The sequence below is a fragment of the Nesoenas mayeri genome (assembly GCF_963082525.1).
Source record: "Nesoenas mayeri genome assembly, chromosome: 5".
In the NCBI taxonomy this organism is placed as follows: Eukaryota; Metazoa; Chordata; class Aves; order Columbiformes; family Columbidae; genus Nesoenas; species Nesoenas mayeri.
The window spans coordinates 5,826,240-5,948,135 of NC_137548.1; the positions used below are offsets into that span (position 1 = coordinate 5,826,240).

At 48.3% G+C, this 121,896-nt stretch overlaps 4 protein-coding genes across 8 annotated transcripts; 2 read left to right on the top strand and 2 right to left on the bottom strand.

Annotated features, from left to right (window-relative positions):
* Positions 1 to 23,035: 23,035 nt before the first annotated feature.
* Positions 23,036 to 79,444, top strand: DAAM1 (dishevelled associated activator of morphogenesis 1; the record flags this gene model as incomplete). 2 transcript variants are annotated; one of them, XM_080345187.1, is made up of 25 exons in its annotated part: positions 23,036 to 23,234; positions 37,041 to 37,130; positions 47,277 to 47,348; positions 49,828 to 49,922; positions 52,004 to 52,337; positions 52,792 to 52,902; positions 53,021 to 53,124; positions 53,546 to 53,612; positions 53,959 to 54,076; positions 54,201 to 54,339; positions 54,951 to 55,009; positions 55,348 to 55,535; positions 55,960 to 56,271; positions 56,384 to 56,491; positions 61,567 to 61,596; positions 62,995 to 63,098; positions 68,520 to 68,604; positions 69,641 to 69,747; positions 71,468 to 71,556; positions 71,765 to 71,933; positions 72,692 to 72,799; positions 74,911 to 74,971; positions 75,586 to 75,717; positions 78,626 to 78,796; positions 79,235 to 79,444. In XM_080345187.1, the coding sequence occupies exons 1-25, from the start codon at positions 23,052 to 23,054 to the stop codon at positions 79,442 to 79,444; spliced, it is 3,246 nt and encodes a 1,081-aa protein (XP_080201313.1). In that variant the 5' UTR covers positions 23,036 to 23,051. The 2 variants fall into 2 exon arrangements, with proteins under 2 accessions (XP_080201313.1, XP_080201314.1); XM_080345188.1 differs by lacking the exon at positions 61,567 to 61,596.
* Positions 79,445 to 93,122: 13,678 nt separating this feature from the next.
* Positions 93,123 to 94,394, bottom strand: GPR135 (G protein-coupled receptor 135; the record flags this gene model as incomplete). The annotated part of the gene is made up of 1 exon (XM_080344602.1): positions 93,123 to 94,394. The coding sequence occupies one exon, from the start codon at positions 94,392 to 94,394 to the stop codon at positions 93,123 to 93,125; it is 1,272 nt and encodes a 423-aa protein (XP_080200728.1).
* A 2,408-nt stretch (positions 94,395 to 96,802) lies between these two features.
* Positions 96,803 to 101,671, bottom strand: L3HYPDH (trans-L-3-hydroxyproline dehydratase; the record flags this gene model as incomplete). Of its 2 annotated transcripts, none has more annotated exons than XM_080345716.1 (5): positions 96,803 to 96,924; positions 98,749 to 98,890; positions 99,768 to 99,890; positions 100,212 to 100,381; positions 101,116 to 101,671. In XM_080345716.1, the coding sequence occupies 5 exons, from the start codon at positions 101,669 to 101,671 to the stop codon at positions 96,803 to 96,805; spliced, it is 1,113 nt and encodes a 370-aa protein (XP_080201842.1). The 2 variants fall into 2 exon arrangements, with proteins under 2 accessions (XP_080201842.1, XP_080201843.1); XM_080345717.1 differs by having other exon boundaries at positions 96,803 to 96,928; positions 98,753 to 98,890; positions 101,116 to 101,311.
* Positions 101,672 to 101,827: 156 nt separating this feature from the next.
* On the top strand, positions 101,828 to 107,698 carry JKAMP (JNK1/MAPK8 associated membrane protein). Of its 3 annotated transcripts, XM_080345932.1 has the most exons (7): positions 101,828 to 101,889; positions 102,060 to 102,151; positions 103,193 to 103,347; positions 104,646 to 104,852; positions 105,286 to 105,467; positions 106,170 to 106,246; positions 106,559 to 107,698. In XM_080345932.1, the coding sequence occupies exons 1-7, from the start codon at positions 101,877 to 101,879 to the stop codon at positions 106,775 to 106,777; spliced, it is 945 nt and encodes a 314-aa protein (XP_080202058.1). In that variant the 5' UTR covers positions 101,828 to 101,876; the 3' UTR covers positions 106,778 to 107,698. The 3 variants fall into 3 exon arrangements, with proteins under 3 accessions (XP_080202058.1, XP_080202059.1, XP_080202060.1); XM_080345933.1 differs by lacking the exon at positions 102,060 to 102,151; XM_080345934.1 differs by lacking the exon at positions 101,828 to 101,889 and having other exon boundaries at positions 102,042 to 102,151; positions 103,177 to 103,347.
* The last annotated feature ends 14,198 nt before the right edge of the window (positions 107,699 to 121,896 follow it).

A 121,896-nucleotide genomic window follows, 5' to 3' on the forward strand; every position in this document is an offset into this window, starting at 1 on the left:
GGCTGTGATGCTTGGGAGTCCCATACTCCAGGATAAACCACTCTGTCAGAGCAGACACTTCCAATGGAGCTTCATGGAGCCGGAGGAGGACGATGTAGAGGAGGACAGTGTGGATCTGTGCCGTGTCTCTCTAGGCAGACAGTCCCAGCTCCCTGCCTGTGGTGGGCAGACCCTGGACAGGTGGCCAGGATGGTGCATGGGGTGCTGTTGATGGCAAGAACCTCTGTGTCCTACTCTGCCTGGTGGCTGCAGCCCTACACAAGCCAACAAGCAGGTGTGGATGGAGCTTCCATGGGTGCAAAGCGGATATCAAGCAGAATTTTTACCTACTTGCTTGCAAAAATCATCCATCAGGTCTGTCTGCCATGGCACAGGGAGGTGGGAACTGGGTGAGATGTGGCTCAGATCCCTGTTGGCCTCCTCAGTGTCATCCTCCTCCAGCCCCGTGAAGCCCCATTAGAAGTGTCTGTTCCAAACAAGTGGTTTCTCCTGGAACATGGGACTGAAATGATATTGCTGCAGCCTCTTGCTGCCGAGGATAGTCCTCATTTTGTCTTGTCCCGTTGATCTGAATGAAGTAATTTATAAGGACATTTTCCATGAATCAATAAATCCATGCTTGCTGCTGTGCCTGGGAGGTTTAATTTGCTCTAGATACTGCACTGAATATCTCTGTCCTGAATTGCACTGCAAAGTCCTGCTCTTTGGGAAAGGATGGGGATATGACTGGATCCTCCAGGAGCAGGCTGTGGGCAGCTGGTGGTGCCCTGTCCTTCTTGGTTGTACATCTCCCAACGTGGGTTAAAGAGGTTAGGGAGGGTGTAAGTGCAGCAGTTTCTCTAGGTATGCATGTGGAGCTTGAGGAATTTGTCCCTTGTGCCAAGCAATTCCTGCTGTTGCAGGGCTCGGGGAAACCGAAGCCAAAAATTGAAGGAGGGGAGGGAGCCTTTGGAAGGAGAGCATGGTGCAGAAATCTCGGTTACAGGTGGTTTTCCCTTGCAGATTTCTGCGTGATGTTTCCTGTTGAGAGGAATTGAAAAATTCCTGTTGTACCACGTCACCTCTCCTTCCAAAAACGGCTTTCACGAGCCAAGGAGCTCACATCTTTTGAAAGTGATGCACGTGTGTTGAAGAAGCCTGCCATGGGATCTGCCTGGAAAAAGTGTTCAAAACCCCAGCCCTGCTACACACAGAAATCAAAGATAACCCTGAGTTCCCCAATGCCCAGCTTGTTTCCTTTGTTTTGTCTGAGCACCATGGTCTCGATGGGGCTGGAGCTATCTATGGTCATGGATGGGTTCATCCCCTGTGAGAGGACCTTCCTTTCTGCCCCATGCCATGGATTTGGGGTGGGTTTTTTTTGTGCTAAGTGGTAAAAGGCTGTTGGCATGTATGGAAGGTGGTTTCTGACCTGTTCTTGGGGCACAATGGGTGTTTTTGGGACCTCTGAGGTGATGGAGCATGGAGTAGGGTGAGCTGTCCCCATGGGCACCCAAAGCCGGGCTGTCCATCCCACTCCACCTGCCTGGCTGAGCACCCAGAAACCCCCTGCTTCTCCTCCAGAGTGGCTCCAAGACTGTTTTGCAGCTCTTGGAGGTCAGAGCTTACACTGGGGAATCCTGAAACGTTTCCAGAGCCAAACCCCACCATGGCAAGCGAGTGTGTGCCTGGTCTCTGCTTCTCATTTCTTTCATTGCTTCAGACAGCAGTTGAGCTGCTCATGGGGTTTCTGCAGGGTGTCCCCCTCTTTTGTTCCTATATATTAGAAAAGTCTGTGCATGTGTTCATATTTAAAAGAAAAAAAGCATGTATTTTAGCGTAGCTGTTTGTGAGCTGTGCCACTTGAGATTGGTCTGATTGGATGAAGAAGGGATCATAGAATCATAGAAGAGTTTGGCTTGGAAGGGACCTTCAAAGCCCATCCAGTGCCACCCCTGCCATGAGCAGGGACATCTTCACCAGCTCAGGTTGCTCAGAGCCCCGTCCAGCCTGGCCTGGGATGTCTCCAGGGATGGTTCATCCACCACCTCTCTGGCCAACCTGGGCCAGGCTCTCAGCACCCTCCGGGTCAAAAATGTCTTCCTCATGTCTAGTCTGGATCTCCCCTCCTTTATTTTAAAACCATCACCCCTTGTCCTATCAAGGGATGTTGCTCACAGCTGTGTGCACACACCTGTTGCACTGCGGCTATGTGATGTTCCTACTGGTCTGGCCATGCTTGTGCTTGGAAATAACAAGTAGTGGCAGGGAGTGTTCCCAAACCTGCTCAAACCCAGCTACAAAGGCTTCCTCTGATGTGAACAGCCTCTGGAGTAAGTTTTGCAGCACTTGTGACAAGGTCTGGTCATTGTTATTTGTATCACAGCCTGGTCCAAACCTTTCCATATGTGTCCATTGTGCCTTTTCTCTCCCCATTTTCCTGCACGCTCGCTGACTTGTTGGGATAAAACTGGTGCATCTTGTGGTGGAAGGGCTCTATGTGGGCTTGCTGCTCGCCACGTTGCTGCCCATCCTCTGGAACAGCAAACACAAGGTCAAAGCATCGTGGTGCCAGTGGCAAACTGGAGCAGCCATATGAAGTTGTCATTTGAAATAATTGCCAGGATGTTTTCTCTTCCCTTTCCTTCCTCCCCCATCCCCATGTTCTTCCCCAGCTCCATGTCCTTCCCCACCCACCACCCAGGGGCTGCATGGATCTGTTCAGGATTTATATTAAAAGGGAAATTTTATGTACGTAATTAAAACATCGTATTGCTGGGTAGAAATGGGATTTGGTGCTTACTGCTGTGACTCTTTCTCATGTGTGAGGGTGAACTGATGGATTACTGAGGTTTGAGATTAAATATTCCCCTGAGCTCCGCTGGCATTTAATGTGGTGGGGGAGGGCAGAGAGGAGGAAAACGATGGTTTTCCTCCAAGGCAAGGAGAGCAGAGGAATGTTTACTGAGCACATCCCCTTGTCTCACTCTGCTGTAACAGGGGCTTGCGGTCCTGTTGTCATGGACCACGATAAAGCAGGTGCCTTATTCTATATCCGTGATGGTGGGCGAGATGCTGGTGGGCTTTACAGGTTCCTCTCACCGCTGGGGCAAGCATCTCCTGTTGTCTTGTCCCTGCGTCTCAGCTGCATTCCGGTCCCATCTTGGCTGCCTCAAGCCCTGCAGCGGGGTAGACTTGCCGTCCCCTCCTTTCTCCCTAGGAAAACGCTTTATTTATTTATTTTCCTTAATTTCTTTTAATCTAGAAAACACTCTATTTTTGGTTTCAATGGGCGGGGAGGAAAAACACCAACACGCCACTCCTCAAGCATGGGGTGGGAGCCGTGTCGGCGTGGGTTGGAGACACCCACTTTCCTTGAAGTTCAATTTTAGCTGAAGGCGACGGGATCCCTCCAGGGTGCGGCGGAGGTTTCCTATCAGCCTAGACCTTAAGAGACACGCACGCAAACAAAAACAAGACAGAAGCACTTAGGTTTATTTGGGTGAATTCTTTCAGAAAAGGGTGTGACTGATTTTTTGCGAGCAGCCCCATGGAGCACCCGCTTTGTTCTGCTGCAGTCGGGTATTTCAGGTCTTCCAAGATTTCATCAGAATAATTAGTTACTGTCTGTTTATACCTTCTGTTTTTGTTGCAGGGTTTCCAAAGGGCGTATTTATCTTCCAGAGCGCTGCCTAAGTGTCGCTTAATCATTAAGCATCTGATTTCCTCCAAGTTATCTGTCATGCTGCTTATGTAAGTAAATAAAGAAAAAAAGAAGAGAGGGTGGGGATTGTGTCGGTGGATTCTGCTTGGGGGGGGTTGTAAGGATTTTTTCCTGATTGTCACGGGTTTAATTGTGAATTGCCTTTGGTTCCCAGCCCGTCATGCGGTGATCAGAGGACTGGATTGGTGCTTAATGACCCAGCCAGTTTAATGAGGTTGCTTTCAACCAAACCTTCATGTATACCCCACTAAACTGGCAAAAGCTGTGCTACTCCCTGCCATTTCAGGAGGAAAAAAAATAGAAAGCTTTACAGAAATAAAGGGCATTTGCTTGTCCGCTTACGCTTCTGACTCCTTAACCTGGTGGTATCCGTTATAAAAGTCACAGCTCTGTCTGGAGATACGTTACCACTGTAAGTTTGCCAGGGTTAGAAATTGGGTGCTTTTCAGCCTGTATTTGCGTGTTTGGTTTGGGAAGAGGGACCGGTGATGCACATGTTTGCCATCTCTTTAACACGGGAGATGAGGGCATGGATGTGGTGCTGAGCCCAGCCTGGTTCATGCTCAGTGCCTAAATGAATTTAACGATATTTTCCCTTCAGTATTTACCACTGAGAGCAGCAGAGGGTGGCTGCTGTGCTGGTGGCAGTGTGAGGCTGGACAATTTGCTTTTTTCCCCTTTGTGGCAGAGGTTTGGTGCTGGGATGCTGGCTCGTTGGCTGCCCTGGCCATGTTATTTGTCATGTCAGACGGGGTGCACGCTGCTTCTGTTATGGGTTTAGGTCCTCTTAAATCCAGAAACAGCCATTGCCATCATCTCCTGTGTGATGGGGACCATAAATCTTCGAGGTGGGTAACTTTGTGTTAGCCCTTCTTGGAGACTGTGGATGCACAGTGGGGCTTTGCTCTCCATCTTCCCTGGGGGAAGCTTGTTAGAGGAAAGGGGCCAGGTCAAGGGCAAGGTCAGACCACCGGGATCTGTGGGGCTTTGGTGGCTTCGAAGACCCAGTGAAACACACTTGCATGGATGTTCAGGTTGAAATCCCTCTCCCCTCTGCATTTGTTGGGGTGAGCAAAGATGAACCATTGTGTTGGGGCACGTCTTGGACTCTGTGCCATGGCAGAGCTGAACCCAAGCAGGTTTCCAATGTCTCATCCACCTCACCCAGCTCCCAACCAACATTTTTGGAGATGCCGCCAAATCCCCTGTCCCTTCTGGGACTGTCATGGCTGTCACAGCCAGAGACACGTTGCCGGTGGCCTTTGCTCTTTCTACTCCGGTGTGCGTGTGGGTGGGAAAAGTCTGATTTGATGGAACTATTCTTAAGGAAGGCTGTCAACATGATTTTTTCCTTGATGTTTACTCAGCTGGAAAGCTGGTGGAGGTTCAGACGACATTTCCCGAGGTGCTGGGGATGTGTGATGTGCAGTGTGACTGTTGCTCCTGCCCAGCGTGGTCCCTCCAGCTGCAGCAAGGGATGCCAGAGGGGGCGGCAGGTCCCTAATCCCCATCCTCCCAGCACATCCCTGCCCGCTGGGCTCAGCCTTTCACAGATCTGCCTGGTTTGAAAGAGGGAGAGATGGGGAGGAGGAGCAGAGCTGCTGGGAGTTGAGGAGGGGAAGTAGAGGCAGGTGCTGGGAGGAAAAGGAGACGATGTGGCTATTTGCCCGGTGCTTTAGAAGCTACTTAGTTAAACGAAGCATTCACTGGGGAGCTACATTTGGCTTTTGAATAGTTTTGGAGCATGTGAATGCTCTGTTTTGCTCTCTTCTCCTTTCCATGATGGGAATCGCCTCCTGTGCCCATCTCTGAAGGCCATCTCCCCGTTACAAGTCCACCTTGGAACGTGGAAGGTGCAGCTTGGTGACCAGGTGCTTTCAAAAAGCCCTTCCAGTTTTCCCCAAGCTCTTTGTCACTCTGGACCAACCATCCCTTGACTTCTCCCCAGTCTGGCCACTGTGAGCCCTGACCATTGGGAGTGACCACAGGTCCCTTCTCCTGTGTTGCCTGCTGTGTGACAGATTTAGTGCTCATCACACAGCACCAGCTGCTCTGAGATGGGCTGGTTGGGCTTCCATCACCTCTCTTTGAGCATCCCACTTGAGGCAGACCTGATGCTCCTTTGGCTTTACTATACATTTGCAGGGCTGTGTGTTTCTTCTTTCAACCACCTGAAACACTCCTCCCAGAGACTGGAAACTGATTTTTTACTTGGAATATCTTATTTCCTCGGTTGTCCTGTGGCTTTTCTTTGTGCACTTGGCTGCCCTGCCAGCTGGTAAAGCAAACTTGAACCGCTTAGTTTTATTTAATTTCTGTAGAAAATGACGGTATTTCAAGCCATTTTGTTTCTTGGGCCACAGAATGACATAACCCTGTGGCAGAGGATGCCAAAGGCAGACCCAGTTCCTAAGGATTTGTGTGCAAAGGATGTTTGCTTTCCAATCTCAATCAAGGATAGAGAATATTCCTCCACACCATAGCCACCCTCAGGGGACAGGCCATGTTCCCCAATGCAAGCGGACCATGGCCACCAGGTGCCACTGAGGTCCCCCCAGGGCTGGGCCCAGTTCTCTGCTCTCATCCTCTACCATGTGCCCACCAGGCACTTCCAGACGTGGCAGGGGAAGGTTTGGGAGGAGCACACCCCATTTTCCTCGTAAAACTCCAAACAGGAGGCTTGGCCTGGTTTAGATTTTAAAAATAACTTGCACATTTGGAAGCTAAAGTTTCAGAAGGGCTCCAAATGGGATAATGGCTTTGATCGTGGCAGTCCAAGATCAAGGGAGGGCTTTTTAGGTTTGCTGGATCAGCTGGAAAATATATTGTAGTGTCTAGACTTTATCATCCTTAAGCAAGGGTTTGGGTTTTTTTTTCAGCTCTACAACAGGTCTAATCAAAAGCCCACGTCCAATTGATAGGAGGGCTCCTTCGGTAAGGAGTCTGCCCTGGGTTTCGATTGTGTCCAGAAGTGAGCTGAAAGAGGTGGAGATCAGCTTTGGATTTTGAAGGACCTCAGAGACTCGGCTTTACAGGCGCTGCCGTTTGCGATGAGGCCATTGGCATGCGTGGAAGCTGTTGTGTTAGGAGCAGGGTGAGGAGCTGGGGCCAGGGATGGGTTGTGTACCAGCCCCCCGGTCCCCAGAGCCGTCGGTCATTGCATCTGAGCACTGCTGAGTGTGCAATAACTGTAAATGTCCACGTTTGTTGATGTCTGGACAGAACTTCAGCATTTCTTGTGTAAGTGTAGAAAACGTATGTTTTTATCTCTTTATTTTAAAAACTCACTTATTGAAAGTATTTTTTTTCTGTAATTCCAAAGGATTAGAGGCAGATGAGTGAAGTCCTAAGGTACTTAGAATGAACTAAAAAGCCTGCCGTGAAGGTGAGGACACCTGGCCATGTGCATTCACTGGTGCTCTGTTCCCAAAAGCCCACATAGCAATCGAGCTCCATCACATTGGAGGATGCCCCATTGAGAAAGCAGAGGCAGTTTTTGTTCAAAACGCCGTGTTTTCTGCAGAAGGGTCTTGGGTGTGTTTTGGCAGGTGTGTCATTGGAAAAGTCATCGCCAACCATCTCCTCAGTGTGTGCTGTGACCCGCTGTGATGCTGCACTCAAATAATGGCACGGGCTGCAACCATAGCTCGAGGCTGTGAAAGCTTCAGCTGGAAGCTTTGGAAAACATTTGGGAATGTTTTGGAAAACATTTGGATCGAGGATGTCATAGCTCTGCGTCTGGTTGTTTTCCTTTGCTTTGTCCTTGAGAGAGGGAACTGCTGGGTTTTTTTTGTTCTTTCCATCAATTACTCTTTTAGACATATTTATTTCTAGGGATGAATCAGAGCAAATGCCAGTGTGTAAACAGATTGTGGTGTAAAATGGTTTCAAAATAGGGCTGGAAGCGATCTTGAGAGGTTACCTTGTCCCCAAGGCAGGGTCAGTTGAATCCATGCACTGAACTGGAAGGTGATCGTGTTTACTGGGAGTTGTTTTCTCATGAATTAGCTGAGGAGAGGCAAAAAAATCTGCCAAATAATGCTGTCAGTATGTATGCACAAGGCTCCCTCAATTTATTCAAATAATTTGCTGAGTAAGTGTTGAAAATTGATGCTGGGTTTGTTCCCAGAGCTATTATTCCAAGTAATATTCTAGAGTAACCTTTTCCTCCTTGGAATTTGCCAAAACACTGCAGCTTTCATGGATGAGATGCATTTACCCATAGTTTGTATCTGATGTGGAGACATCCCTGTTTTTCCCCATTTTGAGACAACCAGACCCCAAGAAGCCTCCCTGGGATGAAAACCAGTTTTTCTTTGTTTCTTGTGAATTAGACGTGACTTTCAATTTCTCCAGGTGGTCTCTGCTTCGAGCTGGAGGGGCAACAGCAGAAAGTCCCCAACTCGGGGTAATTTGGGATGTTGCAACACCAGCCCCATGGAAATCAACTGCAGCATTGCCCCTTGACATCTGAAAATTCATCTAAAGCTGTGCAATCCTGGGCACTGGTGGGAGAGGAAAAGTCTTACTCAAAATCCTTGTCTGCTTTGAGACTGAGAGCTAAGCGATGGCTTTCAGTTAATTTCTCCTCTGTCCCAGCTTTTTGTCTTTAATGATGGATCAAAAAAACTATATACAGGAGCCATAGATTAATCCTGCCACTTCTGAAAGATGCTGCAGAGCTCCAGTGGGTCTTCTTTTCTTGCTTATACCTCCACATTTGAGTGATGAAAGGTTTTGAAAGCAGTTCACCTGCAATCAGCTGGATGCTGGTTTGCTCTCCATCTAGCGTTGTATTGGTATTAGCATCCACACAGACCAGACAGTGACTGGTTTTCCTTCATCTGGTCCTTTCCCTAACCAGTTTACAGTAGGTGACAGCAAAATTCATCCATCTTTGGCCATGTGGCAGGTTTGGCAAACCCCCCTTGTCCCATCTGTACATTTAAAGTCAAGATGGCTGGCATTAGCGTTATTGTTTGGCCAAAAGTATGCAGTGCTATCACGGCTTAGATTTGTTACAGATGGGTTTCTGGATATAGACTAAGGCATTCTGCCAGCCAGTTTTGTATCTGTGTAAAAGTGATTGGCATCCCTATAAATAAAGCTGCTGTGAGGTAATAAATCTAAATATACTTATTCATTAAGTTATTTTTACATCTCAAGTGACTTGCTATCCTGGGTTATCATAAGCGAACCATGCTCTTCACATATGTGTTATCCACAGCTCCAGAAATGCAGCTTCTGAGGCTTTGAGATATTTTTTTTCCTTTGGAAATAAGCGTGTGTGAACTATCCGTGAGTCCCTGTGCCACAGTGGGATGAAGGACCCGCTCACTGGGACCTCTTCACAGTCACCGGTGGCAATGACCCTCTCCCAGAGGCTGTTGTAGACAGAGCTCCAGAAGTAGTAGTGGCTGTAGATACGGGAATGTGGACTCTATTTTTTGGCTGACAAGTGAGTATGAATTTACTGGAGTATTTAGTCCCCATGGCCAGGTAAATGCTATTTGCATGGCTCCTTTGTTGTTGGGAAGGACTCCTCCACTAACATCTCTATCCATGCCATTAGGTTGGGAGTCTCACGAAGCATTTCTTCCCTCTGCACCAGGGGCTGGGCTGCATGGGCAAGGGGCTCTTTCCACCTCGTTTAACCATCCCTGCTGTTGTTTCAGCTACAGGAGCAGGACAAAAGTCCCCCAGAGCAGTTCCAGGTGCTGCCATGGAGGTGCAGAGCTGGAGAGAGAGCCCAACCAGCTGCCCACGCAGAGACATAGGCACTGGTAAATCTGGCTTGTTCTTTGAACAGGCTGATGAGAACACTGCGGGCTGCAACCTCTGATTTCTTTGGGTTTGTTTTCCTTCTCCTTTCAAAGCATTTGAATATTCATTCAGTAAATGTTGAAGCGTAGGGTACATGTGCTTGGGTGGCAGAAAATCAGCCACCTCGCTTTCCTCAGTAATAATGTGCATCGTGGAAAGTTAACCTATGATTTTAGCTTGATTTCATAAAGAAAGGAAGTTCTAAAGTTAGTCTGTCTATCTACTACTCCTCCCCTGTCACTGGCAATTTATCAGGTCCGTTGGCTGGTTTTGTCCTCTTTTCCAGGTTGATTTTCATGTTAAATATGTGAAGCTGCTGCAAGTTCTGTCAAAATAGGCACCAGGTTAAAAGGGTGTTGTGGAGGTTTTTTATTAAGGGATGCGATGAAAACTCAGTCTGCACTGGACACCAGGGACTACACGTAAATGTTATGAACCTCCAAGCCATAAAGAGTGCTTTAGCTGGATTTACCATGTTACGAGACACCGGAGAGCCCATGTTGCAGGACTCTGTACAGACACGTAGGTGTTGCAGGGGAGATGTTCACCTATGTGAATTCTTTGATGTCTCATGAATTTAAGTTATCACTCTCTTATCACTTTCTACAACTACCTGAAAAGAGGTTGTAGCATGGAGGGCGTTGGTCTCTTCTCCTGGTGATAGGATGTGAGGAAAATGGCCTTAAGTTGTGCCAGGGAAGGTTTAGATTTCTTCACAGAAAGGGTTGTGAAGCACTGGAACAGGCTGCCCAGGGAAGTGGTGGAGTCACCATCCCTGGAGGTGTTTAAAAGACACAAAGATGAGGTTCTTAGGGACATGGTTTAGTGCTTGATTTAGGTTAAGTTATGGTTGGACTTGATGATCTTAAGGGTGTCTTCCAACCAAAATGATTCTATGATTTCAAGTTGATCCTGTAGCCTTAATATAAATGTAGCTTACATTGTTTAGTTTCACAGAGGAAAATCTCTTCTTTGTTAGTGTTGGTATTCCTAGTGCTGCTTACCCCACTGGGTAGCATGGCAGGGTCAATACAGTCTTGTAGGATCTTCAGAGGCTGGTAGCTACATTTGCATGTCTCGACTCTTTGCTGGAGCGGGTTGCAGGTCTACATGCCATTCGGTGTTGTGGAGGACGGGCTGCTGGGATTTGGCATCCTGAAGGTGGGAGCTGGATGGTGGTGTTGAAAACCTTGCTGTCTTCCATCGCTGGAAAGCTTAGCATGGCATGTGAGCAGCAGATGGAGAGTAGGACCTGTCAAGCCTTTCTGGTGCACAGTGGCTAAATTGTAGCTGCATGGTGGAGGTGAAAGACTGGCATTTGGGTTGTATCCTGGAGGTGCCAGAGGTGGTATATGGCTTGGTCACACTTTGACAAACCTTAGAAGTGAAATGAATCACCTTGTCTGGTGCAGGTAAGGGCAGAGATGACCTTGGACATCGCATGAGTGTGGCTGGTGGCAGCAAACAGGGAGGTGGTGGCCTCTGGAAATGATGCTCCCATGGTCCCCATGTCCTGCTGCAGTAAGGGGGCCCTTTCCTCCCCAAAACCAGCAAACAGCTTCTGGTTGGCACGTGTCACCCAGGCTCTGGACGTCCTGATGTACTGAGCATCCATAATGTAGTCTGGAGGTTATGGTGTGACTGGCTGTGCTTGGTGCTGCTGGTAGATGGGTCCTATGCGAGTGTGTGAGACCCTTGGATCACCTTATGTCTCACAGAGGGGAAGGGAGAGACCCTGAAAGACCATCTACCTACTTCCCTGCAGGGATCCGATAGGGCGCGAGCAGGACTCAGTGCTCATTGTGTTCTTGGTGAGCTGCCAAATGTTTGCATATCTGCTTGGCTTTTACTGCTAGGTGTCAATACTTTTTTCCACGCCTGGTTTTTGTTCTCTGCTGTCCACCAGAGTTTGAATTATTTGCAGAGTTGTTTTTCTTCTCTTAGTTTCTTATTTTTTTTTTCCCTTTCTTTCCCTCCCATTTGGTGCCTTAGTGCAAACACAGCTGAAGTACTGGGAGCCCAAACTAAACCTGTCCATTTACGCATTACCCGATTAGACGCCATGGTAATAAGCATTTGAATCTAAAGCTAGATTAGGCAGGGAGCAGTCTGGGGCTGGATTTGCATAGCACACATTCCTTCTCCATGTGACGTGTTGGTAAATCTACTGAAAGTGAATTTATAAAGCGCCAGCATGCTTCAAGTGCTCCTGTTGATGCCTGGGTTGCTCCCCCCATGAGGCACTTAGCTGGGAAAAAAAATGCCTGCGATTGCCTGTAAGATGCTTTTTCTCCCCTCCTCCTGTGCTCTCACAGCTCATGTTGCAGTTGATGGGGACAGATAGCTCTTACCAGCTCTAAAAACCTGCACTAATGGTGTTATTGTCTGTAGACGCGGTTATTTTGGGGTGTTTTCTCTTTCTGTGGCAATTTCCTCCAGTAGGGAAGTGAATCTGGAGTTTTCAGGTACATAAATCCAGTGTGAAGCGTCTTCAGGCTTTCACTGCAATGTTACAGGTCTGGTGCTGGAAAATGCTGTGAAGATTTGTTATCCAAAAGCCATTTAATTTCCTTCCCCTCTGGACAGTCATGAGATTGTGGGTGACCTCAGGGTCGCCCTCTCTTTGAGGTATTGTGTTTTTAGGGCATCCAAATTGCAGGGTTAATCTGGAGCAATGGGCTACCAAGGTTAGAGACGGAGGAAAATGCTGTTAAAGATTGAGTGCAGTGGGGCTGGGCAGCAAACCTTCATGTTCTGTGTTGTAGGGACAGGTCTGAGATGGAGGTCCTGGGTGCTGGAGCTTCTGGATGTTCTTGTTCTGTTGGAGGTGGGGGTTGAAATAGATGTGTTCATGCTAAGAGCTAAGCAGGAAACAACCTTATCCACCCCTTCTCGTGGTGACCTCTATCTCGTGGTGAAGCGTATGGCAATGATAAAACTTTGGGTGTCTGAGCAGAGAAGCTCTGATGTCTTTGCAGCCCCTGGGCCAGAAAGCACCATCCCCACTGGTGTGGTTTTGCTTTTTTGTTGTTCGGGCTCTGCTTGGTCACTTCAGGATCTCATCCCACTTGAAGCCTTTGCTCAGCTGGCTTGTGACACTCATAATGTGAGCAGGAGGAAGCACAAATCGAGGATCAAGGAATAACGCTCATCTTACTGGGTTTCAAGCTCAGTTAGACCTCCTGAGCGCCACTTCATTATCAGTGGTGATGTCTGGGCCATGTTGAAAGATCTGTCAAGCTGGTTAGTGGAAAGCTGCAGTCCTGAGTGGCTCCTATCAGTTGCCACCTCTGCTGCTAGAGCTGTTTCAGTTTCAAAGTTGCTAAAGGAATGGAGGGGTGTTTTGGGGTTTTGGGGTCACATTTTCTCACTTGAGAGCTGGATGGACCTGATGTCAGTCACCATGAAGCCAGGAAAGGAGGTGGGCTTTGAAGGAATGCCACAAAGGTGTTGACCACCAGTGGTACCATGAAGCCTTGCCCACGTGGCAGATGTAAAGACCTCTGCAAGACCCTGCCACCACCAGGGCTTGGGAATCTCTGAAGAGGTGAAGTTCTTCATTGCTCTGGATTGTGAGTAAACTGGACTGGTGTCGATGGGGAGAAGTACTTTCCTTTTGCTGGCCAGAGTGCAGGACTCCAACCCCAAGCAAGAAGTCATCTGCAAGCTTGGAAAGGACCAGGACCATCAAGGACTGGTACAAAGACTCAAGAAAGCGAGCAAAGTGATGGTGTTGAACCATGCAGAGAACACAGGGTGTGTGGGAGGGAGCTGGTGGATGGAAGAGAGCAGAATACGGTGCTGTCCCCCAGCAGAAACAGGTGACTCTATGGCTTTCCGAGCCCATGTCATGCCTGCAGTGGCCCCTGGGAAGGTACGTCTGTGCTTGTGGGTGCGTCTGTAGCGTGGCTAGTCCCAAATATACGAACACCTGGACTGCCCTCCTGCAGCAAACAAGATGAAATTAAAAACTTCAAACACAGTTATCTTCTCTTGGGGTGTCTGAGCCTCTCAGGATCCCCTTGGGTGGCTTTTTCAGGCAGCTCTTTGCAATTGCGAGCTTGTGGGTTTTTATTTTTTTTTAATGAAAAGAGAGATCATTGTATAAATATCTACAGGGATGGGAAGCTTGTGTTGCAATTCGTGGCGGGTGCAGTGTGAAAACCAGCAAAAAAGATAAATCCACTTCTATACATAGCCCTGGCGGGGAGGTGGCTGGTGTCACTACAATATTGCACCTTTGATGGGTGTTTTCTCACTGGCGCATTTGCTCCAGTGGAGTGGAGAGGCTCATTTTTTAAGCAGCACATAGAGATGGAGGCAGACAGGATGCCTGAAGCATCAGCGATGCTACGGATGCCCTGTTTGGACTTGAGTGTGTCTGGGGAAAACCAGGTTTGGTTAAATCAGTGCACAGAAGACAAAATAGAAATCCCGTGCGTGTACTCAGAGTGTTTAAATTTGGTTTGTATCGATGCTACTGATGCTGATACTTTCCTGGATTAAGCATTAAAATAGCCTCTATTGATTTTTAAATGCATCCCCTTGGGATCTCCACTGGTTGGATGTTCCTGCTGGGGAAAAGGGACCATCCGTCAGTCCACCCCTGAAAATAATCCAGACTTTGGTGGGAGGCAGGATCATTTGGCAATTAAAACGCTGTGCCTCCATTAAGCCAGGTCCTCCAAATTGCAGGCGGTGGGTTTGAGCAGTTCTGGGAAACTCGAGTCCTGCTGTCCTGTGGCATGGGATGGTGGAGCTCAGTCCTGCTCAATGTGGGGCTTTTGCCATAAGCTACATTGTTTTACATCTACATACAAAAAAAATATAATCAAGCCATCCAATTAGTCTTGCCTGCTGTTCTCGCCTGCTTTTCTTTATCGTGTTTAAATGCAAACAGTCTTTTAGTGTAATGTAATTAAAAATTGCTGCTTTTTCCCAGGCGTCGCGTTGGAGATGTTGGGATGGCGTTGTGCCTGGTGCAAGCTCACGTATATTGTTTTTCAGTGTTCATCTGCTGTAGCATGGGGAGATATTAGTGTCATACTGGAAGGAAAGCGGCAGGCTATTTCTGCCATCAGACATATTTATCAAGGAATTCTCAACCCTCTGTTCATACTTCAGGGGGTAAAATCACTCTGGATTAACATCAGGATTTAAAAATCTTTAGATGGAAATCAGCGTTGCAGATGGGTAGGTCAGCTGAGAGATCTGACAAGTGTGGTTTGCTTGCTCTGGGCACTTTCTGGACTACAGGTTTAATGATATCTTGAAGTTTAATGATATATACCCATCAGGGTCCCTGGTAGCAAGGACTCCTATTTACAGCCAGTTTCCATTTTGAAAGAGAAAAAAACCCAACCTGCTACACACTACAAGCTGCATGAACACTCATGGTTCCAGTAGCCTCATCTTAAGCTTGGATAATCCTAAAAATCCCCAAACGCAACCCAAAACTAGTCTGTGGGGACTCAGCCAGTAGCTCCTTGTTGCTTTGCTGTGCGTTGTGGTGCTGATGGACTAGAAGCATCTGCTGCTGAGCAACTTGGAAACTCCAGTTCGCAAAGCCAAATTAATTAAGAGGCTTTAAGAGAGGAAAAACCTGCCTGTCTTCCCCCTCGGTTTTACACTTGGAGAGCCCCTCGCACCCCGGGGATTACTGCTGGAATGGGGAGCAGTGAAATGGAAAGTTCAGCAGTGAGGCTTTGCATATGATAAATCAAAGTCACAAGGCCAAATATTCATTGGAGGAGCAGGGCATGAAGCTGGGAGGGGGAGGAAAAAAAGGGGGAATTAAAATCAAGGAAGGTTTTTTATTGAACTATTGTTCTCCAGGAAAAGGCTAATTGGCAAACAAATATCCTCCTCCAGTGGGAAATACAGCGTCTCTCTCCCCGCTTGCCAGGCTGTTGGGTTTTTATTGACAAAAGCTTTGCATCATCAAAGGGAGTAGTCAGCGCCGGGAGTGATCTCGGAAATGAAGTGACTTAAATCCACGTCCTCTCGGATGGAGAGGGAAATATTTGAGAGGGGAGGTCTCCTGCCAGCAGCCAGGCTGGGGGGTGAGTTGCGTCGGGAGGTTTCTGATCACCGAAGCTGCTCTTCCTGGCTAATTATATGTAACTTGTGATACCCTGGGGTGGGTTTCACAGTTTGGTATTATCTGCATCCTGGAGATGTTTTGTGCTTTGCGTGTTTTCCCACAGCTGGGGCCGAAACCAGTGATGGAAAAGGAGTGGGGCTGGATATTGGCTTGTGATGGGGATGGAGCTGGGATGGAGGAGGATGCTCACCCCGGGGTGCTCAGTGGCGCAGGAGCAGCCCCTGAGCTGCACAGGGAGTCTTGCATCCCTGTCTTGACTGTTTTTGGCTTCAAGGGCTGCCCGGCCAAGGCTTGACATTGCCAGCCCAGACATCTGCCCTGGGAGACCAGGTTCAGATCGCAAAAGAACAACTCTTGTGAGGGTCTAGTCGAGGCTGCGGGCTTTCAGGAGAGCCCTGGGCTGGTGCTAATCCCTCCTCATGTGTGACCTTGCTCTGAAAGGGCCGTCTCTGCCTCTTTGAGCCCCACCACAATGCAGCACTGGCAGCTGCTGCCCCAAAACAAGAGCGGGGTGAGGGGAACACTAGGAAGGATGGCCCCTCCTGTCACCTTTCCTTTCTGCTGGGTTTTTCTGTCCTGCCTTTTAAAGCTGGTCTGGGGGCAGGGGGATTTTGCAGCATCCTTCCTTGAGAGCCCCCCCTGCACCACCTGTGCATTTCTGGGAAGGCTTAACCCACCTCCGACAAGAGTTTTGCCAGGGTTTCAGGATGCAAATCATTCAAAATGTTTAAAGGAGGAACATGCAAGTTGACAAGTATTTATTCCACCACCAAGCCACCCTGCTTTTTGGTTTGCTAAAGGAACACAAATCTGCCCGGCTGCTGGAAAAAAAAGCATGTGTGTGTTTGCAGAATTGGGTCGTTTAGCACCCTAGTGAGCATTAAGAAATATCTATATATTTATATAGGTTCCCAAACTGGGTCTTGTCTGTGGTTCCACGTTTGTTGTCCTTGTTCCTGAAATAAATGGCATTTGCCTGAGCTGATCTGCTGGAGCTCCTGTAACAACCGGTCTGTAGCAGTTTAGAAGATCTGGCACCGGTGCTCAGCTCATCACCAATTAAATTAACCCTGCTGATGGAGAACATGTGACGTCCTTCCGTGTTAATGTGCCACTCACCATCTAGCTGACTGGGAAGCTTCCAACAAGGTTTGGTTTTTGGTCCTCAAAAACTAAACGAAGTTTTGCTCCAGCAGCATCTTCCTGGTTTGATTCATCAGTGCACCAAGCTGTACTGGTTTCTGCAATCACAATGTAAAGGGCTCTGTGGGTATCCCTGATGTAGCTCCCATCATGAAGAATGGATGCTGCAAGCCCTCAGCATCTTCTCCTTGGTCCCAAGCTTATCTCCATGCCCTGGGACAGACATAGCTCTGCAACACACCGGCAGCAATCCCCTGCTCTGGATTTTTACTGGCTTGCCAAACCGAGCAGCACTGCCCTGAGTATTGATTTCAGTTGGAAAGCGTTAAGACAAACCTCATCTCACCCTGCTGTGCACCACGCTCTTCCCCCCAAAAAACTAGATTGCAGAGTCAACAGCGCGTGTGCTTCCCTTGGCAGGGAGCTCACTCCCGCAATGGAGAGAGACCTTGCAAACCGAGCCGTGATATTCTTGCAGTGTGATGGAGGTGGTTGCTCTTTTTCCTGGGCAGCATCATCAACGCTTCTAGATAGGAAAAATTCTCTTCCAGCACTTTTATTGCTTGCAGTAGGTGTAAATTTGTTTAGGTGGAAAAAGGAAGGCTTTTTCTGGTGTTTTACAAATTTGTGCAGCTGGGTTCTTTTCCCCATCAATGAATGTATGAGTGTTTATTGGCTCTGTGAATGAAGTGATTTAATTTTTCTTGCTGAATTTCACCATCGAGCCCCTAAAGCTCATCTGCCCTTGAGCAGCATAAACTTCATTCTCGCGAGACAGCGGGCCCAGATGTATACTTCAGGTTGTGACGAATTCCGCAATAAAAGGAAATAATACAAAGAGGAGGTGACACATTCTAGGCAAGCTCTGGGTTTTTGACGGTGCTGGCAGATGGGGCTTTCCAGCAGCGAGCTGAGAGCCTGCGACCAGCTCCTGCCAGCATCCTTTGGGTACCGGGCAGCCTGAGCAAGATTTGGAGATGCAAAACCCTCTTTGTTGGGTTGACTGAGTATAACAGGACTTCTGGGAAAGGGGAGAAGGATCTGGGGTAATTCAGGATTTGGCAGATGTATTTATAAATCTATGAAACCCAAGTCTTTGAGATTTGCTTATGCTGAGAATTACAGCTCTTGTGATTTAGCGATGAGTCAGGCTCCTCCTGGCAGCTGGTTTTCCTGCGGCATCACGGGAAGGGTCCTGTCCCCATCCCCTTTCACGGCTGCTGTTTCACAGGTGGATGTACAGGGGAAAGTCAATCATCAAACAGTTTAAAGCCTTTAGGCAAGTGTGTTGCCTTTTTTTCCCCCTCTTGCCCATACACGCGGATTTCCACCAAACACAAACATACCCCTCCTGTGTAGACTGTGTGTGGAAACAACTTTACACTGGAGAAAGGGGGTTTTGGAAGTGGGAATGGAATCTTATGGCCAAAAAAATCATCCTGGTTGCTTTTAACAGGAACGGCAATGCCAGGGATACCGGCACTGTGCTCAGCGTGGGGTCTGGGCTGGAGTTGCTAGTGATGGGCTCAGGTCCTCTGAGCTTCTGCATTGAAGGGAAAGGTGGCTCCTGCTTAGAGGAAGGCAACCCTGTTTCTGAGCTTCTCATCCGCACAAGGGCTCTATTTCAAAGTTGTGGGGTTCTGTTTGTCTGTTTTTTGTTTGTTTTAGTTAAATAATGCTTAGATCCTCCTCATTAAAAAGAGTTTCTTTGCATCGGCTTTGGTGCAAACACGAAACAGAGCAGCACTTCTTGGTCTCGAGAGGGACGATGAGCCTGAATGCTGCTGCTTGTTTGGAGAATCAGAGCACTGCGCATGTGTTTTTGAGGGCTTGCAATCGGGGCCAGACTTGAGCAGAGGTCAGGTTAGCAGGTGAGGCTGAAGGGGCTGCCAGCTGTCTTGGGTCCATAAGGTGAAAAATCACATTATGTCCAGGGAAAGCTTTCCTGTTTCTCAGAGGATGCCTCAAATGTAGAACTGGTCTGAAAAATGCTGCGGGAGCATCTGGCTTTTATTGCTGTGGAGATCTGGATGTGACTTATCATGGGAGGAAAATCATCTAGAACTGTTTGTTTTAAAAAAATGATGCAAAGTACAGGGTATTTCAGAAAGATATACGCAATTTGAAAACACTGTATCTCTGCAAATGTTTGTGTAATTGTAACACGTTGCCATCGTGAAACATACTGCTTTGAAATCGGGTCCATCTTTTTGAAATGAACTGTAATTAGTGGGTTTGATGTGCACCCCAGCACCGCACCATGCGCTGGGTGTTACGTGATGGGGAGAAGCACCGAGGGAGGGGGCACCATTGCTCAGCAGTGGGATGGAATAAGCATAGGCTGCAATGTGTGGAATGCCAAATTTCTGCCGTCTACATGCTGTAAAAAGTGGTCCAGGACACCCGGCTCTAGCACTCGCTTGGGGTGACGGTGTCTTCCAAAACTGCCCACTGAGGCAAAGCACCTCCTGGCCACCACCAACCAAGAAGGTCACTTTGCACCGATGGAAATTTCCATCAGTTGGGAGCATCCTGGGCTGCACTGAAACTCTGTGAGGTGAGAGGATGGAAAGCTTGGTCTGGCCCAAGATGCTGAAATCAGTCAGGGCGCTACAGAGACGGTCAGTGAGCATCTATGCACTTGCACAAAAATACTCTCCCCTCATGCAATGTGCTGAAATAAAGCTCCCCATTGAGAAAGAGCTCGCTCAGAATCTTGCCTCCTCGTTTTGGGAGAGGAGCCAGAAAAACAACATGCTAATATTAATATTTGAGGATTTATCTGCTAGCTTCTGGGCGGGTCGGAGGCAGGTGTGAAGGGGAGCGTGCACACTCCTTTTGCATACGTTTGTACCCTGGCTGGGTATTTTTAGGCTGCAGACCGCAACACTGCAATACCAGTACTGGCTTTAAACCAGCTTGTTGGGGCATCGGTCACAGACAGGCTTTGACAGCATGTTGCTCCACGAGGGCTAATTTAGCTTGCTGAGGAGGCTGTTGAATATGCAAGCAGTAATTGCTGCTCTCGTTTCCTTAAAGCAAGGGCGGAAGCGACACCAGGGTCCAATTTTCTCCTAATGAGTGATTTCATTTAAGCACTGCTTAGGGCGATGTAGGCTTTTTTTTTTCTTTTGCTTTCTTTTAGGGCTGGGAAAAACAACAAAACTTGTCTCTCTGTGCATTGCTGAGCTGCAGCCGAGGCCTCTGTGCTGCATGGGGTCCCTGGCTGGTCTTGGTGCCATGTGTGGGCTGAGTTCCTTCTCCTCCTCCTCTTCCTTCTCTTCCTTGTTCTCCTCTCCCTAGGCTTCCAGGCTGAGCCCGTTGCACACACATTTCCACCCTTGTTTCAGTGAAAGAGAAGTTGTTTGGAAATGATTCAGCCCTTTTTGGTCCTTCCTTGGGATCTGGGGTTTGGCTGGAAGTTTCCTGAATGACCCTTCCCATCCTGTCATCTTCCCTGGCTCTGTACAGAGGCAATTAAACTTAATTTATTCTGGCCTGCTCAATAGTAAAGGCCAGAAGGCACCATTAGATCACAATCTGGCTTAAATTTATTGATCTAATTAGCGCTCAAAGGTATAAATGAGAGGTGCGAGCAGGACACTTAACACGTGATGCTGCGTGGGACTGGTCCCTTCTGCTCTCCTTAACACAAGACTCCAGGTTGCCAGGGGCTGTCAGTTTTTCTCCACGAATAGCTTATTTCTGTAGGATTTGCAGGGAAGGAGAAGACTGCGTAGCTGGACTTTGTTCTGACGGTGCAATCTGTGCTGTCTGCAGATCCCGACGACCTGCCAGGGAGCCGCCGTGTTTTGATTTTGATTCATCATTTCAATGAATATTCATCAGCCTTCTGAAGGTTTAATGCTGTTTGCTTGGTAGCTAACACGTTCTCTCTCTAACCCTTTTTAGCCTTTGTTGCTGATAACCTGCAGCTCACTCAGCCTGCACTATAGGGTGGTTTGGTTTTTTTTAATTGTTTATAGGTGAAAATGAGAAACCTCAGTAGCTCCAAAGCTGGAAGCAGTTCAAAAATACCTTGTCTTGGTTGCTACATGATTGTCTGCTTTAAAACCCAAAAGAAAATCTTGCCTTTTGGTCTGTCATTCAAACTCATCATACAACATCATCATCAGCGTGTATCTCTGAAGAGCAGGTGTTGTTCTGATAAAAGCTTTCTGTACATTTTGGTAAGACCAAGTCCGAGCTTGCACATAGCGGTGGGTTTCATGGATGAGGTTGACACGGCGTTGAAAAGGGGATCGAGAAGACCCTGTGGAAGAGGAGAATGGGTCTGTTTGCTCTGGACCGGCATCAGGAGCAGGGTGAGGCCTTACCCACAGACTGGGAGTGACCAAGTGACCAAACTTTGCAAAGTTGAGGACGTATGGGTCAGGACTGAGCTGCTGAGGCACAAAGTGCTGGGCAGCCCCTGGCATCTCCCTCTTCGCCTGCTCCTTGTGGCTCTTTAAAAGCCAAACCAGCAACATTTTCCACTGCGTTGGAGGGAACAGAGGCCTGTGTTTCTTTGTTTTTTAGCTTCCCTCCCTCCTTGAGGAAAGAAACTCCCCAGCAGGTCCCAAACCCCTCCTAACACCGAGGGATGCCAGCAGGCTGCTAATGGATTTACTGCGGTGCTGGATACCGAGGAGCTGCGATGAAAGAGATTTGATAACAGCTGAAATTCCTCTGGTGGCTACATTTTTCCTAAGTCCAAGATGCTAAATGTGAAATGAGATTTGGGGATGTTCAGGAAGGGTTGACCCTCAGGACTGGGCACAGAGCAGTTGCACAGCCTGGGATTATCCTGCATGAAGACCCAATAGCCGTTTCACATCATTTGTGCTTCAGCATATGTGCTAAAAGCTTTCCATCAAATATAACTTCAAGAGTCAGATTCTCTGTTATGTGGATAGAGCCTGAGTTTTCTGCACAGTCCCTGTTTTGGGACGGCAGCGTTTGCCTCACAAGTGGTGGTACAGGGTCCGACCTCAGCTCTGCCCCCAACCTGCCTCTGGTGCTGGCTCTCTATGGCTGTTTATTTGGGTGTCTACATCTGTAACCAGAGCGGAACAGCTGGCTCCAGGGAGATCAGACACTTCTCTCCAAATACTGACCATTTTTCCCAAGTCTCTTCATAGATTTGTTAATAAAACTGAGTCATCCATATTTCAACCTTCTGTATTAACCTTGGCTGTTTGTCCTGTCTCTTAACATCTCGGCGTCTTGTTTTGCAGAGATAAGATCTGTGGGTGTGTGGCTTTATAGGACAAATGTTTAGGCTTTTTAAAAAGTCTCTACTTTGCTGGTTGACTTTTCTCGTTAGGGTGTTTCTCTGCCATCCTCATTCCTCATAGGTGGGTCTCAGCTTGTATCATTGACTCGACGGTCACAATTTTGGGGCAGTGTTTGCCTGGTCCTTGCCATTATCAGTTGGGTATGACATGTGTCTCCTGCCCTGAGCTCTGCTCCTAATCTGGGTTTCGGAAATCAGAAAAACCCAGGTGACCTCTGGCACGAGCAATGCTCCACGTAAGCACTGCGTAGGAAAGTCTGAGCTACCAGCACCGTGTGATTTTTATCAGCTCAAATCGCGTCTTGTAAATATTTACTGGAATTTCAAGTAGGGTTTATCTAATTAAAACCAAGCAAAACTTTCCACGAAAAAGAGCCACCCAGCCGGTGGTTGTTGGTGGATGTTTAGGGACACGTTTAAGAGCTGGAGGGAAGAATATAGGGTATTTTCTCAGCTCTGCTGCTGTCTGTGGCATCCTGAGCCACATCAGGTCTTCAAGCCCTGAGTCACACATGCTGGGGACCACGTACCTGGTTGCCCCAAGCACATCCAGCTATTTCTGGCAGCAGCCTCCCAAATTTGCCATACTCCTGGCTGGACTGAGACGGGGCTGGCCTGGCTGCCACAGCACGGGGCAGTCAGTGGGAGTTTGCTGGGATTTGCAGCAGTGGTGGGGGTCCGGGACTCCTCTCTCCATGGGGACGGTGGCACATCTCCCTGCCGCTGCTGGCTTCAGCACAAGGCAGGCAAATGTATCTTCTTAATTCGTCAAGGTTGCCAGGACCGTAAACGTCAAAACCGAGCAGAAATATTTGGCACGTAAACCGTCTCCGCTCTTCCCCTCCGTGCCGAGCGCGTGGGTGGCTTTGGTTCCTCCTCCCCTCGATGGGACGGGAGCTGTGGGGCGGCCGCTCCAGCCTCCACTCTTCTCTTCCCCTTCAGGATCTAGCGACCAGGAGGGAGGGACGCCGAGGGTTTTGGCCATGGCCCCAAGGAAGAGGAGCAGTCGGGGGATCTCCTTCATCTTCTGCTGCTTTCGCAGCAGCGACCACCCCGAGATCACATACCGGCTGCGCAATGACAGCAGCTTCGCCCTGCAGACCATGGAGCCCGCGCTGCCCATGCCACCGGTGGAGGAGCTGGACGTCATGTTCACCGAGCTGGTGGTGAGTAGGATGTTTTTTTATGTCTATTTATTTTTTATCCCTGTTTTTTTTCCCATATTTATAATCTCCTCAGGCTTAGTTTTGAGTTTCTGGGCAAACCTTGTTGTGAAGGAAGCATCAGGGGCTGCTGTTGGGACCAGTTCTGTGCTGAACCTTGGGCTTTGCTCATCCCTAATGTTCTCCCAGTCTGGAGTGGTTTCTCTTTCTCCTTAGAAAGCCTTGATTTCTTAGAGCAGGGCTTTGGGGCTGGTCTGGCTTCGTGCACCTCCATGGTGATGCGGGGGCGTCCGAGCCGGTAAAGCAGGTTGTCTCCATAGGTGCAAAGTGACTGTATCTGCTGGGCACTCTGCGTTGTAGAAATTCTTGGGTGTGGGCTAAATTGTGATTTGGAGAGTCAGGATACTTTTTCTCTGTCCCTCAGTTTGAAAACTCTGACAAATATGAATAAAATTTAAAAAAAAAAAAAAAAAGTCAGCCAAAAAAAAGCTTAATTTGTTCCAAGCAGAAACGTTTCGGAGTGGCTTGTTAGATAGACCCAGAGTGCTCCACTCTGAGTTGATTCACCAGTGAAAGGGGTTTTCTCCATGGTGTTTTGATGTGTAGAGGGAGCTGGGAGTTGTGATGCTGGTCAGTCACACCTCATGGTATAGCACGTCCTGTTAAGGTGCCAGGCAGCACGGCTTTAGTCAGCCAGACCCCTTGCTAGAGGAGACCTCTGGGTTGTATTATGGGAGACCGTTTTGCCAAGATGTCCTTCTCCATGGGTGGGATGTGATGGCAGACTGGGACACCCAACACAGTATGGTGGGGATGAGACCTCTTTGCAGCAGAACCTCTTCTTGCAAAGAAGCAAAACGCTGCCAGTCAGATTTGGTTTGTTCAGGTGGATGTGCGCTCTCTGCTCCACATTTTTCTCCACTGATAACTTCGCCAAATCAGATTTTCCTGGGGAAATTCCTTCCCATGGAAAACTTTCTTCATGCCCCAGCCGGAGGCGGTGTAAGGGCTTGTGCTGCGGCTCAGCATCGCGTGTGCCCATATGCCCGTGGTGTTTTCCTTAGCCCATGATTTTCAAAGCATCTCTCCCAAATTCGTGCAGAGGCCGTGCTCTGTGTGCGGTGGGGCAGGAGCCCAGCTGGGGCCAGGGCATGCCCTGCCCTTCTGCTCTCCATCCCTTGCTCCATGCTGCCAAGATTTTGGGATTTTTCCCCCAGCCAAGGGTGAGAATAAGGCTCGGAGGCAGCTGCTGCTCCAGGGAACAGTGCTGGCTCCTGAGGGCTGAAGTCATTTGTCGGGGGGAACAGTGAGTCCCACCATGCTCCTGTGCAAGCAGCTGCAACCCCCTGGCTCCCCAAAAAGCCCATCAGGCAGATCTCAACCCAAGCCAGCACTTGAGGGGAGGGAAACTGAGCTCTGCCCTGTGGGTGCAAGAGGGCAGATTCCCATTCAGGGGGAGTGAAGCTGCAAATCCACCCTCCCTCTCTACTACAACAGCTCCTTCTTGCTCTCAGTAACCTGTTGGTGTCGGGTATTAAATTTCAGTATTAGTTAAATGGTTTGGAAAGTGTCCCACTGTTTCTGTATAAACCCACTGTGTAACATTTGGAAGAGAGACAGAGAAAGCACTCAGAGGCGCTGGGCTGATTTTTACGCCTGCGGGAGCCCGATGCCACCCGGCCCATCACGCTCGACCTTCCGAGGTGGGATGGCTTGTGTGTGCTCTGTGGGACCGAGCTCCCTCCAAAGTCCTCGGTTGTCTCGGTCAGTTGAGTTGAGGGAAGTCAAAGGGGTTGAAGGGGACCTGGAGGCTTTGCCAGCCCAGATTGGTCCTTGGCCAACTCTGCTTTTGCAGCTTATTAGTGACTTTTCTGCCCTGTTTGTTTCCATTAGGGGCTTGGAGTGGCAGGGGTGGAAGATTTCAGGCCTGAGATGGGCTGTATCTTTGGGGACGGTGCAGCAGTGGGTTTGGTCACCAGGATGGACAATCCTCTCTCAGAGACCACCAACCCCACAGGGTCCCTGCTGTACAGATCTCAGCCTGCTGAGCACATCAAAGGGCAAAACCTCTTTCTTTTTGAAGCCATCCCACAAAATATTCTCTCAGCTTTGGGTGTTTTTAAGTGTGCCTGTTCATCTGAGTTGGGAAATATCTCTAGTGTGAGAAATCAGTGATTGTCCTGTGCCAGCAGCAGAGGACCAGGGCAGGAGTTGCAGAGGGACATGGAGGAGCTGACTCCAATGTCAGCTAAAGGCTCGATCTGCCTTCATAGTATGTGTTTCATGACCTGCTCTGTGTTACATGAACACTTTGGATTTTAATTAGAATAGTTAAATAGAATAAATAATCGGGCTTTTATTCTGTGGCTGTGCAAGTGTTTCTCAGGAGGAACATCAGGGAAAAATGGGGTGTTTTATTTTTGCCTGGGTGCAAACAGGAGCAATCAGCCTGTAAGAAATGTCCTATGTCCATCCCGGCTGTAGGGACGATGTGTTGTGTCCCAGCCAGCAGTACACAGCAGGCAGGGGCTTTTCCCTGGCTCAATCCAGATGCAGATGTTGTTGCTGTTGTCAATGACTGATCACTGCTTCCTCCCGGAGGGACCTTTTCCCTTTCCCTTCCTTTTCCCCGGACTGGACTGAATGGGTTTTCGTCAGGGTATTGTTGAGATGTCGCTCAAGCAGGCACCGACCCCATCTGAAAGGCTTTTCTTTGTCCGCTGTCCTGCCGGGGCTCTGGCTCAGCCACCCAGGGAGGAGCAGGTGCTGGCAGGGAGGTGCAGACAAAGGTGGGGTGTTTCAGGAAGATTTACTAGTTTGCAGCTCCCTTGGCTGGGACAAGGCTTTTCAAATTCGTGCAGCTCTCCTTGCATCGATATTGATGCGTCCCACTGGCTTGGGCCGACAGTGTTTGCTTCCATCATGCAGCGATGTGGTACCTGCCAGGCAACATCCATCAGATTTAGGGGATTTCAGGAGCTATCGGTCCTCTCATAGGACACATCAGGAGGATCGCTGTGCCATGGGGCTGCTCAGCCCCGGCGAGGGGGAATATCTGGGCCTGCACAAGCTGCCTGCAAACCAAGAGAACAAAGCTGAGCCATCTGCCATGGCTTCTTTCAAGAGGCTCCTGCATATCCAGGCTAACAATACAGCGTTTCTTCAAAGGCTGAAATCTTACTTGCACGCTCAGAGAAAGCACTTGCAAAGCTCAGCATAATGGTGCCATATGGTAGATCTTGCCGTAACAATCCTCTCTATTTTCTGCCAGCAACAAGACTTTCCACCAGATGGGTAAATGACTGATGTCCTTTATATCTGCTAAACACTCCTTGTCACTCTGAGGTTTGTAATGAAATGCTCCGTGTGTGGTGGTGTGCATTGGCCCTGCGGGATGTGCACCGGGCAGGGGGATGGAGGCACGGGGGGATTGAAAGTTTGCATTTGATGAGTTGCAGCAGTGTCTCCATCCCAAAGTGATGCTCCAGCAGCTCTTCTGACCACCTGGGTGCTGGGAGGAGCTGCCGGGGCCGGGGTGGCTTTGCACAGCCCTGAAGCACGAGGTGCTGCCTCTCCCTGGTCCCACATATTGCTCCCAGTCTGTGTCTCTGCCAACAGAGGGATGGGCTTGGAGGAGATACTGCCCCAGGTGCCCCTCAAGATATGTCTTCCCAAATACCCGGGCTTTGAGGAAATTCCAGTTACTGGTCCCAATAGGGCTTCTCAAACTTTTCACCTCTGACATGTCATTAGTGATGTAGAAGAAATCAGAGCAACCTCCATCTAGCCCTGCATCCTGCCTGTGCTGTGCAGCAGCCCATGTTTGGCCTATGAAACCAGAGCCTCATGTCAGGCTAAACATGAGGAAGAAATTTTTGACACTGAAGGTGGTGAAACACTGGCCCAGGTTGCCCAGAGAGGTGGTGGATGAACCATCCCTGGAGACATCCCAGGCCAGGCTGGACGGGGCTCTGAGCAACCTGAGCTGGTGAAGATGTCCCTGCTCACGGCAGGGGTGGCAATGGATGAGCTTGGAAGGTCCCTTCCAACCCAAACTGTTCTGTGGTTCTATGACCTTCCCCAGGTCCCTCTGCCTGGATTCAAGCAGCCAAAAAGTTTTTGGAGACCTTGGGAGGTGATGCTGAGAGGGGATGTTGGGAGACAGATGGCTGTGCAGTGTCCCCAGCCCCTCAGGCTCCAGATGGGTGCAAACCCTTGCCCACTGACATGGCCGGTGTCACTGACTGCTTTCACCAGAATCTGCTGGAGGGAGATATTCACACGGGATCTCCAAAGTGCTGGGCTTTTTGCCTTCCTCTCACGCGACGTGGAAGGCTGCTCCATCCCTCCCTGCTGCTTTATGAAGTAGTGGAAACTCAGGAGCCGGGGGAACGAAAAATAAAAGGTCTCTGGCAGCTTGAAAGATTTATCACAGCATTTGTTTTTGCTGTACTTGGGGCAACTAATGCATTTCTTCAGAACTGCTCTTTGGACGCTATCTGTTAGGAGATAGCATCTCCCGTCACAGAGATTAATTCTGTGTCGCCTCCAAAATGCTTCATGGTGGTTGATCAGTCTGTGGTTCATGACGTGGGGTGCTTGGGTAAGATGCTCCATGCATAACAGCGTTGCCTTCCCATCCTCTGGGCATGCCGGGATCATTGCTATTAGATGCTGCTTGAACAGGGAGTGGAGGGCAACCCCAATGTGAGGAGGCGGCGGTGGTGCGGTCAGTGTGAGCACTGTGACATGTCAATAGCAATGCCACGTTGGGAACTCATTGCTGGTGATAACCAGTTTTACTTAGGAGCTTAAGTAATGCGCTTTTCCCTCAGTTTCTAAACCAATAAGGAGAAAGTGTGAGGTTTTGGGCCTTGCAAAACAACACGGCTTTTAAGGTAACAGCTGAGGGATCAGCTGCAAAGCCCAGCTTTGCATTTCATGCTTGCAGGTCAGCTGTCGTTTTTTGCTGCCTGGTCTTTCCAGCATTAAGGACTTCAGGATTTTGAGAATCACTGAACGGTGGCCAAAGCCGTTTTCCCCTATATCCGCAAAGAAAAGCGTACGGTTTATACCTAGAAAAAATACAGTTGTAGTAGCCCTTGTGTTCTGGGCAAAAACACCCCTTTTTACAGAGTTTATCCAGGGCCAGATACTCAGCATGGGGCTCCTGACCCCATCCCACCACTAGCTCCCAAGGGCTCCCTCAGCTTATGAATTGCTTTTAAGGAGAAAAACCAAATTATTCAGTAATATCTGCTTTTAAATTCAGTCTGCAGGGAACCTTGTGCTGTACAAAGCACACTTTTACCAGGCTGCCCAGGTTCTGCTCATTAGAAGAGAACAGCCTGGACCTGCCACGCTCCTGTCCCAGCCCCACCGCTCACAGCGCTTGTTTTCGTCACCTTGCAGCGTTACACCCTCACAGATAATCTCTTAAACATGTGTTTTGATAGGTAAGCATCTGATAGAGAAGTCGCACACCTACTCGGTGTGAAAATAAGTATTTTCTGCCTACCCGTGTTTCACGGACCTGAATGAAGTAATCCACCGAGGAATGCTACGTTTCAACTGAAGCATTTGTGTAATTGCAACATCTGTTACAGCTACAAACTAGAGTGGAGGCTTGCCCAAAAACCATGCTGTTCCCGACCCGTAATTTTACGAAGGAGCTGTGTTACAGCACAATGTGAACCCCAGCTGAAGTTAGAGAGCACATAAGAAACCCCTTTGTTTCCAGTAGAAGTAGAGCTGAAGTGGAAAAATTACATGGTCTACCTACTAAATGCTTTCCACTTTGCACTTCGTCAAAGAGGAGGCCTTATCCCTGGGAGATGCCTGGGTAGCTCGTTCGGTGACCTTAATTGGGACATTCAGGCTTTTTGGCTTGCGCTGGCTCCGGTATTTCTGGCACAGGTCACCACGGAGGGTACCAACCTCTTTAGATGGGGCAGTGATCTTCTCCTTCCTCATCGCTAGGTGTTTGGATGGTGGTGTTGGAGTTATGGGCAGGATTGAGCAGCACGTGGGTTGTGCTTCATCACCAAGCTCAGCAGGAAATGTTCCTCTTGGGAATAGCCATATCTGCCTCGTATCCATTCGCAGATGCTGTTTGTACCACAGTAGTATCCGTTGCTGGTAGAATCTGGGTGTTCCTCGGTGTGTGAGCATCACCAAGGTCAGGTTTTGGCAGCTGAGGCTTTCTGCAACCCCATGGGCAGGTTCTTGCCTGAGCACCCAGTGGTCCTGATTCCCATCAGCTCTGATGTTCAAATCAATACTGCTATTTACAGGGATCAGCATCCTTCCCCAAAACCACCTGACATCTATAAGCCCATCTGATGCCCACCTGTGCTAAGTATCTTGCTGGATGTCAAACCTTGGTCAGAAGTTGCCTCCCCATAGGGTGACGTTCTGCTTTGCGCCTGCTCAAGTTGTTAAAAATGACCTTAGGATGCTGGGTGTGACCCAAGCCATAGTTGTGGGGAAATGAGGACCACTCGTCCACCCAAGCCACAGGTATGTGAGGAGCGCAATTCCATCCTACATTGCCATCAACATCAGGCTGTAGCTGGCTCGTGCTTCCCTCAGCCACATCCTTAGGGTCCCATGCACAGAGCGGTAAATCTTGGGCAGTAGATCTTTCAGGATCGAGCTGGTGTGGGGCTTTGCAGCCACTAATTCCCATCCAGCCCCTTCTCAATGCCTTTCCTAGGGTCTTAGCTGAGGAAACCCTCAAGCAGTTTAGCACCAGACCAACCATGCAGAGCTTTCCTAAGCGAGCATCTGCACTGGGCAGGGGACACCTGGAGCCTCACTCGATCCATTGGTTTGACTTCCAACTTCAGTAGCTCTCAGGAATACCAGCAGCAAAGACAGGATCTAGAAACTGTTTGAAAAGGGAAATTGTTTGAGTCCGTAAATAGGTGGGAAATCCACATCCAAAACCTTCTTATTTATTTGCCAGCTGCGCTTTATTATGGTACAAGGTGCATCCACCAAAGGGCAGTCATGCCCAGCTGTGGTTGACTTGAATTTAATCCATTTTAGTGATCCCAGTAGTAAATAATGGGCCAGTACACCTTATTTTTTTTTTGTTTTCAGGGTTTATGTACAATTGTGTGGAAAAAGCACAGTGGAGATCCATCTGCAGGGTTTCTAGATCTGAAAGTGCTCTTCGGGTTAAAACTTCATTGATGGATAACTCAGACTGTAGAAGTACCCTGTGTTAATTAAAATGGAAGGTTTTCCAGATGATGTCAATGAAAAGGTCACAGAAGGCCAAGCTCAATAAATTAAAAAAAAAAGGATATGTGAGGTTATAGATAATTATTACAACAGAAAAGATTGAGAACCCTAAGTAGATACTTCTCTTCTAAAATACATTAGTATTGGAATATGGAGACCTTTAGAACCTTTAGCCTATTAAAATAATTAATTAGACAAAATAGTATTGAAGCAGTGCGTGCTGTCTGCCTCAGTTAGGTGTTTGAACTGTCGGGAATGTGAACCAGCTGCAGCTAGAGTTTATTGAAGAGCTAAATCAGCTCTTGATGGCCATAATCTGTCCTGCAGAAGAAGAAATGAATACATTTTTTATTTATGTCTGTCCAATCCGCTCAGGTCAATAACTGAAAGCTGCAGAGCAGGGTGGGTTTAGGTCTTTTCTCTTACAGTCTGGAACTAAAAATTCAATGTGGGAAGAGGTTGACTAGGTGTAAGCACTTTGAAGTGCTTACATGTTATTCCTTGCTGCTACTCATTCCCTTGCTGTAGGCAATTTCCTTTATTCAAAAATTCATTACATGATAAAGGCAAAATTAATAAAAATCTTCTATCTGTTACGCTTATTCATTAAGAAATGTGAATAGCTGATTTTTGTTCATGTTCTGTAATTCCAGCTGCAGGGCGTCATGGGTAAATTAAAAATATACAGTGATAATATGGGCTGGGATCGGTTTGTTTGGGGGGTTGTTTTTCAGTTCTGAAGGTACTCTGGCTGAAAAGATGTGTGCTAGGAAGGAGGTATTTTTATTGCTAATACTTAAAATAAAAGACTTCCTTCACTACCTTCCTATAAACCAAAACAAGACAACGAAAATGAAAGCTAAGATAAATCTGCGCACATTGAGAATAATAAATGTTGCAAATAGAGGATCTTCTCCTGCGGTGCATGTTGCCTGTGAAGGCGGTTAGTTGTTTGCGCTGTCACAGCCACTGATTAATAAGCCTGTTTCTTTAGGAAAAGAGCTTAAAAAGAGAATAAGGGGCTAAATAAGGTGGGTTCTGGGGTGGAGGGCTATCGCGCACGGGCACAGATCGCAGGCAGGGCTGCGGGCAGCGGAAGATTAGATGAGGTACAGGGGGAAAAATGCTGATTGCCATTTCCCTTGACACTGCAGCGTTCTGGGATAAATCAAATTGATGAACTTGGAGAAGAATGCCTGGAAGAGAGTGAAAAAGCGATATGACCCCTGAGAAAGGAAGCTGATGCAGACTCCAACAGGCCTTTTTTATTTGTTTTTAATTCCCATGCTGTACCGGTTAATGCCAAATGTTGCCAAAAAGTTCCCACTTGTTTCTTTGTTCCTATTTTTCTTCTCTTTCTTTTGTTTCTGAGCAATCTTGGATCTCTTATGCTTTATTTGAGGTTGCCTTTATGTGCTGTGGTCTCACAGAGGTTTCTCAATTGTGTGCTTGCATCCATCAGGAGTAAATTCACTTGCTCTTTATTATGTTGGTCATTTATTGATCTGGTGATGTATTTCTATATGTGTGTGTGTGTGTATATACACACACATATGAATGTATTTATAAACCCAGAACAAACAGCTAATTTTAATTAATTTTTATTTCTATTATCACAATGGGTGACCTCCTTATTTTCCCCTGTCTCCTCCATGTATTACAATTACACAGTTTATCATCCAGAAAGGTGCATTAGATGTCAAAGTTTTTCATCTTCTTTCCTACAACCTCTGAAGATATTTTGGGGTGCAGACCCCTGTATAGGGAATTGTCCCTTATTGAATCTCTGCTTCCCTGCTACTTCTTGTAGAATGTTTGGTGGCCGGTGGGACCTGTGGGATGTAGGGGAAGAACCAGTGGTGGTCATGCCGGGGTGCTGCTGCCATGGGTGCACCAGCTCATCCTGGAGATCATTTCTGAAAGTCAGGAGATTTGCAGCACCCTGCTGGCTTTCTGCTGTTGTCCCCATTAAAGCCTGTGATTCTCAGCCCATGGAACATGCTCATCGAAACACCCACCATGGTATGGGTGAAGTGGCAGGGACAGGAGCTTGCACCAAGGACCGTGGTGTGATTCTGGGGCTGGACTTCATACCCTTTCTGCTGGAAGGGTCAAACATTTCTTCTAGTGGCAGTGCCTCACTTTTCTGCTAGGTCTGGCTTTGCCTTCAGGAGATGGTTAGAGACTACAGTGGCTGCAAAACAGAGAGGTGGTGGACTCTCCCTCTTTGGAGATACTCAAAAGCCATACAATCATAGAATCATTTTGGTTGGAAGAGACCCTCAAGATCATTGCGTCCAACCATTAACCCAACACTGGCACTGAACCGTGTCCCTAAGAATTTTGTCTGCACATCTTTTTAAAGACCTCCAGTGATGGTGACTCCATCACTTCCCTGAGCAGCCTGTTCTAATGTCTGACAGCCCTTTCTGGGAAGAATTTTTTCCTAATATCGAATCTGAACCTCCCCTGGTGCAACTTGAGGCCATTTCCTCTTGTCCTGTCACTTGTTACTTGAGAGAAGAGACCAACACCCTCCAAGCTACAACCCCATTTCAGATCATTGTAGGACGATAAGGTCTACCCCAAGACCTTATCTGGACATGCCCGTCTGGACATGGTCCTGGTCATTGCTCTAGGTAGCCCTGCTTGATCAGGGAGTTGGACCAGAAGACTGGTGACCTGGTCTCCTAATACCACCCAATTGCCAGCTTGGAGAGGTATGGACCATGGGAGCATCTCCTCTGAATACTGCTGTGTGCCCTCCAAGGGAAAGGGCCAGAGAGGTGGTGGATGCCCCATCCCTGGAGACATCCTAGGCCAGGCTGGACGGGGCTCTGAGAAACCTGAGCTGGTGACGATGTCCCTGCTCGTGGCAGGGGTTGGACTAGATGAGCTTTGAAGGTCCCTTCCAACCCAAACTGTTCTCTGATTGTATGATTCTGTAGATCACTTGATAAAAACTTGTTTGGCCCGTGGGATCGTGCTCACAGCCTGAGCCAAACGTTTCTTTCGGAGAACCCTGTGGAATCACCTTCACTGGATCTCATGCTGTGCTCAGAGAGAGGGGAGGTTTGCTTGGCTTGAGTGGAGAGCCGTCAGCAAAGCAAGCCGTGCGGAAATATTTACCTCCTAGAAACAGCAAATACATGCCGAGAATCAAAGCTCTCCTGTGAGGTTTTTTTTTTAAATCATATTCAAATGAAGATTTAATGTGGAAACATGTTTCCTGATCTAAAGGTGAATAGTTTAACTGTATGGGATAAATATTTAAGAGAAGCGTGTTTCTTTCCAGAAAAAACACTCTGGGCAGAGACTTCCTTTTGGTAGCAAAACGAGGCTGTTATTTTACATGCCTTTGACCTGATTCCAAAAAAATATTTAAAATAGCGAATCTGGCACATTCTGCCGTGGATGGCATCTGGGTGGATGGGGCAGAGCTGTGAAAGGTGAGGCTGAAGTGAGGGGTGAGGGCTGTGAGCGTGATGGGCACCGACCCACCGGTTGTCTCCTCGCTCTTCAACAGCCGCCGGCATCGCACGCTGTAGCGGGAGTTCATGGCTTGCAAATGGCCTATAGAATTAATTGCCAGTTAGAATCACCTAATTATCAAGCTCGTGATTATTAATTGAAGGCGCATGTGGGTTTGAGGCTGTGCACAGCTTCTCTGCTGCGCTGTTACTCCGCTGTGCAATTGCTAAAGGCTTTGTCAGAGCTGCGTGTGTACAGTGGTCTGTGAGCCCCTGGAAAATGGCTGATGTTCCTGTCCCCTCTTCATCTTTTGGAGTTTGAAGGGCAGTTTCTGAGCAGCCTGCTTGGGGCCAAGGAGTGCTGAGACAGCCATCAGTGAGCATCAGCGAAGGGTGGGAGGTGGGTGCAGGAATCCCCATACACATAAAACCAGCGAAGACCTGACTCCGCACAGTTAAGTCACTGTTCCAACTCAGAATAACAGTCATTAGTCACTGTTTGATTGTGAGAATTTTCATATTCACTGGGTGCCACATAGTATTTATTTAAACACCTCTCCCAAGCATCCTTCAAGATGTCATTAGGTAGGTGTCACTGAGTGATGCAGGGCTGCGATGACTGAACATGTTAGAGCAGGGGCACAGTGAAACATGCTGTGCAAGACTCAGAAGCATTTCTGCACCTTTTTTGGATGTGTTTGCACATTGTCAAGTACCAGCACCTAATATGTTCTTCTGCTTTATCCCTTCTTGCTCCTGCTTAGGCTTCAGCTCAGTTTAGATTTTTTTTTTCTTGGTTAATAAATCTTTGCATTTGCACAAGTTGTATTTTTAGGGTATGGGTATTTTGAAAGTTTCAATAAATATTTTTCTAAGGACCTAAGTACAGACGTGCGTGACTGGTGCTTTCATGCCTGAATCCCAGATTGACGTGGCAGGGAAAGCAGGGTCACAGTGGAAGCACTTTCCTGCACTCACTCAAACCCTCACTGCAGAGGTAAATAATTATCAGGAGACCCTCGTCCTCTCCCACACTCCCAGATGGACTTTTCCAACAAGCTGAATTTCAGCCAAGTCTCTGTGTCAGGTGTCATCCTGTTGGCCACCTTTACATCTGCAGAACTGGGGCTGAGGCAGAGCTTTGGTATCTGATGGGCTCATCACCTGAGGAGGGACAAGGGGAGAAGGACATGGAGTGCAGTTTCTGTTCTTCACATGCACAAGATGTGGAAGGCTGACAAGACTTGCCCAAGGCTGGGAAGTTCACTTGCTGGATATGAATTCTTGACCTCCCAAATTATAAGGACATGGGGGTTTGAAAGTGGTGTTTGTTGCAGGAGTCCCTCAGTCAGGTTCTCCTCCTTGGGTGCAGGGGAAGTGCCTGAGATTTGGCTCAGGCTTTCTCAGCCCTCACTTTTTCCAAGCCTGTGTTATGGCAGCACATTTATTTCTGTTCTAAGGGTGTCTTGCAAATCTGCTTCCAGAGCTCCACCACCGTCAGCTCTGTGCAGCACAGTGGGTTGAAGAGTCAGTCAATATGGGGGGAAAAAGTCAAGGAAGAGGCAAAACTCCTCCATGCATACGTGACAGAAAAAGCTCCAAGCCGCCTTTCCTTTCGAGGAGTAATTTCATCGGGAAGTGAAATTAATACCTGAAGTGGATATATAAGCCTCTCTGAGATGTTCAGGACTGCCAGCAGCCCTCTGTCGCAGCATGTTGTACTGGAGAGCCCTTGAGTTTGGGTTGCAAGATAGCTGAAGGCTCCTTTCCTTGGCTACTGGGTGCAATATGAGTTTTAATTAGTTGAGCTGAATTTCTTCGTGGTATGTGGGCTTGCTGATGCAAGGACCCGTCTTTCCCCACAGGCATCTTGCTCATCCTTCACCAAATGGGGCTGTTACCTTTGACTGGTGTACCAGAGGCTACCAGCTCTAGTTGATAAGTGTTATTATTCAATCAGGGAAACTTTAATGGGTCTCCATGTGGTTTCCTTTTTTAGCTACTCTAATTGTGTAATTTTTAATGGGGATCCTCTTGATTAAATCCCCTGTTGAAGTGGGATGTGTTGTCTGGAGGCCATGGCTGGGCTCTCCTGTGACCTTCTACAGTATCTCCAGCTCTCCCACCACTGCGCCAGCATCCCTCCAGCATGCAGGTTGTCACCAGCGGTGTTGATTTTAAGAGACATCCGTGGTTGTAAGATCAATATTGGCTTTAGCAATGAGCCTGCCAGCCCTGCCTGAATGTTTTATTTAGTTAGTTCTCTGATAAAAGCTTTGACCTACATCTAGCACCAGGAAGCGATGAGGCTTTGATAATACTCGGGCATCCCGGTGGAAGGCATGCTGCTAACCGAGCCTCCAAGTTGAAAATGGATGTGTCCTTTAAAATAAAGTCAGATAAACCAATAAAGGTCTTAGTCAGTAAACAGCTTTATCTCTGCTAGACAATACATGGTCCACTTTTGGTGGAAAGGATTTGCCTCTTTATGAACTGTAGGTGTTAGGAAAAACTCTTTCTATTTTGAGCTATAGGAAAACAAACCCAAAGCCAAAAAAAATCCAAACCCAGTTTTCTATGATACGAGGGTGTCAGCAATGGAAATGTGCTGGACCACTCTAGGTGCTCAGTGAAGCAGTTATAGGTGATGCTAGAAAAGAAAGGTCCTATTTGAATTGTTGTTCTCTGTACGTATCTTAGATATGGTTTATCATCTGGAGCTCTCAATCCTCTGTGCCGGGCTGTCTTGCAGGCAGCTGTAACGGCTTCGTGGATGTCCTTTCTAAAACACTTGCTGCCTTTAAAAACAATGGAGGCGATGTCTGGGAGGAAAAAGGCGGAAGGTTTGCAGCCCCATCCTCCCAGCAGCCAGCTGTAGCCCAGGAGTCAGGGGGAGGTCAGCAACAGCAGGATGAGAATCAGCATCATTGCCCTAACAAATCAATAGTCACGGCGTGATGCTGCGGGACCGCTACTGCGCTGTGGTGTGGCCCCACATTGATTTACACTGCTTTTCTGGGGGGTAGTGCTGTGCTATCACCTGTTTGTGTACTCAAGTTGTATGTTTTGTGGGTTTTTTTCCTCTTTCCAGGATGAACTTGACCTCACGGACAAGCACAGAGAGGCCATGTTTGCGCTCCCAGCGGAGAAGAAGTGGCAGATCTACTGCAGCAAGAAGAAGGTAAGAGACTCATCCATGCTGTGGCCAAGGGCTGATCCACTTCCCTCCCATGCAGGGTGGGGAGGAGACACAGGGTGGACACAGCTCTCTCCTGGGATGCCAAGTGGTTTTTGGGATGTTGTAGATATGCATCTGTTCCTCAGGATGGCCCTGGTGAAGCAAGGGCAACCAGCAAGGTCTTCAGTCTCCAAAATGCATAGCTCTTTGTCTTGAGCCTTTTCATGCTGGAGGAGGTGTCTCCACACCCCACATGGGTGTCCCCCACCCCATGTGGGTCTCTGCCTGTGCAAGTGGGTCACCGTGGAGCTCTGTGGCCACTGAGGCTGGCAATGCAGTGGTGGGGGCCAGCTCCAGTCACCATCGCTTGCGGCTCCGCTTTTCTATGTTGATGTCTGGGGGTGCAATTACAGCCACCCCAAAAGCCTCCCCTGGGTTTCCAGTTTGCTGCCATGAAACAGGTTTGGGCGTCATTTTTGTCCTCCCACCAGTTCTTCCCAGAGGACGACACAAATGGAAAGCACCGTGGGGAAGCCGTGTCCCCTTAGCACAGCCGAGGTTGCTTTTAGGGTGAAGCTGTGTCGCCCCTGGGGCACTGAAGGGCTGTAGGTTCATGGATGGAACCAAGATACTGCTGATAAGAGACAAATGTTGATGCTATTCCACTGATCTGTCTGCCGAGCTGCTGGCGTGGTATGTCCGCTCTGCAAGGCTTGAGATGTCTTTCTCAAGCTGAAAACATGCACAGACATCTTTCCAGTGCTGAGATATGCTGACACCTGAGCTCAGTTGCATCACCCTTTAGACAGTGGTCAAGAATTGAGGTTCATCTGCGGGCAAATCAAAGCCCAGGTGACCGATACATCAAAGCCTGTGGTGGCTGTGGCAGGTCCATGGTTGCAGTGTGCAGCAATGCTGGTGCCACGTCTCATGGTCCCTCCGGGATGGAGGAGATGGCCTCACCACCTTCCTCCTTTGGTTTGTTTGCTTTTACTCCTGGTGGTGTGCAGCCCAAGCAGGGTGGGGTTCTGTGAGCTGGCTGCCTGCAAGGTGGCCAAAATCACTCTCTTTTTCACCAGTGAACTGAAGATTTTTGCCCCTCTTTTCTGGCACAAGAATTACCTCCAGCTGTCTGTGCTGGGACTCATTTTCCTTCCCAGTCTTGGCCAAAGCAGAGATCCTGTGGGATGTACCACCATGGGGAGAAATGAGGCAAAAGTCCTCAGTCTCGCAAGTAGATGGAAAGATGCTGAGGCCTGTGAGGGAAATGCCCCTAGCTGGGGACATGGACCTGTTGGAAAGGGTCCAAAGGAGCCACAGAAATGATCTGAGGCTGGAACAGCTCTGCTGGGAGGACAGGCTGAGAGAGTTGGGGTGTTCAGATGGAGAAGAGAAGGCTCCAGGGAGACCTCATTGTGGTCTTTCCATATTTAAAAGGGACTGATAAGAAAGATGGGGACAGACTTTTAGCAGAGCCTGTTGTGACAGGACAAGGGGTGATGGTTCTAAATTAAAGGAGGGAGATTCAGGCTGGACGTGAGGAAGAAATTTTTGACCCTGAGGGTGGTGAGAGCCTGGCCCAGGTTGGCCTGAGAGGTGGTGGATGAACCATCCCTGGAGACATCCCAGGCCAGGCTGGACGGGGCTCTGAGCAACCTGAGCTGGTGAAAATGTCCCTGAGGATGGCAAGGGTTGGACTAGATGCTCTTGAAAGGTCGTTTCCAACCCGAACTGTGCTGTGATTCAGTTCCCAAATTCACTGCAATGTCCCCTAACCTGCAGGAGCTGGCTCAGCAGTGCTGGCGGTCACCTGGCCCCGATCGAAGGACGATCGCTGCCATTAATGCCTCTTTTCTCCTGCTGGAGTGATGGCACCAGATTTTCCAGCTGTGTTTTAGGCCAAGAGCAGGCTTACCTTGCTCATGTAGGATTAAGTTTTAAGCCTCTCATAAATACCCCTGAAATCTCTGTATTATTGTTAGACAGAGGCCTGCCATGCTCGAGGTTTAAATCGGAAGGCAGAAGAGATATTAACAAATTACAGGCACTGGTCTGAATCAAGAAAACAGGCAGGGGATGATCGCTCGTCACTGCCTGTCGGGTAAGCAGAACCGTGCTCTGATGTGTCTGGATAACAGGAGACAACGGAGACTTAAATCAAGCAAAGCCATGTAATTATTATTGTGAATGGAGATTACATGTTATCTAATCTCCCGGGGCAGGATTTAGATGGAGATGATGGTTCCTCTTCCTTGTTCCAGCACCTCCTTACGCTTATGGTTTTTTAGAAACTGTGCTGAGAAACTCTCTGGTCCCAGGGGGTGCTGAAGGACGGAGCCACAGAAGGGGTCAGAGGTCTTTGGGGCAGGTCCATTGAGGCTGAATCCTGGCTGCTGTTCTGCTCTGGTCCTCATTCCTCTGGCTGTTCTCAGCTGCTCCTTCCCTACTTGTGATGCCGTCTCGGTGAGCTACAACATATCTTGTGCTGTGGCTGTAGCCCGCACAGCCAGGGCGCTCCCTTGCCTCCATCAATAGCAAAGGTGTGTGCGGCACAGAAAACATCTGAATATCTGTCCTTTCAGCACGTCCCCTGCTGCCATGCACCATCTCTGGCTCTTCTGCTTTGCCGTTGGTGTCATCCGCCCTACCCAGCTCTCCAGAGTGCGTCCCGCTTGTTACATATTCCTGTGATGGGCAAGATTTGGTGAAAGGTGACGAAAATGAATCATTTTATTGTGCTGGGTTGTCCTGTAAAGGGAGCTGGCAGCACCTGGCCTTGGCAGTGCTTGTTGAGAGGAAATAAGGGAAAAGCAGCTATTCCACAGGCATATTTCCTTCCCTGGAACATTTTCCCCTGGCCTGCTGCCCTGCATCCCGCTTCTCTGTCCTGCAAGCAGCTGCTTTTATCCCAGCCCACAGTACCAGCTGGACAGGGTGGAGGTTTTGTCCCTCCCTGATTCTCCATCCATGGAGAAGCTGGGGCTGATCCCAACCCTGACCCTGCTCGGAGCAGGGGGCTGTTCTAGATGAACTCCTCGTGGTCCCATCCCACCTGCATCACCCTGTGATGCTCCTGGGGATGGGGAGGAGTGGGGACAGAGAGATAAAAAGCATCTTGTGATGGGGGCTGGCGAGTCTGTCAGCAGCAACCCGAGCGGGAACTGAAGTCTGCATTAAATCCAGCAGCCGTGCAGTGCTCGGGTCAGGAGAGAGATTTAAAGATTATTGGAGAGACCTTCTTTGAAGCCATCAGTCCCCTCTACGGCTGTAATAAAGCAGGGAAATGCAAAGGCGGAGATGCATTAACAGCGGGATGAAATCTGCTTTTAGAAGTGGTATTTCTGGACGATGACTCGTTTCATACCTCATCCCAAAATATTTCACTCCCCGCTGGCCCTGCTCTCCGGGAGAGGATATTGCTCGGAAGCGCAGGGAGGAAGCAGGAGGGTTTCCAGCTTTACCGTTTCTTTGGCTGCCACTTCGCTTCAGTGGAAGAGGGTGACTCAGGATGACCTTTCTCAGGAGGCCAAGCTCCAAAGGGAGTTAATTATTAACACTTTGCACTTAGTCTGCAGCACCTCTTAATTGCAGGAGGTTTGTCTCCTGCCAGCTGATGTATGTAATGTCAAGCTATTAAAGCAGCTCACCAGGTGATTTTTGTGAGCCTCAAAATATGGGTGAATACTGTGTTCAGGCAGAAGCTCCGCATAAATAACCAGATGGAAGGGATCGGTAGTAAAAACCAGCTCATGTGAATGCAGGATCTGGCTCTGCGCCCCCCCCATTTCGATTCGGCTGAGCTCTCTGAGCATCTATAAAGCCAGGGGAGGGGAAAAATGACCTGTGGGACACCAAGCGATGCTGCGCTCTTTAAGCTTGTGTTGAAAACCCGTTGGCATCGCTAATGCCGAGTGCGTAGCTCTTGGCAGTGTTAAGCTGTCCCCAGCAAGCAAAGCTGACATCTAAAATTTCCTCAGACATCAGATATGAAACCAGGATCCCTTCGCATTAGGAGTAGGTGGTGGTAGGTGCTTTTGCAGAGGAGAATGGGGGAAAATGTGATAAATAGGGAAATGAGTGATGGGTCTCCAGTAATACTATTTTTCCCAGCTGGACGGCCTCTTTCCTCTTTAACTGCACCGTCCACCCGCTCCCTCCAGAGAGCTTCGCTTTCCAGCTCGCTCTTCCTCTTGTAGCTCAGTCCTGCAGCTTATTCATGGGGCTGTTGTTTCCATCTATTCCATTCATTTAAAAAACATAAATTATTTAAAAAAAAAAAACAAAACATCAAGCAAAAAGCTGCAGTAGCAGAACTTGGAGCAAAAGCTGACAAAGGTGGCATGCAAGGGAAGGAGGGAAAAAAAATAGCTCCTGGGTCACCTGGGATGGAAGAGAAACGTTTCATGGCCCCTGATCATCCAGATATACCTGCGGTTATTTCAGCAGCAGGTTGAAATATCATCTCAGGTGTCATTTTCTCAGGCTGACCGAGAAAAACGGGCCGTTTGCATGGCTGGGGGTATTTTTCAATAGGAAATGTTCATAGTTTTTATCTTTAAAGGTAATTCCCTTTTTAGCTCCAATCACAACACACTTTTGTTTAAGTAAGATTTTTCTCCCTCTCCAGCCAAAAAATGCATCTGTTAGCAATCTTTTTGGATTTTAAAGCGAAGCTTTTCAAACAATGAACCAGCTGACTAAGAAAGGCATCTGGTCATGCTATATTTGCTTATGGGGAGCATAATTTTTAAACCCTGGGAAAAGTGTACAAGGGCATGTGTGTAATTGTAGAGGAGAGGGTATAGGAAGTGTTAGCCTATGGAAAAACAGAGTGGTCTGGGATGGGACGGTTTGGACCCCAAGATCCCAACTTGGGGAGAATATGATAGAATTACTGCCCTTCATGGCATCACTCCACAAGCCTTTGGTAGGGCACAGGGAAATGGCTTTAGTTTCATCTATTTTTTGTTGCAGGGATACCTGGTGGCTGGAGGGATGAGGAAAACCTGGACAAAACCTCCACCAGTGCACATTTGGGAAAGGCTTGGTCATGTTGATGGAGCTGGGCTGGATTTAAACTTCCCACGCAGCTTTAAAACCCATCCCCACCACTGTCTGCTTCTTTTTTGGCCTTGAAAACAGAACCCAGGTGGAGCATCCACAACAGGCAGGGAGGGGGAAGTTGCCAAAACGTGGTGGGCTGCCAGCTGCTGCCAGTTTTGAGCAGCAAGGAGGGGTGGGGAATACTGCAAAATAAAAACGCAATTAGGAAGATGTGTCAAAACAAAGGGGGTTGCTTCTGGTTTTGTTGCAGCAGGTCCTAGCAGAAGAGACTTGTTGTTTTTTTAATCTCTTACTATGACTTCTGTGGTGTGAAGTTCTCCTGGGGCAGACTGGCCTCGCAGGTGGTGCCAAGGGGGAGGTGAACCATCTAAGTCATGGATGTTGTGGCTGAAGGGCTCTCTGGAGCTGGCTGCTGTAAGCCAGTCCCTTCCTTCTGATTTGGTTTCACCCTGAAGGATCTAACTTGGTGTGTCGGACATCAGGTGTGTGGGGAACCCAGCCAGCTGTCCTCTGGAGCTCCATTATCCCCGAGCAGCTCCAGATCCATCACCACCAGTGTGGGAAGGAGGCTGCTGGATCAGATGGAGATGGCTCCTGCAGGTTGGCCATCTAAAAGGTGTTGCTAGCAGAGCAGCTGTAACAAAGCACCGAGTAACTTCACAGGTGTCTTTCTCCCCCTGCCATGGAGACATGCTGTGAGCAGCTGTGGTCCTGCAGGTCACAGGGGCCAGAGCTCATGGAGATGAACCTTTCAGGTGTAATGGTGCCCAAACAGGGCTGAGACCAGCCTGTGAACTGCTGGCTGAGCCACCATCTCCTCCGTGCTGCTCCCCAGTCTCCCGAGGGTGGTCACTGGGAAGAGCAAGGGCAGTCTGGCTGGGGGATCTGCTGACGTGCCAAGGGGGAGGCAGGCAGGCTGTGGAAGTGTCAGCCTTGTCACCAAGGTGTGGCAGGGCTGGGGAGCGTGACATCTCCCTGGGAAGAGCAAAGGGATGGGTGGAGCTGGCAGATCAGTGACCTTTGCTTAGAGAAGCTCCTGCTAATGAGGGATCTTGACTGGGCGCTGCTTTCTGCGAGGGAACCAGCACTGATGGAGGGGACTTCATCATCGGGTTCACACCATGACAGCCCCTCACCACTGCCACCATGGCGTGAAACAGCCAAGCTGCAGCAGCATCCATCAGCCCCCTCCATGAAATCCGGGGACAAAGGGACGGCGGAGGTGAGGAGAGGGCACAGCGGTGCTGGGCTGCAGCTGATGCCATTTGTATTTTTGCCAGGTCTCTGGAAGGAAGAACTGGGTGTCAAGGGCAGCGGGTGGGAAATGAAGGAGGGGACGAGGCAAACATTGCCCTTGGGTACACAGCTTTGGCATTTCCTAATTTTTGCAGCAGAGCACGTGTGTCTGTTGGGGCCGTTTCTTGGAGGATAGTAAGGGATGTTGATGTAAATGTTACAGACGAGAAAGGATACCTGTCCCTGCACTGTGTTGTTATAGCCATCATCCTGCCTCTCAAAGAGCAGCTCATAGTATGTCACAGCACAGCACTGGCCTGTCTGGAATATTGTGTCCAGTTGTGGCCCCTCAGTTCCAGCAGGACAGGGAACTGCTGGAGAGAGTCCAGCGCAGCCACCAAGATGCTGAAGGGAGTGGAGCATCTCCCGTGTGAGGAAAGGCTGAGGGAGCTGGGGCTCTGGAGCTGGACAAGAGGACACTGAGGGGTGACCTCATTAATGGTTATAAATATGTAAAGGGTGAGTGTCAGGAGGATGGAGCCAGGCTCTTCTCGGTGACAACCAATGACAGGACAAGGGGTAATGGGTACAAACTGGAACACAGGAGGTTCTACTTAAATATGAGAAGAAACTTCTTCCCAGTGAGGGTGGCAGAGCCTGGCCCAGGCTGCCCAGGGAGGTTGTGGAGTCTCCTTCTCTGCAGACATTCCAACCCGCCTGGACACCTTCCTGTGTAACCTCATCTGGGTGTTCCTGCTCCAGGGGGGGATTGCACTGGATGAGCTTTCGAGGTCCTTTCCAACCCCTGACATTCTGGGATTCTGTGAGCGGGGTTCAGATCAGCCCTCACTTCTGTGCTTCTTGAGAAGAGAGCAAACACAGCAAAGAACTAGACACAGCTCAGAGAATAAGAAATTGGGAGGTATTTGTGTCCCTAGTGCCCGTCAGGTGGGATGTGATGGAGAATCCTGGATAGCTGGTGTTGGCAGTGCTCATCTCCACGTCTGGGCATCCCTCATGGAAGGCAGGCTGCAAAACTTGCATCCCCAAAAGCCACCCTGGCTGCTGGGAAACCATCTTACCAATTCACCCTTTCAAACCATGATACCCAAAGAGGTTCCTCCCTCCTCCTGCCTTGTGAGTCACTTCCCTCTGGGCTCATCACTTTGTCAAGAGATTTCTTTACTACCACCAAATGCACCAAAAAGGGGTTTATCAGTGTGCTGTAGACCATTAGCCGCAGTAATTACCACTGAGAAGTGTCCTGCAGTGAGCCGAGGGAAACCCGTGCCCTGATCTTTGCCGGCTTTATTGTGCAGTTCCCCTCTGCCTGGGAAGGTTCTTTCCGATGAGCCTGCTTGGCTGTTCATCTAAATTAATGAGGTTCTGCTGCGCTTAATTGAGAGCACTTTCTAAATTGGGGGTTTCAGGGAGGAAATGCAAGAGCCCGAGGGAGCCGAGTAAAGGGAAATATTTATAATGCAGCACGTTAATTATAAATGAGCAGTTTAGCCAATTTTGTTGTTCAGCCTCCCCTCTGCCCACCCCCACCCCTGGAGACCTTTATTTTTTGCTCCACTGCTTCCTTTCAGCCCTAAACAAGCAGCAGGTCTGGATCCCTGCCCGCCTCGCAGGTGTGTGTGCCATGTGGAAAGGCCCCGGGACGCGGGATGAACCATCCCTGCCGCCACCCCATTCCTCAACATGGGTCCTGCTCCCTGCCCAAATCTCCTGGCTGGGTGCATCTGGACACCTCTTGGTGCTGTGCCGCCGTGGGGACCTTGTTGCCCTTCCCAGCTGGTGACACTGCTGGAAGAACTGGTGGGAGAGGGATGCTCCTTATAGGAGGTGCTGATGGTACCCTAGGGTAACAGGGAGGACCTCTGGTGACATGTCCAGGAGGTGACAGGAGCTAATGCTTTTAAGGGCCATGTCCAAGGCACACATGGGTGCCATAGCTCTGCTGTCCCCAGGGGCACCATTTGTACCGTGGGGACATTCTGCAATTCTCATGCGTGAGCTGTGTCTCATCCAAATTACCTATCACTGACTCTGTGTGTTCTCATCTTGGCAAGCTGCAGCTTGGGAAGTTTGGATGCATGAATGTTTCCCACGTATGCCTCTTGAACCACAGTAAATATTTGGGACTCTGCTCCTTGGGCTCGGTTAAATCATCTGAAGGATTGGTAGTTGTCTGCATGCACAGACGTGGGAGCAGAGGAGGAGGTTGTCCACCTCCCACCCTCACAGGCAACTGCAGTGTAGGACAACCTTTGCAAACATCTCTGAAAGTTAGAGAAGGGGCAAAGCTGTGCAGCAGGTCAGACTGTGAACTGAAGAGGGTTAATGAGGGGAGATGCCTGGGATTTGTATGGTGTTGGTTGACTCTACGGCCTAGATCTGTGTGGCATTTCTGCTGTCAATCCTTTCTCTTCTTTTGATAGAAGTTTTTAGGAAAATACAGTGGGGAAAATGGCTGATTTTTAAGTATTCTCTCAGTCTGCCTACTTGCTTCAAGCAGTGTGAAGTGTAATTTATCTGGGCTCAGAGGTTCTTCGGTCATAGAATCATAGAATTGTTTATGTTGGAAAAGAACTTTAAGATTATCCAGTCCAACCACAAACGTAATACTACCAAGTCCATCACTAAACCATGTCCCTAAACACCACATCTACACATCTTTTAAACACCTCCAGGGATGGTGACTCCACCACTGCCCTGGGCAGCCTGTTCCAATGCCCGACAACCTTTTCCATGAAGAATTTTTTTCCTAATATCCAATCTAAACCTCCCCTGGCACAACTTGAGGCCATTTCCTCTCTTCCTATCACTTGCTACCTGGGAGAAGAGACCAGCACCCTCCATGCTACAACCTCCTTTCAGATAGTTGTAAAGAGCAATGAGGTCTCTCCTCAACCTCCTGTTCTCCAGGCTGAACCCCCTCAGGTCCCTCAGCCGCTCCCCATCACACTTGTGCTCCAGACCCTTCACCAGCTTTGTTGCCCTACTCTGAACTCGCTCCAGCACCTCAAGGTCTTTCCTGTAGTGAGGGGCCCAAAACTACACACAGGTTTCGAGATGTGGCCTCACCAGTGCCAAGTACAGGGGGATGATCACTACCCTGGGTCCTACTGGCCATGTCCTACAGCAACATGCTAGAACCTGAAAACTCCTTGTATATCCTGCCAGATGCAGGGAACTGTAGACCGCGATGACCGAAGGAGGCTGCGCATCATTCATTGTCATAGATCAAGGGCCCAGGGGTGGCATCCTTTAATGGGGGACATTGCTGGGTGCATGCTCCATCCTAACAACTAATGAAGCTCCCAGAGGAGATGTCTGTTGTGCCTGGAGTCTCTCTTAGGATATTGGTAAAGTCATGGTCCTGTGCCAGGAGTGGAGCCTAATTTGTGTCACATTATTCACTTTTCATTACTCATAAGAGACTATTTTTTCCCCCCCAAATCACATTAACCAAGGCTGTGCAGCCAAAACTTCAAGGGCACTGTAGAGTTGGTGCAAGAGAAATCTGGATGTAAAATTTCAGTTTGGTTTCTCCAAAGCTGATAACCACAAGACTGATGCAGTATCATTGGGGCAGAGTTTGGTCACAGGCAGGTGGTGTAACATAGATTGTATATAAAATATACTTGTTGAATAAATCAGGTAATGTTCCCATAGCTGGAGCTGTCAGTGGTGAGCTCAGAGTGTAGAAAGTCACACTAATATTGATATAAAATAATGCAATAGCTCAAGGGCACTTGAGAGGTGGTTGGTCACCAAGGGCAGGGCATGTTAATAATACTTCTACTGATCTGTCTTTGTTTCACCTTTTTTCTCCTCCTCCAGGACCAGGAAGAAAATAAAGGAGCCACCAGCTGGCCAGAGTTTTATATCGATCAGCTGAATTCAATGGCTGCTGTGAGTATTTCCCCAGCACTTTGGTGATTGCGAACCCCTTTAGAGCACACAAGGTATTTCATCCCAGCCCAAGCTGGGAGGCTGTGAGATGGGTGGCAAACGGCAGCAACTTTCAGTATAAAGCCACCAGGCTGTAAGGAGCCCGTTTGGTTGCCCTATGCTACCATTTTGTACCTGAGACACCCTTCTGCACTGTGCAGCCATGGCAAAACATGAGCTGCAGTTCATCCACCCCACGAGGGCCGACAGAGCTGCTGTGGCTCTGGGTGCCCTGTGCCCAACCTGCCTGTGTGCTTAAAAGGAATTTTATGGCGTACTTTCTTGTTGATATCTTGCTTGGTGAGACAGAAGCAGCGCTCTTTTCTAGAGGAAATACGGTTTATTTCCTGCAAAGCTGTGCAGTTCAGAGCCCCTCCATCCTCACTCTTGCTGTTGGAGGCTGAAGGTGCCGAGGTTTGTGGCCACTCCACTAGGAATGGCAGCAGCATGGAAAACAGAAAAGAAAAGCATTGTTTTTGTACTTTTTTCCATATGTTTGCCCTGCTGTCAGGGGGACAGGGTGTCGGGGAAGGCTGGGTGAGGCAGTGGGGGTGGAGCAGGGGGCTGTGGGCCAAGAAGGGAGCAAGCTGCTCACATTTGGGAATCAGGAGTGCCCGGGACTGGCCATGGGCTGCCAGCGGTCAAAGCTCTGAGCCTGAGCAGAGCTTGTGATCAAAGCCCGCCAGGTGCCTGGAGGGTGGCTTTGGTGTCCCTGACACACTACAAAGGTCAGCACAGCTCTGTATGTCTGCTGCAACCCTTGCTCTCTTTTTTTTTAGCCTTGGTTGGTGTTGGCAGGGCTCCCCCTGACATCTTTAAGGGCCCGGTGCTGTCAGATGGTGCAGGAGGCACCTGGGGTGTTGCTTTAGCTGTGGCCTTGGTTGCACAAGTTGGGGTGAGCAAGCCATGCCCCCATGCATGCCCGTGCAGCCACTGTCCCCAATGCACATTAGTGGGTTGCACTGGGAGGCCTGGGAGTGACAGGGTTGGCAGGACCCACCCTGGCTGACCCAAGCATGGCTGCAGTGTCCTGTCCCCTCCAGGCTGCGGGGTGTCCCCTGGACCCCCCACCTCCTCTGCAGAGGCACATGGGTACCACTCTGCTGGGATGCATGGGTACCACTAAAGAAACCCTCCTTCTCCCTCACCCCAGTTTAGCACCTTCCCTCTGTGCACCCCCAGCAGACATTGGCTTAGCCCCCTGCATCCTACTAGACACGAGGAAGAAATTTTTTACACTGAGGGTGGTGAGAGCCTGGCCCAGGTTGCCCAGAGAGGTGGTGGATGAACCATCCCTGGAGACATCCCAGGCCAGGCTGGACGGGGCTCTGAGCAACCTGAGCTGGTGAAGATGTCCCTGTTCATGGCAGGGGTGGCACTGGATGAGCTTTGAAGGACCCTTCCAACCCAAACCATTCTATGATTCTGTGATCCTCACAGCCCCCTCCAGCCCTGGAAATACATCAAAATTCACATCACCCAGATGGCATCTGCAGTATCTCTGAGCAGGGTTCAGCTGGACACTTTCTTATGGGATACTGTGATGCAGTTATTTACCTTTTTGTTATACAAAGTGTTTTTCCTGGAGGGTTGTGGGCCATACCAGGATTTACGCCCAGAGCCCATGAGTTGTGGTGCTCCTTGCCTGGATTGCAGCTCTGAGTCTGAGGGTTGCAGGGGGATAGTTGCGAGCATCCTCTAACATGGGCTTGTCTGGATGAGTTGCAGATCAGCAATTTGGGGTGACACTACTCCTACATGCAGGGTGTTAACTCTGGAACTTAATGATCACACAGGACAACACTAAGTGTGTCCTCTCGAGGTGGTTACCCAGCTCTCCCAGTTGTCTCAGGTCAGCGTAGGCCAGCATGTTTCCTGGTCTTGCTGGAGACCAGTTTGGGAAAGAGGGTTCTGGGTTCCTTGTGGCCTCACTCAGTACCAGCCGATGTTCATTCTCTACTGCTTTGAAACAAAACCCAAGTGCTCTGGGAGATGCGAGACCAACAGCAACGCTGCTCCAAAGCTGATGTGGCTTGAGGTGTTGCCAGCTTGTGATGCCCCAAACACTGGCAGCTTAATTTTACGTGTGCTAACGAGTTGTCTGGGTGTTTGCAGGCAGCATCTCTAGGCTGAAGCCACCCACTCATCCTGCTGTCCCCAACCCTTCTTCCTGCTGTCCCCAGCTCAGGCCGTCTCCTTGCAGACCACGGGAGGTTTTCGAAACTGCCCCTTTTCCCAAGTCCTGCAATTGCCATAACGATCTGGACCATAAGGACCTTGAGTTCCCTTCCAACCTGGTATTCTATGATTCTATGACTTTCAGACTTCCAGAGTGGGTTTAGTGTCCCAGCTCCATCCCCATGGCTTGGCATGGCGGGCAGGGGGTGCTCGTGTTTCATGGGGAGACCTCCCCTCTCACATCTGCCTTTCTCTTTTGCAGAGAAAAACACTGATCGCCTTGGAAAAAGAAGATGAGGAGGAGAGAAATAAAACAATCGAAAGTTTGAAGACTGCACTGCGGACGAAACCAATGAGGCAATTCCCTTCACTTTCCTGGCTTTATCGCTGTGGTCATGGGTTTGGATTTGAGTTTTCTGGCAGAGCGGGGGATTAAGTAGAAATATAAATAGGGCTGCACAGGACGAGGGAGGCAAGGACCTTGAAACGCCGCTTGCTTTTTTCAGTTCACCTCTTGTCACTTTGTTCCTTTTCTTTGGTCCTTTTAGTGGCCAAGAGCTACCAGGACCTTCCCATCTGTTCAGGCAAATCAGATGACTTTTTTTTGTTGTTTTTCAAATTTACTTTTGTTCTCATTGGAACAGAATGTAAAAATTCCTTCCAGATTAAATTGAAAAAAAAAAATATATCCAATTTTTGTTGGTCAACCAGGCCCTTTGTTTCAACTTCAACTTCTCTTGCACTTTTTAAAGGAATAAAATCACATGAATCTTCAAGCTTTTATGAAATGCAAAAAGAAAAAAATATGTTGCTAGGAGGTTTTGATGGGGAAGAGAAAGAAAGGGTGGGACTCTTTCTGAATGTCTGCAGTTTTTCCTAAATTATTTTCTCTGGAGTCTGCATGCTCACATCTGCAAAACCTTTAAGATGCCTCAGGTCAACATTTTCTGATGGGAAAGTATTTTATTAAGAAATGCAGGACCTGGTCTGGTTATGAAAGAAACACATTTGCTGTTGCTTGCAAATACATTCCTCTCTTCCATTTCTCTTTTGCAATGTTTCTGGTGGTAGTACTTGGTGAGAAATTCCTGGGGGTGAGGGTGACCACCCAATTTCTGTGAAACCTGGACCTCTTGGGTGCCGACTCCCTGCAAGTGCCCTGGGAGCAGGGCTGGTACCCAGCCATGAAACTTGGCAAAGTCCTTAAAAGTGATTTGCAAGTCTTTCTGATTGGAAGTCAGAAGGATCCAGCAGGCTCTCTAGAAAATTTTACCTGTTGGACCTGCTTTTGCTCCCAGGGAAGTGAACATCACATTTCCTATTGACTTTGGCTGGAAGAAGAGCAGGCTTTGAAGCAGAGAAATCAGTTTTCCCCGAGTCTGCAATTACCTCTGTTGTTGCCACGCATCGGCGTGGCTTGTTTCAAATTAAAATCATCCCAGTGCTGGGATGTTCTTGGCTCATTTGCTTTATGAGCCTGTGCCTTTTGCCAAACCAGAATACACCCAGCCTGGATGGCGTTGGGCAAGGAGGTCCTAAAATGCCTGAGCAGCCTGCAGTGTTGTGTCTGCCTGCTCAAGTGAGTCTGCCTGGGGCACTGCCATGTATTTGCTGTCTGCTTTCTGTTTAGTGGCATTATAAGTCATCATAAAAATCAGAAATCCCTTAAAATTGGTGAGATGTGTCTAAGGGAGGAGAAAGATGTGGATGGTGAGGCAGGAGGGGCAGAAAGTCTGACAGGCATCACGAGCTTGGCTGACATTGGGGTGTCAGATGGATGAGGAGGAGACTCCAGGGCTTGGGAGCTTCTTCCAGTCCTGTGCAAAACTTGTCACATTTAAGGCTCAGGCTGGGGACTGGGAAAGTTTTGCAGCAGCGTGGCTGCAAACTCGTAACCTCCACCCCAGGGCTTGTGCTGATGGCTGGGTTACCTGTTTTTCTTCCAAATATCCTAGCTCTAGACAACCTTGTGCAGATGATACCTGCTTGCCTACACTATTGGGCACTGATTAAATTGATTTTTGCAGCCCCTTCCCTGTCTGTGGACCGTAGGCTTTCTGCTATCTGAAGTTCAGGAAAAAACAATAGAATCATAGTATCATTTTGATTGGAAGAGACCCTCAAGATCATCAAGTCCAACTATTAACTCTGGCACTAAACCATGTCCCTAAGAACCTCGTCTATGCATCTTTTAAATCCCTCCAGGGATGGTGACTCCACCACTTCCCTGGGCAGCCTGTTCCAATGCCCGACAACCTTTTTTTGAAGAAATGTTTCCTAATATCCAATCTAAACCTCCCCTGGTGCAACTTGAGGCCATATATATAAGAATATATAAGAAGGCCCTGGGTTCCCAACAACAGACAAGTCAGCCCTGTTTGAGGGTAAAAGGGTCCGTTAGCATTTAGTTTTACAGCTAAAAACCTTCTTTCTGACAGGTTTGTTACCCGGTTCATCGACCTGGATGGCTTGTCGTGTATTCTGAACTTTCTCAAAAGCATGGACTATGAGACAGCAGAGTCTCGAATACATACCTCGCTCATTGGATGTATAAAAGCACTAATGAACAACTCTCTGGGCCGGGCTCACGTCCTGGCCCATTCAGAGAGTATTAACGTAATTGCTCAGAGTCTGAGCACAGAGAATATTAAGACGAAGGTGGCAGTGCTGGAAATCATGGGCGCTGTGTGCCTGGTTCCCGGGGGCCACAAAAAGGTACTGGAGGCGATGCTGCACTACCAGAAATACGCCAGCGAACGGACTCGTTTTCAGGTAGGTTGATCTCAACTCACCTCTCAGCTCCTGTAAGTCAGTATTCTTGTACCTTCCTCCTCCTGGATATATAAATGCCATTTGAAAATGATGTATTATGGCTGTTTGCATCTTAGATACTCTGAGAATTACCCCAGAACCATGCCTGACGAGGTCTGCAGCTCAGCAAAGAGGGAGAAACCAGTTATTTAAGGCAGCACCTCCCTCAAAAAAAAAATCCTTGCTTATGCAGAGTTGCTGGGATTGCAGCTCTGCAAGGCTGTAGCACATCTGGATGGGCTGATGTTAGCCGAAATGGGTGCTGAGGTGGGCTGCAGCTGGTGATCTATCACCAGTGTGTTGCTGCAGGGGCTATAGGAGCATCATGAGGAGGTGTTCCTGCATCCGTCCCCTGGCTGTTTGTGCAGCATTGGGGCTGTCACTGAGCTCTTAACTGACGTTGTCTGTTTGACAGACGCTGATCAATGACTTGGACAAGAGCACGGGACGGTATCGAGATGAAGTGAGCCTCAAGACAGCCATCATGTCCTTTATCAACGCAGTCCTGAGCCAGGGGGCAGGCGTGGTGAGCACCGGGGCTCTTGGAGGGGAAGGTGTTTTGGTGGGTTTGGGGTGGATTTATTTCAATAAGCTTTCTGAGGATATACACTTTATTGTGTTGACCACATCACTGTCCATTTCAGGAAAGCCTGGATTTCAGACTCCATCTGAGATATGAGTTTCTCATGCTTGGGATCCAGCCAGTCATTGATAAACTAAGAGAACACGAAAATTCAACTCTTGACCGGTGAGCAGTGACCACCAGCCCACTGGTTGTTTTTGCCCTTGCCTTCTGGTTTATGGAATTGGCCTTTGGGGAAAGCATGTGGGTCTGGACTCGCCCCTCTTGAAGAAATTCTTTGCTGTCACCAGAGAGGGAGGGGAAAACCCTGGTGTGGTTTTGCTGCGCTCTAACGTAGGGTTGAGCTGGGAAGGATGTGCCATCAGCAGCCTGGGGGATGCTGCCAGGCCCCCTCCTCCTCTTCTCATCCCAAAAGGCTCCTTGGAGAGGCTGTAGGGACTGAGAGCTCGAGACTGAAGATCCAGTTGATGTTTCAAGTCCTACTTGTCTCTGAGCTGCTGCCAGACTGGCTGACTGTGATTTATTAATTATCACGTTCGTATCTGCTTTTAACTGTGTGAGTTTTATTGCCCCTTCCTTTCCTCAGGCACTTAGATTTTTTCGAAATGCTTAGAAATGAAGATGAACTGGAATTTGCCAAAAGATTTGAGCTGGTGAGTATGAACGTTGCTGATGCAGACACCAGCGCTCGATGTCATCATTCCTTCTAAAAGCGCTTACGTGGCCTCGGATGAAGTGCGGTCTTTTGGATAAAATTTGGAGGTTGTAAATCTGTTTCCTGTTGCCCTGCTCTGTTGCAACCTCCGTCCTACAGCTTGTTTCATCCGTCTTCTCCTTTGGCTGCCAATCAGTGTTGTTTGCCTCTTGCAGAGCAACGGGGCTTGTCTGTCCATCAGGCGTGGGGTGGGGACGGCTCATGGGGTTTGGAGCTGAGATTTGGGAAACAGGAGGTGCCGTCACCGGTCCGATGGCCTGACCTCACTTGGCTCCTGTCCACAGGTCCACATCGACACCAAAAGTGCGACTCAGATGTTTGAGCTGACGAGGAAGAGGCTGACGCACACCGAGGCGTACCCGCACTTTATGTCCATCCTGCACCACTGTCTCCAAATGCCTTGTGAGTCCCGGGGGAGGCGAGGAAACCCCCGACTGCCAGGGGCTTGGCAGCCCATATCTGCTCCCCAGGGGTGGCAGCGACCTCTCTGACGCTCCCCAAACTCTCTCCCTTCCTTCCCCTCCAGATAAAAGAAGTGGCAACACCGTCCAGTACTGGCTGCTGCTTGACAGGATCGTGCAGCAGATCGTCATCCAGAGTGATAAAGGGCAGGACCCCGACGCCACTCCCCTGGAAAACTTCAATATTAAAAATGTCGTCCGAATGTAAGTGCTCACCCGCCTTTCCCAGAGCTGGATGCTGAGCAGCACCAACACAGTCCCCTGTGGCTTTGCTGCTGCCACTCTGGTAGGCGAGAAGGACGGGGACGGGGGTTATCCCGGCTGTGTTGGCATCACTTCAGCCTCTTAAGTACAATATGCAGGTGAATTAAGCTCAGCCTCTGTGTCTTCAGTAGATGCCCCATCCCTGGAGACATCCCAGGCCAGGCTCTGAGCAACCTGAGCTGGGTGAAGATGTCCCTGCTTATGGCAAGAGTTGGACTGGATGAGCTTGGAAGGTCCCTTCTAACCCAAAGTATTCTAGGATTCAATGATTTCCCCTGACTGCTGCTGTCACTGTTCCTTAGTCGTCACTTACTATCACCCGGTGACGTTTCTGCTGCTCGGTTGGACAAGCCAGTGTCCCTGGAGCTGTTGAGACAGCACCACATCCCAGCCTGCAAAATCCCACCCGGGGGAATCAGAGCAGAAGTGTTAGAAATACCAGTTTGGGAACCTTACATACCACTGCCCAGGCTTGCTCAATTGTGTTTCTTGCGGGTGATTGTCTCTTGTTTACTGTGGTAGGATTGTCTCACGTGCCACATGTCTTTTAGGTTAGTCAATGAAAATGAAGTGAAACAGTGGAAAGAGCAAGCAGAAAAAATGAGAAAAGGTGAGTGATGGAGACATGTACGGTATTAACTTGAACCTTAGTATGCATGGTAAGCTAAACAGATAAGTATACAGGTATTTAGCTGGATGGAGTCTGCAGGCTTTATTGACTGGCTGAGATAATATCACACTATGGGGCTCACAAGGGAAATGGGTCAAGCAGATATTCATTTTTTCATGGGGAGGCTTTGGACAGGGTATTAAGGCACAGCACGCACTCCCTTTTCTTAACTGTGCAGTTTCTCTGCAGACAGCGTGGGGCTTAGTCCCCCACTTACTGCCCCATTGACCAAAAGAGAGTGTTTGTCACCCAGAAGTGGTCTCATGGGGTTGTTTCAGAGCACAGCGAGCTCCAGCAGAAGCTGGAGAAGAAGGAGCGGGAGTGCGACGCCAAGGCCCAGGAAAAGGAAGAAATGATGCAGACGCTGAACAAGATGAAGGAGAAGCTGGAGAAGGAGTCCAGCGAGCACAAGCAGGTCAAGCAGCAGGTGGCAGATCTCACGGCACAACTCCACGAGATGAACAGGGTGAGCCCCCAAACCTCTTTCCTGTTGTGGCCCAGTCCCAAAGCTCCTGCAAACACTGTGGGCTGATTTCTGGAGGCTGAGCTGCACGGGGGACTGGGCAAGGTGCTTTCTGGGAGGGCCACCGAGATGTCAACACCCTCAGCCACAGGGTGTGAATTTTAGTGTTGTCGTGTGCAGGGACAGGAGTTGCACTCAGTGATCTTGTGGATCCCTTCTGACTCAGGACATTCTGTCACTGTCCCTGGTGACAAGGTGATTTTGCCTCTCCAGCTGCATTGGACCTTTCAGGAGTGCTGAAGCCCTTGAGTGCCTCCTATGCTGGTTAAATTTTGGCAAAAAAAAAAATTAAAATTGGCATGAGGGCATTTCTTGGGTGGTGTCCCCCGTCTCCGTATGACTGGTCCCCTTTCTCTTTCTCTCCCAGAGGGCGATCTGTGCTGCTGGCCCCGGAGGACCTCCCTTACCACCAGGAGCTCCTGGTGGCCCTTTACCTTCTCCAGCTCTTGGATCCCTTCTTCCCCCTCCACCACCACCACCACCACCCCCAGGGGAATGTCCCCCACCACCTCCCCCGCCACCACCCCCTCCAGGGGGTCCCCCACCTCCTCCTGGCCCCCCACCCCTGGATGGGGTGATGCCTCCCCCCGGAGCACCTCTGGGCTTTGCCCTGAAGAAGAAGAGCATCCCACAGCCAACGAATGCCCTGAAGTCCTTCAACTGGTCCAAGCTGCCAGAGGTAAGACGGGCAATAATTTGGGCAGTGAAACTAGAGGTGCTGGATGGTCACTGCTGAGGTCAGGGCAGGTGGGCAGGAGACCCTCAACCTGAAGTGATCTCTCGTCTTGCAGAACAAACTGGCAGGCACTGTGTGGACCGAGATAGATGATGCAAAAGTTTTCAAAATCCTGGACCTCGAGGACCTGGAAAGGACATTCTCTGCCTACCAAAGACAGCAGGTAACAGCGGACGCGGAGCGTGCGTGGGAATCTGGGCAAGGCGCCATCACTGCAAGTCGTGCAGTTTCACTTGTGGTCTCAAAATACATCTGTCATTATTTCATACCAACGCCATGTTTGCCAGATTGACTCAGTCTGCTTTATCCTCTCATCCACATGCCGGTGCTTGGGTTGAAGTGGCCGTTCACGGCTCGGTGTGCCTGGTCTCACCCCTGCCCATGCACCTGACTGCGTGTGTCATGAAGATGGATTACCAAAAAAATAACCAACAACAAAAAAAGAGATGGGGAATGTATGAAAATAGCACCCAGATGTGGTCACAGTTGGGTAATGTTTTTGGATCGCTCTTAACAGCAACGGCTTCGTGTCTCCGTATTGGGTGGAAAATGTCTGTCCCTCTCTGGCCAAGAAGGAGTAAGTTTTGCCCACATCTGCCATGGGTGGATCTCTTCTTTTATTTTTATAGTGAGCCCAGAGCAAAATGGGAGCTTTGAACAAGAAAGAAAATCCCAAACCAAAATAATGACACTGCAGGCAAAAGTCTCTGCTTTTTAATCTCCTGCTCGAGCAATATGGCCCCAGTTTGGAAGGCATCAAAGCATACGAAGAAAATTAGATGCTTGTTTTACCCCAGGCAGGACCACGATGGGCAAAAGCAATGAGTTTTTCAAGAAGGCAGGAGAAAAAGCAAGGAGAAGAGGCTGAAAAATTCATGTTCACCTGCTGAATGTCTGGCTGCATCGGAGAAGAGGACAACCTGCCCCACTCTTGCCAGGCTTAGGCACAGGGACAGTGCCGGGAAGGAGAAGACCTGACACATAAGCTCCTTAGGCAACGTGAGGGTTTAATCTCTTCCAGAGGCTAATTGAGGGAAAGATCAGGGTGGATTAAAGCAGCGCAAATATCAAGAGTAACCCACCAGACGTACGTGCTGCCCTGCTGTGTTTCGGGAACACATGGTATTGGGTGCTGGCTCTTTCCCCTGGTGTTTTTGGAGATTGACTCATGCCTACTGAAGGGCATGTCTGAGGACAAGAAATGGAAGGGTAGCGAGAATAGAAACCTGGCGTGTCAGTGGGACAGTTTGCCCTCTGGCTTGCCTGCCCGAGTCTGTGAATCACCTGGTGTGCTGCAGATTATTGCCAGACAGGAGTTTAAAAATAATTTGCCTTGGCTGAAGTCCTGCTGGGTGAAGTGGCTGGTTAGGTTCAGGGACAGCAAGAAGGAGGAGATGCTGCAAGGAGAGCTGTGACGTGGGCTTTTGACCCAGGTGGGACAAGGACCAAAATGGAGCTGAACATGGGAGCCAGGGACTGGGGTGAGAATGACAGAAGATGCTGCAAGAGTATCTGGAAGGGAGATTTGGAAAGAGGAGGTGACAGGTCACCTGTGAGATGCTGCTGGGGCTGGAGCCATCCTTGCAAACCAGATGCCCAAGTTCCTTGGTGCTCATCCAGGCTTCAGGGTAGCACCAGTTTGTGCAAGTGCTGGGACACATCCCCCTGGACCCAAGAGCATGTGATTGCTCAACTGCAGGTCCCTGGGGTGCCCTCCTTTGCAGTCCAGCATGGGTAAGGGGTTCCCGGCTGTGTGCCCCGGTGCTGCCGGCAGCACGGCTCTGCAGGCAGCTGCTGCACACACCAGCACATGGGGTTAGATGTGCTCTTTAGAATCATAGAATCATTTTGGTTGGAAAAGACCTTTAAGATCATCAAGTCCAACCGTTAACCCGACACTGGCGCTAAACCATGTCCCTGAGAACCTCATCTGTGCATCTTTCAAACCCCTCCAGGTGTGATGACTCCACCACTTCCCTGGCCAGCCTGTTCCTTTTTCATGATGAAATTTTTCCTAATATCCAATCTAAACCTGCCCTGTCACAACTTGGGATAATAGAGACACCACAGGGCACTTCGCATACAATGTGGGGCTGGGGGAGCTCTGTGTGAATGGCCTGTCCCTGCAAGGAAGGAAGGTGAACTAGTTAGTGGCTTTGTAATTTGCAGTGGTTTTGAGCTCTAGCAAAAGTTGTTTTCTGTCCTGAGCAAGCAAGGGAAGAGCAGGGATTTCTCCTCCCTCATCCCCATCTTGAGCCCTTGGCCAAAAATCACTTGCCCGGCGATCGCACCTCTCCCTTATCCCCAGACACAACGTGAGACATCAGAGGCTGCCTGCCTGCTCATGCCCTAAGCAAACCAGGGCTCCGAAATCCCCTGGCTGAGTGATACATCGCTGTGGCCGGTGCCTCGGCAGGGTTTGGGAGCAGTGTGCAGAGGTGTGTGTGGTGCAGGGAGCTCTCAGACCCGCCACGAGTAGCTGTTGAGGGGCTGCTGGTGGTGGGACTTGGTTATTTTTATTGCATATTGCCTGGGAATCCCGAAGTAGTGCACAGACCTGAGACTGAATGATGTACTTAGTTTTAAACATCTCTTTCAATGCTTTTCCCACATCACTGGCTGGAATGTAAGTGCAGGATATAAAGTGAGCTCTGCAGCTCTCAGGAAAGACCATTTCTATGCCTGGAGTATGGGAGCCCTCTGGGCTTCTTGGGGCTCATCCCAGGAGCATCCCTGTCCCTTGCTGTCAGGAGAGCCTGTATCCTCGCTGTCCTCCCAGCTGAAGGTGTCTCCATCCCAAGCCCCGCAGTTGTGCGTGATACCAGCATTTACCCATCTTGTTAGATGTAACAGAAAAACCTGTGGGAGCTCTGCATTTCAGGATGTGGCATGAGGAACCAGCAGGACTGGGTGTAGCTGCTTAAGGACATGCATGTGGTGATGGAGAAAAGCAAGTCCAAAGCCATCAGGGCTTAGATATGTTATGCAGAGGTCTGCACCTCTGTCTGAGATGTTTTGAGAGCCTGCAAGGGGAAGAGGCTGGGAGTGATGCTGATAAGTGGCAGTGACATGACTGGGGCAGTCCTGGCAGGTCCTGCAGTGGTGAGTGATGTAAAAGAGCCAGGGCCAAGTGGAAAAAATACATGTTGTTGAACCAGGGGCTTAGCAGTGAACTGGAAAGGAATTTATCTCCCAAAAAAGGATGAAAGAAGAAAAGCCTCCAGCTCCTCCATGCAAGCGAGAGTGACCTGTGCAGGGGCCAGGGGCAACAGGGGTGGGGAATGTTTGTGGGGACGGTGACAGCAGATTTAAAACTACTCCTTCTTACACCCCCATCCTGCAGCAGAGGCTAATTGCAGTTCATGCAAGGGAAAGGGGCAGAGATGAGGCCGGTTTGAGGCAGAATCATAGAACAGTTTGTGAAGGGACCTCCAAAGCTCATCCAGTGCCAGCCCTGCCGTGAGCAGGGACATCTTCACCAGCTCAGGTTGCTCAGAGCCCTGTCCAGCCTGGCCTGGGATGTCTCCAGGGATGGGGCATCCACCACCTCTCTGACAGAGATAGGGAGGTTTTGTAACAAGCCTTTTCTCTATGTTAATGTATGGAGAGCCCCTCTGTTCCTAGAGCAGGAGCCTGCACGAGGACCAAGTCTGAGCATCAGAATGGAAGGAGGGCCTCCTAATTAAGGACCAGTTAAATGAACAAGAAGATACCCTTGCTGCTTGTGGGTGTGCATTGCGCCTGTGCCATGAAGAAGCCTGCTGGGAAGAGGATGCTTTATTTAACACCCATCCTTTACAACCTTGACTGGTCCACAGAGTTAATTCTGCTCGGGGAACCAGTCAGCACAGTGCCAGACCAGGGTGCCCACGCTGCACCCCTTGGGTGTACATGCCTCTGTCAAAGAAAGGGCCAGTTGCTCCTTTTCTTGGCTGACATCTCATTGCCTCCTGGCACATCTTGTTCTGCTTGATGGCTGCAGTGTTTCTCTGGGCTCAAGGAAAGCCTGATGCATTGTTTTTTAGCCATGGGGCTCATGATCAGCACAGCTCAGCCCCCTGTTGGTGCTGATCCCCCCGCCCCAAGTATTCGGTGCCATTGAATGAAGCCCTTTGCCATCCTTCCGCTCAGAGCCATGTGTGGGTCCTGGACTGATCCAGCCTCAGCAGCTGGTCAGGGGAAAACTTGCGTAAAGAAGGTTTCCTTTGAAAAAGAGGTGGTCATGGTGCTGTGTTTGGAGATGACCAACTCAAACCAGGCACGCGGGCCATCGTCTGCCTCCACACAGAGGGGATGGAGGGAAGTGCTCTTGTAAACCAGCTGCCTTTGGACCCACCTACCTCCTCTGCTCACTGCCTGCCTTGTTTTTTAAAGGGAAAAATAAGTAAACTGACCCTTTTTTGCACCTTTAAAACCTCCCTCCCCATCACAGTGGTGCTGGATAGCCTCTGGAGCCAAGCACAGGAAAGAAAAATGAGATGCAGCCCAGGGAAGGATGAGGAAAAACACGGTGTGTGTGTACACATGTGTGTGGTGCCGGCTTTGCTGCACGTGCCTCCAGTCTGCTGGGGGGAGCCCGGCAGGACAACCAGGTCTTTGGAGGAGCGCAGCGCTGGCAGGGAGTCAGGGTGGCATTCGGCCAGGCTGCCGAGCCCTAAAGAAGAGGGTTTGTCCCTGTCAGAGGAGAAATCAAGGGGAAATGTGTTGCCATGGCAAATGGTAAAGTTTTGCTGCAGCCAGATTTGCTCTGGGATGAGCCTCCCATTATTTTCACTTGAAAGCCCTGTTTTTCCTGGCAGTCGCATTGGCATTTCAGTCCCTCAGATTCACAAAAACTAGCAATTTTCTTCCCGGCACAGCGGGCTGAGCGGTGCTTGGGGCCAGCGCTCGCCGACTCTGGCACAGAGCAGCAGCAGGGCTCGGCCAGCATCTCCCACCTCGTCCCATGTCCCCTCCTCACCTCCTTGCACAGCAGCACCTTGGCCCCATCCACTCACAGAGCCACCTCTCCCTCTCCCGCCAGCCCTCCCCATCCTGCACATCCTTCAATCCTCACCACATTTTCACGTGTATCCCCCTATTTCGGCACTGGCAGACCGCAAGTGGGTCCCTGTGCTGCCGAGCCCCCCGTTGTTGCACCCTCCCCTTGTCTGTGCTTCGATTCCTTTTGGTTTTGCTGAGATCACTGAACCGCATGTGTTTTTACTGCCTTTTTCCATGCTTCTGCTATGGCCGTAGGACTACTTTGTGAATGGTAACTCCAGACAGGTAAGCGAGCATCCGCAAGAGCCTGGTGCCTGCGAGGGCAAGGCGAGCGCGGGGCTGGGGACATGGGGGACATGTGCTGCATCAGGGGGTTAACGTGACAAAGTGAGGGTTAAATCAGGGAGCTGCAAAGATCACCGGGTTGAGCAGCTTGAAAGTTGATGCAGGAGAGGCTGGCGAGGGCCAAGCTGCCCACTCTGCTGTCCAGCCAATGTCGAAGCCAACATCTGCGTCCAGGGACTGAATTTTTAGATGCAGCTTAGCATAGAAAAGCTGCTACCGCTGGGTATTTTTGCTTTTCAAAAAATGAAAATAAATATATTCACAGCTGCAGGTTGAAGCTCTCTGTTTTGTCAAGGCCAGGAGGCAAAGCACACAAAAGGGGCAGGTGGTGGTAGGTGACTTGGGGCTCACCTTCCTTCACCTGCCACTGCCTTCCTTCTACACCGCCTGTTCTGGAAGCTTCTCACTTCTTATAGCTGTGGTTTTTTTCCGTTCAAACAAGTAAAAGTGTAAAAAATGGGAATTTTCGGTGCTCACACTCAACCCGAGCAGTGGCTGTGTGCCAGGTCTCCTACATTTATAGGCATTTAGTGCGGATCTGTAGCGTGTGGGACCCTGTGGCTCCAGGTTGTGTTCCTTCCAGAAGGATTGAATAGCCAGCTTTTAACTGATTAACCTTACTAAAACATTCGATATGGTAAATTAAAACTGAGGGCAACATGAACCCCTTGGGCAGCGCTGCAAAACTGTTGTTACGTAGATCTGCCTATTCACCTGCCACCACAGTTTTGTGTATTGTTACTCACTTGAAGGTAACATTTTTAAGCTGCTTGGGAGCTGTAGGTGCTTATGCCCCACAAATTCCTGCTCTCAAGTCCCTTATTTTGGGAGCATTTCCCTGAAAGAGCAGCAAATGCTGCAGGTTGTGTTTGCAAGTGTGGTAGCTTGTATTGGTTATAGCTTGCTCAGACGACTGATACATGAAGGGCGAATGCAGATGTTTGGAGCGGGGATGAAGAGCAAGAGCGATGCTGAGTGTGTGCAGCAGCCCATAATGAAATATTTCATAGGAGGATTTAATGAAGTATCACAAATATGTATGCTAGGAAAGCCCGGCTTTATTTATTCAGCAGCGCCTGTGTGTTTGTAGGTTCTTAAATCTTCCCTGTCTGAGAAAATATTTACATTTCTAACCAGTGGCTTCAAAGCCTGCTCTGGTTTATGAAATGACTTACTGTGTTTCAGTTACAGGCGATGGGTTTTACCCATAACCCATGGTGACACTCCTGATTAATGGGGGCCCGCTGTGTATCACGCTGTGATGTGCTGAGAGTACTAAATGTGTTTGCTGCTCCACGGCTTTTCTCCAGGGTTTTGTTGTTTGTTTTTTTTTTGCAGAAGGAAGATGCCATCGATGACACCTTGAGTTCCCGGCATAAAGTCAAGGAGCTTTCAGTCATAGACGGCCGGAGAGCTCAGAATTGCAATATCCTCCTCTCCAGGTATGTTTAATGCCTTCTCACTCTCTGGGGAGCCGGGGGGATGCTTGATACCCTGCCCAGGGCTGGGGGGCTGCTTCTCATCCCTTGAGGGGGGATTTAATGACAGGAACCAGCACTGGAGGAGAGCCAGCGACACCTGAACCCAGCTATAGCCTTACACCAGTCACGATGGGGTGACACAGGGGGGAGATGCAGTTATCCGGATACATGGCAATTCACTGTCCCTGGAAAACCCCAGAGGGACTGAGGTACCCAGTGAGCCTTTATAAGGGTTGGGAGAGTGTTTAATTTCACCTCTTATCTTCCTCAGCCTGGGTTTTGTTTGCTCTTTGATGTGGTTGAGGAGGGTCTCTGTTAGACTGGGGAAAGCGCCGGGTATCAGCAGGGTGTGGGGAACAGCAGCGTAATTCGGGCAGGGCCTGGCTGCCCACCCAGGTGTCCTGTGCCACATCTGGGTTTTGGGAAGGGGACATTCCCTTCTTCTAGATGCCCAGCCCCATTGGGATGACAGCCTCTTGTGTGCCCCTCACCAGGCAGGCTCAGCTCTGCTACCAGCAATTTAATCCCATTCCTGGCTTGCTGCCAAGAGGATAAAAAGGGCCTTTTTTGGCAAGATAAACTACACCAGTAAGACTGACTTCTGAGAAGGGAAAAGCCAGGCTGGGGTGGTCTGAAAGGATCAACCATCAGCGTAGCTACTTGGAAAAAAAAAATACAGCAGCAGAAAATGCCACTTGTTTCTGACTCACCCAGAAAAAAAAAATCCCAACAGCAGTAAAATATAGCTCCATTCAGAAATGTTCACTCTGCTGCCTGGAAGTGCAGAAGCTTTTGTGGCACTCAGGTCCAGCCAGGATGGAACGGCATCGCTGGCAGGTTGGGTTTGCAACCACGTAGCCCAAATTCTGTTTTCCGGGGCTGTGGATCAGCAGAGCCGGTGCCTTGCCTGGGCATCCCGGCTGGTTTCCTTCCCTGGGAAGCATGCAGAGGCTGGTACCTGCAAAAAAAACCCTCTTGGTGGGTAATTCATGGTCCCTGGTGCTTCCTTAAGCTCTCCCAGAGATGGTCCACAGCCCTGTGGACAGCAGGAGGGATGATGCAGCGAGCCGTGTGCTTCAGAATTCGGTGGTAAAATCACTGTGTTTATGGCCATTTCTGCTCTAGGTTGCTCCTGGGGATTTTTGTAGTTCTTAGCTGTCCAAATAGAAAGGATGACGATGATAGCAGAGTTTAAAGCAGCCAGGCGAATGAGTAGGTCTATATCAGCCAGCTATTAGGAAGTGATGGGATTCGGGGCACTGGCTGGACTGCTCCCCGCCGGAGTGGGTTTAGGTGTAATTCAGCCAGAGGTTTAAGTGTATAATTGAAAGTTAAGCACACAAATAGCTCTTTTGGTGAGAAGAGGAGCTAGTCACACATTTTAAAGGCATCTTCTATGTCTTACTGAGTAAAGTGCCTTGTTTTGAGTGCTTTGGGGTTCATCCCGTGGTGCTCCTGGGGATGCACAGGCAGAGGGGCCAGCTGGAAAGAGCATTTCTGTAGCATTACAGCAGCAGCCGTATCTACTCCTTCCCCCATTTCTCCAAGGGACCACAATTGAGTTTCTCTTCCCAAAATCCCTTTGGAAGACTTACTCTCTCTCTCTCTCTGGTGACCAATGAGAGAACCCAAAGGAATGGCAGGAAGATGTGCCAGGGGAGATTTAGGTTGGACATGAGGAAAAGGTTCTTCACCCAGAGGGTGCTGGACACTGAACAGGCTCCCCAGGGAGGTGTCACGGCCCCAAGCCTGACAGTGTTCAAGAAGAGATTGAACAACACTCTCAGACACACGGTGTGAACTGTGAGGTTGTCATGCAGGGACAGGAGTTGGACTCAGTGATCTTTATGAGTCACTTCCAACTCATGATGTTCTATGATTCTACTCTTGATGTCAAGAGGCTAAAACGAAAGGGCAGTGTCAACATGAAGCCCAAGCATCCTGCTGCCTCCCGATGGCCCCAGAACCAGCCAGACTCCATGTGACTTTGCCCAAAACCTCTCACCTCTACCCATTCCAGTTGCCCATCCCTAAACTGGGCAAAGTCTCTGGTCCTGGTGGTGCCAAGGGCTTGGCTTAACCTGGTCTTGCTGGGTGGCTCATCACAGCCGGGCTCACACAGCCACTACGGGGACAAGCAGACTTTCACATGCAAAACAACCTGCAAGCTTGGTCACATATTTAGGCCAGACATTTGTAAGCTCACCAGGCATTGTCTGGCTTGCAGCGTGGAAAGATTACAGCCAGCAAGATACTTTATCTCTCTCTGTAGATTTGGGGGGGTTTTTTGCCTGCTTCCCTTGCTTTGGGAGAAATTACTGCACAGTGAGATCACTGGATTTTCCTCTGGCTTGTAATGCAGCACAAGAATATTTTTAACACTTGCTTTTTTCTTCTTGTTTTTTTGGAGAATGCTTTGCCCATGTCAGTGCATTATCGGGTCTTCCTCTGTAAACCACCCATGTCCTTGCTTTTGCTCCCTATGTGTGTCTGTGTATTTTTAGTGCTGCTTTCTGCAAGATGCTTGTCAAGCCCTTGCTCCATCACTTTCTGCCTGTGCTGGCAGTGAATGGCTTGTTTGATTCTTCTCTCCGCCAAGGCGATGTGGAGCATTTTACTCAAATGAATGTGGCTTTTCAAGAGGGTGCGTCCCTTTCCCGGCAGAACTTGTGTTTTTTTCCCCTTCACACTTATTACGTCCTCGACAGGACTCGACAAAAGCCACGCAAAGGAGCCCCGCGCTTGTCAGGCCGGTGAGCTGTCACTTCACATCGGCGGGCTGCTGGCTTTAAATCCCCGTGACAGCAAGCCCTGTGACCCCGTTCCTCTCAGACGGCTCGCGTTCGACAGCTGCTGCCAACAATGATAATTATTGTGGTTATAGATAAGCTTCTAGCTTTCACTGGCCCCTTTCCCATCACATTGTCTGAGAAGCTGTTTTCTTCTGGCGCCCCGCGCTCGCTCTCTGCCGATGCTGGGACAGGCTCTTGTTCTTGGCACTGGGTTGTGATGGTTCCTGAGAAAAGTTTTTTCAGCCTCCTTTTATTTATTTTTGTTTAAATATATTCTATTATTGACTTTGCTTTTAATGAACAGGGCTTCCAAACTCACCCTCATCTTTCAGCACCCTCCTGGAGATGATGACAGTGGACGGGCAGCACTTTAGATGTTCACTTTGGCTTTGGATGAGGGGTAGCTGCACACCAGCCACCTTCTCCCAGGAACATGTTTGCCTCCCAGGGATTCCCCAAATGTCCAAACCCAGCCAGTGTCTGCTGTTCACTGGGGTGGGGACCGATGTGACATTTGTCGATGGCCTGAGCTCTCGTTTCACTGCTCAGGTGTACAAAGGGTCCTCTTGCAGCTTCATATCCCACCTCAGGTCACGTCCATCCCAGCCACTGCCCTTGCACCGGACAGGACCAGTGTCCCCAGGACATGGTTGCTCATCACTGCAGGCATGGTAGGGGACATTTTCCATGGATCCTGGTTTGCTCCTTGTGCGATGATCCTTGCAATGGTCCTCAGCACAATCTTTGAGCTTCCTCCCCTGGCTGAGGTGAGATTTTAGCTCACTCATTATTCAACAAACTCTCTCTTGGGGGTTTCCCTCAAGCAGAAGGTGAGAGAGGGCCAAGTACAAGATGAGAAACATGAGCTCATAAGGAACAAGTATTTAGTTGCCAGGTCTGTAAGACTCACCAGTCTTGAGAAAGCTAATCCTTCGCTTCAGTCTTGAACAAAAGATTTAAAGCTAAACCAAGCCATTTCTAGCCTGGTCTTAGAGACCAGCACCCTTCCTGCTTCAGCTTCATCTTCCAAAAGCCAGCTCCATGGTCTCCATCTGCTCCCTGATGAGATGCCAGGAAAAACACCTTCCTCGTTTAATTACTTGAAGTGATCAGGTCAGCTTCCAATCTTCTTTTTTGATCTGCTGATCAGGTTAATTCCAAGGTCCCACATCCCACCGTAGGCTGTGTTTCTGGTTTCAGCTCATTCCTTTGAGCTACATCCAGTGTTTCAGCATCCCTTGGCAGTGCTGATCACCAGGACTGGGACAATGGGTTTCCTTATAGCCCATGAACAGGTTTTTTCAATCATGTGACTTTTTCATGCATGCAAGTACAGGGGATCTTCCTTTCCTTTCCTTTCCTTTCCTTTCCTTTCCTTTCCTTTCCTTTCCTTTCCGCGCCTTTCCTTTCCTTTCCTTTCCGCGCCTTTCCTTTCCGCGCCTTTCCTCTCCTCTCCTCTCCTCTCCTCTCCTCTCCTCTCCTCTCCTCTCCTCTCCTCTCCTCTCCTCTCCTCTCCTCTCCTCTCCTCTCCTCTCCTCTCCTTTCTCCTTTCCTTTCTCCTTTCCTTTCCCTTCCCTTCCCTTCCCTTCCCTTCCCTTCCCTTCCCTTCCCTTCCCTTCCCTTCCCTTCCCTTTCTTTCCCTCTATCTGTTGCAATGGTTTTAACCATCACTGCAAGCTGAGCAGGGGATAGGATGTTGACAGAGAGAGTTGCAGGAGTTTCTGGGCTTTCCTTCTTTTGCATTTAGATTATTTTATCTACCACAATTCAAAAACATGAAGAAAAATATGTGTAGGTTTGCAGTCAAAGTCCTTACAGAGAGCCATCACGGGGAGTTCTGCAGGGATATTAAACTGTAATTGATGGCGGCTCCAATTTGAGGCTACATCTTCAATTCCTGCACATTGAGTCGCCACCCTCCAAAAAAACCCTGATGGGTTTCTTGGAATGCTGAGCATCCTCTTCCCCAAATTGTGGATTTCTATGTCTTTCTCCCTAGAGGGGCAGTCCAACCAAAAGCAGCTGTGAGGGGTGGGGGAGGCAATGTCCAAATCCAAGAAAAGCAGCAGAAATTTGACACATTTTCCTTAGGGGTCGTGGTGATGGTTCAGGACCAGTGCTGAGCTGTGCTTCTGAGCCCAGGCTGGGCTGTGCTGTTCACGGGGACCATGACTCCCCCTGTCCCCGTGGCCCTCAGGGATGCCAGCACCATAGGAGCAGCATTGCTATGGGCAAGAGTTACATAGAAAAGTCATTTAATACATGTATAATACACCACTTACAATACTTACATAAAAGACTGTAAAGTAGGGGATGGCTGCCTGTGACGCAGGGAGAGGGAATTGGCTGCTGGGGTTTGACCTCCCGTTCGCAGCGGGTCCAGAGATGCTCATTGCTGTGCCTTGGCAGACCATGGTCCTACCATGTTTCTTGCACATGCTTCTTCATAACATGCTGTATAGTGTTATTAGTGATGGTGCTACTGGCTGGGAGTAAAGCTGTTCATGTTGCCTGGGCACATAAGGAAACGCTCCTGCACCTCGCCCGATCACTAGGCTGGGAATAATTCTCCTTCCCTTCCACCTCCCAGGCTGAAACTCTCCAACGAGGAGATCAAGCGAGCAATTTTGACAATGGATGAGCAAGAGGACCTCCCAAAAGACATGCTGGAGCAGGTGGGCAATGTGTCTTGTGCTCCTCTGTGGTTGCCTCACGGTGAGACCACGCTGTGCGCAGCACTCAGGACTAAACTGCGGCTTTGAGAAGTGTATTGGGGCCCCAGATTATTTGCCAACTGTGTGTTGGAAAACTGCCCCACTGGGCTGGAGCAGCAGGCTCTTCTCAGTGACAACCAACAGTAGGACAAGGGGTAATGGGTTCAAACTGGAACACAAAAGGTTCCACTTAAATTTGAGAAGAAACTTCTTCTCAGTAAGGGTAACAGACACTGGAACAGGCTGCCCAGGGGGGCTGTGGAGTCTCCTACTCTGGAGACATTCACACCCGCCTAGACACCTTCCTGTGTAACCTCATCTGGGTGTTCCTGCTCCATGGGGGGATTGGACTGGATGAGCTTTTGAGGTCCCTTCCAATCCCTGACATTCTGTGAACACAGTTCAGTCACAGCATCGATGCAGGTATCAGCTCTGCCCTGGGACCCCAAGGCTGAGCCAGTTGCCTGTTTTGTGGCCGCAGCTTTAAGTTTTTGCTCAGTGGGGTTTTATTTTTGAAAGCTTCTTTAACGTTTGTGCAGTCCTCAAAAAGGGAATCCCACTTTTCACCCCCCGCTAGATCCCTCACCTGTCCTTAAACCTGAGCTGGTAACAGCACTTTCAGCAGAGGGGCGGGAGGATTCATTGTACAACATTTCCATCTGCAAATATGTAGGGTTACAGCAAATTAGAGTCCCTGACATCTCTGACAGAGCTGATGTTGAAACCTCCTTGGAGTAGTTGTAGTACATCTGTTGTAAAACCAGAGTGATAATGTGGCAGAAGCAAGAGACGCTTCTGCGATGGGATAATGAGAGGAATGATGTGACGGGCTAATGAGAGCGAGGTCACAGGGACAGCGATAACACTTATTTTACAGGTGCCTTGGGGTCACTGTACATGCTGAAAAGGCAGGAGATCCAAGCAAATCAATCAGCATTTCGCTCATGAAAAACTGTAAATGCACCTCATGTCCATAAGTGTGCTTTTCCTTGTTTAGCTCCTGAAGTTTGTCCCTGAAAAGGGTGATATTGACCTCCTGGAAGAGCATAAGCACGAGCTGGACCGTATGGCCAAGGCTGACCGGTTCCTCTTCGAAATGAGCAGGTTGGTGGCCCGGGAGACGTGTTTTGGCCAGTGGCTGCACGGGCTGGTTGTCAGGCAGCTGTTTCGTGGAGTCTGGTTGGGAAATACACCCTGCTTACTGTTTTTCACATCAAGAAATGAGTGGGCCAAAGCACGGTGCTCCCATCCATAAAGTGACTTGTGATGCTATGCTCCTAAAATCAGGGTTGTGCATCCCAGGCAAGCAGCAGCTGGATGGAGCAGCAAAGAGAGGGATGGGGAGATGGATCCTTTGGAGAGAGGCCTCACAGGGGCTGTCCCAACACATTTCCCCTCTCATTTTTGGGATAAAGGCTCAGTCTGGCACAACTTGCATCATCTGCATCGTGGCCCAGCTGGGAGGTGCTGTTTGAATAATAACAAAGCTGTAGTGATGCTCCTTTCCCCTTTACACAAACATATCCTAAGGAACACTCAAGACTGATGTATGTAAATTTTTTCTCAGCTGTGTAGATGAGTCCCACTCACCTCCAGGAATGACTCGTCCCTGGGGCTCCTGAGAATATATGAGACGGAAAGGAAATGTCATTTCTTCCTGCTCCTGGTAGCAATCATTTAAGGCTTAGAAGTCTTCAGGGATGAATAATCTTATCTTTTGCATGCACGTCCTCCAGAGGTGCTGGGTTAAAATATTGAAGCTCCTTATTTAGATCCAACTGAGTATTGAGCTCTTTGAATTTTTTAGCTGAACTTGAAGCAAGTCACTTGTTTGCAAAGTCAATGAGTTTTACAATCTGAGATCGTACCAGGAGATCAAAAATAGAAATGCTCCTGTCCTCTCTGAGAAATGCTCGGATGAGCACCGGGGCAATGCACCATGTAGCTGCTGAGCATCAAAGACAGGCAGGACAGAGCTGTGAAGTTCAAACCTAAGCCCTCGGGGCTGGAAAATGCTCAGAATTAGGTTTCCTATCACAGGTCACCTTTCTTCTTCACAGTCTCTTGCCCAAGTGTTGCTCCTGTGCCTTCATCTTTTGGAAAGCAAAATGTCCCGATGCAAATGTTTTCCTTGATTTCTGGCATGGCTTTTTAATTTGCTTTGTGGTCTGTAACTGAGTGTGATGTCTTTGTCACCTCTGATTAGTACAACAACAGCGTAGCCTATGGCCTTGTCTGTGAGCACGTCTCCCGTGGGTCCTTGGTCCAAATGACTCAAATCAGCCTGCCATTTGTGTACAAGGGAGATCTTGTTTAGCCTAAATACAACTGACATGAGCAGAGCTGTCCCTAATTTGCCCAGGAAAGGGCCAGATTGAGCTGTGTTGGTGACTTTCCAGCCCAGACCATCGTTTTGAGGATCTGAAGGTCCATTTTTGTTAGCGCTGGTAGTTGGCCTGTCTGTGTTCAGCCACAGCTCATCACAAAACCATTGGGAGCCCAGACCTCATCAGCATCTTTGCTAAGGAGTGGTCGTAAATGAACTGTTTGTTCATAGCAATAGGGTGTAAAAATGCACTTGTTGAACCTGCTAAGTTAAGAATAGGCTTAAGCATGTGCTTAAGAGCCCACCTGGATCCACCCCAGCACAGCTGGAGCTTCAAGTTGTCATTTTTTCCCATCCCAGCATAGTTTCAAGGAGAAATGTGGTCATTATTTTTTTAATCAAGTGGCTCAAGAAAGCACAGCTGTGAGCAGCAGAGCAACTGAGCTCCACCTGGAGCAAGCAAAGCTCAACCTGCACCTCTTTTTTTTTTTTTCCCAGGATAAACCATTATCAGCAAAGGCTGCAGTCCCTCTACTTCAAGAAGAAGTTTGCAGAGAGAGTTGCGGAAGTCAAACCCAAGGTGGAAGGCAAGTGGCTGCACCTGATAAGGGGTCTAAGGGGCTCTGTGCCAGCATGGGGAGCGTTTGTATGAAGAGCATCCCTCTGTGGAGGTTGCAGCAATGCAGGGGAAGGGAGGGAGCTGGTGGTCACACTTTGGCCATAGAGTTGCTGCGAGGAAAGGGGACCGGTCTGCTGTCGCATCGGGGGTAATGTCCCGCACCTCTCTGCTTTCAGCCATCCGCGCCGGCTCCAAGGCGGTGCTGCAGAGCGGCAGCCTCCAGCAGCTGCTGGAGGTGGTCCTGGCCTTCGGGAACTACATGAACAAAGGCCAGAGGGGCAACGCCTTCGGGTTTAAGATCTCCAGCCTCAACAAGATCGCGGACACCAAGTCCAGCATTGACAAGTGAGCAGCCCCTGCTCTCATCCTCAGTAGCATCCATGGCACCCAGGATGCTGGGGGAACGGAGGGATCGTTAATGTTGCCTCCGGGATGTGGGTAGGTGAGAGTGGTCCCCTCCCTCCTGCCACCCCATCTGGCACATCCAATGATGCAAGTGTCTAGTTTTGGAACAGGACAGATTTCGAGGGAAGCCGAGCGGCAGATCAGCACAGGGATTGATGGGGACTTTCCTTCCCAGGCTGGCTAAACAGCAACCAAGGCTAATTGGGAGGATCATCCTCCAAACGCTTTTTCCCCCTTTGAGAAGCCAAGAGCCATTGTGCTGTGGCTTCAGAGGAGAGGTCCCAGGGGTTCCTCTCCATGGGAATCTCCTCTGCAGCCCCTGATGCTGCTGCTGCCATCACCTGGTTCGCTCTCCCCCACCGAGCTCCATGCACAAAGCGAGAGGAGCTGGGTCAGGTCTCAAACCTGCCTGGTTTCATCCATCGGTAAAGACAACAGAGATGCGAGCAGTGATGCTCAAGTCACCCCGTCTGGGTCCCTCCTGTGGAGGCACCTTGCTTGGAGGGACCAGAATGCTCTGCACTGTGGCTGCACATGGAGCAGACCCATCCCATGTCCCCAGACAGGCAGCAAGCAACATCCTTGCAGAAATCCCAAAACAGTTCATTACCAGGGGTGGGATTTTAAACAGAGTTTTCAACTGGGCTCTCGGCTTCCCATGATGCCGCCATGCTGACCTCGCTGATCCTTTCTCCTAGGAACATCACCCTTCTGCACTATCTCATCACAATCGTTGAAAAGAAATACCCCAAAGTCCTCCGCCTGCACGAGGAGCTGCGAGACATCCCGCAGGCAGCCAAAGTCAAGTAAGCAGGGATTTAGGTGGTGCTTTGGGAGCACCGGGAGCACCTTTCCCCTCGCTTCAGCCTGCCTTTCATGTCACCTTTCCTCGCTTGTGCTCCTGGTCAGATCCTGGCCACCAGGTTGGTGGCCACGCTGGCCCGAGGGCAGCCCAGGAGGCAGAAGTAAAATCACCTGGTGGCTTTAAATCTCAGCCCTTGCAGCAAAGGGCTGCAAGCCTCTGAGCGCGAGGGAGGGGAGCTCCTGGGAGCAGCCGTTTCCTGTTGTTATCTCACCGCAGAAGCATTTAATTAATTTCTAATGGTACGTTAAGTAATCCGGGAGGAAGCGGTTGCAGTGTGGCTGCAGATAAAGGGCAGCTGTTTATCTGTGTGTGGCAGGGAGGCTTTGCCTGCAGTGTGGTGCGAGGAGCTCACCTGCCTCCAGGTCCTTCCTGGCCCTCATTTTGCCACCAACATGGAGCTTCTGGTGTCTACAATGAGCTTTTAAACCTTGCCCATCTCCCAGTGACGTGTTTGGAGCAGGCTGCTGACATCTCTTTGCTGGCAGAGCCCCCTATTCAGCAAAGACCTTAAATACACACTGAACTTTTAAGCACAGGAGGAATCTGCTGTTGCTCTGCAAAGCCCTCAAGTATGTGCTAAAGTCCCTCTGAAATCAATGAGGCTCTGTTTGGGTTTTAAAGTTCAGCAGGAGCTTATGGGCTTTGCTGTTTCAGGGACCTGAGCAGCAAAAAATCACATGTTTCTGCAGTCAGCACGCATTCATGTTTGCCATGGACATGAAAAGGGGCTGAAACCACACCTTTTTAAAGAGGGGATGGCAAGTATGCATGGAGTTTATGGCAGCTTGAGGGTCTTTCAAGTCTCAAAATACTCTTCTAGCAATGATGGCTTCCCGGCGGAAGATCTGTAATGTGCAAAGCAAGCATCCTTACATTTAAAATGTAAAATAATTGTCAGCCGTAAGGATTAAACAAAGTGACAGGACAAATCTTGGCGCTCGAGGGGAGTTTGTGGAGGCTGCACTCGTAGGCGTTGGCTGAGGACGTGGTGGAGCAGGGCACGCTCCTCACCACGGCAGGCTCCGGCTTTCTCATGCTTGTGTATCTGCAGCTGTTGTACAGATACGCGTATGGGAAAGAACACGTCCGCATAGAGGGTTGTTTTTTTTTTTCTCCCCTAAACTTTATCATTTTGCTCTAAACTGGACACCATATGTAATATTTGGGTTGGGTCCAATCAGGAGTGAAACCAAAAAAGTTTCTAAAGCTCTGGAAAACCCTAAATTCCCCCCAGCCCTGCAGCTGTGAAGCAAAGTTACGGCCTCTGTCAATCCCGCCGCTAGTAATGAACTGCTGGAGCACAGGGCTCCCAAAACTGCATTTTCCCAGACAAAACCTGCCAGGAACGCTTGCCCCATGACCCGACATCAGCATTTTCAGGGACCCCAGCACTAGGACAGACATCCCTGGAAAGCCTTCAAGCCTGTGGTCATCAGGTCTTTGTGAGAAAGCTTCCACTCAGATGTCATGGTAGAAACCCGTAAGCACTTGAACTTGATGCTCATCAGGGGCTTGAGCCTTGTGTAAACACAGGCAGCGCCAGATGTGATGATTTATTTTCATTTCTCTATATTTGGGTTGTCTCCCTTTATGAAAGCCTTGCTGCTCAGGAGGATGCTTTGCATGGCATTCACCTAACCGTGGTTCCTTGAAAAGTTATCCACCATGTACTGGGACAACAAGCCAACCTTCTGCTGGCCTTCGAGAGGGGAAGAGAAATCTGTGCCTAACAAAGCCCTCTCCTGAGCTCTCCTTTTGCTTAGAGAGGTCTGAAGGCTGTTGAGCTTACTAAGCCTTCACAGTCCCCTTGATTAAAACCACTGAAAAGTGCTTTGCTTTAAAACAAGCAACTGCAGCCACTTTGAGATAGGCAGATGTCCTAGCTCAGAGGCCAACAGTCCAGTTTGATGCTCGAGACACGCTACTCAGCAAACAGGGAGCAAGGTGTGCAGTGCTGGGGTCTTTTCAGTGGAAAAACATGTTTGAGTTGATCGGAGAGCTGTAGAACTTGCCAGGCGAGACTGAAAATTAACATCTTGCCATTTCCAACAGCATGACCGAGCTGGAGAAAGAAATAAACACTTTGAGGAGTGGCCTGAGAGCAGTGGAGACTGTAAGTATTATTTAAATCAAATGTAGCCCATCCTGGCTCTGAGCACCGTGGCATCCCTCCTTGGGGAGGCAGGGGAGGGAGCTCCCAGTGAAGCTGCTTTTGTCTCATCCTGGAGATCTGTTTGTCTTTCCTTCCTGCCCCGCACGTGCGCTTGTCCTCTTAGGGCTGTTTTGGCACCAAAGTTGCCCTGTGCGGTTCAGCACGTGTGTGGTTTATATCTAATACACCAAGGGAGGCTGAGTAGGTGTAGTGATGATGCCTGTGGAGAAGCTATGATGTGCCAAGGGGTCTCTTTTTCACTGTAAAACTGCAGAGGGCTGGGGCTTGGGTTGAGGAACGGGTGATAAAACAGTGGAGGTATCCCAAAGGGACTCACTGTCTTGCTAAATTATGCTGCTTCCTTGATTTCTCCTGCAAGATTTCACCTTAAAAGCAAACTGCAGGTGTGATATTGTAAAATGGGGTAGGTAATCCGTGGTCCATTGCAGGAGGGAGCAGAAGTGATGGTGCAGCCATGACACAGGCGCACACCCAACAGCACTGCCAGAGAGTGGTGCTTTTTGTGTCCCTCATGAATCAAGGCCTGACCAGATTTACATTTTTTTTCCCCAAAGGAGCTGGACTTCCAGAAGTCTCAGGTTCAGCAAGCGGGTGACAAGTTTGTGTCTGTCGTCAGCCAGTTCATCACGTTAGCCAGCTTCAGCTTCTCGGATGTTGAAGATCTTCTGATGGAAGCAAAAGAGCTGGTAAGGTCAAGGTCACCAGCGTCCTTGAGATCTGGGTGGCATTTCAGCCTTTCCTCTGGCACAGGGGGAGGAATGGTCCTGCATGGTCCTGGCCTTCCCAGAGCACACACTGTGTGTTGACATCTCAGATACCTCCCCCATGAGATCATGCGAGTGTCCTGCCTGGACTCTGACATGAGAAAGGTGCTGAGCTGCTCTTTATGGTTGGTTTGGAGTGAGTGGGGGGGTACATCCCTGTCCATCCCCAGGGCCTTTTTCCTGCTCCACAACCAAACATGCCAGGGGATCGCAGGTCAGGCTAACAGACTGCTTCTGGGACACAAGATGTGCTGTAGAAAGCTGTGAGATACCTGTCTATCTTTTGGAAGCACGAGGCAGGGGTTAGCCATGGGAGAGTTGTGCCCATCAGCAGAGGAGATGATAGGTCATTTGTGAGGATCTGAGTTTTGGTGAAGAGGTTTCACTCAAGCCTTGAAGGCTTGCTTTGCTTTTTGTGTCTTAAAATTGAAACATCTCAGTTTTTGGTGGCTTTAGAGGGTGGCAGCTGGGGCATCTTGGCCAATGAAGGCTGAAGGTGGCAAGATAGCAGGCTGTTCTCTCTGGTGTTCATGGAAGAAGAGGAAAAGATGTAATCAGGTCTTTGGGCTGGACATGAGTTTGATACCAGAGACAACCCAGGCTGCCCGAGTGACCCCACTTATACAGGGCAAAATAGATCTGATGTGTAACTTCGGTTGGGGACCTTCCTGCTCTTCTCTCCAGAGGAGAAGGAGAGGAGCTCAGTGACATTAATTGAAGCCAACTTCAGACCTGGTTAGAGAAGCTACTTCAGAGGTTCACCTTCCCCATAGTAATGCCTTGGTGAGTGCTTTGCATGTGCAATGATCTCTTGCCGTGTTGTCCTTTTCTCCCTACCAGGCTGGTTTAAGTCACAGCGAAGGGGTGGCCATTGGCTGACATCTGTGATTCCCAAGCACCTTCTGCTTCTCTTCTTTCAGCAAAGGCTGTTTTAGAGGTTCCATCCTTGTCCCACTGCATGAGCTACCTCTTTAAAAACAGAAGTTAGCCAGGTGTTACCACCTCCTTGTCCCTTGTTGTAGCAAAGGCCAATTGCTACTGTACTTCAGACCATCCACGCATGCTTGGGGATTATGACTGACCATTGCCTTCCTAAAGTCATGGCTAACCCAGGCCACCCTTTTAAACTCTTGATGGTAACCTGGCAGATCTTGCCTACTGTGAGTTAGGACTGCAGAGATGGTGATGAATGCTCTGCAAACTGTATTGTTTTCCGCTGACTTGGCTGGATCTGGAGGAGAAGGTCTGTTTGTGGTCCCCAGAGCCCATCGAAGTCCGCTCTGAAGCAATGTGCAGCAGTTGCCATGGTTATTAGATAGGATGGGCCGTGCAAAGTGCACCAGCTCTTTACTTTTCAAACAAATGTCCAGATTCAAATTGTGTTACTGCTTTCTCTTAGGAAAGCAGAAGCATCATTATTTTATAAACTTCATGTCCTGCAAGGTTAGCATTTTCAGCCTTTCCCACCACCAGAATCTCCCGTAACCTGGCAGACAACCCCAGTATCTTGATGAAAATCAACAAGAATAACCTCAGTTATTTTGTCTGACACAGTGGCACCTCTCAGATTCCTCCCTACATCTTGAATTGCTATGTCTCTTAAGTAAACAAAGAAATACAAATGCCCTAAATGTCTTTTGAAGAGCCTAGAGCACCTCCGCAAATAAAACTAAATCATACAAGCAGCCTTTAAAAATGTTCCTCTTGGTCTACACAGCAAAATCAAAGCAACTAATAAATCTGTTTGTGCTTTGATTTTGTTTTTCTTTTCTTTTAAGTGTCCTTATCTCCAGAATGCGCCATCACAATTTTAACAAACTTTCTGTGCACAAAGAGTCTTCTTCAAGCTGGAAGGGAGAACAAAGGACGTCAGTCCCAGGGATGACTTGTGGGTTCCTTGGGGACCTGGATACATCAGCAGATCATGGATGTCCTGTCCTGACCTGCGCTTTGGCCTCATTCAACTCCCTTACGTTAATGGTGTGCGAACAGCACGAAAGGCCGGAAAACTCCCTATTTCCCTACCCAGGGCTGTGCCTGAGCCCGGGCAGAAACGTCTTTTAGAAGTTTCACCAACACATTTGGTTTCAATAGCAGAGCATGTGGCAGTGATAAATAATACCCCAAAAATACTTCAAAGAAAAACTTAAAAGTGCGAGTTTCCCTTCCCCTGCCGTGTTTACTATTAGTTTTATGTCTTCGGTCTTCAGTCCTGCAATATTTTGCTTCCTTATTTTTACTGCTGCTTAGTTAATAAAGTCGAGCTGGAGCAGGGGGAGGCTCAGCACAGCCAGAGGCGAGAAGGGTTGTGTGGGGGATGTTCTAGGAGAGGGAGCTCAGGAGTGATCCAGGACCTGTTACAACAGTACAAGGGGTGATGGTTTTAAATTAAAGGAGGGAGATTCAGGCTGGACATGAGGAAGGATTTTTTTTACAACGAGGGTGGTGAGAGCCTGGCCCAGGTTGGCCAGAGAGGTGGTGGATGAACCATCCCTGGAGACATCCCAGGCCAGGCTGGACGGGGCTCTGAGCAACCTGAGCTGGTGAAGATGTCCCTGCTCATGGCAGGGGTGGCACTGGGTGAGCTTGGAAGGTTCCCTCCAACCCAAAGCATTCTATGACTCTATGTTTCTATTACAGGGCAGCAGGTAAAATGTCAGATTATTTATTGCATGTTCAAGTCAAGGTTTGATGAAGCAAAGCCCTGCGCTCCACCATGCTGCTGGAAGCATTTCTTCCTGCTCCGTCAGGTCGAAGGCTTCCCTTGGGGGGTTTCACCAGAGCAGTGAGTATCTCCAAGACTGACGGACCCCTGTCTTTTCTCTCCCAGTTTGCCAAGGCTGTGAAGCACTTTGGAGAAGACACGGACAAAATGCAGCCCGATGAGTTCTTTGGCATTTTTGACCAGTTCCTTCAAGCTGTGACCGAGGCCAAGCAGGAGAACGAGAACATGAGGAGGAGGAAGGAGGAGGAGGAGCGCCGGGCACGCATGGAGGCACAGGTGAGTGGGCAGCGGCAAGTCCAACAGCAACCCTGAGACACCCAGGGGTGGCAACCATGCCATGCTGTCCTTGGCCGTAGTGGCACAGGGAGCACTGAAGGCTGGGCAGGGAGCTTCTGCACACTTAGACCCACCTGCATTTCACTGTTTATTGCTTAATTAACTAATGACCTTGGGTTGGTGAGATCTTGTTAAAGCATGCAGCAGAGCTAGTGCAGCCTGTGAGCTGCTGTGATCCAACAGTCATTGGGCTGTGGACCTCATCCCCTGGGTTGTATCAATAACCCCAACCAGCTCTTGCGTGCTAAGCACTGGGATGGGAAACTGCTCTTCTTTCGTGGATTTGTGGTTCACCACATGCACATTGGGCACCCCCAAAATTGCCTACACGAGAGTGAGATGTCTCCTTTCCTTTCCCCGCCGTGGTGCGGCACGCAGCTGAAGGAGCAGCGGGAGCGGGAGCGCAAGGCGAGGAAGGCGAAGGAGAGCGGGGAGGAAGGCGGCGAGTTTGACGACCTCGTCTCGGCGCTGCGCTCAGGCGAAGTCTTCGACAAGGACCTCTCCAAGCTGAAGCGCAACCGCAAGCGCATCACCAACCAGCTGGCCGACAGCAGCCGCGAGAGGCCCGTCACCAAACTCAACTTCTGAAAAACGAACAGCAACAAAAACTGGCGAAAAGAAAAAATAAAAAAGAACACGTGTCGGTCTTTTTGAAGTGGCTAGGGTTTTGGTTTCTTTTAATTCCCATTATACTGCCTTGCCATTCAAAGCGAAACAGTGGCACGCTCTTTCTCCCCACGGGCAAGTGTGTGTGTATATATACTGTGTATATAGTCGGGTCGGGGGTGCGGATGGATGTGCAGCCCACCTTGACGGGTTCCAGCACCGCCTCCTCCCCTCCCATCGCCTCTGAAAAGTAGTTCTCCCCATGCACAAGCACAATTCCGCATCCGCGGAGCAACAGAGGACACAACCCCGAGATGCCAGCGGTCCCCGTGGTCCCCTAAGGCGATGGGAAGATGCTCCCCACCGCTCTCCTGCTGGGACCCCTCTGGGCCATTTGTGGGGGACGCCTTGCGCACAAGCCAAGCGGTTTAAAGAGGAAAAGAAAGAAACAAAGTTGACTGAACTTAATCTGGTTTGGGGTTTTGTTTGGGTTTTGTCGTGATTATTCGAAGAACTCACACGTCTGTGCTTTCACGCTGGTTCCTGAGCTCGGCGCCGCAGGCGCTCCCGGTGATGCTCTTCCCTGGGAAACGCTTCTTTTTCCTCTAACCGCCACCTCGCTAAAGGAAAAGAATTACCCCAAAGTGCTTATCGCTCTAACGCCACACAGATGTATTTATACTTTTATAAGGTTTTTCTGGCCCAAGATGGTGGGAAAGGTCAGTTCTCAGAGGAGACGAAGAGCATAAACTTTTGTGTTGTAATTTTTATTCTTGTTTTCTGTTCAATGGGACAAACTGTATCCTCTGTAAAGGTGGGTCAGGACAAAGGGGCTGGTGTAAAACCTGCCGGCTTTCACCCACCTTCTTTTCCTTTTCCTTTACAAGACACACAGAAGCAGCAATGCCAAGAAGCTTTGTGTCTTAGGTCCTTTTTTGACTTGTCTGCTGTTCATTGTCATTGCAAATTTGTAAGCAGAACTACCTGTCAAACGTCAGTCCAAAAAAAAAGACAAAAAAAAAAATGATAAAAATAATTCAGAGCTCTCAGGGAGTAATAATTTAAAGGTTTAGAAAATTAAGAATTGGAGAATAAAAAATAACAACCGTTAACATATTAACATTTCTATTCTTAAATTATGCTAAGTATATAGAGGACTGTTACTTTTTACTTTTATTTATTTGTGGTGTGTTTTTTAAGACAAACAAAACAAAACCTTTTGATACCACCAATACTTTTGTGATCCTTTTTATTTTTTTTTTGCTTGTTTGTTTGTTCTTTTTCCTGTGGAGAGATGAGTTTGTCCCTGTTGCACTAGATATTAACACTATTTGAAATAAGGTTGGTTGTTTTTTTTCTTCTTTTGTCAGATAATCGGTATTACCGGTGGGGTATGGGGTGTCAGTTAACTATATGTACTGTATAGCAAAAGTGCTGTTTAAACTGATTTGTATAAAAAGAATATGGTTCTAAGCACCTGAAGGCCACGGGGTCTGCGTGCTGAGTGAAAGCTGTGAAAACCTCTCTAACCAGAGTTGTCAAGAGCTGTGGTTTTAGCATTTTGTTCTTTTCTTGCAACTTTTGACGCACTGTAGATTTTAAAAAAAAAAAAGGAAAAAAAAAAGGCAAAAAAAAAGACTTTCTGAGTAGCATTTAAAGCAGTAATAAATAAAGCAGATAAGCGCAAAAAAAATGTCCAGCACCTCATATCCAAGCAGCTGCAAAACCTGTAGATTATGTTCAAAGGTGGAGTTAAGCACTTTGCTTTAAGAAGGAGGAGGAAGTAAAGACAAAAGGTAATGACAATACTATTCCTTAACTAAAGTGCCTCTATTTATATTTTTTATTTATGGCTGAAAAAAAAAATGGAGCTGATGATAACAATTAAGGGAATGGACGTTGAGGGGGGGAATTTAAAATATTTTAAAAAAAGAGTAAAAAAAAAAAAGGCTAAAAAAAAAAGTCTGGCTTCTGATGGTTTAAGGAATGGTTGGTCACACGTGTTTAATTCCAAAGGCGGTGGGAGTTGGAAAGGGCGATCGCCTCCCGGGGTCCCTGGGTGGGGGCTCAGCCGCCAGCTCCCACCCCAGCTCCTGCCTCCGCCACCCCAGTGCCACATCAGGACCTTTCCTGACCGATTTCCCCTCGCCCTTCCTAACCTGTTTAGTTGTTTAATTATTGTTGTTTTACAACAGCCTCGTTACGGGGCTGGGTTTGCCATTTCTTTATTTTATTTCCAAAAAAAAAGAAAAAAAAGAAAAAATATTATATCTCTATAAATAAATACAAAGGCTGTGTGCAGGTAATTCCATGTGCCATTGTTGAAAACTACTTTTAGATTGGTGCTGGTGTAAGTAGCCACTCTTTTCTCTTGGGTGTGTATTTTAAAGATGATTTTTTTTTTAATAATGCCAAAAAGAAAAAAAAATCCATAATAATTTGTAAATTGAAGTATATGTCTCGGACCTTATTAGCTTCGTAGTGACCAAGGTAGTCTGTTAGGTGCAAGGATGTTAGTAGTCTTAGCTAGCAGGAAATGCTGTGTAATGTTATGAGACTGTACATTTTCTAAGATGGCAATATGCAATAAAGAAAAAGATTTTGGTGAGTGTACATGGCAGAGTCACCAGTTATTTTTCAAACTAGGAGCGTTTTCCCAGGGTCACTGGTGGGGGAAAAAAAAAAGAATAAAAGGATATTTGGGGTCTGAGCCAGCTGTTGCAGTTTGGGTGTGTTTGCAGTTCTTGCTGGCCTTGGGTGATCCCACCGCTTTCCATGGTGCTGGGTTTTAGCTGGTCAGGGGTTTTTTCCACCCTTCTGGCTCACAGCATCCTCGTGAGCTCTGGAACACCCTCCAGAGAGTGACACAATTCATTTCTTCCAGCTTCGTTGCTGGCAATGCTGGTTCCCACCATGATGACCAACCAGCCTTCCTCTGAGCACTGGGGCAGCTGATGGTTTTGCATCATGGGATCAGGTCATCTTGCTTTCTCCAGCTGACGGAGCTGAGCCAGCTGGTCTGGCCAACACAGAATCATAGAACAGTTTGGGTTGGAAAGAACCTTCAAAGCTCATCCAGTGCCACCCCTGCCATGAGCAGGGACATCTTCACCAGCTCAGGTTGCTCAGAGCCCCGTCCAGCCTGGCCTGGGATGTCTCCAGGGATGGTTCATCCACCACCTCTCTGGCCAACCTGGGCCAGGCTCTCACCACCCTCAGGGGCAACAATTTCTTCCTCATGTCCATCCTGAATCTCCCCTCCTTTAGTTTAAAACCATCACCCCTTGTCCTATTGCAAGAGGCCCTGCTAAAAAGTCTGTCCCCATCTTTCTTATCGGCCGCTTTTAAGTACTGAAAGGCCACAATAAGGTTTCCTGGAGCTTTCTCCAGGCTGAACAACCCCAATACTCTCAGCCTGTCCTCATAGGAGAGGTGTTCCACCCCTAGTAAGCCTATCTAGACACACCAGAGATGTTCTGTTGGCAGTAGCCCAAATCCCTCTTGACCTATTCATGCTCACCCACCAGACCACACTATTGCCTTTCTTGCACACCTTCCCATCTGGGCTTGGTGTCATTTTTCTTCTTTCTCCAATGTTCTTTGCATTAAGTGACCTTTGCAGCACCCAGCACTGCCAGATCCTGCTGTCTGTACCAACAGGAGTGCCTGCATCATGCTCAGACCCAAATGATCAGCCCTTTTGATCAGGGCTTTCCCCAGTATAACCAGTAAGTCAGCACCGAGCCAGCACAGATGGGGTGTCCAACACATCCCTGTGAAAGTTGCGTGAGCTGTGGAGCAAAAGGACCTGAGCAAAAGGGGAACAGCTTAATTTGCTCTTCACAACTCCCTGTGTCCCCAGCACGGGGTGCATCCCTAAACGCGTGTGAACAAGCCAGCCAAGCCCTACAGCCCACAGAGGACCTGAAATTCTGGTTGATGGCAGATTGCAGGTTTCCTGGCCTACACCAGTGACACAGGATGGTTACCAGAAAGGGGACAGCATGGTGGTGGCAGATGTGAGCAAGGCCAGGGCAAAACTTTTAATTCAACTGAGATATTTAAGGGAAGAAAAAAAACCCCAAAACACTAAACCCTAGTAACATGCAAGCTTAACAACCCACAAACCCTTCCTCAGGGCTGCAATAGCAGCATATCTATGTCTGGGGAACATAAATTTGAGATACAAGCCTTGTTATCCCAGAGGAAATGGGGTTGGAGTGGTCACTGTGCTGGACCGTGTGAAGCCATGTCACCAGGAGCTCATGTCTATCAGTGCCCTGACTGGCTGGGTTTTCACCTGACAAAGGGCTTCTGTGCCCCAAATCCCGGCCGCTTCCTCCAGTTAAAGCCATGAGGAGGGTGTGCCCAGACCTGCTGGTGCCAAGGGAGCTGCTGGGCATGACGCTCCCAGAGGAATTGCCCCACGGGCCACCCGGGTTGGTGGCACCAAACCTGCTGAGCCAGCCTTGGCTTTGCTCCGCTCCTGCCCAGCAGCTTTCCCCATTGCCAAAGGCTGGGCTGACTGGGAATCCTGACGGAGCGAGGAGTGTCAGGTTTCCTCTCCCATGCTCAACCTGTCATCCTGGGCATGGAAAAGATGAATCAAGAGGTTGGGGTGGTGACCTGGTGCAGACAAGGCATCGCATGCAAAACTCAGCTCACCAAGCTCACCAAGCAGGGCAGACACGGCTCAATGGGTGTCCCAGCCCCAGAGGCAGCACTGCCGCTTTGGTGACAAAGGCAAGGGTGGCAGGGTGCTGGGTGGGCAGGAGCTTGCTGGATTTCACGTCCAAAAATATTTATTTACTCCCAAGAGAGGGTACAATGAGGCTGATGGATCTGTCAGGCTTTGACGTCCCTCCTGGAGACACTTGGGAAAGCGGCAGCAAAGCAGGGACATTGCCAGTCCTGTTCCCACCCGTGTTGTGGCTGGACATGGCTCTGTCCCCAGTGCCAGTGTCTATGTCACAGCTCAAGCAAATGTTCTAGGGTAAAACTGCACTTTGCGAACGTCACGATCTCACACAGCCGGATCACCAGATGTGTGGCTTTTGTGCAGGGCTGGCACTGCTGGAGCATCCCAGGAACAGGCTCATCCCTCAATGCAAAGATCAGTGTAGCAATAAAACCCCAGGAAAGCACTTGGACATTTCTGTACCAGCCTGTGCTGTGGGGTCAACATGCCTTTCAAAATGTGCTTCTTGGGGCAGAGGGGAGAGGCCAAGCTGACAGGAAGACTGCGGGGTGCAGGAGGGAGGCTGTGACCCAGCACCATCCCCATCCTTGTCCCCTCTCCTGCAGACATCTCTTCTGTGATCCCTCCCTGGAATTGCTCAGGGTCCTGCAATAAGTGTGCATGAAAAGGTAATTTCTCCACTCGAATCAGAGGTGCTCTAACCTGAAACCTCTGAGGATTTTAAATGTTTTAGTCTTAAACCAGGCTTGATGCGTGTGTATAGGTGAGCCAGGGAGCAAAGTGGGAGCTTGTGCTGCTGGGCCCCAGCAAAAGCCTCAGGAAAGGCAGCACCACCATCTGCTGACACTTTCGGGACTTGACAGTTTTAGTGCTGTCCTCTGTCAGATCTCTACTATGTTCTGAAAAACTCAGTGTTCTCTGGCTGCAGAACAGTCAAAATGATGAATTATTTATGTTGTCCCCAATGTGGTTGAGGAGAGATAATTTTAATTCTATCCATCATAATTGACCCTGTCAAATAGCCAAAGTTCACGACATGTGGCTTCATTGTGGCTTTCTTCACTGCCTGAGCTCCAGGTTGATGCTCTGTCTGTGTATGTGCAGGCAACAGAAATGCATGTCTGTGTAAGAGAACTCAAAGAGAATTGTAAGAGAACTGTAAGAGAGAACTTCCACAGGTCCTGTCAACTTAGCTCTGTTGCTTTTGAAGTCATGGAGTGCCCCACTCCACTACACTCCCTCCCGGGACTTGTCTCAACACTGGGGTCTGTGTTGAGAGCCTGGTTTGCGCAGGCTCCCGTTGCTAAAACTCAGCTTTCCCTGCACTCTCTTGTTACGTTGAATGAACTTGATGTCAAGGTGGAGTCTCCCGGGGCAGCTCTGTGAAGATAAGTCATTGAATTTTTTACACTGAGTGTGGCAAAACACCGGCCCAGGTTGGCCAGAGAGGTGGTGGATGAACCATCCCTGGAGACGTCCCAGGCCAGGCTGGACGGGGCTCTGAGCAACCTGAGCTGGTGAAGATGTCCCTGCTCATGGCAGGGGTGGCACTGGATGAGCTTTGAAGGTCCCTTCCAACCGAAACTATTCTATGATTCTGTGATTCCATGAACTGTCATTTTTCCATTAACTTCTTTACCAGCGCATCATCTCTTTGGCTTTTCAGGACACTGATTAGGCAAAGCCTGGCTGGGATTGTGCCCACAAGTCTCCCCAGGCTTTGGGCTGAGGGGAACCAGGAGCTTCTCCATCTGCTCAAATTTGCACTTGTGTATGCTCACAGGGCTTTACTTTGCCACGCTCTGTGCAGAGCATCCCCTGGGCCAAAGGAAAGGTGAGGACACCCCAGCTTTGTGCTTTGCTCAGCTCCCAACCTCTGCCCGAGACCCTTTAAAGTGTGAGATCAGAGTGTGAAGCGCTCAGGCAAGACCTAGTTTCTGCAGCAAATCTTTCCATTTTAATAGCAAGGGGCAACTACCGTTTGAGTTATATTTTCTGGAAAGAATCCACAATTCAGATGTTGTATTCAAAACCTGACGTGACCTCAGGGACAGAATATTACCAAATGTTCTGTAAAATGCACCAGACTGAGCACAGCAGCCACAGGCGCAGGTCAGGGAGAAGCACAATTGCCGCGGCACATCAGCTTTCACTGGAGAAAGAAATGACCTGGTTACTCAGAGCATTTTTTTTTCCCTGATGCTGAATTAGTTCAGAGTATGGTGCTGGACTGGGTGAGTAAATTCCATTTGCATGGTTGTGAGGGAAAAAAAACAACGTTTTTGAGCTCATGAATCTCTTCGGATGTTCCCTCGTTTATTAGTTTCTGAGCTGACTATTTATGGAAGAGATAAAGTTGAAAATAATTTATAAAGGCAAGGATAATAAATGCATAAAATTAAGGAGCTCAAGTATTTGGAAACTGCTCCCCAATCAGTTTCGTGGGCTTCTGCCAGTGCTTGCCTTTTTGAAACAAGCTGAACCTGGAGGAGCTCAGTGCCAGCGAGACAAGAAACAGCACAAATAACAAAGGGTTCCTCTCAGAGTGAGTTTTATTCCTCTGCTGATTCATCGCTGGAGCCAGCTCATCTTTCCTGACCACCCCAGAAGCCTGTGGGCACGTCGGTGTGCTGCATTACCCAGGACAAACAGCCCCAGCAAGGCTCCAGGGCTCAATTGCTGCAAGTACCAGCACAACAACCCTTCCGGCTGGGGTGGGAAGAGGAGCACAATGATCCCCGCAGAAAACACACGGATTGTTCTTCAATCCTGGCTGTTACAGCTTGTGCTAGAAGAGCCTGGGTTTAAGGCTCAGCCAAAACCCCACCCCTGAGCAAGAACCGGTGTGTGGAGCTGAGCACAGAGCGGCGATGCCCGCAGTGATGGGGACAGGAGCAGGGCAGGGCTGTGCAGGCACACCAGCCTGGCCTGGGACCCGCTTGGCGCAGTGCTACCCTCTCCCTGGGCAAAAAATGCTGGAGGGTGTCACCACCTGCCTTTCTTCTGGTTGAGGAGGGGTCTTTGTGAGTGAATCGGTGCTGGATCTGTGCCGGTATTCCTTTCACCTTTGAGTCCCACTTGCTAAGTCTCCCCTGGCTTCAGTCACAACTCCCTGGGGTCTTCTTGGCTGAGCAGATCATCCATCACTCTCCAGACAGACTAATGTAGGCCCTGGTGCCGTGCCCTGGGGTTTGTGCTGCTTTCACTTTGATTTCCCCAGTGACTCATACATTTTACACCACCGAGAAGGATTTACAGTCTGTCTCTCCATGCCACTTTTCCTCCTGCTTCTCACAGTGGTGATTTCCTAGGAAAAAATACCTAGAAAAGCAAAGCTGTACCCCAAGCACTTCAGCTGGGGTGAATATAGATGCTTAAAGACTCAAGCAGTGTGATGCCAGCAGCACGACAGTAGCAACCCCTTTGCTCCTTTGCAAATTGAGAACAGCAAGAGGGCTGGCCATGGTACGGGTAGTGCCTCATTCTCCCCACATCCAGCCCCACCGAAGCCCCTGGGACTCATCCCACTGGTCCTGGGAAGCTCACGGCTTATGACAGCAAAACATGGGGTCAGCCAAGCCTGAATCCCATCGCGGGTTACTCCTCCTGCAGGATTTGGGATCATTTTATTCTTCTGGCGCTTGTGCCTCTGTAATGCTTTGCAAGCAGATCTAAAGACTCACCCACTTACTAATAGTCAAAGTCACCATACAAAAATACAAATGCAGCTAGAGGGAAGAGGCAGCTCTGACACTGAACTAAGCACCCTGCCAGCATCAGGATTGCTCTCATCAGGCATCTGGACTGCAGGTTTACAGCTCTGCAGAGTGTGCAGCACAGGTATTAGCCGTTGTCGCATAAAATGACACTTTTCTGATGTGCTTTCCAAATTATTAATTTCAGCCTCTACAGCAACCCTTCCAAAGAACAGCATGTGTGGAGTTTAACAATGACTACTGAATCCATCTTCTAATCTAGGTTTCAGAGAGGTCCACTTAGGGTTTGCACCTTTGCTCTGAATGTTTTTATTTGGGATGCAGCAGTCCTGAGGGCAGAGTGGCTGATCTCATTAATAGAAGAAGGCTTTTCTTAGGATCATTAGCAGAAAGGCTGTGCTGGCGGCTCAGACCTCTGCTGGCATCTGCTGGATGTGCAAGCCAACGCCAGTGCTGAAAGAGAAGCAAGGATGGTGGGTCTGGTTCACCTGAGCTATTCTGGTTCTGGTGATGACTGTCAGCTATTACGGTCCATCAGGCTGTCACTTATCAACTGCTAATTGTTCATACTTCCTAAGTTATGCACAAAGCATTTGTTTTGAATGGAGACTTTATCCAGAGATTAGGAAGGGAGTGGAAAATCATTACAGGAATGAATCTGATGATTCAATCAATGGCAAAATTACCATTGAGTTCAGTTAGAACAGTTCCTTCTGAAATGCCTGTCATTCAACAAGACAATGTTTTCCTTCTAAGATTCAACACCTTAGTTATATCAGTGGCACTCTTAAACTGAGGGTAAGTATGCTGGAAAGTCAACAAGGGACTAAAGAGACCAATTTTTAATTTGGCTTTGACTAACATTGTCATGGGTATCCAGGGCTGAGCTGATCTTCAAATCATGTGAACTGTTCTCTCTCTTATGCCTAATATCCTGTATTGAATAACCCACGGGACTTTTTAATTGAGGTGCTAAAAAGTGTCCCGACATCCTCTGCAGAGCCCTTGTGCAAACGAGATTGCAGTTCAACTTGCATTCAGGCTCATCTCAATAGAGGAAGAAGGATAGAAGTGTTTCAGAGCCATGGCTGGAGGGTTGGACGCTCAAAGCCAGTTTTGCAGTATCTAACACCTCAGTGTCTTGCTGCCTTCTGAGCTCCTTCAGCCCAGAGCTCTCTAAGTGGGGTGACACCAGCATGGGCATGTAAGAGGTGTGGAGCTGATGCTCCTGTAGACGCTTGGCCAGGAGACACCTCCTGAAATGTTTTCATTGCTGGGAACAAGCGGCTGTGACCATGGGCAGACTTTTCAGATCCAGGGGAAAACAGGGAGGTAAACCTCAGGTCTCCTTCTCCTGGATGAACACACGGAGCTATTGTCAGGTGCAAGGACAGACTGACAATGCTGGCTCATGTGCTAGCATGGCCAAGACCTTCTCACCCACTCTGCTGAGGGGCAGCAACCTCCAGCACCACTGGGACACAGCAGCACTTCCAGCACGGGTCTGGCAGGCAGCCTGCAGCCTTCAGTGTGTTTTGTATGTGTTCACGTGTGCCTCTCTGCTGTTTGTGATTTATTTAAGACATTTCACTCTTCGGTTGTATTTTTTAAAATATACTTTTAAAAATGTGGCTATAGATCCATGTACCTGACCTGCTCAACAGCTGTGTGATATGAGAAGCATCTGAGGGAACTGGGGCTGTTTATCCTGCAGAAAAGGGAGCTGAGGGGAGACATTCTTGCTCCCTACACCTACCTGAAAGGAGGTGGTAGCATGGAGGGTGTTGGTCTCTTCTCCCAAGTAACAAATGATAGGATGAGAGGAAACGGCCTCAAGTTGTGCCAGGGGAGGTTTAGGTTGCAAATTAGGGAAAATTTCTTCCTGGAAAGGGTTGTCGGGCATTGGAACAGGCTGCCCAGGGAAGTGGTTGTCACCATCCCTGCAGATGTCTAAAAGATGTGTAGATGTGGCACTTAGGGACATAGTTTAGTGGCGGACTTGGCAGTGTGAAGTTAACGGTTGGACTCTATGATCTTAAAAGGTCTTTTCCAACCTAAATGATTCTCTGATTCTCTGATTCTATGATTATGAGGAGCAGAAGACAGGCACAGCTTTACAATATAGGCTGGCTCTCTACTGGAGCTGCAGCAGGATCTGGTCGAGTCTCCCCTTGCTACAGCCCAAGTTACCATTTAACAGAAACCTGCTAATTTGTGACAGCTCAAAGACCACAGCAGGTGCCCCTTGTTCAGCTCTTCACATACAAGACTAACACAAAGGCACCAGCCAGTGCTTGTTTAAATATGTTGAAATCTGTGTTATTCCAACTTCACTACCACCTTCCTAGAAAGCCAAGTTACTAGTTCAGTCCTGGTGCAGCTCCTGCCATGCTTTGTCATCGACCTCATTTGTGGCATCCCCACTCCTGTCCTTGCCAGAAGCAACTGCCACAAGGATGCTCAGCTGGCCTGTGCTACGCTGGTCAGGGCATTTAATCAGGAGAAAAGCAAACCAGTGTGCAATAGAGGGAATCGGTGGGGTTTTTTTGGTTGTTTAGTGCCTGAGCTGGTTAGCGAGAGTCAGTGGGGTGGTAGGGACAGAGGGGACTGGGAAGGTGGCCAGAGCTGAGCACCAAGGGGAGCAGGACCACCCTTTCCAGGGGCCTTCTGCCCTAAGATCAATGCAGCCAGAGAGAGCACCAAATGGCACATTGTGGGTCAGGAACAGCAGTGCTGGACCTTCAGCTTCCTCATTTTCTTAACACCAGAACTGTCCCTTAGTTCAACTTCTCTAAGTTTGTTCCAATTGGCAGAAAAAGCTCTTCTTGTGTGAAAAACAAACAAACAAAAACCAACAACAACAACAAAATAACCAACCAAACAAAACAACAACAATAAATGCTGCAAATCTGTGTGGTGCCAAAGACAGGAAGGTTCTAAATGATGAATTCCGATTAAAGCACAGGCTCTGCTTCAGAGCCAGAGAGGGGCCAGGCTACAAACAGTGACATCCTTTCTCCTATGGAATGGACTTCATACCACAGGAAGGATACATGCCAAATGTCATTTGTACCCCGGTCAGAGGATCGGTGTTGGGGTGCTGCTCTGCAGGCGATACATGGACTAAAATACAAGTCATCTGCCTTCGCCTGCTGCCTGTACTACACACGGCTGCTGAGCACTGAGCTCAGTTTTCCTGGCTTATGTTCTCCCGTTACAGGGCACAGGAACTTACTCTCAGGACTGTTGCTGCCACTCACAGAGAAACATCCTTTCTGGGAAGGCAGAACCCCGCAGCTTTTCTTTGCTGTCTCCTGGATTGTAGTTAAAGTTGTCCACAGATAATATGTCAATGACCAGCGTAACGTGGGCAAAAGCTCTTTAAGCTGTTGAAACACCGGAGTGCTCTGCTTGGCAAATTATCCTGCAACAAATCTCCTTATTACCACCTCGGTAAGAATTAAATCTAATCTCATCATTCACAACCACCTCCTTCACTTTACACTAGCCATACCCAGCTAAACAAGGGCAGGTACACAAGAAATTCCTGTCTGACCCTTCCAACAAGTCACTAAGTGTTCACTTGCCACCCAACAGCTTCTGTGAAAAGCCGTGGTGGTTTTGTATGGCTCCCCTCTGAAACAATATGAATACACTGCTCGGCTTGCAAAATCCAGGATCTGCAGGGCAAAATATCAGTGCCGAGAAGCAGTCAAGGGTCAAATCTCCTCATGGACTTAAGGAGCATCACAGCATAAAATATGTCTGCATTAAAATTTCACGAACAATTAGGTCTGTCTCTACTATAATCCATCTGGCAATTTTTTACGGGAGTTCCCTTCTCAAGGCTGGGCTGAGAATGATGCCAGGCAGAGACACTTTCATCTCCTGCATAAAAGACAATTTATTTCTTGTCTCACAAAGTAATGATAGTATGTTCACCTGGGTCACAAACAGCTGAAAAAGCTGGTTAAACAGTAACTTTGTATTTTTAAAGCCTGTACAAAGAAAAACACCACCTGCCTTTCACATCTAACTCTGGCAAAGATAAAGACCCAATCTTAGATTCTGATTCAAAATACTAATTTAAGGCTCTGAGCCTTTGGAGAAAAAGAGTATACTGATAAATTCAGACGAATTTATACCATGCAGTTGCACTTGCATTGTGTTATTTTCCTTTTTTTTTTTTTTCAATGGCAAACAGCTGGTTTTCAAATATTATACTCCAGATGGATTCCTGCCATCAATACAACACCTATTCTCTGCACATGCACATTTTCATATGCTTAAGAGCACACGAAGAACACATGGTATTGCTTTACCCCTCCGTTCAGATACTTCTCTTAAATGGCTCCTCTAAACACGGTTAAATTCTTAGAGATGTGAAGCACTTCGGATGAGCTCAAAAAGAAAACGTACATCTTGTGCACAAACTCAGTGACACCACAGTCTACACCCACACCCTTTTCCTCAGTCTGTGTGAAGAACTCCTATTCTCTCATTTCTCATATTCATAGTAGTTTAAGCTGACAGTACCTAAAAAAGAAACAAAAAAAAGAGACAACACTGCTGAAATTACGACAACTGAGGTTTCATCTTCCTTTCCATTCCTTCCAGTAACACACATCTTCCCTGTCACAACAATTACTCTTTTGTTATGCTTGGGAGTCTGGAAAAAACCCATCATCTTAATAGATCACTTTTTTAGCCTGTCCCACAGCATAAGACTTTTCGACTATTGGCACTTCCACATATAATGGGTTAAAGCAGCATTTTCCTGCCATGATGCAGTTTTCACAGTGTGGTGTTTTCAGAGCGTCTTCCAGCTGCCAGTGCTCAGCTTTCAATTGCTTTTTTGGCACTTAACAAACAGCTCACACAGCCAGTGGGTTTGGGCTGTGTGTGTGTGGCTGCCTCTTAGCTCCACTGTGGCACTGTCTGCAGGCCTGAAGCACTCGCTGGTTTGTTCTTGCAGTCAAGCTCTTGCACTGGCTGTGCTCAGCAGCTATTACCAGTGTGTCACCTGCTGAAAGGAAAGGGGGAAATTCCTTTCCCCATGGATCTCTCGCTGCTCACAGGCTGGGTCACCAAACCAGAGCTCACACAATGAAGAAATCACACCGCGGCTCATGCAGTCCCATGTCTCTGATAGTCTGGATGCAAAGGGCTCCAAGCACCGGGGCCCCCCATATTTCCTCACTGATGGTTCCAGGGCCCGATGCCTCCATCCTGGACACCCACCCTTTCAGACGCTGGTGTTGACAGTGTCCGCTTTGGCCTGTAAGGTGGCCTCAGAGATGGTGTCTGGCTGCCCATCCCGACAGAAGAGGACAGCGGGGTTCTTGCAGGCCCACATGGCCACCTCTCCCCCGCTTGCTGGGCTGGAGGAGGATGGGGCACTGCCTGTGGGGCCGCTGTGCCGGTTGACATAGCGCTCGCGGACGCGGTCAGCCCGGCTCCGGGGCTCCGGCCGCTGGCCTGGGGCTGAGAGGTAGGCTGCCACGTTGTTCCTAGTCCTGTAGCCGCCCTCACGGCTGCGCCGCAGCAGCATGGAGATGTTGGGGTTGCGGGCGGCGTAGATGAGCGGGTTGATGGCCCCGTTGGCCCAGGCCATCCCACTGGCCACGGCGTCCATGGTGGGTGAGAAGGGCAGGTGGCCGGCGGCAGCCGCCAGCCCCAGGATGCAGTAGGGCCCCCAGCAGCAGATGATGGAGACAATCATGATGAGGACGGTGGTGGCCGTGCGCATCTCCCCGTAGGCCCGCAGCAGGTGCCCGTAGGTGGTGAGGGGCCGCACGCGGCTCTCGGCCAGCCGCACCGCCCGGCAGATGTTGTAGTGGCAGAAGCACATGAGGGCGAAGGGCAGGAGGTAGCAGAGCACGATGAGCGCCGCGCCATAGGGCGGCCCCAGGCGCGAGGAGCCCCAAGGCAGCACGTAGACGCAGCGGTACGCCCCCGGCCGGGCTTCCCGCTGCCCCTCGCCCGCCAGCCCGTACCAAGGTCCGGCCAGGGCCAGGGCGGCCAGCCAGACGGCAGCCAGGAGCTGGGCGGCGCGGCGGCGGCCCATCTTGTGTCGGGGCTGGCGGACGATGGCGCAGTAGCGGTCGAAGGAGAGCAGGGCCATGGTGAGCGTGGCGGCGATGCCCAGCCCGGCGTGCAGGGCGGCGCTGGCCAGGCAGAGCCGCTGCCCGAAGAGCCAGGCGCCGGGCGGGCGGCTGAGCAGGCTGAGGAAGGCCAGGGGCAGGCAGAGCAGGGCGCCCAGCAGCTCCGACAGCGACAGCGACAGCACGAAGGCGTTGGTGACCGTGCGGAGCTGCCGGTGCCGGGCGATCACCAGCACCACCGCCCCGTTGCCCAGCGCAGAGAGGGCGAAGATGAGCAGCAGCGCCAGCGCCTGCGAGGCCAGCGCCGCCACCGACCACCCCGCCGCAGCGCCCGCCGCCGCCCCGCCGCTCTCATTGCCGCCGCGGGACAGGTTCCCCGGCACGGCCGCCGCCGGCTCCATGCGCAGCCTCATGCCCGGCCCGGGCCGCGGCTGCAGAGGCGCCCCCGCCCGCCCCGCCCGCCCCGCCAGCCGCTGACGTCTCCTGGCCGCCGTTGCCCGGGGAACCGGCCCGGCCCGGGGGGGGAGCGGCGCCCACACAGAACAGCGGCGGGGCAGGGAGAGCCCGGGAGTCACCCGGGCTGGCGCCGGGACCCCTCACGCCACAGCGGTGCCAGACTCATCCCGGAGCCGGGGAGCGGTCCCCACAGCCCCCCTGCCCCCACAGCCTTGTACCCCCCTGGTGAGAAGCCGCTAAATTAATGTACACTGTGATTAAATTACAGAAGACATACCCATCATTAACCAATTGACATGAAATAAATGCTTTTTGATCACCTGCAAAACGAGGGGGTATTTTTCACGTTTTAGATCCTTCTGCACGACAAGAGGGAGACAGAAGATTGAGTATTACACTGGTTAGAAGCAGAGTGCTTAGTTTATATTTAGCTAATAATTAATGGATGTATTGCAGGTAGGAAACTAAACAATTATAATTAGCATCATCAATTATCTCTTAGTAGAGATACATTGTATGTTAAAAATTTCTAAAAATTGTAATTAATGAATAAAAGCAACGCAAGAGTGTCCAGTGGTTGGAGCACTTATGGAGGATGATCCCCAGAGCCCCCCAGTGTCAATAAAATAAAGAATGCTGCTTGACAGTATAACTGACTCTGCTGTTAAGCTTATTTCTTCGTTTCACCACCATGAAGGGACAGGGGGTCCCGCTCCCACCAGACACTCCGTCAGAGGTCAGGACCACCCCCACACTGTCAGGGCTGGGGTCTCACAAGCTGAAGGGTCAGGCCAGGGACCCCAAACAGGCAGCAGGACTCTGTCCCCCTGCTCCCAGCCATGCTGGAACTGTGGGCTCCTACGTTAACATTTTCTTAGGGGTGGGTATGGTGAATAGAGGATGATGAGATCAAATTAATGGCCCAAGAGCTTCTGACCTTTCTGTGCTGGGCTTCGACATCCACTGCTGCAGCTCCTTCCCAGGAGTCGGGCTGGGGTGGCTGATCACAAGGGAGACGCCCAGAAGGTTAAAACACACGGAGTTCGCTCGTGTAACTGCAGAGGATGTGTCTATCACCTCCTGCTCCCCTAGACCAGAGGCTGTATGGGATTTATCCAGGGGTTACAGGAAAGCTGGGAACAAGAGCCCCAAACATCAGCCTAGAAAACCTTCATCAGCAACGCGGTTGCCCCCAGAACATGGGGACTTTTACTTCTTCCTGTTCCAAAGTTATAATGTTCAATTTGCCAGAAGAAATTCCTCTCAGGCTTTTCCATGCCAACCTTTCCCACGCTTTCCAGTGTAACTCTCTCCCTTCTGCTGCATGAGCCACTGGGAGATGATCATTTTCACGTCTCATTTTGACAAGGCACACTCCCACAAGTGTCTTCAATAAATGAATGTGATTTTGTCCAGAGACACAGTGGAAATTACAGGCCCCAAGTGGTTTGAAGCTCCGCTTCTGCCACTGTAAAGCCAGCCTACAGCCCAGGGCTCCGTTTGGTTTTTCCACCAGCAACCCTCCCTTGACGGACTCTGGTAATGCACGTTGACTGCACTTTGATGCGCAAGCTGTCCCTGGACTGAGGCAAAATTATCAGCAAATAATTAGCAATCAAAGGTCATAACGGCTCAGACCTTCGAGAACAGCTGCTCCTGTTGAAAGTCAACCCTGGGCTATTTGCAGCCAGTGGTCTGAGATACACAAGGGAAGATGTTTAGGGGAGCATCGTGGTGTGGACAGGACTATATGGTAGAAGCTCTGAGCAAACACCTGCATCCAGCACCCCCCGGGACACAGGAGGCTCTGGCAGGGATAAAATGAGTGCAGTGAGGAAGGGAATGTCTGGACAGGACTGAGCAAAGAATGACAAAGAGCAGCACGACCAGCTGAGCAGAAGGCATCGAGCAAGGGCAGGAAATCCAAACCAACAGCTGCGAAACACTCGCCAGAGTCCTGGAAATGAGCTCTGGGAGTGAAAACAAGAGGAGAAACGCAGTGTTTTCAGCTGGCGTTTAATAGGAATCTGGCTTTGGAATTAGTAATTTGCAGATGTAGAGAAGGCACATAAATTTGAAGAGAGCTCTCCATTTTCTGTGAAAAATCATTTTAAAAAAGAAGAAAAATATTATGGCTTCTCAGAGCAGCCCATATACGCTAATCACGTTGTACCCAATATGCTAATCACAACAGAGGAACACAGCCTGTTATCTTCAAACACGGCAGATGCTGTCACACCACCAAAGCTTGTTCCTGTTGCTCTGGCATATTGTGATGAGCCGTACGGAGAAGCAGAACAGAAATAAGTGGGCAGAAGAAGTGCAGCACTATTAGTGAGACTTTGCTACTGCCCAGTGGCTCTGGTCACTTGAAGAAGAAGCCATGTTTGAGCGGGTCCTCCTCTTCGATAGTGAAGGTGGCTGTACCGGTGTAAAAGGCTTCTCCCGAGACTTCGACAACAACAGCGTTGTAGTCCCCAAACTTGGCTTCCTGCAGAGGGATCAGGATCAAGACAGAGGCAATGGGAGGTTCTCTGCTCTCCTAATCCCACAAAATGTCAGTGCTACCTGTCACTTAGGCAGGGACATCCCAAAGTGTGCAGCAGTCCTTCTGCCACCACACCTGCACAGCCTCTCACAGAATCATACAATCATTGTGGTTGGAAGAGACCCTCAAGATCACCGAGTCCAACCATAACCTAACTCTAGCACTAAACCCTGTCCCTAAGAACCCTGTCTATGCCACTGCCCCCACTCTGAGCTCGCCACAGCATGCGTTTGCTTCAAAGGAGGATGACAAGCTGGTGGCTGCTTGCAAGCCCAAGAGCTCCCTGGGGCATGTCCAAACCTTCACAGCCACGTGCTGCCAGATCCCATAGCTGAGCCTGGAAACCTGGGTGCACAGATCCAGATTCTACATCTCCAAACGAAGAGCTCAGCTTTTGAGCAAGGAAGAGGGGACTAAACCAGGAATCCACCCTTAGCTGCCACTGAGATTGGACGAGACTGCTTCATCTACATCAGCAATTCTTTCTCACCCCATTCCTTTCCTGATGGCTGAGACAGGATTTGCAGAGAGGCCACACAACAGAACAAGGTCTCACTGTTACTTGTTTCTCTAATAAAAAGAATTTTGAAGTGTGAAGCTTGAGGGAAGGCAAGACCCCCATGCACCTCCCTCCTTCCACACACCCTTCCTCAGACACAGAAAGGCTTTTCTGCCTCTCCACTGAGCCAAGGTGTGGCAGGATGAAACCCCCCTCTCTCCCCCTCCCTCCTTCAGTATGGAAGGAGTAGGCACATCTCCCTATCTCTGCTACTTGAGGCCAACAGCTTCTTTTGTTTGGCCCCAGAGCACCCTGGCCAGGGCCATTAGGAGAAGGGAGTGCCGAGGCGCCACTGAGCCGCTGGGCACCTGCGGCCAGTGTGGGGGATGTTTGGAGGCTCCAGGGGCACCCACAGCCAGTGTGGGGGTGCAGAGAAGCTTCTAGAATGCCTACAGTCAGATCTGATCAGCCAATATAAAAAACGGGACTCTTGTCGAGATTCTGCCCATTGTCGCGGGTCTCTCGGAGCATGAGCGAGATGCTGCCGCTGAGAGCCGCCCCAGGATGGAGACTCCGCTTGCTGTGCCGCCACAGGTGTGAGTAAAACTTCTCATAGGATTGTGAGTATATTTATACTTTCCGTGCACATATGCACATGTAACTTTCCGTGCTCAATACGAGCACGCGTATAAATTATTTCCTTGCACAATCGCGAATGTATTTTCCTCCCGTGCTTCCACATATGCACGTGTAATATTCCGTGCACATTTGCACGTGTATTAACCCTCGCAGGATTGCGAGTGTATTATAAATTTACCCTCGCAGAATTGCGAGTGTACACTTTCCGTACTCACTACGAGGACGTGTATCTCTTTAAAAATAATCCCACATTGTGTTTAGGCAAGTGTGTACTTCTCCAGGACCCAGGGACGGCTCCAGCAGTTTTGGGTGAAGCCATGTGCATGCACTCTGTGGACCGCCTGTTGTATTAGTTGCTGCCCCTTAATAATTTTCCTCAACTGATATCCGAACCTGTATTTAAGTCACTTTTGGAGTGCTAAAACCCTGTGTCTCACCGGTTTAATAAAAGTTGTTTTGGACCCTGTTGTCCCTTAAACTAACCTGGGGGTGCCTCCGTGACACAAGGCCACTTCCACACACCCTTCCTCAGACACAGAAAGGCTTTTCTGCTTCTCCACTGAGCCAAGGCCACAGCACTTTTCCAGCAGACCTCAAGACAGGGGGAAAACCCAGCACAAGCCACTTGCCTTCACCGCCTTCCCAGTGAACAAGGACCCGGTGGTGCTGCTCCGAAAGGTCCTGGTCTGATTCAGCTGGATGAGACCCTTATGGTACTGCAAGGCGATGCGACCAGTCACTCCTGAACCTGTCGGACTTCGGTCAACCTACATTCATAAGAGAAGATGAACCAGCTCTAGGGTTTTCACAGAAAACAACGTTGCTCCTCTCAGTTCTCTCTGCCACGTTTATACAGAACTTGGAGGAAACCCCTCTAGATCAGGGTTTTATGCGGAATCTAGACACATAACAAAGGAGAAGACAAAATAAGCAGGTTTGGTGTACTTTTGCACTGTGATCAGCTTTGGCAAACTTGTAGGGATGAGTGATCTAATAAATATCGGGGCTACTTGGGGAGCACTTTAGAGTTTCCCAGCATCACAGCAAAAGGACTGAGACAGGCAAAGGCCCTTCCCCATTCTCACACATCAAGGTAGGATCAGCTCTCCTTACACTACTTGAGAGAGCTGCTGGCCAGCCTGGTTTACAGAGCACTGGCCAGCTTCCCAGGCAGTCTGTTCAATGCTCCCCATTCCTGGGAAGTTCAACCAAAACTTCACCTGCTATTTGTGTGATATGTTATCCACTGCAGACAAGGACAGAAGTTCACACCCCTTCTTTTCTCTCCTGCTCTGCTGATCCCCAGCAGCTGCTCCCCAAATTAGGACTTTGAGGACATGCACTATGTTGGGGTCACACTTCAGCCCCTGAGCTCCTGGGAAATTCCCAGCTATGGGGCATGGGTATGAACATTTTTAAAATGCCACCATCTAAGATGTGCAGAAGTATTTCTGTCACTAGGAGCCAAAACAGCATGTGTTAAGTGATACTCAGCTCTTCAGAGACATCACTGCAGCAGAAGCAACAATCACTGCTGCCCAAAACTAGAAGAAACAGAACTGCCCCTCAACTACGCAGCGGATGTAAGAAGGGAAAAGGAAAAAGCTGGTGCCTTGTGTGTCTGAGAAGAGCGCTTTTCTGTACCTGTTCATCTGCAAACACGCAGATGTTGGTGGTGGGCTCCTCACTAAAGGCATCTTTCCCATCTGTCAGGATGGTGCCGTAGAGGAAAGCCAGGTCTTCGCTTTCAGGGTGATGAAGCTTGAACTGGGGAAAAAACAGACAGGTTCACCAACACGCGCAGCGGTTGGGCAGTCTGCAGTACGTGCAGCACAGCTTCCTCGGGTGACCAGAGGAAGGGGACACGGCCACAGTGCTGGATTCCCACCTCTGCTTCTCCAGCAACAGAGACAGCAGCAGCAGGAAAGCAAACTCCTTCTCATGCCCTTGTGAGGCTGGAGGAGGACTCTGGAATTCAACATGTGGCTGGAAGGATGGGACCCCCTCCCATCCTGAGCATCTCGGAGGAATAAAGGGCCTTGGTCTGGTGCAAGGAAGATGCTGAGGTATCGCAGCGTGCTGCCATACCTGTTTCTTCACTGCTTCCGTCACCGCGCTCGCTGCGTTGACAAGGTCTCTGGTCTTGGAAGAGCAGACATCGAGGCCCAGCTGCTTGGCATTGAGAAAGGCGTAGAATGTGCCACCGTAGCCAATGTCGACCACCACCTTCCCGTGACCAGGGACGTCGATAGCCAAGTCTGGGCAGAGAAAGGGAGAGTGGTGATGAGGGGGAACCATGCTGAGTGGTGGGCTCTCACACAGAGCCAAGGAACCCAGCCAAGCACAAGGGGAGTGGCGGACACATGATGACTTAAGTGGTCAGATGCCAGAAAGTGGCATGTGGGACCTTACGCTATCCCTGATGGCCTCTGAGGAGCACCAGAACTGGGGAGGGATTTGCCAGATATCCCTCAGCTGGGCCACCATAGAATCATTTTGGCTGGAAGAGACCCTCAAGATCATCAAGTTCAGACATAACCTAACTCTGGCACTAAACCGTGTCCCTAAGAACCCCCCTCCAGGGATGGTGACTCCCACCACTTCCCCAGGCAGCCTGTTCTAATGCTTCACAAGCCTTTCCATGAAGAATTTTTTCCTGATATCCAATCTGAACCTTCCCTGGTGTAACTTGAGGCCATTTCCTCTCCTCTTATCACTTGTTACTTGGGAGAAGAGACCAACACCCTTCATGCTCCAGCCTCCTTTCAGGTAGTTGTAGACAGCGATAAGGTCTCCCCTCAGCCTCCTGTTCTCCAGGGTGAACAGCCCCAGCTCCCTCAACCGCTCCACATCACACTTGTGCTCCAGACCCCTCAGCAGCTCCGTTGCCCTTCTCTGAACTCCCTCTAGTACCTCTACATCTTTCCTATAGTGAGGCACCCAAAACTGAACACACCAAACCCCACCCCAGCGCGGTGGCCCCAGTCCCCACCGGTGGCGGCGGCGAAGGCGGGCACACTGTGGAAGCGGACCGGGTTGCCACTGCGGCAACCATCCCAGGGCACAAAGGCGGTGACAGGCCCGCAGGGGCAGCGCAGCTGGACGGCAGTTTCGGGGGTGCTGGGCGCCGCCACCAGCCCGTAGTCGAGGGCGAAGCGGCCGAGGGCCAGCACGGCGTGGCCGCACATGGTGCTGTAGCCGGCGCCGTGCAGGAATATAGCTGCCAGGTGGGCGCCGGCGGCGGCCGCCCCGCCCCGCACCACCACCGCCCCGTACATGTCGGCGTGGCCCCGCGGTTCGTGCACCAGCGCCCGCCGCACGTGGTCTTGCGTGGCTGCCACCTCCCGCCGCAGCGACAGCAGCGACAGCCCCCGCGCCGCCACCGCCTCCTCTGCCGCCTCCAGCCGCGGGACGATGCGCAGCGGCTCGCCGCCCGTGTGCATTTCCACCGTCTGCAGCACCAGCCCCGAGGGAGAGTGCGGCGGCAGCCGCCGTCCCGCACGGTCACGGTCACTGTCGCCGACACCACCGCCTCCCGCCGCCGCCATCGCCCGCGTCCCGGGACACGCCCCCTCCCGAGGCCACGCCTCCGAGGCTGAGTAGCCCCGCCCCTGCGTATGGCAGAGAAACCCGCCCCCCGCCCTGCGCGGGACCACGCCTCCGCTCGTCGGGGGGTGGAGCTTGTCCCCGCGTCGGAAGCGGAAGTGGCGCGTACGGAAGTGGCGGCGGAGGGGCTGTTGCCAGGTTACCGGGATGTTCCGCGCCGGTAGGACGGGCCGGGGGCTCCGGTGCCGGGCTGGGAGCGGGGATGGGGGTTGCCAGGGCCTGGAGCGGGCCGGGGGTGGCGCTCGGTGCCCCTCGTCGGCGAGGGAGCCGCGGTGTGCGCGGTGGGGCCGGACCGGAGCACGGCGGTGACGCGGCTGCGCTGTCCCGCAGCGGTGGAGGTGCAGCCCGCCTGCCTCGGGCTGTACTGCGGCAGGATCGTCCTGGCGGTCAACGGCTCCGCGGAGACCTACGGGGACTGCGGGGTGAGTGCGGCGCGGCCGGGGCAGCGGGAGGGGGTGCGGGCCCCGCTGCGGGCGGCACGGCAGCCCGGCCCCGCCGTGCCTTGGGGTGCGGGGGGAGGTGGGGACGGCGAAGGGCGGGCGGAGCTCTGTTACCCACTGCAGGAGCTGCTCAGTGCAACGCTCACAGCATCACAGGGTGGGTGGGGTTGAAGGGACCTCTGTAGATCCTCCAGTCCAACCCACCTGCTAACGCAGGGTCACCAGAGCAGGTCACACAGGGTCGTGTCCAGGTGGGTTTGAATGTCTCAGAGAAGGAGACTCCACAGCCTCTCTGGGCAGCCTGGGCCAGGCTCTGGCGCCTCAAAAGAAAGACGTTTCTCCTCATATTCAGATGGAGCCTCCTGTGCTTCAGTCTGTGCCCGTTGCCCCTCACGCTGTCGCTGGGCACCACTGGACAGAGTCCGGTCCATCCTCTGACACCCACCCTGGAGCTATTGATCAGCAGAAATAAGATTCCTCTCAGGTTCTCTTCTCCTGGCTGAACAGCCCCAGCTTTCTCAGTCTCTCCTCATACGAAAGATGCCAAAGGAGGTGCTGAAGGCTCAGTGCTAAACCAGAGCCAAGACGAGGGACTGCGAAAGCTGGAACAGGATGGGATGGTAGAGAGAGCTGTGCTGAAATTATTTTCTGCCCATGGATTTTATTGGAGTACTAAGGCAGAGCAAGGTCGGGGGGGGTGAGATGAACGGGGAGCAAGAAAGTTTGGGGGACAGGGGATGCGAGCAGCCTGGTGAGTGAGCTTAGCGGTGGAAGGGAGGTGTCTCGGCAGGCAGAGGGAGAAAGGGATTCTTGGATGAAGCCTTTTAAATGTGCTTCACCTTTGTTTATATTAAGAAGCAGAAGCTAGAGAGAACTGTGTAAACTGAGAAATTACTGAGCTAAATATTTCACTTCTTTAAAAATCTGATAAGTTTCTTGCCCCAGCACCAGTTTTCCCAGGAACTGCAGTGGTTCATTATTGGTACTCAAAAGCTTCATGAATGCAGTCTCTGCTTTTTGTAGGTGTGTCCTAGGGGTCAAAGAACCGATGACAACAAAATCTGCCGGGAATGTGTGGGATCTCCAGACCGCTATGACTGGCTGTACCTTGGCTTCATGGCCATGCTTCCCCTGGTTTTACACTGGTTCTTTGTTGAGTGGTATTCGGGAAAAAAGAGGTTCGTATACTCCTTCTCCTGATAAGTTATTTTAAAATGGAAATCTTGTATTAATGAATTATCAATCTGAGATTCTGAATTGAACTGTCCAGCAGTTCCTGCTTTTGGTAGAGCTCTACCAAAGCACATGAGCTTTGAGAAGATGGAGGGGAGGTTTATTTACAAGTGTCAGTCCTGCAGGTCCTTCTTGTAGAATCACAGAATGGTTTGGGTTGGAAGAGACCTTCCAAGCTCATCCAGTGCCACCCCTGCCATGAGCAGGGACATCTTCACCAGCTCAGGTTGCTCAGAGCCCTGTCCAGCCTGGCCTGGGATGTCTCCAGGGATGGTTCATCCACCACCTCTCTGGCCAACCTGGGCCAGGCTCTCACCATCCTCAGTGTAAAAAAAGTTTTCCTCATGTGTGGCTTGAATCTCCTCTCCTTTAGTTTAAATCCATCACCACTTGTCCTGTTGCAAGGACATTCTTGCCAGTCACTGCCACAGGACATGCTCTGTGTCGCTTTCACGTGGTGGTGCCCAGTCCACGTGGCAATCTGTGCTGAACTGGGTTTCCAGTCGTGGGCAGGAGCAGCACATTGTGTCACCTCCTCTCCTGGACTGGACCTACCACCCTCAGGGGTCCCTGCACATGTGCAACCAGAGAATGTGTTGGAGTTTTCTCTTTAGAAGTATGTGTACTGGGTTTTGGTCTTTATGGCATAGTTGATGTAGGCTTTACATCAGCGTGGTGCTTCAAGGAAGTTCTGTTAAAACGGGTTTAAAAACACAGGTCATGTGGCCATTAGGTGTGCTGGACTGGAACTTCTAAGAAGTAATGACTGTAGTGTACTAAACACTAAAACACAGGGGACTGAGAGGGTTAAATATATGTATACCATCTTTATCAAGGACTTACAGCTTTGAAAATTTTGCTTATATCATATGTGACAATGCCATCCCTTCCGAGACATGAGGTGTCTTAACCTCACTGCTGCTTTCTTTGAAACTGCAACGGTTTGTGGGGTTGATGTCCCTGCCCTGCCAGGGAGCTTTTGCTGAAGAAAGCTTTCATTTAAGAAGCTGGAATGTTGTTCAAGCACATTTTTACTTACTAAATCATCTGAGATTGTAAATTCGTTTTCACATTCAGCTTTAAATACTTTTTGTTCATGCAGCATTGTCCTGTCCTTGGTCACGCTGAATGTTAACTCTGTTGAAGGTTCTGTACCACATGGGCTTCCACCTCTTACCTGTTTTTTTCTGATTTCTTTTAGCATTAGCAAAGTAGTAGTAAATGTCTCTTTGTCCTTCCACAGTTCCAGCGCGCTGCTGCAGCATGTCACTGCCTTGTTTGAGTGCAGCATTGCAGCGGTTATTACGCTGCTCATCAGCGACCCTATTGGCTCTCTGCATATCCGCTCCTGCAAGGTGAAGAAGCTTTCGGACTGGTACACAATGCTTTACAATCCAAGTCCTGACTACATCACCACAGTGCACTGCACTCAGGAAGCAGTCTATCCCCTGTGAGTGGAAAGGCTTTTGTACTCCTGTCTGTCCCTTTTATACAAGTGTGTTTCGGTCCCTGCCTCTTCTGAAAGCTGCAAAAAATGTTCAGATACAACTCAGATCAATGAGCATCAATCCCTGAAGTCTTTTAGTGCATTGAGCTGCTTTGTGTGAAACACTTAACAGCACCTGGTGACTTTTCTGAGTCACCAAAGAAGGTGGCTTAATCCAGGCTATCTAGCTATAAAGCATAAGACTTCATTTTTGTTGCCCCTTGCTGCATCTTGAGCATTTCCTGTAGGAAAAGTGAGCCCATTGTTCTGTTTTTACACCCTTGGCTTGTAAATACTTTAGACTTGCCTGACTCCAACCCCAAATTCCCTGGTTCTGAGTTGAGTCTGCAGGAGAAAAAGATCAGCACATTTTAAGGATTTCTTTTTATTTTTCCAGGTACACCATTGTGTTTAAATATTACGCCTTCTGTCTTGTGTTAATGATGCTGCTTCGCCCTCTTCTGGTTAAGAAAATTGCTTGTGGTTTGGGGAAGTCTGATCGATTTAAAAGCATTTATGCAGCGCTGTACTTCTTCCCTATCCTCACCGTGCTTCAGGCTGTTGGAGGAGGCCTGCTCTGTGAGTTGTCTCCTGATGATGCTGATAAACACACACTGACAAGTGACTTAGGGGAGAGTACGAATGGACATGGCATCATTTTTGCTTTGAGAATAAGGACATTGTTTAAGGTTATTGTGAGGAGTGTCATCTGTAAAGGTTGCTCATTAGTAGCCCTGTCCTTACCTTACCTTACCAGGCTCTGTTGGTGCCACTAGACTGTTCCTTTTCCAAAAAGAGAATAGAGGAGGGAGGAGGGGAATTAATTGACTTCAGAGGGAGTTCGTTCCACTTTCTTTTAAGGTAGAGTTTGTGCTTAGGGGTGGATTAAAGTACAAGTTTGGGGAATTCAGCTGTCTGTGGTTTAGTTTCCAGTATATTTGTCACATGAAGGGGACAGGTGCCACAAAATCCTCACTGAGCCAGCTTTTCTCATCTGCTTTTTTCTCAACTAGAGGTTTAAAAGTCCAGTTACTCCATGTAGGATTACTCCCATCCATTGCATTTGACAAAAGTTGTTAAATTTGAAAAACTAAGAAGTATTGACTAGTTGCACTTGGCTGTCTCTTCCCGCTCTGTGTGTGTGTGTGTGATGTGATAAGAGGTGGGCAATAGGAGCTTAGTTTACCTCACACCCGTGGTTATGTATAGAAAATCATCACTGCTGAAATGTAAATAATGCATTATTTTTTTTCTGCTAATCTGTTCAATGTTTATGTTTAGATTATGCCTTTCCTTACATCATACTGGTGTTATCTTTGGTTACACTGGCTGTGTACATGTCTGCTTCTGAAGTGGAGGTAGGTAAACATGTTTCCTACGTTAAATCTCATAAACCAAAATACTTGAATGAGCAGAGACTGCTTTGTCTCTTGCCTTTTCTCAGCAGTGTATTCTGCATTTAGGCCTCTTCCTTTATGACTTCTCTTAGCTGGAGGAAGCTCCTGTGAGGCTTTACTCTTGTGGTGCACTGAGAAACTGTGTTCTGTGCTGGAAGGGCTCAAACCCAGGAGGCCTCACACAGTCTCTGTGCACAACCTGTAACATCTCTTGAACGTCAGGTACGAACTAATGGGCTGAATGCTAACAGGATACTGTGTTTGTTTTGCAAGTCTTTCAAGGATCTTCTTGCCAGGAAGAAAAGGCTTGTTGTCCTCTTCAGCCACTGGCTGCTCCATGCCTATGGAATCATCTCCATTTCCAAACTGGATAAGCTTGAGCAGGACCTGCCATTGCTTGCCTTGGTACCTGCACCTGCCCTCTTCTACCTGCTGACAGCAAAATACACCGAGCCGTCACGCATACTCTCCGAAGGTGGAAATGGACATTAAAGGGAGCCAGTGCCAACAATGCTGGCCTAATGATCTGGATTAAGCGATTTCAGTGCTTGTTACGCTTTGGAAACTTCTGTTTTAAAATAGGTTATTTATGTACAAACCTTCTAGGTGAAACACCTAAGAGACTGTATAATATTAAAAAGCTGCACTTTGGAAGTATCTGGTATAGATCAAAAGGAATGTGTTTTTGTATCTGTTTATCACTGTGAATCTGTAAAAAAGCTTGTGCCACATTCTAGTACAGTGGTTTGCTTGTATATGTTTATTTCCTAATACAACATTTTAGGTGTTTGTTGTTTGAATAAAACAACGGAGCCTGCTTTTCAGTAGGCTTTCAGTAAAACAAATAGAACTTGCTTATACCAGAGAGCTTGGTTTTTCTCATTACAAGCTCTATCTTCTATCCCCCACCAGTAGAAACAGAGGATGTTTCAAAAAGGTGGATCCAGTTTGAAATCACTATAGCTTTGAAATCAAGTCCGTCTTTTTGAAACACCCTATAGACTTCCATCTTCCTTCCATCAAAAAAATGTGTTGAGCATCTCCTCATTTATTTCTCATGATGTTTTATTCTTGACTGCCAGGGAGGAGAGGAAATGTGAAGTTCTTTAGAAAGTATAGTTTATGCTCTGTGTGCTTCATGTATGGAGGCCTCTTACTGGAGATGGTTACACAGTAGTCTTAAATTAATTGTCTTACACCGTGACTAAAAAGGTTTTAGTTTCCTGACAGCTTACACCTTTTGTCAGCAAACCACTGGCTGCAGAGAAGCCTGTGGAGCCCCTGTTAGCTACGTGGGGGTGAAGATTTCTCTGCAGTGTTCAGCACAGTCACTTTACCTTCCTCCCACAGAAAAGCTTCATGCCTATGTCCTCCGTTCATCGGTGGTGCCACAGCTGGCGTGTGGCTGCAGCCGTACCTGTACTGCAGCCACAGCGGTGGTAGGACAGGACTGGAGAAGGGAACAGCTCTTTGTACGTACAATATCACCACTGCAATGATAGAAACTGCTGGAGTGAATGAAGTACTAAACCAGCCCTGATTTAATAAAAAGAACTGGAGATTCATTATCTCTGTAAAGAGATTCTCTTTGCTCTACTTTCATAAAAATCTTTATGTGAACACTTTGATAAGAATTGTTAAAACTTCCACAGTCGTTTACAGTGTAGTTTTGGCCTTGCTGAAGCAAAATATGCACTGACAGACTCTGGTCTTCTCTCTATTGTAGAGGAAGATTCTCAAAGTGCATCCTGCATATTAGTGACCGTAACTTAGTGCTACAGGGGGTCTAGAAGAAGATACAGAGCAGTGCTGAAGGGCTAAACAGAGGGAAGGGTAAAAGGAAGATCACCTCACATTAAACTCTTCTTACTGTAGGGATCAGTGGCTGTAGCAGTGCAAATGGCTGTATATTCCTATATTTTAGTGTACCAGTAATGTGGTTTTTATTCTATTACCTACCAGTACTGCTAAGGCCAGAGCTGGCCAGCAGCTCTGCGGCTTTCAGGGGTATCTTGGCCAGGCTGCCTCGAGATGTCGCTCTCCTCGTTCTCCACAGAAGGTTTAATATCATTACATCTGATACGCCTTCCTGCCAGCTTTCTTCTGCAAAACGCCAATTGACAGGTTCACTGCTGTTAAATACAGTCTGCAAACAAGCTCGGTCTTGCACGTGAAAGTAAGGTTTTACTTAGGGATTTAGGAAGTAATCCATCTCCTTAAGGAAGTCAAATTCTGTCCATACTGCCGTGCACAAAAGGTAATTTGCAGACACATTAATCTAGAGAACAGTTCCAAAAATATGGTTTTAAAAGTCGGGTGTTAAAATACCATTTCTGACCAAGCCATAGGCATATTTTTCTTTAAAATGTCCTACACATGGTTTTGTGTCTACATTTGCACAGCTGTCACGTCAGTACATGCAGAGCCAGCGCAGCACCATGCAGGAAAAACCATTTGCAAAGGTGTGGTACTGAGCAGTTTCTGTGTGTTCCTGTGTACAGACTATATGTATTGGGTTTAAATGTTGGGCTACATCTTGTGTTTAAAAAGAAAAGTAACAACAACTCCCAGGTAACATAAGTTATAGTAAAGAGTACATCTTTTGACAGGTCTCAATAATTGTAAAGGCTGCAGAACAAAGGATTCCGTTAGAAGCAGAGCTCACAGGAAGGCAGTGCGCCCCATGGATCTTGTACAGGAGACCAGAACACGGACCTTCCTGCTGCCCTCCAGTGCTTTAGCCTTCCGCAAAACCTGGAATATAACATACAAATTAATAAATTCTTTTAAAATCACACTTCACTAGCATTTAAAAAAAAAAGTAACACCAGACAAAGAGTTCGGTAGACACAGATAAATATAATACCTGTAGTTTGCGATGACTAAGCAATGTTTTTCTGCAGGCTCTTTGTGAAGAAGAAGCCTGCCCTGCACAACTGACACAGAAAATGATGCTGGTGCTGGCTTTCAGATGAAGCAGGATTCTCTTCTGCCCTGTTTCCACCACCCTTCCCCTCTCTGCCTGACTTCCTTCCTCTATAAATGCGTAATTCACATTACCCAGACCTAATGATTTCAAAGCAGCCTGCACGCCACAGCCTTTCAGCTTTAATATGTATAAAAGCCACATTTTGTAACAAGACAATGGTCATAGTGACCAAACCTGCAACTCCTTACAAATAAGACCTGTGAATCAACAAGTAAAGCAGGTATCTACAGGTCTGTGTTAAAAGGAGGCCCTGAAACAAGTGATTTGTGCCCAGGGCCCCTGTGTAATACAGAGTATTGTTCACTCAGACAGAAACAGCAGCACAAATAGCCCACATGTACAATTCTAGGTAGCATAAACATTAACTAACTGTATAGTCCTACAGTGAAACCACAAGCTGTGGGAGGTGAGGTCTGTTAGTTTTATTTATCCTTTGTGGAAAAACAAACACATGGTTCTGGAAAGATCAGTGATGCGCGGACTGCTTTACAGCCTCATCACTGTTATTACCATAAGCCTTTCAAAAGTGGAAATTAAAGGTAATAATATCCAGGCTGTGTTATACAGCATGCCTAGTTCTTCTAATAAATGTACCACTAGGTCTCAATCTGCAGCAGAGACATCAGATAGAACAACTACTTTGTTTTATCACAAACTGCTATGAATTAACATATTCTAAGATTTAAATAATAATTTAAAAAAAAAAAAGGTGGAAAAGAAAAAGTTTAATATATCTTACAGTGATCATCTATTCTAGATTTTTCATCAAACAGAGAGGTCAGTCCTTCCAGCTTATTTTCTAGCCTGCTGTTAATATCGCCAATCTTTTCCTCTCGTCGTTGAAATTTGGTTGTTAGAGCTGCCACTGCTTTCTGTATTTCCTGCTCATTCTCCAGAAATTCCTGTAATGGCACAGAATAGAATTTATTTTTTCTTCAAAAGAAAAAAAAAAATCCTCACAAAATGTTAAGAAACTTGTTTATCTTCTTTTCCCACAGCTTGAATGGTCACCAGACCTGTGGCTCTGCAGAGTTTTTCACTAACTACCCAATCCTTACATAAAAAGTGCAAAGTTTGCCTTTCTAATGGAATAACTGGTGAAAATCTTTCTTAAATGATAGTTTGTTTTCATTCCTGTTCAAAATGAACGCCATCCCTAACTTGAAAAATATTACAAGGCTGATGAGCTGAATGTAGAACATCAACAATGTTACTAGGTACAGGGAGACTGCACAGCTTTAAGGGTTGAATGTAAGACCAGCAAAAGGAACAATGTAATCAAAAATCATTTTTATAGCCAGGACTTCTACACAATGCTGGGAAACATAGGCTTAGTACTTTGCCCCTCTATGACTTCAAAAACCTTAGTGTTTTATTTGCAATATGGAATTTTAGTTTTTACATGATAATTTAAATATCATGCAAAGCAGTACAATAGAAAATTGAATTTCACCTTTTCAATAAAGCTCTCCTCCAACGATCCCTTCAGAAGAAGATCTGCAACAGAGTTAACACTTAAAATGGGGCAGATTGCTGTGCCAAAAAAACCACAAGGACAACAAGATATTCTTAAAAGTGTCACTTTTTGAACAGTAGTTAACATATTACCGTGAAGCACCGCTAGGTCATTCCGGATTTCGACTGTTGCTGACTTGTGGTGTTCTGCTTCCGAATTCATTGCAAGAATACCTTCTTTCATCTGCGCATTGCGCTGTGAAAAAATATAATTACAACAGAACACTTGCCACAGTTTTTAACTTTTCTAAATGATTTCCGAGTAGTTTCACTGTTTTTATAGAGATCAGGAAGAATAAACTGAGTTTTAGCTTACGGAAATACAAAGGTTAATGTATTCCTCTGGATACACTTTGTTTCAACAACAGCATCCATTTCATCCTGTTGAACAAATTTTAACAGTTGCCAAAAATCAACACAAGCCAGCTATGCCTATGTTAGCAAATAAAAAGGATGAGGATGCTGGGAACAGCTGGGGCAGCAAAGGTCGTGAGCAAACAGGGGATACTCTTCCTAAGTCGCTCCCCTAAATTAGTCCGGACTCAATCACCTTGGATCAGATCTACCAGTGCCCAGCTCATACTACCCCAGGTTTAGCTGAAATGTGTTTGGTGACCCAGGTCAGGCACAATAAACAGCATTTCCTTGTGCAATTCAGCACTAAAAAAAGAATCAGAGTTTCTCAGTTTCTATTAGTGAACTGAACATAATGGGATGTTTGTGGAGTAAGCAAGAGTTTTGTTCCTGAGGGAACAGCCTTTGTTTCCATAGGGATATATCCCGAGCTGCAGGGTAGTGGGTACCCAGCATATGCTGTCAGGCAGCAGCAGAGCGCTGGGCCTGCAGGCAGCAAACAGGGCACAGCGTTCAGATCATCTCAGAAATTGAGTCCAAAAGGCTGCACAATGTGGGTTTGGGTCCGGATGGTAGCCGGGTAACAATTGGCAATCAAACCATTTTTAGGATCCTTCGTGTGTTTTACAGTGAAGGAGGTTCTACTGTGCTAACAGGCCTGAAAGTTACACAGAATATTTTCAAACACATGTATTCCAAACTGCACAGGCCTATTTTACATCTCGCATTCATGTCAGCCCTCTTCCCGTGGCAGGAAGGCCTTTTCCTGCAATCGCTGGCCGAATGCTGCAGATACACACCATTCATTATGCCCCATGGGAGATGCCCTGCCCTTGGATTTTCCTCCTTGTTTCTTTTCAAAGTAAACCCAGCCCCACACGTTCAATTAAAAGGCCAGGTTTGCCGTGTGCTGGTTTTGTTTCATCATCTTCCACGGCTAGTTCTCTGTGAAATGAAAAATTAACCGAAAAACCTCCTATTGAAAAGGCAAAGTGTTAAGCTTCAATGTACTCACTAATTTGAGCCGGCAGTTCTCGGTGTTCACAAGGTCAATTTTCCTGTTGATCTCGTAGATGTCTCGTTCCAGCAGCTTCATACTCTCTGTGTGATCTGTCAGCTGGTCAATCGCAGCATCACGCTTCATCCGCAGTTTGCTCCTCAGCTCCAGCTGTTAATAATGAACTCTTTGCTACTAACTATCTTTAGATAGGATTTGTGTAATTAAATAAAGCAAAAAGAGCTTTTGTTCTGTGGCAACTTTCATTTTAAAATGTTCTAGTACCCTCTGAGACAGGTATCTATGCCCTCTTGCCAATGAGGAGGAAGAGATACAGAGAGAAGTGATTGCTCGTGGTCCACAAGAAAGGAACCAGCTGTGATGTGAAGTGCCCCACCTGCTGCAGGTCACTCCGCAACAGGGACGCTGCTTTTCTGTCACTGGGGGCTCAGGTGCACACTACTGCTTCATTGTGCTACTCCTGCTCTAATAAGGTTGGAGAAACAGGTCTCCCATTTCTGAACAGACTATTTCAGTGTTGATGTGGCATGCTCTCAGCCCCAGTGCCTTTTCTTTACTGGGAGAAAATAAAGCTGGTGCTGGAAACTATGCAGAAGTGGTACAGCTAAGCTTTAAGATATTACCGTGTCCTCCTTGAGCTTCTCAGTGGTTTCAATTGACTGCTGAATGGCTCTTTTGAGTCCCACCTCTTCGTTTTGCTTTTCTACAAAGCAGAGAGAAGACTTTTATACACTGTAATGACTGAACATTAAACTTAAGCTGTTAAAATAGAACAAGGTTCTGTCAGTAAGTGATCTGTTTATCTAATCCGGCATTTAAAAAAATGCTTTGTGTTTATGTTATGGCCACGTCTACAGATTCCAGTTGTTGCAAAGAGCTCAGCTTAAACTTGTTTCAGGGATCCCCTGAGCCATAAGCAGACAAAGGGCTACACCTCGCTGGTTTTGGAAACAATGAGAGAAAGATCCATTATGTAGAGGAGACTTAATACTCACCTACCACTGATTTATTCAGTTCTTCACATTCCGCCTTCTTCTGTTCCGTTTCTCTCTGGGCTTCTCCCAAGATTAGCCTGCTTGTGTTTAATTCTTGTTCTTTTCTAAGCAGATTTTCAGTTGCGGTTCTGATGTCATTCTTTAATGAAATAAATATTAATCAATAATCTAGCTAGTTAATGTTTAATGTATAAGTAATCCAGCATAACCAGAGGGGAAAAAAAACCCAAAACACATAAGACAAAAAAAATAAAATAAAAGAATACTGGAATTGATCCCAAAGGTCATCTTAGTCCAGCTCTCTGCTGTACAGCAGAATCAATTAGACCTAAGTACCCATGACAGATGTTTGATTTGTCCTTAAAAACCCTAGTGGTAGAGATACCACGTCTCAGACAACCGATTCCAGGGTTTTACTATTTGTGCTGTCAATGCTTTCTTAGGGCCTAACCTTTAAGTTAAACCTATTCTGTTCTCTGTTATTTTTCTTGACAAGTGGACAAATAAACCTTACCACCTTGCTACCCACTTTTATTTATTTTTGGATACTACCATGTCTTCCATTAGAGTTTCCTATTTTAATTGGAAAAGCTGCACATCTCTTTTTTGCTGATCATCTTTACTTAGCTACTCTTGGACCTCAAAATAACCTACACCTTTCTTAAATGAGGTGAGCAATACCAGACACTGTTCTCTAGCTGTGACCTGCCAAAAACATGTAGAGTAGAAAACATATCATAAACCATTCCAGGCTATCTGCCTCTTTACAACAGACTGGTTTGACAGTTGCCTCTTTCATTACTATAAATCTGTGTTGACTTATGTTCAACTTGTCAGGTTTATTCCTATTTATCACTGCCTAAACACGTCTCTCATGATGGGTTTGCACAGGCAACTGTTTCTACCTAAACACAAAAATACAGATTTTTTTAAAAATTATTATTACAATCTTTTTTCCCCCCAAATTACTTCACCATTCTAGAATTCTAGTTCTGCCCTGCAGAGCATATTCCAACTCTTATGTTTGTGATCTGCAGATAGGATAAGTACTCGCTCTATCCTGTCACCTGAGTCATGAAGGAAACCACAGATTAATTCCAGTCTGAGATCAGACCTCCTGTAAACCAACAGGGACCATTATTCTGTTTTTTCAGTAAAGCACAGGTAACTATTATCTAGGATGATTTTCCAGCTGTTTTTGTACCTGGGATTCTTCAGCCTGGCAAAGAGACAACTGAAGAGACACAATAAATGTGTGTAAAAATTACACACCTTTAATGGAGATGAGAAGACAACAGTTATTCACTGTACCTCATAACACAAGAACTGCAAAATGCCAATAAATTTTTGAGAGAGCAGGTTTAAAACAAAATAAAATTCTTATAGTTAAATAAATTATGTGTTACAGGTTGTTATGGAGGATAAATATATATGTGAGCTGAAAGAATCAATCAGTGACAGCAGAATATTGGACTAAAGATCCAGTACAGCATATAATTCCATCTATTAAATGCAGACAGCACCTCCATCCAAAGAAGTTCCTGACACTTCATTTGTCACAAAGATTACACAGAAAATGGTAATTCTATATTTGGCTGTTCTTAGATTACTTCTCCAAGCAGGACTATTGATCACTGCAGAAGACAGGTCCTGGTAGGACCAACATTGTGTTTTACCCAGCAAGGCTTTTTTGGGATACTAAGTTGCTTTGAGTTTCAGTCTCCTATTCTTGATGTGCACTTAAATATCATCATGAATAGCTCTGTACTGGCTTCAGTCACTGAACTATCTGAAGGTGAATTCCATTAGACTCAGATGATGTGAAGGCATCTGATATAACTAGAAACACTTCCTAACTGGTTCCTTCCCTCTCCTTGCCCAACATGTTACTTTTCTGATGCTGGCATTACTATACCAGGCATTTGATCCCACTGACCCATCAGTGAAGCAAAACAAACTTAAATATTTCTTTGTCTTACCACAAATATGAAGTGCTTTCATGTTATTCCATGTCCTTTCCTGTAAGCATGACATTCTGTGGCTTGACCCCTCTCATGTTGCTCTGTGCCCAGCCATAAGTGTATTTTTTCAGTCATACTAATATTTGTTTAATACAAATGTAACTACTATGCTCCTGGATCTGAGCTGTAAATCCCATATAACAGGGCTGCACAGACTTAGCAGCCTGGGGATCTTTGCACTTTGTTACATCAACACAAGGAAGAAGATCTATTAGTTCTTAAAGACTAAGGAGATCATCGCCTAAATACCATTACAAATCTCTACATTTCAGTCTTTCTCTGTCTCATTCCTTAGCTTTAAAAAATATCTGACCTTTGGGTTTAAAGAAAAGAGTCTAATTCAAAATATGTGAATCTCTCAGCAAAGTGGAATCCCATCTTGGTTAGGACAAAAGGAACACAAGTCATGAGTTAAATGCCTTTTCATTAGAAAAGACATCTCTCGACTTTTTCTGCAATAGGTAAAAACACAAAAAGGAAGAATAGGAGCAACCTGTGTAGATCAGGAGACTCGATTAACAATATTAAGAAAGAGACAAGATAATATGCAGGAAATAAAGCCATAGGAAGAAATGAAGATGTACCCAGGATGTGAAGTAACATCAGGACTCTGAATTCGCTTCTTTACAGGACATTAATGTCAAATGCTGCACTACATGTTTTTGTTCCCTCAGACTCTGAAGTCAGATAAGTCATAACCTGTGATCAAAGACTAGAAATATCAGCAAACCTCAAAGTATGGATGTTTGGATATGCTCATGAGCTGTATTTTTTTTTAATATAATAATGGCAGAAACAGGTATATGAAGAAAGGAGAGAAACAAGGGTGATCTGAGACTTATTTCTGTGGACTACTTAGATAACATGCATCACCATGATGCTCTGGACAGAGCAGAATTAACCTGATCTGACATGACCCTTACAAAATACTATTCCTCTTACACAGACCATCTCCATGAGACAACATTCAGACAGAATCATTTTGCAAATGAAAATAGTGGAGAGCAAATGCAAGAAAATGCTGAAAACTTCTAAAGAAAAAAGCAGAAGAATAAAAAGGATCTTCAATTGTTTCATCAAAACGGTAGGAAATGAAAGCGAAGCAGGAAAACCGTTAAAAAGGGAGAAAATGTTAGAGCGTGTCACTGGATGAAAATAATTACTTTTTCAACCTGGTTCTATCCAGGCCACAGACGAAAATGCAACACTGGTAACAGTTTAATCAGCACTCTACTAGATGGGGGAAAAACTCTTTTAGAATGGATCATATTAAAGATGGAATGAAAGCCAAGGTACATTTAGCATCTCTTTTGTATATCCGCATAGCTCAACTGCTGGAAAGAACATGAGAATGAATCCAGCACGATTTATTCAGCAGTGACAGTCTCAGCCCTCATTTTTAGGGAAGCTCGAGCAGTGCCATGACCGTAACTGTCTTGCGTGATATGGGAGCATAACCTCTTCACCAGCAAAATGAGAAAGATTCTCAAGGCCTTCTGCAAATCTACCTTTCTAAGGTCAGACATACAACAAGGATATTTCCTCCCCTCCTGGCATCCAATTTATCCTCTCAAATCACTGTTGACCAAAGGTCAGACAGTTTCCCTGGGGACAGAGCATATGTTATACACCAAATATCGGAGAAGTGCTTGAAATCTTTGAAAGCTCTGCCTAGTTCATATTCAGCATTTTGGTATCCTATTTACTTTGGGAAAGCAAGCTCATCAGTGATTTAATGAACACTGACACTAAGTAGCCTTGGGTCATGTCTTGCACATCGTCAGTCACTCCAATAGATTTACAACCACAATAATTCAGAGGAGAATTTAACCAGTGTCTGAAATCAAGTTGTCGTATTTCCATGAATGTTGGCCTGTTCATCCAAAAATGATGAAACAAATTCTACATTAACAGGTTACACATTGTAAGACTCACTGCAAAGCTAAACTGGCTGCATCTCAGGACTGAATCTGGTCCTGCACATATTTTTCTTTTAAAATGGGAGGTGTCTCTTGTGAGAAACACCTTCACTGCGTTCTTTTGACATAGATGACCATACGTACATGAATACGTATATGTACATATACCTATATGGGTTTGTGCTGATTCCAGTGTCTCGATCTGAGGGACTTAAATGTTTTTGACCATCAAAAAACTCAAAACACCAACCTGAAATGTAGAGAAGTTTTTTGAAACAATTACTGACAGATGGGTCACATTTGAGCATAGCTCCAAGAAGCATAGCTACAATGAGGGGCAACAAACACTACCGATGTAACCATCAGAAATCTTCTCAAGGTTAATAAAAAGAACAATAAAACCTACCTCCAGACATTTTATTTTGTTAGCAAAATCCTCATTATAATTCTTGTAATCATTTTCCCTCTTGCTTGCTTCTTCAGTCAGGGCTTTGATTTTGGTTTCAGTCTGAAAAATCTCTTTCTCAACATCTTCAATCTCATAACAGAAAGTAAAATGAAGGTCAGTGATTTCTGAAACACATAATGCCTATGTGTACCGCTGAGAAATAAGCAACTAGAGCAAAATGAGAGCAAGCTGCATTTAAAACACAACATCTGCCAAGAAAACTAGTTGCTCTAAAATTGTTATTAAAAGGAGTTCGGGTGAGATCATGGAATAACAGAATGGTTGAGGTGGGAGGGGACCTCTGGAGGTCATCTTCTCTAACCCCTCTGCTCAAGGAGGGCCACTTTAGAGCAAGCTGGCCAGGACCATGTCCAAATAGCTTTTGGATATCTCCAAGAATGGAGATATTTAGAACTTCATATACTAAAGAGCTTGAGATGTGATATCACGTTTAATAGCTTAAAAAAGAATTGGCCCTTGAAGGCTGGTTACTTCCTTAGGTATCAGTTTAGTCTGATTATGTACAGCATGAACATACTGTAACACTGGATGTAATGTGTTGTAATACCTGCTGTTTAACATACCTCCAGAAGGAGTTCAGCATATCTTTTTTTGACAGCCTCTGTTTTTTCATTAATTTTTCTGTTTATATTCTCCTCATCTGAGAAAAAGAGTTTTCTCTGCATTGCTAAGTACAGTAGCTTCCACCGAAGAGTTATTCTGGTGACAGATACACAAGCAGAAAGAAATGGAAATTGGGAGAAAAACAGGAAAGGGAGACAACACTATCAGAGACATTGCAAGCCTAATTTAAGTGATTGGAAGACTCAAACATCTATCCTGCAACTTCAGGACTACAAAGTGGTTCAGATAAAAGTCTGGGATACTGTCAAAATCTAGGAGAGATGCATGAAAAGACATAAAAACCTTTTAAAGTGCCTCTCTGTATTGAACATGGAGGAGGAGCCTTAAGGCGGATAATCTCACTTACGTGCCTTTGTTATGTACTCAAAATTTGTATAAATCTGGACCAAATAATTTGTTTAATTTAGCTTAGCAAATTGGGAGGGACAAGATTTCACATTCGTAAAAGCCTAGGGTTTGTAAACTATGAAAAGGATAAAAGACAACATGATACAAAATGAAAGAAACACTAGCTGTCTATGTGAAAATGCAGGCTGGAAGTCAGAAAATACTAATCTCAACCATCAAAAGAATCAGATTTTAGAATGACCTCTTACTGAGCATAAGTGGGGGAAGCAGCAATGGGTTTTTTGCATTGAGCATAGTTATTTTTTGAAGAGAAAATTATGATGTAATATTCAGGGGAGAACTAGCCTGGACTAGGTGACCAAGAAATCTCCAGTTCTCTTTGCACCTTACATGGCAGAATAATCAAACAAGAAGTCAGAGCTGTAGAGTTAGTCTGAAGTAACTGAGCAGACAATGGGTTTATTTTGGAGAGTTTCCTATCAACTGTAGAGGTCTAAGTACATTCTTAAATCCACTTTCTTTCTTGCCATTAACAACAAGGAGGTAAAGATCCCATCAGGGTTCTCACATACAAGGAGACATTCATGGAAGAAAAACAAAAATAAAACAAAAAACCTGTCAAGTTCATAGGTGTTAATGCTCTGACAAGAAGGTTTCTCCATTTTGGTGTAGAATGATAGCACCTCAGAACCAAACACACAAAACTGAGGTCCGACAAACAGTGTGAACAGACCCCCAAGAGCTTCAGTTAAAATCTGGCAGTTGCTGAGAAACCCAAAATTAACAGGAAAGCTTTCACTTTAACTCCAGCTACAACGGTTTTGATTTATCCAACTCGAGGCTTTTCCTATAAGTACCTCATACCACTGTGGGTAGATATGTGTGCGTATATGAAGAACAATACAAACTACGTCATGGCAGACGTGCTGAATATAGATAAAATAACCCTGAGTCTTTTTGTGACCTTTGTGTAACATGCTCCTTAAAATTCTCTCTAAAGGTTTCGTAAAAAGACAGATCCAGTAGAAAACACTGCTTAACTAGTGAAAAATATCTAAGTTCAAAGAAAAAAAAGATAAAATATCTGAAAATGCAAGGATATCTTATTTGTACTGAGTCTGTCAAAGACTTTACCTATAAGACAGCTGGAACCCCAGACCCCACCAGCCTGAGGACCTGATTTTGAAAGGTGCTCAGCAAACAAAGCTTCCCCACGTCCTCACTGGAGCTGTGGGTGCTTGATACTGCAGGGAACCGAGACACTTTTTTCCTACTGAATTCAATAGCAAAGTTCTCATTGAGCTCAAAGGTGTAGGATCAGCTGTCAATGAACACTAATTGAAACCAATTATAATAAATTATGCCAACCCTGTTTCAGAGTTTACATAAGTGTCCATATCCTAGGAAAACCCTAAATAGCTTGTAAAATAAGGCAGAACATTCGGTGTTGTAAAGTCTTAAAAGTTACTTGCACAGTCAGATCAGTGGGTCTCACCACTTGGCAGTATAACAACTATATTCACATGAAACCATGGATATATTTGAGGAGACGCTCTTTTATTTGCCATTATATCACTGAATATTTACATAATAAGGCTTTGGGTTTATATCTCTGACATAATAGCAGTAACAACATGTAGTAACTAACTAAATTGCTGCTTTGTTTTAAAGATACAAGGCACACTTTCTAGTTTATCCTACCTCCTCTTATTTTCTGTCTTCAAATCTTCTGTTAGAGATGCAAGCTTTTCTGCACAGGTCTTCCGCATATTTCTGGGGAGAAAAAAGATAAACTTTCAGAAATATGAGGAAGAATTGGAGAGTGAATGAAGCCTGACAGACTTCATTTGATATTGCCCATTAAAAAAAATAATCAGTCAATCTTGTAAAGTGAATGCTGAGAATCTGAATCCATTGCATACTACTTTTAGAGAAAATAAAAGTTAACAAGAGATCTTAATTGTGATTTCTGGTTTGGTGGCCCTGTTAAAGTGACTGGGAGGTCTGTGTGATGTACATCGAAATTACATTGTTTTGGGTCTGATGTAGAGGGATGTTGTGAAGCCAGTGAAAGTTCGCAGAACAAGATAATTACGCACAAACATAGAGTAACAGCCTAGGAAAGGACAGGGATAGGTACTGAGAAATGGGGATTTTTCAATCAGTTTTTCTAAGAGGTCAGAGCTGTGATGCATTTTGAACAGCTCCATGTAGCCTGGTTTAAAAGTCTGACATTAAGAGCTGATTGACTCTGGCAGGAAACTCTTACAACCCTTTCCTTTACTATCATCAGTGTAAATATCCAATTAGCATCACAATACTAGGTGACGTTTATTTCACCCCATTATCTTGCTAACTTAGTTTTATACTGTAGACTCCACTGCACTTCATTACAACTTCTCTTTAGCAGTGCATGGCTACTTCATTTTTACCAGCGTGTGGCTAACTCATGGTCTTCTTTTTCACATCCCACATGACAACAATATCTCCTTTGTCAGGAAAGATGCAGACACTGCTTCTATCAAGACAGGAATGTACTTATTTTCCAAATAAATGTATTGTACGTTTCATTATTCTGTATTAAAAGGGAGGTAAGCAATTATTTCCTTACATTGTTATAATTATATCCATAAGTATGGCAACTTCATTGTAACAAAACATTCCTTAGGAGGATTTTGGTAGCAGGAAGACCCAAGGAGCGCAGCCCTTTCAGTGCCACACTGCGCAAATGTTGCACAGAACCAGCGCAACTGGTGCCACTCAAAATACAATGTGTGTAAATATTTGGCTCTGCTACATTTGGAGGACACATGATTAATTGGTTGAACCTTATAATTTTCTCTTGCAAAGGATGACACTCCAGCAGAGACAAAAATAAGAGCACTCTCTTTTGTTGGGATTATCATTCTTAAATGACAGCATTTGATTATTAGTGTACAATATAAGGCCTTGGTCTCCTGATTCTCCAGCAAATAGGTGAACTGGGTCTAATGCAGGACCTTTTTCAGAGCACTTCTGTGCACACAGAAGATTTTCACATATACCACGATAAAAGGGTCCAAGACCTGGTACCTCAGTATGGAGTTCACAGTCACATCTGTTTGTAAAATTTGATGTTCTGCACTGCTTCAATATCCTTCAGTATTTGTATGTTAATTTCTTGGTGATAAGAAACTGTAGATTAAATGAGGGTAACCTCTTTGTTATATGAAGTTCCATACTAGCCTACTAGTACAGTTTCTAAACCCATTTAACTTCCCTATCAACTGTTTCATCTCAGAATATCTTAAACCAGCTGAACTCCTGAGTAAATGGCACTGAGACCATTTACTGTTATCAATATTGAAAGATTACATACA

Coding starts and splice junctions, on each gene's coding strand:
- JKAMP (XM_080345932.1), top strand. Junction 102,152..103,192: donor AGACCTACGGGGACTGCGGG/GTGAGTGCGGCG, acceptor TGCTTTTTGTAG/GTGTGTCCTAGGGGTCAAAG. Junction 104,853..105,285: donor CAGGAAGCAGTCTATCCCCT/GTGAGTGGAAAG, acceptor TTATTTTTCCAG/GTACACCATTGTGTTTAAAT.